We start from the raw sequence: 108,268 nt of genomic DNA, 5'->3' as shown, positions 1-108,268 counted from the left end.
GTAAAGAAAACAAGCCAGCGTTATTGTACTTTCAGTTTAGTTTATATTTACAGTGTCTCTATTTTCGTGTGATTTAAAAGAAACATGCATAAACTAATTATAAATACATGATAATGGGTATATAATATATGAAGATGTAATCTGTGACAACAGCAATATAGCAACACAGAGAGGGAGAGGAGATGTACAGGAGCATAGTGTATAGTATTATAATAGAACTATTATTCAAAACATACTATAATTTCAGGTTGTTAATTGTAATCCCCATGGCAATTCCTAAGAAAATAACTTTAACAATATGCAGAAAAAGAAAGAAGGGAATCAAAATGGTACACTGAAAAAAATTAACTTACTACAAAAAAGGCAGTAATGGAGGGAATGAGGAACAAAAAACATAGAAGAAACACAGAAAACAGTAAACCCTTTATATCAGTGATCATATTAAATGTAAGAGCTTTTGACTGAATGTTTGTGTCCTCCCCAAAATTGTATGTTGAAACTCTACCTCCTAATGTGATGGTATCAGGAGGTAGAGCCTTTCAGAGGCAATCATAAAGTGGAGTCCTCATGAATGGGATTAGTGTCCTTATCTCGATGAGAGGGCTTGCTTCCTCTCTCTCTGCTTTCCCCCATGTGAGGATAGAACAGGAAGTCATCGGCAAGCCAGGAAGAGTGGTCTTACCAAGACATTAGGCATGCTGGCACCCTGATCTTGCACTCAGCCTTCAGAACTATGAGAAATAAAAGTTTGTTGTTTAGGCCATCCAGTTTATGGTATGTGTTATAGCAACCCAAATTAAGATAGCATGTACGTGGTGAGGAGTTTGAATTAGTAATGAAAAATCTCACAACAAAGAAAATCCCAGAAACAGATGACTGGTGAATTATACCAAATATTTAAAGAAGACTCAATATCGATTATTTACAAATTCTTCAAACAAATTGAAGAAGAGGAAACATTTCTGAAACTCACTCTATGAGGCCAGCATTACTTTGATAACTAAAACTATACAGCGGCACTACAGGAAAGAAACAACAGATGAAAATCTTTATGAATACAGATGCAAATATCCAACAAAATACTAGCAAGCCAAATCCAGCGGCATTTGAGAAGGATCATCCCATGATTAAGTGGAATTTATTTCTAAAATGAAAGTATGGTTTGATATATTAAAACTAAACAATACAGTAAATCACATTATTAGAAAGAAGGAACAAACCCACATGATCATCCTGGTTGTTGAAGAAATAGCATTTAACAAAGCTTGGCTAAAGCTGAAGCTCCAGTACTCTGGCCGCCTCATGCGAAGAGTTGACTCATTGGAAAAGACTCTGATGCTGGGAGGGATTGGGGGCAGGAGGAGAAGGGGACAACAGAGGATGAGGTGGCTGGATGGCATCACCGACTCGATGGACGTGAGTCTGAGTGAACTCCGGGAGTTGGTGATGGACAGGGAGGCCTGGCGTGCTGCGATTCATGGGGTCGTAAAGAGTCGGACACAACTGAGCGACTGAACTGAACTGAACTGAATGTAAAAACAATAAATGAGGAATAGTAGGGAAATTCCTCAACATGAAAAAAGCCATATGTGGAAAACTCACAGATAACATCATACTCAACTGTGAAAGACTGAGAGCTTTCCCTCCAAGATCAGGAACAAAGCAACAGTGCCAAGTTTCACTACTTTGATTCAACATAGTTCTGGAAGTTCAAACCAGAACAATTAGTCAAGAAAAACAAATAAAAGGTATGGAAAGGATGAAGTAAACTTCTCTCTGTATGCAAATGACATGATCTGACATACGGAAAAACCTAACGATTTCACAAAAAACTGTTATAGCTAATATTAATAAATTAAGCAAATCTGCAGATATAAAACCAACACACAAAAATCAGTTTTATTTCTATATACTTGCAATGAACAAGTCAAAAGTAAATTGTAAAAGCAATTCAATTTACAATAGCTTCAAAGAGAATAAAATATTAGTTAATAATGTAAAATAATACAGTCACTATGGAAACTAGTTTAGTGGTTCCTCAGAAAGCTAATGACAGAATCATCATACAATTCATAAATTCCTCTCCTAAATAAATATCGAGGAACTGCAACCAGGCATTGAACAGAGACTTATACATCAATTTTCATTACAGCATTATTTATAATAGGCAAAATTTGTAAATGATTCAAGTGTTCACCAATAGACAAGTGGACAGAATAAAATGTGTTATGTATATTTAACAGAATATTATTCAGACATTAAAAGGAATGAACTTCTGATGCCTGCTACAACCTTGATGACCTTTGAAAAACTCATGTTAAATAAAATAATGCAGACACAAAAAGACAAATATTTTACAATTCCATTTATATGATGGCTTCCCCAGTGGCTTAGGGATAAAGACTCTGCCTGCCAATACAGGAGACACAGGAGATGTGGGTTCAATCCGTGGGTCAGGGAGATCATGTGGGGGAGGAAATGGCAACCCCCTCCAGTATTCTTGTCTGGAAAATCTCAAGGACAGACGAGCCTGGAGGACGCTATGGGGTCACAAAGAGTCAGATACGACTGAGCATACAAGCACACACTTAAAACAGGCAAAACCATAAAGACAGAAAATACTTTAGGGATTACCAGGGGCTGGGGAAAGGGGACTGAAGAGTTATCACTTAATGCTGACAAAAGGGTAGAGAAAATATTTTGGAAATAGGGGTGAAGTTTGCATAACACTGTGAATGTAATTAATGCCACTGAACTGTATCTTAAAATGGCAAATTTTATGCTATGTATTTCTTACAATTTAAAAATTAATAATTTAAGATATAAACAATGAATTATACACTGAGTGAATTGTATGGTATGTGAATTATATTTGTCAGGCTGTTCCAAACTAAATAAATAATATGTACACTATCTAAAAATCAATTGTATCTGTATAGCAGCAATGAGCAATCAAAAAATGAAATTAAGAAAGCGGTTCTAACTATTCCCATTTACAACAACATGGATGGACTTGGAGGGTATCATGTGTCGTGAAATATGCCAGACAGAGAAAGATAAAAACTGTATGATACAACTTATATGTGGAACCTAAAAATTAAAACTAGTAAATATGACAACAAAAAAGACACACTCACAGATATAGAGAACAAGCTAGTGGTTACCACTGGGGAGAGCGAAGAAGAGGCAAGATAGAAGTAGGGGGTTAGGAAACAGAAACTATTATTTATAAAATAAGTAAGTTACCAGGATATATTGTACAACACAGGGAATACAGCAAATTAAGAATAACCTCTAAAACTGTGAATCAAAATACAGTATACCTAAAACATATAATATTGTAAATCAACTATCAGTTCAGTTCAGTTCAGTCGCTCAGTCGTGTCCGACTCTTTACCTAAATAAAAATGATAAAATAAAAAAATGTTGTTGTTCAGTCACTCAGTTGTGTCCAACTTTTTGTGACCCAATGGACTGTAACAAGCCAGGCTTCCCTATCCTTCACCATCTCTGGGACCTTGCTCAAACTCATGTTGACTGAGTCGGTGATGCCATCCAACCATCTCATCCTCTGTAATCCCCTTCATCTCCTGCCTTCAATCTTTCCCAGCATCAGGGTCTTTTCAAATGAGTCAGTTCTTTGCATCAGGTGGCCAAAGTACTGGAGCTTCAGCTTCAGCATCAGTCCTTCCGATAAATATTCAGGACTGATCTCCTTTAGGATTGACTGGTTTGATCTCCTTGCAGTCCAAGGGACTCTCAAGTGTTTTCTCCCACAACACGGTTCAAAAACATCAATTCTTCAGTACTCAGCTTTCTTTATAGTCCAACTCTCACATCCATAACATGACCACTGGAAAAACCATAGCTTTGACTAGTTGGACATTTGTTGGCAAAGTAATGTCTCTGCTTTTTAATATGCTGTCTAGGTTTGTCACAGCTTTCTTTCTAAAGAACGAGTCTTTTAATTTCACGGCTCCAGTCATCATCTGCAGTGATTTTGGAGCCCAAGAAAATAGTCTGTCACTGTTTTTATTGTTTCCCCATCTATTTGCCATGAAGTGATGGCACTGGATGCCATGATCTTCCTCTTTAACGTTGAGTTTTAAACCAGCTTTTTCACTCTCCTCTTTCACCTTCATCAAGAGGCTCTTCAGTTCCTCTTCAGTTTCTGCCATAAGGGTGGTGTCATCTGCATATCTGAGGTTGTTGATATTACTCACAGCAATCTTGACTCCAGCTCTGTTTCATCCAGCTGGTGTTTCTCATGATGGACTCTGCACGCAAGTTAAACGAGCAGGGTGACATTATACAGTCTTGACATACTCCTTTCCCATTTTGGAACCAGTCCTTTTTTCCATGTCTGTTACTTCTTGACCTGCACAGATTTCTCAGGAGGCAAGTAAGGTGATCTGGTATTCTCATCTCTTTAAGAATTTTCCAGTTTGTTGTGATCCACACAGTCAAAGGCTTTAGCATAGTCAATGAGGCAGAAGTAGAGGTTTTACTGGAATTCTCTTGCTTTTTCTATGATCCAACGGATGCTGGCAATTTGATCTCTGGTTCCTCTGCCTTTTCTATTCCACCATCTTTAAGTCATAAAATAAAAAAATAAAACTAATTAAAGGGGCCTGCCACAAATATTTTTTCTATATGGAACAGATCACATTTTCCCTATATTTACTGATGTCAGCAATTATACGTCAATGGCAGGAAGCTGCAATGACATGAAAAGGATTGTATCTTAGACTATAATTCCATCTGAATGTGTTAAATGAGTTGTGTAATAAATAGCTAACATAAAAAAAAGCTATTCCATTTATAGTAGCATGAAAATAATGTTAGGAGTGAGTTTGACAACTGAAAAACTTTTACTCTGAATGTTATAGAACTGAAATTAAATTAGAACTAAATAAATGGAAAAACAGTCCATGTTCACAGATTGAAAGGCTTAATATGAAGGGGGAAATTTTTCCAAATTTATCTATAGATTCAACACAACACCTATCAAAATCCTAGATGATTTCCTTGTAGAAACTGACAGTCTGTTTCTAAACTCACCTGGAAATTCAAGGGACTCAGGACAGCCAGGACAATCTTTAAAAAGAATTACAAAATATAGAACTCACACTTTCCAATTTCAAAACTTATTGTAAAAGTTTTAGTAAATAAGACACATGTGGTAGTGGCCTAAGGCTAGATCAATGGAATAGACTCAAGTATCAAGAAATAAGCCTTTACAAATACAACTCACTTACCTTTGACATATTTCCAGGACAATTCAAAGATGTTCAGTTCAGTTCAGCCACTCGATTGTGTCCATCTCTTTGTGACCCCATGGACTACAACATGCAAAGCTTCCCAGTCCGTCACCAATTTTCAGAGCTCGCTCTAACTCCTGTCCATCGAGACGGTGATGCCATCCAACCATCTCATCCTATCTCATCCCCTTTTCCTCCTGCCTTCAGTCTATCCCAGCATCAGGGTCGTTTTCAATGAGTCAGTTATTCTCATCAGGTGACCAAAATATTAGAGCTTCAGCTTCAGCGTCTGTCCTTCCAATGAATATTCAGGACTGATTTCCTTTAGGATAGACTGGTTTGATCTTGTAGTCCAAGGGACTCTCAAGAGTCTTCTCCAACATCACAGTTCAAAAGCATCAATTCTTCAGAACTCAGCTTTCTTTATGGTCCAACTCTCACATCCATACATGACCACTGGAAAAACCATAGCTTTAACTAGATGGACCTTTGTCAGCAAAGTAATGTCTGTTTTTTGTCATGCTATCTAGGTTTGTCATAGATTTTCTTCCAAGGAGCAAGTGTCTTTTAATTTCATGGCTGCAGTCACCATCTGCAGTGATTTTGCCCAAGAAAATAAAGTCTGTCACTTTTTCCTTTGTTTCCCATCTATTTGCCGTGAAATGATGGGACCAGATGCCATCATCTTATTTATTTCTAAAATAATAAATGCTGCATGATTTCTTTATTAGAGGAGCCACATAAATGTGGCAGCTTCAACTTAAAAAAAATTTAATTGGAGGCTAATTACTTTACAATATTGTATTGGTTTTGCCATACATCAACATGAATCTGCCATGGGTGTACACATGTTCCCCATCCTGAACCCCCCTCCCACTTCCCTCCCCATACCATCCCTCTGGGTCATCCCAGTGCACAAGCCCCAAGCATCTTGTATCCTGCATCAAACCTGGACTGGCAATTCGTTTCATATATGATACTATACATGTTTCAATGCCATTCTCCCAAATCATCCCACCCTCTCCCTCCCCCATGGAATCCAAAAGACTGTTCTATACATCTGTGTCTCTTTTGCTGTCCATTACCATCTTTCTAAATTCCATATATATGTGTTAGCATACTGTATTGGTGTTTTTCTTTCTGGCTTACTTCACTCTGTATAATAGGCTCCAGTTTCATCCACCTCATTAGAACGGATTCAAATATATTCTTTTTAATGGCTGAGTAATACTCTATTGTGTATATGTACCACAGCTTTATTTATTTTAATGGTGAGTTTTAAACCAGCTTTTTCACTCTCCTCTTTCACTTTCATCAAGAGGCTTTTCAGTTTTTCTTCACTTTCTTCCATAAGGGTGGTGTCATCTGCATATCTGAGGTTATTGATATTTCTCCCAGCAATCTGGATTGCAGCTTGTGCTCATCCAGCCCAGTATTTCTCATGATGTACTCTGTATATAAGCTAAATAAGCAGGGTGACAATATATGTCCTTGATGCATTCCTTTCCCAATTATGAACCAGTCTGTCGTTCCATATCCAGTTCTAACTGTTGCTTCCTGACCTGCATACAGACTTCTCAGGAGGCAAGTAAGGTGCTCTGGTATTCTCACCTCTAAGAATTTTCCACAGTGTGATCACAGTCAAAGGCTTTGGCATAGTCAATAAAGCAGAAGTAGATGTTTTTCTGGAACTCTCTTGCTTTTTCGATGATCCAACAGATGTTGGCAATTTGATTTCTGGTTCCTCTGTCTGTTTAAAATCCAGCTTGAACATCTGGAAGTTCTCAGTTCATGTACTGTTGAAGCCTAGCTTGGAGAATTTTGAGCATTACTTTGCTAGCATGTGAGATGAGTGCAATTGTGCAGTAATTTGAACATTCTTTGGCATTGCCTTTCTTTGGGATTGGAATGAAAACTGAACTGTTCCAGTCCTGTGGCCACTGCTGAGTTTTCCAAATTTGCTGGCATACTGAGTGCAGCACTTTCACAGCATCATCTTTTAGAATTTGAAAGAGCTCAACTGGAGTTCCATCACCTCTACTAGCTTTGTTCATAGTGATGCTTCCTAAGGACCACTTGACTTTGCATTCCAGGATGTCTGGCTCTAGGTGAGTGATCACAGCCTCATGGTTATCTGAGTCATGAAGATCTTTTTTGTCTAGTCCTTCTGTGTATTCTTGCCACCTCTTCTTAATATCTTCTGCTTCTGTTAAATCCATACCATCTCTGTCCTTTATGAGCCCATCTTTGCATGAAACGTTCCCTTGGTATCTCTAATTTTCTTGAAGAGATCTTTAGTGTTTCCCATTCTATTGTTTTCCTCTATTTCTCTGCATTGATCACCGAGGAAGGCTTTCTTGTCTCTTTTTGTTCTTTGGAACTGCATTTAAATGGGTATTCCTTTCCTTTTCTCCTTTGCCTTTCATTTCTCTTCTTTTCTCAGCTATTTGTAAGCCCTCCTCAGAGATCCATTTTGCCTTCTTGCATTTCTTTTTCTTGGGGATGGTTTTGATTATCATCTCCTGTACAATGTCACAAACCTCTGTCCATAGTTCTTTAGGCACTCTATCAGATCTAATCCCTTGAATCTATGTGTCACTTCCACTGTATAATCATAAGGGATTTGATTTAGGTCATACCTGAATGGTCTAGTGGTTTTCCCTACTTTCTTCAATTTCAGTCTGAATTTGGCAATGAGTCCATGATCTGAGCCACAGCCAGCTTCTGGTCTTGTTTTTGCTGATTGTACAGAGCTTCTCCATCTTCAGCTACAAAGAATATAATCAATCTCAGGATTGACCATCTGGTAATGTCCACGTGTAGTCTTCTCTTGTGTTGTTGGAAGAGGGTGTTTGCTATGACCAGTGTCCAAACTCTTGTTAGCCTTTGTCCTGCTTCATTTTGTACTCCAAGGAAAACTTGCCTGTTACTCCAGGTGTTTCTTGACTTCCTACTTTTGCATTCCAGTCCCCTATAATGAAAAGGACATCTTTCTTTGGTGTTAGTTCTAGAAGGTCTTGTAGGTTTTCATAGAACCATTCAACTTCAGCTTCTTCCACATTATTAGTTGGGGCATAGACTTGGATTACTGTGATATTGAATGGTTTGCCTTGGAAACGAATAGAGGTCATTCTGCTGTTTTGGAGATTGCACTCAAGCACTGCATTTTGGACTCAAAAACTGTGAGGGCTAATCCATTTCTTCTAAGGGATTCTTGCCTGCAGTAGTAGATATAATGGTCATCTGAATTAAAATTCTCCCATTCCAGTCCATTTTAGTTTGCGGATTCCTAAAATGTTGATGTTCACTCTTGACATCTGTTTGACCACTTCCAATTTACCTTGATTCATGGATGTTGCATTCCAGGTTCCTATGCAAGATTGTTCTTTACAGCATCTGACTTTACTTCCATCACCAGTCACATCCACAACTGGGTGTTGTTTTCACTTTGGCTCTGTCTCTTCATTCTTTCTGGAGTTATTTCTCCACTCCAGTAGCATATTGGGCACCTACCGACCTGTGGAGTTCATCTTTCAGTGTCATATCTTTTGCCTTTTCATACTGTTCATGGGGTTCTCAAGGCAAGAATACTGAAGTGGTCTGTCATTGCCTTCTCCAGTGGACCATGTTTTGTCAGAACTCTCTAATGGTGAGTGAATAGTCTTTTTGGAGGGTGGGGGAGGGATAAATAGGGAGACTGCGATTGACATATGCACACTAATATATAAAATAGATAACTAATTAGAACCTATGGTATAGCATAGGGAATTCTTCTCAATTCTCTGTAATGACCTATATGGACAGGGAAATAAGGAAAGGAATCTAAGACAGAGTGAAAGGATTTTCCTGATGGTTCAGTAAAGATTCTGCACTTCCACGGCTGGGGGCACAAGTTCGAACCCTGGTTGGAGAACTAAGTTCCCACATGCCACGTGGCGTGACCAAAACAAGCAAACAAACAAGAAAGAGTGGATATATAGAGAACTGATTCACTTTAGTGTATAGCAGAAAGTAACACAACATTACAAATCAATTATACTCCAATAAAAAGTTAAAATATGACAAATAAATCCTCCATAAATTAACCTAAAAAAAAAAAAAAGAATAGTCTTTTCAACAAATGGTAGTGGGACAACTGGCTGGGTATGTGCAAAAGAATAAAGTTCGATAAAATCCCTAGAAGAGAACACATGTAAAACATTCTTAGGTCAGTCTTCGAAGGCAACAGATATAAAAGCAAAAATAAACCACTAAGATCTAATCAAACTTATAAGCTTTTGCATAGCAAAAGAAACCATAAACAAAACAAAAAGACAACCTATGGACTAGGAGAAAATATTTGTGAATGAAGCCACTGACAAGGACTTCATTTCGAAAATATACAAACAGCTCATACAACTGAATAAAAAACAAAACAAAACTCCATCAGAAAATGGGCAAAAGACCTAAATAGGCATTTCTCCAAAGCAGACATACAGATGGCCATTAGGCACATAAAAAGATGCTCAACATTGCTAATTATTGTGTGCGTGCCAAGTCACTTCAGTAGTGTCTGACTCTTGGCAACCTTTATAGACTGTTGGTGTGATTCTCCAGGCAAGAATAGTGGAGTGGGCTGCCGTGCCCTCCTCCAGGGGATCCGCCTGACCTGGAGATCAAACCAGTGTCTCTTATGTGTTCTGTATTGGCAAGTGAGTTCTTTACCACTAGCACCACCTGGGAAGCCCCACTAATTATTAAAGAAATTAAAATCGAAACTATTATGAGGTACCACCTCACACTGCTCAGAATGGCCGTCATTAAAAAATCTACAAATAACAAATACTGGAAAGGATGTGGAGGGTGTAGGTGGGTACACTGTTGGGAGAGAATGTAAATTGGTATAGCCACTATGGAAAATAATGTGGAGGTCCTCATAAAAGTAGTCACCATATGATCCTGAAATCCCATGCCTGGGCATACATCTGGAGGAAACTATAATTCAAAAAGATATATACACTACAGTGTTCACAGCAGCACTGTTTACAAAATCTGAGACATGGCAATGACCTAAATGTCTACTGAGAGATGAATGGATCAAAATAATTTGGTATACATATACAATGGAACGGACTTCTCTGGTGGCTCAGATGGTAGAGTCTGCCTGCAGTACAGGAGACCTGGATTCAATACTTGGGTCAGGAAGATCCCCTGCAGAAGGGAATGGCAATGCACTCCAGTATTCTTGCCAGGAGAATTCCATGGAAAAACGGGCCTGGTGGGTTATAGTCCATGGAGTTGCAAAGGATTGATCACATCCGAGCAATTGTCACTCATACAGTGGAATATTCCTCAGCCCTCAAAAAGAATGAAATAATGTCATTTGCAGCCACATGGATAGACATAGACATTATCATACTAAGTCAGAACGAGAAAGCCAAATACCATATGACATCACTTATATGTGGAATCTAAAATGTGACACAAATGAACTTATCTATGAAACAGAAGCAGATTCACAGCCATAGAGAACAGAGCTGTGGCTGCCAAGGGGGAGGGTGTTGGAGACAAATTAATTGGCAGTTTGGGGATTAGCAGATGCAAATTATTATATACAGTATAATATACAGTATACTTGGATAAACAAGTCCTACAGTAAAACACAGGGAACTGTATTCAGTATTCTGTGACAGGAATATGAAAAAGAGTATGTATAATTGAATCACTTTCCTCTACAGAAGAAATTAACATATCATTGTAACATTAACATAACACTGTAAATCAACTATACTTCCATTAAAAAAAAAAGAATGAAGTTGGACCCTCTACATCATATCATACATAAAAATTAACTCCAAACAGATTAAACACCTCAGTAGGAGTAATGGTTACAGGCTTCAGGGCTTGTTTGGGGGGCAATGAAAATATTCTAAAACTGATTATGGTGATGCTTGCACAACTCTGTGAATATAGTAAAAGCCACTGAATTTCACACTTCAAGTAGGTGAATTGTATGTTATGTGAGTTTTATCTTAATACACATTTTAAAAAATGAAACAAAAGATTATCACCACTGTTCCCACAGACAAGGAAAGAATAATTAAGGAATACCAGGAACACCTTTATGCCCACAAATTTAATAACTTAGATGCAATGCTCCAACTCCTGGAAAGATAGATAGGAACTACCAAAGCTCACACAAGGAGAGACGATATGAATAGGCCTATGTCTATTTTAAAAACTGGATCAATAATTAACAAATTCCCCCGAAAGAGAGTATACCAGGGCCAGATGCTTTCACTGCTGAGTTAGACCAAACATTTGAGGAAGAAATTGTATCAATTCTTTGCAATCCTCTCCTGAAAACAGGAGAACATTCCAGAACTCATTCTATTACCAAGACATTGATATAAGACTAAGACATGTACAAAAAAGCAGCACAAACCAGTCCTTCTCATGAACACAGATGCAATGATGTGTAAAAAGAATTATACACCATAACCAAGTGGGATTTATTTCAAGTATGCCAGTGTGGCTGGTTCAATAGTAAAAAATTAATTAATGTAATCGAAGATACCAACATGATAAAGAAGATAAGTCATGCGATCATATTAGTGATGCAGGAAAGAATGACAAAATCCATAATTGAAAACTTTCAGCAAACTGGGAACAGGGAGTGACTTCAACTTGATAAAGAACATGTACTAAAAAACCCTACAGCCAATCTTACACTTAGTGGTGAGAAACTGGACCTTTACCCTATGCCTGAGAACAAGGCAAGCATATCCCCTTTTACCACTCCTACTCAAGACCTTACTGGAAGACCTCCGGGAAGGAGGGCATGGCAACCCACCCAGTATTCTTGTCTAGAGAATCCCCATGAACAGAGGAGCCTGGCAGGTTCATAGGGTCACAAGGAGTCAGACATGACTGAAGTGAACTAGCACAGCACAGCACAAAGAAATAAAAACTATACAGAGAAAGAAGAAATAAAACTGTATTTGTTCAGAGATGGAATCACTGTTTACGTAGAAAGTTCTGAAGAACCAACAAAAAAACTTTGAATGTAGCAATTATCACAGCACACAAGGTTAACAGTAGATAAATGGGGACCGCTCTCACATACACCACAAAAGAACGATTAGAATTTGAAATAGAGAATTCCCTGGAGGCCAAGTGTCTAGGACTCTGTGCTTTTACTGCCGAGGGCCTGGGTTCAATTCCAAGCCGGGGAACTAACATCCTACAAGCCATCCCACTGACATCCCACAAGTGTGGCATAGCGCCCTCCCACCAAAAAAAAAAAAAAGAAAAGAAAAGTGAAATAAAAAATACAGCACCATTTACAAAAGCACACACACAAATGAAATACTTAGGTATAAATCTAATGAAATATGTACAGGCTGTACATGAGGAAAACTACAAAACTGATCAAAGAAATCAAAGATCTAAATAAATGAGGAGATAGTCCAGGTTCACGGACTACAACACTCAACATTAATTATTAAGATGGCAATTCCTTCCCAACTTGATCTATAGAGTCATGTAATACTAGTCACAATTTCAGCAAGCTTTTTGTAGGTATTAACAGAGTCTAAGCTTTACATGAAAAAACAAAAGACCTAGAATAGCCAACGTAATACTGAAGAACAGAGTGGGAGAACTGACATTTCCAACTTTAAAATCGTAAAGCTACAGTAATCAAGACAAAGTGGTACTGGCAAAGGAGCAGACAAGTAGGTCAATGGGGCGGAATACAGAACCCAGGAAAAACCCTCCACAATTACAGTCAACTGACCTCTGGCAAAGGAGCAGACAAGTAGGTCAATGGGACAGAATACAGAACCCAGGGAAACCTCCACAATTACAGTCAACTGACCTCTGGCAAAGGAACAAAGGCAATTTAATTAAGAATAGTCTTTTCAAGAAATGGTTATGGAACAATTGGTCATCCATGTGCACCCTCCCATACCCAAACCAAAAAACTCCACACAGATGTTACAAATTTCACAACAATTATCTCAAAGTGGATCATGACAGCGTAAAGGTAGAACACAAAACTATTAAACTACTATATCAAAACACAGGAGAAGATCTAGGTGACCGTGGGTTTGGCAGAGTCTAGATATAACCCCAAAACACAATTCGTAAAAGAAAAAACTGACGCTGTATGCATTAAAATTTAAAACTGCTCTTCAAAAGGTACTATTAAGCAAATGGCAACCTAAGCCACAGACAGGGAGAAACACTTGCAAAACACTTACCTGAAAGAGGACTGGTATCCAAAATACACAAAAAAACCCTTAAAACTCCATCCGAAAACAGAGAAGCTAATTAAAATACAGGCAAAGATGTGAACAAACACTTCATCAAAAATGATATAAAGGTGGAAAATGAGCATTTGAAAAAAATGCTCAACTTCATGTCACGAGAAATCACTACACACCTGTTCGAATGGCTAAAATCCAAACCCTGGTGAGGATGTGAAACAGCAGCAACTCTTACTCTGCTGGTGGGAATGTGAAGTGGCACAGCTGCTTTGGAAGACAGGTTGGCAGTTTCTTATAAAACTAAACCTAGGTTTACTTTATGACCCAGCAATCACATTTCTAGGTTTTTACCCAACTGATTTGAACACTTATTTCCACATGAGAACCTGAATTTGAATGCTCACAGCAGCTTTACTCATGATAGTCAACAGCTCGAAGCAGCAAGACGTCCTTCAGTGGGATAACAGGTAAACAGACTGCGGCATAGTCACACAGCAAAACAACTCAGGATACACTTAGCAGATGGAAGAATCTCAAATTATGTGGATCAAAATAGCCAGATACAAACAAGTACATGCTCTATGATTCTATTTACATGAAGTTCCAGAACAGACAGAAGCAATCTATGATAAGGGGGAGCAGATCAGTGTTTACCTTAGGGGTCGAGGGTGGGTGCAAAAGTGTATAGACTATAAAGGAGCACTCTTTCTAGGGTTATACAGTAATGCCATGGCTCTTTATTTGGACCTTAGCCATGGTTGTATGTATGTGTCAAAATACACGAAACTAAATGTAAGATGTGGGTATTTAACTCTGTAATTGTATCACAATAAAATTGATTATTTTGGAGTAAAAGTTAAGATGGTTATTTTAGAGGGAAGAAGAGGGCTGGGATTGGGATACAGCAGTCTGTGACTAGCAAAGTTATATTTCTTACCCTGGGGGATCATTTCAAAGTTGTTCTTTTAAGAACTTACAAGGCTATATATTTGTTTCCTGTACTTTTATCTGTGCTGTGAAAGTGAAAGTGAAGTCTCTCAGTCGTGTCTGAATCTTTGCGACCCCATGGACTGCAGCCAACCAGGCTCCTCTGTCCATAGGATTTTCCATGCAAGAATACTGGAGTGGATTGCCATTTCCTTCTCCAGGGGATCTTCCTGACCCAGGGATCGAACCCGGCTCTCCTGCCTTGTAGGCAGATGCTTTAATGTCAGCCACCAGGGCGAATTTTATAATAAAAAAGTACATCCTTTCAAAGGTGTCCCTTTCATCAGAGGTTAGGTTGGACTATGTAACCTCTAAAATAACTTTAAACTCTCAAACTGTGACTTTTAATTACTATGATAAAGAAAAAAAGGTATTTTCTAGTTAATGATCTTTTGTAATATCCAGGTTTTAAAAAATAATATGATAAACTTGTGAGTAATAGTTTTCTGGACCAGGAGCCACTGGGTGTCTGGACTTCTCAGCACCATCTCCTGCTCATAAATCCCTAAAAAATACAACTAAGATAAAATCACCAGTTAAGTTGTATACCAACATTTGTTCATACATCTGTAATAATGAAAATCTAACAACCTGAATGTCTGCGGACAGAGAAGCAACTTGTGGAAGGATACACATATTCAGATGACAAAATGCTTGCCCTTTAGCAATAAAAAGCAATGAACCATTAAAATAAGCCATAGGAATAAATTTCAGCATAAATTTCCACCATACTGAGTAAAAGAAGCCAGACTCCCTCCCTCAAAAATAATATAATGTATGATTTCATTCATATGAAATCACAGAAAATGGAAACTAGAGTGGCAGAAAGCAGATTAATGTTTGCCTGGAGATGGGTGGAGGGCAGGTAGGGGTGAGAGGCAAGATGTCACAGAGGCAACAAGGAAACGTTTGGGTCTGATTTCTTCCCTCTCTGGATTGTGGTGAATGTTTCACAGGTATTTACATAGGTTAAATCTTATCAAATTGTATACTTTAAGGTGCTCCATAAAGCTGTTTTAAAATAAGTGTATACACAGATGATTCACTCCCTCCTCCATCCCCTCCCACCTTCTGATCACATTGTTCTCATAAGGTGAGGGAAGACAGAAAACACCACTGTTCTCACCTGCCCTGACATCAAAGCTTGCACTGACAAGCTTCTTTTGACCAGGGTTATCGAAGTGCCGAAGTTTTGTTTAAACAGAGGTAACACTGCAGCCATGAAATTAAAAGACACTCCTTGGAAGGAAAGTTATGACCAACCTAGATAGCATATTCAAAAGCAGAGACATTACTTTGCCAACAAAGGTCCGTCTAGTCAAGACTATGGTTTTTCCAGTAGTCATGTATGGATGTGAGAGTTGGACTGTGAAGAAAGCTGAGCACAGAAGAATTGATGCTTTTGAACTGTGGTGTTGGAGAAGACTCTTGAGAGTCCCTTGGACTGCAAGGAGATCCAACCAGTCCATCCTAAAGGAGATCAGTCCTGGGTGTTAAGGACTGATGCTGAGGCTGAAACTCCAATACTTTGGCCACCTCATGCGAAGAGTCGACTCATTGGAAAAGACCCTTATGCTGGGAGGGATTGGGGGCAGGAGGAGAAGGGGACGACAGAGGATGAGATGGCTGGATGGCATCACGGACTCAATGCACATGAGTTTGGGTGAACTTTGGGAGTTGGTGATGGACAGGGAGGCCTGGCGTGCTGCGATTCATGGGGTTGCAAAGAGTCGGATACGACTGAGCGACTGAACTGAACTCAACAAGTCCTTGGGGTGGCAAGGAGTCACACACAACTGAGTGATTGAGCACACACACAATACTTGTAGGGAGACCAGGTCTCTGAAGTAGGATCCCAAATACCCGGGTCCTGTCCTTCACAAGCCAGCGCACCATGCATCGCTAGGCAACATGTACCATGAGAAACAGAGGCAAAGGAGCTCGGTTCTAACATCATTACTGGATTGCACAGAACACTATACTGGAGTCTAGCGCACAGTCAGCAATGGCTTCGGGTCAGAACACTCTAGTGAAGCAGCCTTAACTGTTCTGAGGACCTCATTAGCCTAGACTATGCGGGCCATGCGGCCACACTGGAAGAAGGCAGAAAGCCTGCTTCGTTTCTCTTCCCCGGTCCCATATGAGATGAGAGTTTACCACTCCAGTTCAAGGAAGGCTGTCTCAGGAGAGCTAGACTCTAGTTGTGGTGCACAGGCTTAGTTGCCCTGTGACAGGTGGGATCCTAGTTCCCCTGCCAGGGTTCTAGAGATCCGGCATCTCAATGAAGATCCCCCATGCTACAACTAAGACCCGACTCAGCCAAAAAAGGAAGCAAGCAAGCCTAGGCTAACCTTCCCACTCCAGCGAGGTCACAGAAGGTAACCTCGGAAAGAAAATCCACTCTCCTGGAAGTCCTTCCCCCATTACTGCAGCCTTAACTCCTATAATATGACCAATTTATAACAGTGGTTCCAAAGACTGGATCAAATTTGGCATTGACTCTCAGATTTGTTTAGGACAAGGCAAAAAGCCAGCCTGGGGACTTTACTGGTGGTCTAGTGATTAGGAGTCCACCTTCCCCTGCAGGGGATGCAGGTCAGGTCCCTGGCTGGGGAACTAAGATCCCACATGCCACAGGGCAACTAAGCCTGTGCACCACAACTAGAGATCCCACATAACTCAACAGAGATCCCCTGTGCTACAACCAAGACCCGACGCGCAGCCAAAAAAAGAGAAAGCAAGCCTAGGATACCTTCCCACGCCAGCGAGGTCACAGAAGGTAACCTCACAAAGAAAATCCACTCTCCTGGAAGTCCTTCCCCGATTACCACAGCCTTATTTTTTGTACTATAAAATGACCAATTTATATTTACAATGAGGTACAATGTAGTCTCATATTTAAGATAATCAAAAGCCCACAGGCTTCACCATCTGCGACATCTTCAAGATACCAAGGTAAGTGGAACTCTGTGTGGAGCAAGCAAACTTTGTCAGGGTAGACTCAACCACGTGAGAGAAACACCAGAAGGGTACACACTCCAGTGACGTGCAGTACAGCACTGATGAGCTTCATAAAAAGATGCAAACTGCTTATGTACAAAACCTCTTTGAGTCCTTTATTAACATTTGGAGATGTGCCATACGTATAATTAACAGCATCACACCAGCCACAGAAGTACAGATAACCAAGAATGTACTTCGGAACAAGGATCTCAGAGCAACTTATGGTGTTGCCTGCTCTGCACCTCCACAAAAACCCAACTCTGACACACGCAGGACAGACAGTGTAACAATTTCACTTTGAAATGGTTCTTTAGAAAATGACAAGAATTGGCAGTTCAAACCCTTTAGAGTGAGACGTGGCAGTCTCTCAAGTGCCATGGCACTGCTTTAGAAGGCCAGCGTGGGCATCTGAAGGTCAGACAGAGTAAGAACCGACTAGGGCGAGGGCAAGAGGTTTGATTTTCAGTGTAGAGAGAGAACAGATGGTCCAAGTGGATACTTTCCGTTCAGGCTCAGTAAGGGTCCTGCAGGAATCCATCAGATAAATAGTTTATCAACTGGAAGGCTGAAAAACGCCAGCCTGTCACTTGTGTCACTGACTCCAACCGGGAGACCCTGTGGCAACGGGAGTCGGGCACAACACGGTCAGCACAGGAGGGAGACGCCTGAAAGAAAGACTGGAGTCCCCCGTCAGGTCAGTTCTGACCCTTCCATATCACTGGGTGTTCCGGGTCCCTCTGCTTTCACGCGTGAACTAAGGAACGCTTTCCTTTATCTCAATGTTCCACTTTGAAAATAACCAATCCCTTCCCCCACCCCCAGCATCATTCTCCATAAATTCTTTTTCCAAAGTCCTGATTCGGGGTCTAGACTTTTTCCTTTCGCTTCAATTTTGACACCTTCTTGACAGTCCCATTCTTGTTTAGAAGCTTCAGGACACGATCTTTATGATCTAAAACTTTAAGCATGGAGTCTCTGGCCTCACTGATTTGATCCATCACAAGTTTACACCTCTGCATATTTCCCTGAAACAAAAGACATGACATCATCCATCAGCAATCTTCAAGACAGTGTGGCTTTTAAAGAGCTTCTCACCTTTCAACTGAGCCCTTTCGAGGCTTTCACATAGGAAAAAAAACACTTTACTGTTTCTGGATAATGCAGGCTGAAGAAAATAATTGTTTTTTACCAAAGATATTAATGGAGAGAGAGGAAGGGAGAAATAAGGGGAGGGAAAGGGCTCCTTCAAACCTGTATTAGTTCATTTATTCGGTGTAAATCATCATCAGTTGCTGCTTTTTTCTTTGGGATAATCCCTTCCTGCAGGTTGGTGAGTCTTTCGTAAACATCATGTTCTAGATTCGTCTGCAACAAACAAGGAGGGAATCATGACCTCAGAAATACTTTTCTTCATCAAACTCAGGCAAAATACCCACCTTGAATCACCTGTATAAACTGGTATCAGGTCTGTTCGGGTGATAAACTAATTTCTCCCAAGGACTAAGATACAGTACAGTAAGGAAAGTTAATCAATCTTCTAGGATAACTTTTTTTTTGGTTGCACCACGCAGCATGTGGGATCTTAGTTCCCTAAGATATCCAACCTGATCTCCTTGCAGTGGAAGCTCAGAGTCTTAACCACTGCGCCACCATGGAAGTCCAAGGATAGCTTTTAAATTCTCCTCTAAATTCCCAATTTCTCTGAAAAGCAAGTCTATAAGTTCCATAAAAATATACTTTTATGCCAAATTTAAACCTAGCCATGGCACTACTTAAAAAAAAAAAAAAAAACACTCATAAAAAGACAATGTTCTTCAGATCATGACTACTCCAAAGATAGACTTTGTGAGATTATTTTGATCGGCTCCTCTTTATCTTGCTGAAGGTAGAAGTCTTGCCCAGGGGTTATGGAAAGGGCTGAACACAGAATGCACTGGACAGATGAGATCAACAGCAGTTTACTAGTCAGTATACTTGCGGCCCAGGGGAGGAGGGCACTGCACGTGGCGACGAACCACAGAGTGGGTGCCCTCCATGACAGAGAGAGCAAAGAGGGAACCGGTAGGGGCTGAAGGAGGCAGGCTCTGTAGTGTAAGAGGGCGTGGCACCCCCTGGTGCCCCCAGGAGGACATCACTGGCTTATCTGAGTATCTCAAGCTGGAGAACTGAAGCCCACTACTTAGGGAGAAGTGCGAACTAGGCCTTACCCACAGTGAGGAGCAGTGAGAATGTGTTGACAGGCCCTCTGAGGCCCCCTCTGTTTCAGATGTCACAGCAACACATAATATGAACCTTAACTGTAGGTCTTGACACATTAAAAACTCCACCATGACCCATGTTAACTGGGAGCGCTTCAGAAAGAAAATGCTCTATGAACTCAGGTGTCCTCAGCAGGACATCACAACTGCTAGAGCGCCACCTACCAGCTGCAGCAACTGGGCTGCACAGAGGTGAACCTTCCAGCCTTGGGCTCGGCACGAGACTCCTTTCTGATTAGCTATTTCCTGCAGCATAGCTTTCTTCTCCTCTGAAACCAGAAAAAAAAAAAAAATAAAAGTCACTGAGAATGTAAGTCACAATATGAATAAAAGCTCTTTTGGTTCACTCCAGCAAAATAAGACTTACTTTGCTAATCTAATGAGTTCAAAAGAGAGTAAGCTAATACTCTAAAGTTTTAAGTGAGGTAAACAGTCTTTAGTGGGTTGGAGCCTTGCTCATGTGTGATGTCTGCAAGCTTGTGGAGAGTTTGGGCACGAAGCTTAGAAGCTCTGTGGTGTTATCTAGATCTTGGAAGAAATCTTAGGGCTCCAACTTGAGTAACATTTAAATTCAGGTGGAAAAGTCCATGAATCAGCACTGTAGTAAAATAAATACGAACTTTATCATTTGGACTGGGGAAAGACAAACTAGGATTGAGGAGTACCTGTCAGAGGTGAGTTTAGATATATCTGTGAAGTTTTAATATTACTGCTCACCAGGACTTACAATGGATTTAAACATTACATGGATAATAAAAAACTATTAAAAAAAATCTTCTTATTGAAACAATTAATATTTTTTCTGTTTAGAACTTTGGCTGCACTGGACCTTTGCTGCGGCACTCAGACTTTCTCTAGTTGCAGAGCATGGGCTCTAGAATGTGTGGGCTCAGTTGCTGTGCTATGTGGGATCTCAGTCCCCCACTAGGGACTGCACCCTCATCCCCTGCACTGGAAAGTAGATTCTTGACCGCTGGTCCACCAGGGAAGTCGCTAAAAAATTAACCTTGAAAAAAATTATATCTATATATTTGTCAAAACTGATAGAAAGCATAAGACCAAGACTGAATCTTAATGTAAATGATAAACTCTGGGTGATGATTATTTCAGTGTAGGCTCACCAAATGTGCCACTGTGGTGGGGAAGCTGAGAGTGAGGGAGGCTGTGCATGTGTGGGGACAGGGGATGGGGGGCAGACACGGGAAATCTCTTTACCTCCTGTTCAATTCTGTTGTGAACCTAAAACTCATCAACTTTACTTCCTAGAACAATTAACACCACAAAACCCCCAAACTTATCTGGTAGGCAAATATTGGCAAGAAAGTAATTTAAAAATCTTAAACTTTTTGAGATAATTACTGATTCATATGCAATTGTAAGAAATAATACAGAGAGGTCCCATGTATTCTTTATCCAGTTCCCCTCAGTGGTAGTATCTGGCAAAACCGCAGTGTAACATCACAACCATGCTACTGACAAAGTCCACTGACTCTCTTCAGCTTTCATCAGTTTTATATGGTCTCGTGTCTGTCGTTACGAGGATTATAAAGAAACTTTTCAGCTCAAAATAATTAAAGAGTCACAGAAGCTGCAAAGATAGTACAGAGATATATCTGGCAAGAGACCTGTCTGTAGAGTGTGGGAAGAATTCTCACCGCTCGACGATAAAGACAAACGAATTAAGAAGGGCAAAATATCTAAACACACATTTTTCCAAAAAACATATACAAATTGCCAACAAACATGAAGATGTTCAACATCATTAGGCATTGCTGCTGCTGCTGCTGAGTCGCTTCAGTCGTGTCCGACTCTGTGTGGGCCCATAGACGGCAGCCCATCAGGCTCCCCCGTCCCTGGGATTCTCCAGGCAAGAACACTGGAGTGGGTTGCCATTTCCTTCTCCAATGCATGAAAGTGAAAAGTGAAAGTGAAGTCGCTCAGTCGTGTCTGACTCTTTACGACCCCATGGACTGCAGCCTACCAGGCTCCTCCTTCCATGGGATTTTCCAGGCAAGAGTACTGGAGTGGGTTGCCATCACCTTCTCCGTCATTAGGCATTAGGGAAATGCAAATAAAAACTGCAGTAAGTACCATTTCAAACCCCTTAAGATGCCATGATAATAATAAAAACGAGTAAGTGTTGGTGAGGATGTGGAAAAATCAGAAGTTGTATGCATTCCTGGTGGGAAAGTAAAATGTATTTGGTTTGGAAAATACTCTCAGAGTTCCTAGAATGTTAAATAGTTACCAAATAACCCAGAAATTCCATTCTTAGGCGTATGTACGAGAGAAATGAAAACAAATGTTCCCACAAAAATGATGATAGGAACATTACTCATAATCCAAAAGTGGAAACAACCCAAATGCCCACTGAGTGATGAATGGATAAATAATATGTGTTATACATCCATAAAATAAGAGTATTATTTGGCAGGAAAATTGACTGAAGTCCTGATACATGCCATACAGATGACTCTTGAAAACATTAAATTAAGTGAAATAAACCTGTCACAGAAGACCGCATGGTATATGCTTCTGTTTGTAGCAAATGTCCAGCAATGGGAAATTTAAAGAGACGGCAAGTAGATAAAAGAGGCTGCCTAGGGTTGGGCGTAGGGAGGAGTGAAGACGGCAGGATTGGTGATGATAGCTAAGGGTTGTACTTGTTGGGCTAATGAAAATGTTTTAAAACTAAATGTAGAGATTAAACACGCAACTTTGTGAGTACACCAAGAATCACTGAGTTGTACATTTTAATAGGTTAATTGCATGCTGCATGAATTATAGCTCACTAAAGCTTTTGTTGGGGAAAAAATGAAAAGACAGTAACGAGAGGCCCAGTATTTCCCTTCACCCAGTTTCCCCTCACTGTTCACATCTCAGTAACTGCAGTACAGCCATCACACCCAGGAGACTGCCGCTGATGTAAAGGGAGTGCATGTCATCGCATCACATGCGAGTCTGTGTGGCCGCTGTGCCAGTCGAGGTTTAGAGGCGCTCATCCCCTGAGAGACCTCCTGCGCCACGCCTTGACGGTCACACCGCCCCTTCCGCACGACTAACCCTTCATCAGCTCATTTCTTCTCTATGTGTATAACTTTGCCACCTTGAGATTATAGAAACAGAACTGCACAGCATGTGTCTTTTTTCTGGGGAAGGGAGGGGGGTGCGTATTTTGAAAACTGATTTCCCCGTAAGCCTAAGCACAATGCCTAAGCTGCTACATAATCAATAGTTCTTTCCTGTCCATTGCTGACAGGAGTCAACGGCTCATTTGTTTAACCATTTGATGCCATCTGTGTTGCTTCCAGCTCTTGGCTATTATCAAAGACGCTGCTATGAACACTTCTATCCAGATTTCTGTGTGGACAGAGGGTTTTCATTTTTCTGGGATAAATGCCCAGGAGGGCAACTGTCGGGTCATATGGTAAGTATATGTTTAGTTTTTATGAAACTACCCAACTGTTTTCCAGAGTAGCTCAGTAATGTGTAAAAGACAGCTGAATTGTGATATGACAGTATTCTGCTAAGCAGTTTTCTCAGTGGAACTGGAGAAATTTTTTTAAAAAAACCCTTTAAACCTCTGGGAAAAGGTCCTAATGGTTAACAGCATGGCAGAAACATCTATTCAAACAAATCTACTAAAAGGTGAAAGACCAGTAAGTCTGTGGCATTTGAACCAAGACTGATCCCTTTCTGCTTCTCACTCTAGCTTGGAAGGTGGAGACTCTGTTCCAGACTGCTGTAGCCCCAAGCACAGGGTTCCCTCTCCTCCAGTTCCCAGAAGGAGCAAAGCATTTCCCATCTTGCTCCCTGTTGCTGAGGCTGTCTCAGGTCCTGAGTCTAGTCGACATGCGGGGGCTCCCTTCTTTCGCTCAATCGCCACTTGTAGAAGGGAGACTGTACCTTAGGCAAGGTGAGCTGAAAACACTGGGGCCCAGGAACCCCTCTCCTGGCTTGTGAAGTGGTGGCATCACCCTAGGAGAGGCAGGCCAAGTGGAACACAGGCTACTTACCCCACCTCCCCTCCAATGAGCACTCACCTGCTAAGTTGCCATTGGCCCACCCCCACCTCCAGAGCCCCAGGCTCAGGGATTCTGCCTGGAGAAAGAAACAGGCATAAAACAGGAAGTTTCTAATCTCTTCCCAAAGGAGCTGGCTCCAATTTCAACAGAGTGTGAAGTTCAAACCTAAAGGCGCTCCCGAGAGCAGTGGAGGGTGTAGGTGAGGAAACGTGCAGACACAGTGAAGACACAGCCTAGACTGTGCGCTGACCCATTTGCAGGAGAGAACAAGGAGTGAGAGAGCGGCAGGAGCTCTCCTTGGGGGCAGAATGATTATCAAACGCTGACCTCAGAAACCATTCTGGCAAGGAGCTACAATACAACTGCATTAGTCTGCAGAGGAATCTGTGTTTAAGGGCAATCCAGTACTGTGTTTTTAACAGATCAAACGGCAAGCAGTAAGTGGGGTTTATCAGTTGGACGTGGTCAGGGAAACAGGAGGAGAGAGGCCTGCCCATGCCACTGTCCTCCCACGGTGGCTGTGGGCACACTCTAAGCTATGTCTCCCCAAGGAGTAACATCAGAGGCTTCCCACTTGGCGGTGCTGGTGGGGTGGAGCTGATCAGACTTCACTAAAAGAATCCAGCCCGTCACTAAACAGCTAAAAATGCAAATAACTATAGCGGGTCTTTGAGGAGGCAGCGAGACCAGTGCCTGGAGTCGCTGCATTATCTGAAATGTCCAGTTTACAACAAAAATCATGAGGCATTCAAACAAACAGGGAAATATGACCCACACAAGGGGAAAAAGAAATAGGCACCAGAAAATGCTTGACAAGAGTGACCAGATGTCAGATTGAACAGAAGAAGATTTCAGAGTAGCCATTCTGAATAAATTCACAGAATGAAAAGAAAGTATGAGTGAAGAAGTAAAAGAAGGGATGATGATCATGCCACATTAAACAGTATCAACACAGAGACAGAAATTGTACACCGTTAAGAGCACCAATGCATGTATGATGGCGTACCAAAAGGAAAAGAGATGAAGCAGAAGAAATACTCACAGAAAAAATGACTTAAGATTTCTCACATTTACTGAAAAACAGTAAAGTATGTATCAGGAAGCTCAAGGCTAACTCCAAAGAAGATAAATGTATACAGACAGACGTATCATAGTAAAGATGTTGAAAGTCAAAGCTGAAAATATCTTCAAAGGAGTAAGATAAAACATGACGCATCACTGACAATATAATCCCACTAAAATCAACAGCGGACTTCTCAGGAGAATGGAGTCTAGAAGGCAGGGGGATAACAATCAAAACGCTCCAAGGAATGTACGAGAATCTGGTGTCTCTGCATCCTCAGCAGCATGTGGCATTCTGAGTGTTTCTAATACTGCATTTCCTTACTGATTTCGCCTGGATGCTCTGTCCACTGATGACGGTGGAGCGTTAAAGTCCCCCACTATTACTGTGTTACTGTCAATTCCTCCCTTTATGGCCCTTAGTATTTGCCTTGCATATTGAGGTGTTCCTATGTTGGGTGCATATATTATTTACGATTGTCACAACTTCTTGGATTGATCCTTTGATCATTACGTAGTGTTCCTTTGTGTCTGTACGTCTAATTTTGCCTGGTATGAGTACTGGTCCTCCAGCTTTCTTTTGATTTCCATCTGCACAGAATACCTTTTTCCATTCTTTCACTTTCAGTCTGTGTGTGCCCCTAGATCTGAAGTGGTTCTCTTACAGACAGCGTACTTAGGGGCCTTGTTTTTGTATCCATTCGCCAGTGTATGTCTTTTGCTTGAAGCATTTAATCCATTTACATTTAAGGTAACCACTGATATGTATGTCTTACTGCCATGTTATTGTTTTGGATTGTTTCCATCGGTCTTTTTTCTTCCCAGGTCTTCTTTTGTTCTCTTGTCATTTAATGACTAACTTTAGTGCTGTGTTTGGACCCCTCTTCTAAGTGTTTATCTGCTGTCGACTTTGCGGCTACCACGAGGTTTTGATACAGCAGTTTATACATAGACGAGATTGTTAATAAGCTACTGGTTTTTAAATTTCAAATGCATTTCCAATATCCTACATCTGTGGTCTCCTCACAACTGCTGGTTGTGATATCGCATTTGTGTGGATATGACCTCCTACCTTTACTGAACATCTGCCTTTGCCAGTGAACTTTCCCATTTGCAATTTTCTTGTTTTTAGTTGTGGTCTTTTCCACTTAGAGAAGTTCCTTTAGAATTCGTTGCAAAGCTGGTCTGGTGGTGCTGAATTTTCTCAGCTTTTACTTGTCTGTAAAGCTTTTGATTTCTCCATTGAATCTGAATGAAAGCCTTGCTGGGTAGAGTATTCTTGGTTGTAGGTTCTTTCCTTCTATCACTGTAAATATATTGCACCATTCCCTTCTGGCCTGCAAAGTTTCTGTTGAGAAATCAGCTGATAACCTTATGGGAATTCCCATATATGTTACCTGTTGTTTTCCCCTTGTTGCTTTTAATGTTTTGTCTTTTTGAAAAAAATTACTGTGTCTTGGTGTGTTCCTCCTTGGGGTTTTCCTGCCTGCCACTCTGCTTTCTGGAGTCGGGTGACTGTTTCCCTTACCACGTCAGGGCAGTTCTCAGCTATTATGTCTCTAAGTATTTTCTCAGGTCCTCTCTCTCTCTCTTCTGGGAACCCTTTAATGTGAATGCTGGTACATTTAATGTTGTCTCAGAGGTCTCAGATTGTTTTAATTTCTTCTCATTCTGTTTTCTTTATTCTGCTTCATGGCAGTGTCCCCACCGTTGTCTTCTACATCGCCCATACACTTTCCTGCTTCAGCTGTTCTGCTATTGCTTCCTTCTAGTGTAGTTTTCATTTTAATTACTGTGCTGTTCATCTCTGTTCTTTAGTTCCTCTAGGTCTTTGTGAAACATCTCTTGTATCTTCTTGATCTATGCCTCTGCATTTTTTCTGTGCTGGATCTTCTTTACTAGCATTATCTCACTCTTTTCCTGGTAGGCCGCCTGTCTCCACTTGGCTGTTGTCCTGGCGTTTGCCTTGTTCCTCCGCCTGGGACATGTTCCTCTGCTGTCTCATTTTGTCTAGCTTCCTGTGATTGTGGTTTCCATTCTGCAGGCTGCAGTACTGTAGTTGTTGCTTCTGCTCTCTGCTCTCTGGGGGATGAGGCTGTCTAAGAGGTTTGTGCAGATTTCCTAATGGGAGGGACTGGCTCCTGCCCAGGGGTGGGTGGAGCTGGGTTCTGTCTCTGGTGGTCAAGGCAGTGCTCAGGAAGACTTAAGCTGTCTGCTGGATGACACTAGTGGTAAAGAACCCGCCTGCCAATGCAGAAGATGCAAGGGAGGCAGGTTTGATTCCTGGGTCAGGAAGATCCTCTGGAGTAGGAAATGGCAACCAAATCCAGCATTCTTGCCTTGAGAATCCCATGGACAGAGGAGCTTGGAGGGCTATACTCCACCAGATCACAGAGTCAGACAGGACTGAAGTGACTTAGCACAAGCATGAGCTGGTGGGTGGGGCTGTGTTCCTGCCCTGTTGGTTATTTAGCTTGAGGCATTCCAGCACTGGAGCCTAGAGGTTGTTGAGGGGAGCTAATGGCAGCTTCTGGGAGGGCTATACCAATGAGTACTCCCCAGAACTGCTGCCGCCAGTATCTTTGTCCCTGTAGTGAACCACGGCCATCCCATGTTTAATTTCCATGGGCTGGAGGTTTTTCTGTTATGTGTCATTGGTTTCTAGTTTGAGTCTATCATGGCCAATGAAGATACTCTACATGATTTCAACTCTCCCCCAATTGTTGAGGTTTATGATCCTAAATAAGGTCTATGTGCATCTTGAGAGAATATGTATTCTGCTGCAGCTCAAGTGCCCTATAAATGTCTACTAAATGTTGGTTTGTGGTATTCACTTCTTACATATTCTTGCTGATTCTCTATCAAATGCTTCTATCAATTGCTGAGACGAGTATGTTGATGTTCTAACCAAAACTATATATTTGCCTACTATTTCTTTCAGCTGTTTTTGCTTCATATTTCTGAAGCTCTTGGTTTTTGTTGACTATTTTTTAAATCAGTATGTAATGCCTTTCTTCATTTCTAGTAATTTTCTTTCCTCTGAAGTCTATTTTATTTGATATTAATATAGCCACTCTTTTAAAATTAATTTTTGCACTGTTTGATCTTCCATCCTTTTACTGTCATTCTACTGATACACTGTATCTGAAGTTTCTTACAGACAGAATATGGCTGGATCTTTTTTTCATTCTCTCTGCCAATCTGTGTGTTAATTGATATGTTAGCTTATTAACACTTACGACAATTACTGATATGTAAGGCTAAGTCTGCCAGGTTATTATTTGTTTTCTGTGCTTCTTTGCCATTTCTTTTTTCTTTTCTTCAAGTGAATTACCTGTTTTCAGTATTCTGTCTTTACTTGTTTATATGAATATGACTTTACAGTTTAGGCAAAACAATTCAATTAAAGTTTAACAGTGAAGAGACTTGGCACAAAGTGATTAATACATACATATTTGAACAGAAGATTTAAGAAGCATCAATATTTTCAGCTGTCAAATTACCTTTCTTGAGATAGCTTACGAAGAGTGAATTCCAATAAGCAATAAGTATTTTCTTATAAGGCTTAAAATGTTACTAGGGAAACTGTAAATATTTTCCTGCTACAATATGGAATTCTGTGGTGTGAAGAAATGTTTGGTGGCTCATATCCTACTTTCAACAAAGGCCCACATCCTCTGATTTCTCTTTGGAAGTCTCACCCTCTTTTCTAAACTCAGGGTACACTCATGAGGAAGAAAAGCTGGGCAGTGCAGCCACCTCTGTGCTCCCATTCAGAGACTGAACTGTCAGGATCTTCACTCCCACTCATGGGCTTTAGTCTGCACCTTTTAACTTGGACTCATCTTGAGGCTTCAAGGGAACCCTTGGAGAAGCTTCCAAATACAATTTATTTGAAGGAATAGGAAATATGGCCAATTCTCTGAAAACTCACACTTCTCTATGCAATGATTATATTTGAGATTCAGTTCAGTTCAGTTGCTCAGTCATGTCTGACTCTTTGCGACCCCATGAATTGCAGCACGCCAGGCCTCCCTGTCCATCACCAGCTCCCGGAGTTCACTCAAACTCACAGCCATTGAGTTGGTGATGCCATCCAGCCATCTCATCCTCTGTCATCCCCTTCTCCTCCTGTCCCCAATCCCTCCCAGAGTCAGAGTCTTTTCCAAGGAGTCAACTCTTTGCATGAGGTAGCCAAAGTACTGAAGTTTCAGCTTTAGCATCATTCCTTCCAAAGAACATCCAGGACTGATCTCCTTTAGGATGGACTGGTTGGATCTCCCTGCAGCCTAAGGGACTCTCAAGAGTCTTCTCCAACACCACAGTTCAATAGCATCAATTCTTCGGTGCTCAGCTTTCTTCACAGTCCAACTCTCACATCCATACATGACCACTGGAAAACCATAGCCTTGACTAGATGGACCTTTGTTGGCAAAGTAATGTCTCTGCTTTTGAATATGCTATCTAGGTTGGTCATAACTTTATTTGAGATTAATAACACTTAAAATCTATCCACAGAAATATTTGCTGATTTAAGCAAACTGCTATCAGCCATTTTCACTATAAGTGTGTTTATTAGAATGTTATTCTCAAGTTCAACAACCACAAAAACATTTACTGTGTGCTCAAGCTAGATCATCCCACATATGTTTGAACAAATGTCGAACAAAAGATCTTTTGTTTCACATATGTGAAACAAAAGGCCTTTTGGAAAATATACTTTCTAGGGCTGCTGCTGAATGCACATCTGAGCATCCTGGGACTACTGTGGTCTATGTCGCGTAACAATCTAGTATAGCTCCTCCTCAGCTACTTTAGGGGCTAAGGAGGTCATTTGTCACTACTTGGGGAGTTGGCAACACAGGAAGTCTTATTCATTAGACTGTGTTTCCAGTAAAGTACATATAGCTTTCTAAGGCAAAGGATAATTCTCCAAATTTTATGCTCAACTGTATATTATGCTTAAGAGTAAACAATAAATTTATAACAAAACTGACAGGGTTCTTTTTGAAGCAGGAAAACTATGATTCTGTCTTTTCATTCTACGGTGACTCTAACAAGCTGAGTGAAAGACCAACTGCATGAGTTAACACTAACCATTTCTGGCAAAACTGACCTTTGACCCGGACATCACTGTACCGCTGGAAGTGGTGGTAAGCAGCTTTCCAGGGGTTCCGATAGTGACGGAGCAAAGTAATGGGAGGTCTTGGACGAACTGGGACATACCTTACACCTTCTTCATCTATTTAAACGAGAAGAAAACGAAAACATTATATAGCTTACTATATATTTGCAACAATATTTCTGGTACAATTTCTGCAGATGAGCTGTAAGTGAAATCTAGCTATTGTAAACGGCCTCAGGGATACACTCCTAGCTTAAGTGGGAAGCTTTCCATGACAAAAGTTAACTCAAGTGAGCGTTACCAATATACTCCTTGGGAGGAGACTTGCGCTTCTCTGCCTTCACCAGAAGACTCTTGGCAGTGGACTTCTCGTCATCAGTGCTGTTTGTCTCCATCATATCCCCTTCTTCCGTTGAAATCACATGCTGCTGCTTCCGAGGCTTTTTCCTTGGCGAAGCACCAGGGGGTAAGTCACTTGTAGGCATGGACAGGTTGTTAGCCAGCAATGCAAGAGACGGAGACGCGGCGTTGGCAGCCAGAGGGGGAACTGCTGTCACAGGAAACAGGGTGTACATGTATGAGAGCCCAAACACGGTGGAGTGTTCGCCGACTTCCATCAGGGAGAGTTAACAAAGACAGAAAGAGAGCCGGCATTACACTTGCCCAGGACCGTGCTAAAGCACGCTAACTGTGGCAGAGGTTGCCCACTGCTGACACCTCACACCTTCATCTCCCTTAGTCCAAGTACTCCTCACCCTGAAATGGGCACATTGCCACTCAGCTCAAAGACCGTATACTAGTTTCCCTTGTACGGTATGGCTATTTGAAATGAAAATCCTAGTGCTTTGCAGAAATTTTAAGAACTTTCTTTAAAAGAAAGGAGGCCTTACCCACTCTGTGTCTTCTTCCTGTGACCCTGGAACTCAGATGGGATAGCTGGAGTTCCAGCAGCTATCTTGAATCAAGAGCATTAGGGTCAAATGCTAGGGGTGGTAGAAGCCTGGATCCCTAAAGATTTAATGTAATCCACATACCATGCCCGGACTGTCTGCCTCAGGATTCATTTCAAGGGAAACAATAAAAACTTACATGTTCAAGCCACTATATTTTAAGTCTTTCAGCAGTGAATTCTAGGCGACAACCCATCACCTCAATAATAAACTTCAATAATAATCTGAGTAAGTAGACAGTATTGTCCCTGAACTTAACAATGGGAAAATGTGGCACACATCACACAGAGAGCAATGGAGAGCTGGGCACTGCGAAAGGCGGTCTGGCTTCAGAGCACAGCCAGTTGGTGCCTCTAGACAGAGCATGCTCAGCACAAAGGCAACAGCGTTTGCTTGGGCTTGTGTGGGCCATACACCTGGCGGCCTGCAACCCATGACGAGAACGCGCCTCAACTCTCCCACTGCCTCCTTGGTTCGTCCTTTCCTTCTACCGTTCCCCAGCCACCCATCCCAACAGTCACAGCCTCAGCTCTGCCATCTAATCTCGATTTCTGACATCTGACCTTCCGGTCAAAAGCAACTCTCTTTCCAGGTCACGTCTCTTAGCAACTCACCTCCAATTCCTGTACACCATTAACAACTATTTTCCACTAATCATAGTAGTTTTTTTGCTGCCATTCATCCCTCTAATATCTCCTCACTCCTATCACTGGGTTTTAGCTCTCCTATCAATTTTATCCACTAACTGTCCCTTCTCATGCTGTACTGCACTCACTGAACAAAAGGCACAGCAGGTTAAACCCAACTCTCCAACCAAGTCTACACCTATGCAGCTGAGGGCAGCCAGAGGAAAACACACAGCAATGAAACAGGCATCCTGATAGCATGCTTGCTAACCTCAAGCAGGCCGGCACCCTCCTGCATCTGCCAAGTCCATCTGCCCTCCACACTTCCCATACTGCCCTTTCCCTCAGCTAACGCCTATGCTTCCTATTTGACAGAAAGACACAGACACCATCAGAAGGAAACGCCCACAAATCCCCACCACATATACCCACTCACCTGCACGGTGACCCGGCACTTCCTTTCTCTCTGCGCTTTCAGGAAAGGCAGATTCCCTCACATCCAAGGTAGGGCCCACCCACTCTCACCTCCTCAGACATTGCCGCAAGAATTCACCTTTTTCCTGCATCATCAGTTGTCTCCTCTTCATTGGCTCACTCCCACTAACATACCAAACTCATCTGTCCTGTCCTAAAAATAGCTTTTGGGACTTCCCTGGTGGTCCAGTGGTTAAGAATCCACCTGCCAACGCAGGGGACATGAATTCAATCCCTGGTCGGGGAAAATCCCACCTGCCACAACTCCTGAAGCATACATGCTTAGAGCCCGTGCTCCACAAGACAAAGCACCACAGTGAGAGGCCTGTGCACCACAACGAAGAACAGCACCCAGAGAAAGCCCGTGTGCAGCAACGAAGACCCAGCGCGCCCACAAAGAACACTCTCTTGGTATCAGTTCCCTTCAGATACTGGCCCTCCTTTTTCTGGTGCTTTGCAACAAGTCCCTCCAGGGCTGTTTATACTCAGTGTCTCTCACAGTTACCTCCCAGCGTTCTCTGGAACCCACACCCACCGTGCTGTGGCCCAATATGACTACATGGCAGCTGCTCTTCTCAACATCCGCATGACCTTCACGTTGTTATACCCAACGGTCGCTGCTCAGTGCTCTCCTCACTCGATCTCTCAGCAGCTGTGACCCTTGTCCTGGCTTTCCAGGACATCACACACGCCATGTTTTATTCCTGTCACTCCAGCCTGTCCATTTAGTCTCCTTTGCTGGTTTTGGACTCTTCTCCCTTCTCAAAATGGTGCAGTGCCCCAGGGCTCGGTTTACAACTACTTCTGTTTCTTATCAGCACTCACTCCTCAGAGGATCCTATCCATTACCCAGCCAGGCTCATGGCTTTAAACATAACTCATACATACAATGGCAACTCCCCAATTTACACCAGCAACTTAATTTTCTTCCAAAAGCTAGGCTTACAGATCAGACTACTTGAAGTCCACGTGAAAGTCTAACTCAAACTCACCAGAGCAAAAGCTAACTCCTAATCTCTCCCCACACAATGGAGTCCCTCTGCTGTACTGAAGACGAGGGTTTCCAGTTTTGTGTTTGTCCTCGGTCGCTCAGTCATGTCTCACTCTTTTGAGACTCCACGGAATGTAGATTGCCAGGCTCCTTTGACCATGGAATTTTCCACACAAGAATACTGGAGTGGGGTGCCATTTCCTACTCTAGGTGATCTTCCTGACCCAGGGACCGAACCTGTGTCTCTTGCTCCTCCTGCGGTGGCACGTGGATTCTTTACCACTTTGCCACCAGGGAAGTCCTATGCTTCCAGTTACTAAGATCAAAACCTTTAGTTTCCTCTGATGCTGTTCCTCACACACAATATCCCTCTTTAAAGAAATCCTCTCAGTTCCTCAATAAAACATCTATACTCTCACCACTTCACACCACTGGTACTACTACCTTGGCTGAAGCTTTCACTGGTCCCTGCTGTTAGAGCAGTAGCCTCTAAACACATCTCCCTAATTCTAATCTTGTTCCCAGTCCTTTTTTCTACAGAATCACCAGAGTGGTCTATTAAAAACAGAAGTGGCTCAAGTTCCTCCTCTACTCAGATCCCTCTCATAGCTCCCAGCTCCCTCAGCAAAGTCAAAGTCCTTCCAGAGGCTCCTAAGCTCTCACAGTCCCGACCGTGTCTCTGGCCGTCTCGCCCGCTCCCCTCGTCTACTCAGCTCCATCTGTCAACGCCTCTGTGCTATGTGTTGAGCACAAGAAGCACGTCCCTGTCTCAGGCTTTCACATTCGCTGCTCTCTTAGTCTGAAATGCCTTTTTCTAGATACTCTCGTGGCCAGCACCTCATCTCTTTAATGTCTCTTACTCAAAGATCATTCCTTTGATACAGCTTTCCCTTTATAACTCTTACAAAAAATCACATCTCCAGCCATAACTTCCCCTTACATTTTGTCCTTTATTTTACTGTTTACCACAATAAACTGTGGAAAATTCTGAAAGAGATGTGAATACCAGACCATCTGACCTGCCTCTTGAGAAACCCGTATACAGGTCAGGAAGCAACAGTTAGAACTGGACATGGAACAACAGACTGGTTCCAAATAGGAAAAGGAGCAGGTCAAGGCTGTATATTGTCACCCTGCTTATTTAACTTCTATGCAGAGTGCTGCTGCTAAGTCGCTTCAGTTGTGTCCGACTCTGTGACCCACAGATGGTAGCCACCAGGCTCCCTTGTCCCTCGGATCCTCCAGGCAAAAACACTGGAATGGGCTGCCATTTCCTACATCATGAGAAATGCTGGGCTGGGTGAAGCACAAGCTGGAATCAAGACTGCCGGGAGAAATATCAATAACCTCAGATATGCAGATGACACCACCCTTACGGCAGAAAGTGAAGAGGAACTAAAGAGCCTCTTGATGAAAGTGAACGTGGAGAGTGAGAAAGTTGGCTTAAAGCTCAATATTCAGAAAACTAAGATCATGTCATCCAGTCCCATCACTTCCTGGCAGATAAATGGGGAAACAGTGGCTGACTATTTTCTGGGCTCCAAAATAACTGCGGATAGTGACTGCATCCATGAAATTAAAAGACGCTTACTCCTTGAAAGGAAAGTTATGACCAACCTAGACAACATATTAAAAAGCAGAGACATTACTTTGCCAACAAAGGTCCGTCTAGTCAAGGCTATGGTTTTTCCAGTAGTCATGTATCGATGTGAGAGTTGGACTATAAAGAAAGCTGAGCACCGAAGAATTGATGCTTCTGAACTGTGGTGTTGGAGAAGACTCTTGAGAGTCCCGTGGACTGCAAGGAGATCCAACCAGTCCACAATAAAGGAGATCAGTCCTGGGTGTTCACTGGAGGGACTGATGTTGAAGCTGAAACTCCAATACTTTGGCCACTTGATGTGGAGAGCTGACTCATTTGAAAAGACCCTGATGCTGGGAAAGATTTGATGCCAGGAGAAGGGGACGACAGAGGATGAGTTGCTGGATGGCATCACTGACTCGATGGACAGGAGTTTGAGTAAACTCCAGGAGTTGATGACAGACAGGGAGGCCTGGTGTGCTGCAGTCCATGGGGTCGCAAAGAGTCGGCCACGACTGAGCGACTGAACTGAACTCTTGCCAGAATGTAATCTCCAAGAAGATGGGAGATGTGCATGATCTGTACAAAGTGCTTGGTGAAGAGCCTGACAGAACCAAGGCTGGTGCTGAGCCCTGCAATTTGAGGAAGAACTAGGGTCAGGCTCCTAGTATGGAAAGGTAAGAGGAACTGTCTAGAAGGGTGGCAGAGCAGATGAACAGCATTTCATCTCCCCTCCAGGGTGACCCATAGCATCTTTCAACAGAAGTGCTGAGGTATCATAGGGTGTTACCATAGGATGTTTCATGGCATTATAAATGAAAATAAATAAGCAAATAAATGCACAGCAGATTTACAGACTGTAGGCACAGCATAACTACGCCTCTTAACTGAATGAATGTTATGGGAGGTGGGGCCTTCATGCTGAAATGGAAGAGGGTAAGACTAGGTAACTACAGCACAAAATGACTTGCTTTTCACTTTGGCTTTGTCTGTTTTATATAAATTCATACACTGAATGTTACTTTTATAGTCAGGAAAAGTAAGACTGCACAATAAATTATGAAAAACCAGAAAACAGGGACTTCCCTGGTGGTCCAGTGGTTGAGAACCTGCCTTCCAATGCAGGGGACTGGGTTTGGTTCCCTTGGCAGGGAACTAAGAGCCCACCTATCGTGGGGCACCTGGGCCATGTGCTGCAGTGAGAGATGTGGCAGGCACAGTGACGATCCTGAGTGTGTGCCACAACAAGGACCACAGCCAAAACACGCCCCAAAACAACGAAACCAACAAGCAAGCAGATGCCCAGAAAACCAAGCGGACAGAAAGAAAGCCTCTAAAGCGACCTGCTTTTTCACAAACTGGAAGTTTAAAGTTGAGAAGAAAAGAAAAAGGGACAGTGGTACTTCTGAGATTTTACTAATCATACATATGTTAATCAAGAGACTATTTTTAACAATGCAAATCTTACTTTATTGCATAAACAAGGCAAAAAATGCTGGCAGGAAATAAATCATAAATTAATCAGCACTTAGCTATAATCACATTGAGAAATGAAGTATTACCTGCCATATCAATCAACAAGGATGTCGCACGCACCTAGCTCTCCAATATAACCAGGAAGGAGAACTATATCTGTGATCCAGCAGCGGTCAGGCTGCAGCCACTACCTGTGGTGAGCACTGAGGAAAAATGAAGGATCCTGGCCACAGAGAGCTGAGATGCATATGAAAGCAACGACTTCAGTGAGCTCAGACTCTCTCATCTTCCTACATACAGAAAAGCACTGAATTCCTTAACTTGAGATATCTGGTTTTCTTCAATTCACAAAAATATCTTCACAGTTCAGACTACCTGTCCCATGTTGCAAACTTCTATATAACCCGACTCCTCCCCCTGCCTCCTCAGAGCAGTTCTTGAAGGGTCACTTGAGATGCTGTCTCCCAGGCTAAAAGTCCTAAAAATTTCCAATGAATAAAACATAACTCTCAACTTTTAGATTATGACTATTTTTTAAGTCGACAGTATTGTGATCCTCTTCATATGGTAATACTTCCTTAATGAATGTAAGAAGCTATGTTTAAAAATACTCTTGGGGAAACAATCTTTTCATTGATTTGGGTGAGAAATAAAATTAGTTACAAAAATGGCAGCAATATGGTTTTAGTTTTGAAAAGGATGCTTTCTTCTATTTATTAAAAACTAATGAAATGGAAATTTCAAATGGGCATCTAGGAGTCAGGCTTCCAGACTGAGGGTCATACAAGAGTTTGGACTCTTGAGGAGAGTAAGAAAAGGGGAAGAAGCAATTGCCAACAAAGAGTATCCTACAAATGGACTTACCAGAAACTGGCCTCATGATGTCCATTGGTTCCACTTCTTCTTTAACTTTTATCTCTGGTACAGGAGGGCCCAAAACAGAAGAGAGACTGCCACCCACGGCTGCTGACGGCGGAGGGGCAGCGGCAATGGTAGTGATGGGTGGAGTGATGGGAACTGCTCCAGGAATGGTTGGAAGGGCAACTGCTGGTTGTGACGGGGGACTAGCTGCTGCAATCATAGTTGGAATGGCTGGTGGAGGCTGCTGAGTGGTGGGTGGGACTGCAATGGTGGGCTGATCACTATTTTGACTAGACATGGTCTCCATAGACACAGTGACTGGAGTGGCCATTGATACGTGGATTTCTGACTTGGGTTTGGCACTGAAAAACAAAAGCAAAAATGACGTAGCAAACAACAGAAACTTTACTTAACTTGGATCATCTCAGACGTGAATATTTGTCCACCACACAGTACAACTAAAACTCTATTCCTTGATTTTAGAAGCTGAACTTAAAGGTAACTTTTACAGGGAATTCAAGTTTTAGAACCATTGCCATCAAGTCTTTATAGGCAGTAACAAAAATTAACTTAGAAAACAAAGGGCAGTTTAAACAAATCACTGAAAGTCACTTCACTGAAAGGCAATCAGGTTTCATCAAGCTAGTGTATGTTCCCCCCCAAGAATTTGTTACTGTGTATGTTGCCTTGGGAGCTTTAAAACCTGAGTAGATGCAAAACAACACAAACTGAGAATAACTTCCCTCCACTTTGCATACCCAGCCCTCTACCCACAGGCACCACTCTTATAACCTTCCAGTATATGTTTCATCGGAGATACTTCAGACATCTACAAATAGAGTGTTCAAAACTGTATTGATTTTTGTCAGTTTTACATGACACAATTAATGTCCTTATAAATTCTTCTCATTTTTTAAGTCAAATATTTCATTTAACAGCTGTAAAAGTTTGCCTATTTATATTACTACTACTGAAAATTCAAAAGTATCAAATGCAACACAAGATAATACCCCTCAAGCTCAAGGCCAAAAACAACTGGACTTGTATAGGCAAAAAATTCAATATTGACTGAGACCTCAAAAAATGAACTAAACAGGAATCAGAAATCTAAATGCAAAAATGTAAAACCATGAAAGTTTTATGATCAGAGTTCTTTAGACATGATACTAAAAGCATAATCCATAGAAGAAAAAAGAAGCCAGATAAATTGGGCATCATCAAAATTCAAAAATTCTGCTATGCTAAAGACCATTACAAGAGGTTGAAAAGACTAGGCATAGATTGGAAAAAATCCCCCAAAAACCATCTGAGGGGTGCATCTCAGGACAGGGTACTAAGTAAAATAAGCCAATCACAAAGACAAAGAGAGCTGGCACTCTATATACCTGGCAGGCTCCACATCTGCGGATTCAACCAGCAGGAAATGGAAAATATTCAGGGAAAAAAAAATTTCAGAAAGTTCCAAAAAGCAAAACTTGAACTTGCTGCTTACTCGCTAAGACATACACAGCAATGACACTGTACGTATTGTTAGTAATCCAGAGATACATAGGTTACATGCAAATACTGTGCCATTTTATATAAGGGGCTTGAGCTTCTACGGATTTTGGTATCTGCAGTGGTGTGGGTTATGGAAGCAATGCCCCAGGGATATCGAGGGGTGATTGTTCTGTAGGACTCCATTTATATGAGGTACCTAGAGTAGTCAAATTCATTGTAAAAGAAAGCAGAATGGTGATTTCGAAATGTGCACTCATCTCCTGTGGGAACACCAAAATCACAACTAGCTGCTGAACAACCACCGACAAGAGGATGTTTGAATCAAAAAAACGATACCCCATGTCCAAGGACAAAGGAGAAGCTGCAACGAGATGACAGGAGGGGCACAATCATGTTAAAATAAAATCCCATACCTGCTGGGTGGGGGACCCACAGACTGGAGACCCAGAACACCAAAGAAGTTCTCCCACTGCAAAGGATCTAGGCCCCACCTCAGACTTCCCAACCTGGGAATTTGGCAAAGGGATGGGAATCCCCAGGGAATCCGACTTTGAAGGACAGCGGGCTTTGATTACAGAACTTCCACAGGACTGGTGAAAACGGAGATGCCTGCAGGGCACAAACAAAGCAACGTGCACACCAGGACCCAGGGGAAAGGAGCAGTGGCCCCACAGGAGACTTGAGGCAGACCTGCCTGTGAGCATCTGAGGGTCTCCTGCAGAGGCACGCGTTGGCAGTGGCCTGCTGCAGGGACAGGGGCACTGGCGGCAGCATCCTGGGAGGTGCATGTTGGCACAGGCTGTTTTGAAGGTAGCCTTTAGCCTTACCATAGAACCTGAAGGACTCTGGGACTGGGCTGCCTCAGGCCAGGCAAATAACAGGGAGAGAGCACAACCCCACCCACTAGCAGACACTGCATTAAAGAGTTAATGAACCTTGTCTTGTTGAACATGAAGACCTATAAGACCTTTTAGAACTAACAACCAAAAAAAATGTCCTTTTCATTATAGGGGACTGGAATGCAAAAGTAGGAAGTCAAGAAACACCTGGGGTAACAGGCAAATTTGGCCTTGGAATATGGAATGAAGCAGAGCAAAGGCTAACAGTTTTGCCAAGAGAACGCACTGGTCATAGTAAACATCCTCTTCCAACAACACAAGAGAAGACTCTACACATGGACATCACCAGATGGTCAACACCAAAATCAGATTGATTATATTCTTTGCAGCCAAAGATGGAGAAGCTCTATAGTCAGCAAAAACAAGATCGGGAGCTGACTGTGGCTCAGATCATGAGCTCCTTATTGCCAAATTCAGACTTAAATAGAAGAAAGTAGGGAAAACCACTAGACCATTCAGGTATGACCTAAATCAAATCCCTTATGATTAAACAGTGGAAGTGAGAAATAGATTTAAGGGACTAGATCTGATAGACAGAATGCCTGATGAACTATGGACGGAAGTTCATGACACTGTACAGGAGACAGGGATCAAGACCATCTCCATGGAAAAGAAATGCAAAAAAGCAAAATGGCTGTCTGGGGAGGCCTTACAAATAGCTGTTAAAAGCAAAGGAGAAAAGGAAAGAAATAAGTATCTGAATGCAGAGTTCCAAAGAATAGCAAGGAGAGATAAGAAAGACTTCCTCAGCGATCAATGCAAAGAAATAGAGGAAAACAAAAGAATGGGAAAGACTAGAGATCTCTTCAAGAAAATCAGAGCTACCAAGGGAACATTTCATGCAAAGATGGGCTCGATAAAGGACAGAAATGGTATGGACCTAACAGAAGCAGAAGATATTAAGAAGAGGTGGCAAGAATACACGGAAGAACTGTACAAAAAAGATCTTCACGACCAAGATAATCACGATGGTGTGATCACTCACCTAGAGCCAGACATCCTGGAATGTGAAGTCAAGTGGGCCTTAGGAAGCATCACTACAAACAAAGCTAGTGGAGGTGATGGAATTCCAGTGGAGCTCTTTCAAATCCTGAAAGATGATGCTGTGAAAGTGCTGCACTCAATATGCCAGCAAATTTGGAAAACTCAGCAGTGGCCACAGGACTGGAAAAGGTCAGTTTTCATTCCAATCCCAAAGAAAGGCAATGCCAAAGAATGCTCAAACTACCGTACAATTGCACTCATCTCACACGCTAGTAAAGTAATGCTCAAAATTCTCCAAGCCAGGCTTTAGCAATACGTGAACCGTGAACTTCCAGATGTTCAAGCTGGTTTTAGAAAAGGCAGAGGAACATCAAATTGCCAACATCCGCTGGATCATGGAAAAACCAAGAGTTCCAGAAAAACATCTATTTCTGCTTTATTGACTATGCCAAAGCCTTTGACTGTGTGGATCACAAGAAACTGTGGAAAATTCTGAAAGAGATGGGAATACAGACCACCTGACCTGCCTCTTCAGAAATCTGTATGCAGGTCAGGAAGCAACAGTTAGAACTGGACATGGAACAACAGACTGGTTCCAAAGAGGAAAAGGAGTATGTCAAGGCTGTATATTGTCACCCTGCTTATTTAACTTATGCGCAGAGTACATCATGAGAAACGCTGGGCTGGAAGAAGCACAAGCTAGAATCAAGACTGCCGGGAGTAATATCAATAACCTCAGATATGCAGATGACACCACCCTTATGGCAGAAAGTGAAGAGGAGCTAAAAGCCTCTTGATGAAAGTGAAAGAGGACAGTGAAAAAGTTGGCTTAAAGCTCAACATTCAGAAAACGAAGATCATGGCATCTGGTCCCATCACGTCATGGGAAATAGATGGGGAAACAGCGGAAACAGTGTCAGACTTTATTTTGTGGGGGCTCAAAAATCACCGCAGATAGTGACTGCAGCCATGAAATTAAAAGACACTTATTCCTTGGAAGGAAAGTTATGACCAACCTAGATAGCATATTCAAAAGCAGAGACATTACTTTGCCAACAAAGGTCCGTCTAGCCAAGGCTATGGTTTTTCCAGTAGTCATGTATGGATGTGAGAGTTGGACTGTGAAGAAAGCTGAGCACAGAAGAATTGATGCTTTTGAACTGTGGTGTTGGAGAAGACTCTTGAGAGTCCCTTGGATTGCAAGGAGATCCAACCAGTCCATTCTAAAGGAGATCAGTCCTTGGTGTTCTTTGGAAGGAGGGATGCTAAAGCTGAAACTCCAGTACTTTGGCCACCTCATGCGGAGAGTTGACTCCTTGGAAAAGACTCTGATGCTGGGAGGGATTGGGGGCAGGAGGAGAAGGGGACGACAGAGGATGAGATGGCTGGATGGCATCACGGACTCAATGGACGTGAGTCTGAGTGAACTCCGGGAGCTGGTGATGGACAGGGAGGCCTGGCGTGCTGCAATTCATGGGGTTGCAAAGAGTCGGACACAACTGAGTGACTGAACTGAACTGATCTGTCTTGCCCATCAGGGTAAGACCTAGTTTTCAGGATGGTTGCACAAGCCTCTTATCCTTATCCATCAGAGGGCAGACAGAGGAATCAGTGCTACAATACCACACCCTCCAGAACAAAAACCACATCGCAAAAAGCTAACAAAAATGATCACAAGGGTCAGAGCCTTGTCTAACCCAACGAAGTTATGAGCCACGACATCTACGCAGGGCCGACCAAGGTGGACAGGTCATGGTGGAAAGTTCTGATAAACCCTAGTCCACTGCAGAAGGCGACAGCAAACTACTTCAGTATTCTTGTTTCGAGAACCCAGTGAAAAGTATGCAAAGGCGAAAAGATTAACACAGGAAGATGAGTGTATATACATACACACCCCAGGTTGGCAGGTGTCCAGTATGCTACTGGCGAAGAGCAGAGAAACAGCTCCAAGAAGAATGGAGAGGCTCGGCCAAAACAGAAATGCCACTCAGCTGTGGATGTGTTTGGTGGTGAAAGTAAAGTCTGATGCTGTAAAGAACAATACTGTACGGGAACCTGGAATGTCTGGGTCATAAATCAAGGTAAACTGGACATGTCAAGCAGGAGATGGACCAGAATGGGCAAATTTAATTCAGATGACCATGATATCTATTACTGTGGGCAGGAATCCCTTAGAAGAAATGGAGTAGCCCTCTTAGTCAATAAAAGAGTCTGAAATACAGTACTTGGGTGCAATCTCAAAAGCGACAGAATGATCTTTGTTCGTTACCAAGGTAAACCACCCAACATCACAGTAATCCAAGTCTATGCCCCAAATACTAACGCTGAAGAAATGAAGCTGTACAGTTCTACGAAGACCTGCAAGACCTTTTAGAACTAACACCCCTAAAAAATGTCCTTTTCATTGTAGGGGATTTGAATGTAAAAGGAGGAAGCCAAGAGATACCTGGAATAACAGGCAAGTTTGGCCCTGGAGTATAAAATGAAGCAGGGCAAAGGCTAACAGAGTTTTGCCAAGAAAAAAACACTGGTCATAACAAACACCCTCTCCCATCAACACAAGAGATGACTACACATGGACATCACCAGATGGTCAATACTGAAATTAGACTGATTATATTCTTTGCAGTCAAAGATGGAGAAACTCTATACGGTCAGCATAAACAAGACACAGAGCTGTCTGTGGTTCCAATCATGAGCTCCTTATTAAACAATTCAGGTTTAAATTGAAGAAAGTAGGCAAAAACCACTAAGCCATTCAGGTATGACCTAAATCAAATCCCTTATGATTATACAACAGAGGTGACAAAGAGATTCAAGGGATTAGACCTGCCAGACAGACTGCCTGAAGAACTATAGATGGAGGTTTGTAACAAGGTACAAGAGGTAGTGACCAAACCATCCCAAAGAAAAAGAAGTGCAAGAAGGCACACTGGTTGAGGTCCTATAAGTAGCTGAAAATAGAAGAGAAGTGGTAAAGGGGAAAGGGAAAGATATACCCATAGGCAAAGCTATGGTTTTTCCAGTAGTTATGTATGGATGCAAGAGCTGGACCATACAGAAGGCTGACACCGAAGAACCGATGCCTTCAAACTGTGGTGCTGGAGAAGATTCCTGAGAGTTCCTTGAACTGCAAGGAGATCAAACCAATGAATCCTAAAGGAAATCAACTCTGAATATTCATTGGATGGACTGGTGCTGACGCTGAAGCTCCAATGCTTTGGCCACCTGATGAGAAGAACTGACTCATTTGAAAAGACCCTGATGCTGGGAAAGATTGAAGGTGGGAGGAGAAGGGGACAATAGAGGATGAGATGGTTGGATGGCATCACAGACTCAATGGACATGAATTTGAGTAAACTCTGGGAGGTGGTGATGGACAGGGAGGCCTGGAATGTTGCATTCATGGTGTTTCAAGAAGTCAGACAAGACTTAGCTACTGAATCAACAACAGAATCATATACATTGATAATTGCCTTTGAGTAAATGGATTAAATGCACCAATCAAAAGACAAAGACTGGTTGGCCGAAAATAAAAACAAGACCCATGTGAGACCTAGGGACACTTACAGACTGAAATTAAGGAGATGGCAGAAAGTATTTCATGCAAATGGGAATCATAACAAAGGTGGAGTAATAATATCTGTATCAGACAAACTTTAAAACAAATATTGTTATAAGAGAAAAAGAAGGACACTGCATAATGCTCAAGGGTTCAGTCCAAGAAGACAATATAACAAGTATCAATATATATGAACTCAACATACGAATACCTCAGTATGCAAGGCAAATACCAACAACCATAAAGGGATAAATCGACAGGAACAATAGTGGGGTAGGTTAACACCCCACTTTCAACAACGGACAGATTATCTGGTAGAAAATTAATAAAGAAACTCAGGCTTTAAATGACACGTTAGACCAGATGGATTTAATTAATATTCATAGAGCATTCCAACCAAAAGCAGCAGACTACATATTCTTCTCAAGTGCGTGTGGAACATTCTCCAGGATTGACCACTTGTCGGATCACAAGGTGAGCCTCGGTAAATTTATGAAAACGGAAATCATATCAAACATCTTTTCTGATCACAACTGCTATGAAATCAGAAATACAGTACAAGAAAATAACTATAAAAACACAAACACATGGCAGCTAAACATTATGCTACTAAACCAGCAATCGAATCACTGAAGAAATTTAGAGAAAATAAAATAATACTTAGAGACAAATGAAACTAAAGCACAATGGTGCAGAACTTATCGGAGGCAGCAAAGGGAGCTCTAAGAGGGAAGTTTATAGCAGTACAATGCTACCTCACGAAAAAAGAATAATCTCAAATAAACTACATAACCTTACACCTAAAACCCCTAGAGAAAGAACAACAAACAAAATCTAAAGCTAGCAGAAGGAAAGAAATCACAAAGATCATAGCAGAAATAAATGAAATAGAGACAAAACAATCGCTAACATCAATGAAATTCCAAGTTGGTTCTTTGAAAAGATAAAATTGATAAACTTTTAGTTGGACTCATGAAGAAAAAAAGGGAGAGGACTTACACCAATAAAATTAGAAATGAAAAAGGAGACAGTACGACTGACTCCACAGAAATACCAAGAATCATGAGACTACTATGAGCAACAATATGCCAACAAAATGGGCAACCTAGAAGAAAAGGACAAACCAACCAAAAGCAGCGAAATTGAAACTGTGATTAAAAACCCCCCAATAAACGAAAGTTCAGGACCTGACTGCTTCACAGGCAAATTTAATCAAACATTTAGAGAAAAGTTAGCATCTATTCTTCTGAAATTGTTTCAAAAAACTGCAGAGGAAGGAACACTTTCAAACTCTTTTTTGAGGTCACCATCACCCTGATACCAAAACCAAAAAGTGGGCAAAAAGGGTACATATCTTGACATAGTAAAAGCCACGCATGACAAACCTACAGCTAGCACCATATTCAATGGCGAAGACCTGAAAGCATTCCCTCTAAAACCAGGAATAAGACAAGGATTCCACTCTCACCTCTTTTATTCAACATAATTTTGGGAGTCTTAGCTACAAATCAGGAAAGAAAACGAAGTAAAGGGAATCTAAATTGGAAAAGAAGTTCTTAAACTGTCACTGTTGACAAAATGACATGATACTACACACAGAAGATCCTAAAGATGCTACCAGAAAACTCCAAGAACTCATCAATGAATCTGGTAAAGTTGCAGGTTACAAAATTAACATGTAGCAAGCTGTTGCATTTCTATATATTAACAACAAAAGATCAGAAAGAGAAAATTCAGGAAACAATTCCATTTACCACCACCTCATAGAGAATGAAATACCTATGAATAAACCTACCTAAGGAAACAAAAGTATAAGTACTCGGAAAAGTATAAGATGTTGATGAACTACTCTAGGCAATTTACAGATTATCAGTGCAATCCCTATCAAATTACCAATGGCATTTTTCACAGAACTAGAACAAAAATCTCAAAATTTGTTTGGAGACACAAAAGACCCCGAATAGCCAAAGCAATCTTGAGAAAGAAAATAGAGCCAGAGTAATCAAACTCCCTGACTTCAGATTACACTACAAAACTACAGTCATCCAAACAGGAAGGTCCTGGCACAAAAAAAGAATTACAGATCAATGGATTAGGACAGAAACCCAAAAATAAGATCACACACCTGTGGTCAATTAACCTATGACAAAGGAGGCAAGACCGCACAACGTTGGAAAGACAGTCTCTTCAACAAATGGTGCTGGGAAAACTGGAGAGCTACATACAAGTTTAAAAAAATGAAATTAGATCATTCCTTAACTTCATACACAAAAATAAGCTCAAAATAGATTAAAGACCTAAATGTGAAACTGGACACTATGTAACTCCTAGAGGAAAACATAGGCAGAACACTCTCTGACATAAATCACAGCATTATCTTATTTGATCTGTCTCCCACAGTAATGGAAATAAAAACAAAAATTAAAAAAAAAACAAATGGGACCTACTTAAACCCAAAAGTTTCTGCACAGCAAGGGAGACAACAAACAAAATGAAAAGACAACCCTCAGATGGGGAGAAAATATTTGCAAATGACACGACTGATAAATTGCAAAATTTACTAACAGCTCACAACACCTAACAGTCTAAATACACATTTCTCCAAAGAGAAATCTTTATCTGCACGAGCAAGGCTAAAGACGCTGCTATGAAATGTGCACACTGACTCCAAGGATTAGTTAAGGTAGATAAGCTGTCCCTGTAAGTGATACTGGCAGAAACCTCACATTAAAGGAACTCTTGGAGAAAATTTACAATATTGAAAATACAAAAGATAGAATGTCAGGGCAGATCCAAATTTAGAAAGCAATATGACAATTCACTAAAGCATAGAAGGACTCTTGCACAAATTATATAATATGAATAAGGCAAGCACGGTTCCAACTACCACTGTCCCTTGGTACTCATCCCCTAGGGGATACGAAAATACAGATTCCAAAACCTGTGGATGCTCACCATGTGTTTACACACTTGGATAGAGAGGGTGAACTCTTGACGAGTTTTTAGAAAGAAAAAACATTTTAATGTCTTAATGTCTCAGTGCGTCTGATGTTCAAATTACAGTGTACAAAGTAAATTTTAGTTTTTTTTTTTTTTTCCCCACTTCCCCATATATTATGGGCTTCTCTGGTGGCTCGGATGGTAAAGAAGCTGCCTGCAGTGCAAGAGACCCAGGTTTGATCCCTAAGGCAGAGAGATTCCCTAGAGAAACAGGAAGAGCATTTTTAATATTTTCACAAATGTTTTTAAGGTCACAAAAAAATTATAAGTAACCACGTACAGTTTCTGATTACATGGTTATTTGTACATTTTTGCACTAATGTACAAAGTGGTGACCGCAAGTACTCCTACATCAAAGTCCAGGTCCCTGCTCTTTCCTCTGCCCAACACAGTCTTACATCAGGGAACACGTGGCTCTTAAAACCGCTGCTCAGAGAAGCCTTCCTGTAAGTCATCACCTCTTCTCCCATCACTTATATTCCTTTCACACTGGTTTCTTTTTCTTCACATATTTATTATTTCTCTACATTCACTAGACAGTACGCTTAAGGAATGGACCCTTTGTTTCAGTCACTTTTATTTCCCTGGATTCTGAAATGATACTTAGTACACATATGGCATTCATAATTTTTTGAATGAAGTTCTATGAAGTTCAGTTCTATTCAGTCACTCAGTCGTGTCTGACTCTTTGCAACCCCATGAATTGCAGCACGCCAGGCCTCCCTGTCCATCACCAACTCCTGGAGTTCACTCAGACTTACGTCCATCAAGTCAGTGATGCCATCCAGCCATCTCATCCTCTGTTGTCCCCTTCTCCTCCTGCCCCCAATCCCTCCCAGCATCGGGGTCTTTTCCAATGAGTCAACTCTTCACATGAGGTGGCCAAAGTATTGGAGTTTCAGCTTCAGTATCATTCCTTCCAAAGAACATCCAGGACTGATCTCCTTTAGAATGGACTGGTTGGATCTCCTTGCAGTCCAGGGGACTCTCAAGAGTCTTCTCCAACACCATAGTTCAAAAGCATCAATTCTTCTTCGGCACTCAGCCTTCTTCACAGTCCAACTCTCATGTCCATACATGACTACTGGAAAAACCATAGCCTTGACTAGATGGACCTTTGTTGGCAAAGTAATGTCTCTGCTTTTGAATATGCTATCTAGGTTGGTCATAACTTCCCTTTCAAGGAGTAAGCATCTTTTAATTTCATGGCTGCAATCACCATCTGCAGTGATTTGGGAGCCCCAAAAATCAAATCTGACACTGTTTCCGCTGTTTCCCCATCTATTTCCCATGAAGTGAAGGGACCAGATGCCATGATCTTCGTTTTCTGAATGTTGAGCTTTAAGCCAGCTTTTTCACTCTCCTCTTTCACTTTCATCAAGAGGCTCTTTAGTTCTTCTTCACTTTCTGCCATAAGGGTGGTGTCATCTGCATATCTGAGGTTATTGATATTACTCCTGGCAATTTTGATTCCAGCTTGTGCTTCTTCCAGTCCAGCATTTCTCATGATGTGGTCTGCATATAAGTTAAATAAGCAGGGTGACAATATACAGCCTTGACGTACTCCTTTTCCTGTTTGGAACCAGTCTGTTGTTCCATGTCCAGTTCTAACTGTGGCTTCCTGACCTGCATACAGATTTCTCAAGAGGTAGGTCAGGTGGTCTGGTATTTCCATCTCTTTCAGAATTTTCCAGTTTATTGTGACCCATACAGTCAAAGGCTTTGGCATAGTCAATAAAGCAGAAATTTATGAATAATAGATCTAAATATGTTAACACAGTAAGCTATTACTGATATAAGGAAAAAATGCCATATAATAAACAATCAATAAAGTCTTATTTTTAAGAACTTATCAGCCTATCTACACATGTATATGGAAAAAGATGTGGGAAGATACTTAACAAAACTTTAACCAATTAATATTACTCTGGGGGTGCTTTCCAAGTGGCTCAGTGTTAAAGAATCTGCCTGCCAATGCAGGAGATGCAGGTTCAATCCCTGGGATGGGAAGATCCCCTGGAGAAGGCAATGGCAACCTACTCCACTATTCCTGCCTGGAAAATCCCATGGACAGAGGAGCCTGGCAAGATGAATAGTCCATGGGGTTACAAAGACTCAGAGGCTAAAACAGAAACAAATTACTCTGGGGAGAGGGACTAGAGAGGTGAGTGGAGAACGGGACAAAGATTTTTACATTATACTTTTTATATTGTCTCATTTTCTTTTCCAAAATACTATTTTTAGAATTAAGAAGATAAATAAAATAGCATGTATTAACTGTCATCATGCCATTTTTGACAGCAACAGGAACTGGGTGTTCACTATGAGGCAGCCTCTATTCTAAGTGCTATGAATACACAGGAATCCTATGAGGAAGATGTTATAAGTATGCCCATCTCAAAAATAAGGAAGTTAAGAACCAGAGAGGTCGAGAGATGTGTCCAGATCACACAGCTTAGAAATGGGTTTTTCAGATGCACACAAACAAATTACGTGAAGTTTGTCGCATGTCACTAGACTTTCCTGTCCTCAATTATGTGCTCACCCTGCAGGCCTGGGCGACCCAGACGTACTCCGCATAGAGCTCTCCACGCGAGGGCTGGCCACGTCAGGAGGCTGAGGGGGAATGAGGGTTTTCCGCACTGCCATTCTAGAAGAGACAAGAGACAAACCCGGAATACAAGAGTCTGTGGGCATTCCAAGGGTAAGAACAACACATCTGCTACGTGGATCTAGGGTGAAATTAAAGCACCATGTTGCCAGGTGCTTTTTAATGCATTGAAAAGTTTTGTCAACGTAATAAAGGCACATTATTTAAAAAGTCAAACAGTACTAAAGAGCTTTTAACAAAACACAGTCGATCTCTTTCCCATCCTTCATCACGTCCTGCCTGTCTCTCATCAGGAAGCAACTATTTTGACTCTTATCTGCTTCTTCTACTTTCTACCTACACATTTCCTTTGTACTTAAAATTTAAATTCGTTTAGTATTCACAGTTATTATTACACCTATGTATTCATATTGACCTAAGCAAGTTAATGGAAGCTGAGTGAAAAAAGTCGATTAAGACAGCTAGCTAGTGATCAAATGTGTCATGTAGTAGAGGCCACATGCGGCTCAGACCAGAGCTTAGTGATGTGGAAATCATAAATGATCCCGATGTGTAATTTTGGCAGAGTGGCAGAAGCAAATACTAGAAGAGAACTGGTTTGAGAGGAAATGTCTAGAATGAGAACACACCATTCTGCAATGCAGTGAATTTAGATACTGATCATCAAGCCTGTTAATATCTCAAAAAAGGGTGACCAGCAGACAGCATATTTCTCCTAGTATAATACTAAAATCAGGCTTCCCAGGCGGCCCGCGATGAAGATCCACCTGCCAGTGCAGAATATGTGGGTTTGATTCCTGGGTAGGGAAGCTCCTCTGCAGAAGGAAACGGCAACCTATTCCAGTATTTTTGCCTAGGAAAATCCATGGACAGAGGAGCCTGGTGGGCAACAGTCCATTGGGTCACAAAAATAGTTGGATGTGACTTAGCAACTAAACAACAAAACACTAAACTGCCAACTTATGAAGGGATTTTGCTAAAAGGGGAAAAGAATCAAGCCTTTAGATTAAAGTAACAACTTGGAAAATGTGGAGGAGAGAATAAGTGAAACTAGGTGATGGGAGACAGGGGCATGGATTGTGTTCCCTAAAATGAGCCACTGGGGTCCTAATTCCTGGTGCTTGTGAATGTCAAAACATAGGGTCTTTGCAAATGTAACCAAGTTAAGGATCTTGACATGAGATCACTCTAGATTTAGAGTCTTTTAGAAAAGACCCTGATGCTGGGGTAAGACTGCAGGTAAAAGGAGAAGGGGGAACAGAGGATGAGACGGTTAGATGGCATCACCTACTCAACGGATATGAATTTGAGCAAACTCCGGGAGACAGCGGACGTCAGAGGAGTCTTGCGTGCTTCAGTCCACAGGGTCACAAAGAGTAGGATACAACTTGGTGTCTGAACAACAACATAAAAGTTATAGGGCAGGTCCTAAATCCAATGGATGATGCAACAGAAAGGAGATGGCGATCTGAGACAGACAGAGGCAAGGGCATGTGAATACAGAAACAGAGTGGAGCGGTGCATCCACAGGCAAAGCAGCTCCGAGGCCTGCCAACTGCCACCAGGTACCGGGAGAGAGGCACAGAGCGGATCTCCCCGAGGAGGGACGCCCAGTCATCGTACTGTGAGAACAAACTCGTGCTGCTTTAGACCACCAAACTCGTGATAATTTATTATAGCAGCCCTAAGGAAACTAATACAATGGGACTACAACTAAATTCAGGGAAAGAGATGGCGGGGGAAGGGAAAACTCCGAGGGACAAAAGAGCCGGTAAAAAAAGGGAGTGGATAGGCATACAGATAAAACATGAACTAAGTTAACAACTGAAGTTGGATTATGGGAATAAATTCTTATGTTCAAATTTGTATTATGTTTAAACTTTCCACATTAAAAATGAAAAAGCAAGACCAACTCCACTCACCCCAGAAAACAAACCACCCCCCCAAACCCATAAAGAGATATACTATAAACGTACAGAATGACCAAACTTACAAAGAGTGCCAAATAACAAGTGTTGGTGATGGCAGAGGCAATGATTCCACCGCCAGCGAGAGTGCAAATGGGTGTAACACCTGAACAAACTGCTGGCGTTACCTGTTAGATCTGAACATGAGCACAGACCACATCCCAGCAAATCCCTTCTGGGGCACTACACTATGGACACATCAAAGGTGATGTACAAAGATGTTGGGATAACATTTCAGCCCCAAACTGGAAAAAACCCATAGATCCATGGATAAATGATGCTATTCTTTTATAAGGGTATTTTAAACAACAACTGAAAAGTTACAATCACATGTAGTAACATGGATGAACTGTCCAAAACCAAGTGAAAGATGACAGAGTCACAAAAATATATATATGATTCTATCAGAAAGAGGCAAAAGAGGGTAAGAAGAGAAACTGGTCAGTAACCTTTGGGAGAAAGTACTGGTAATCACACAGATGTACACTGGGTTTCCTTTGTGCTAACTCATTATACTGTACATACATTATCTGCACAGGCAAAGAGATAACTCCTTTATTTTCACTGCAAACAGGAGAAATAAAATGGGGTAGAGAATGGACGAAAGTGGCTTAATAGAAGAATTTTTTTTTAAGATGGAAGAACTGACAGCAAGATTATACTTTTTATGTGAATAACCCACTTATAAGAAAAAACTGATGGAGGAGGAGAGAGAGAGAAGAGCTGGAGCTGGAGTAGGTGAGAAAGGTTGTGATGGGAGCTCTGAAGAGGCTCCCCTGGAGCCCACCTGTACTGGGAAATGGAGGTGGAGTGGGGAAAAGAGGCTGGCAGGTAGGATGTGACAGCTAGTTTGTGAAGTTCTCTTGTGCTTGTTGCCATTTTCTCAAAAAAGTAGGTGGCCCTTTTGTTAGCTACTAGTGAATGTGGAGAGAAGCTGTGGAAGCCTGGAAAAGAACAGAGGCACCTGGTTGTCTGGACGGGTGGTGGAAGCAAGCAGACAGTGCTGGTCCACCATGATACCCCAGTGGAGGTGCGTGAGGTTAAGCAGGACCAGGCAGTGTGGTGCTCCCTAGCACTGCTGCACATATGCAGGCAGCGTAAACACAAATTAGGATCTACCTCTGGTTTTGACAAAGTGAAGAGGAGGGTAAGGAACCTGAGGATGGAGGCAAGGAAATGATCACAAAGGACCACAGACTCTGAACCAGGGAGAGCAGACAAAGATGTCAGGAAAGCAGTTAGAAGAGTGAAAAGGTGGTTAAGGACCAAGAGACTGCAGGCTTCCAGCGGGGTCTTGTTGAGTCACAGTTCTGCTGCCAGGGGCGTGGAAGGAGGCAGGCTGTGGGCCACTGGGGTACAGAAAATGCTGCTAAACTTCTGAGCTGTGGAATGCTTGTGCTCCTGGGGGTGCGCTGCTACGGGAGGGTGGATGCAAGGGACACATTCAAGCAACTGAGAGGCCACAGAGCTGGGAAATGTCAAATTTCTCTTTACATGAAAGATAGTATGACAGCCAGCCACTACGTACCTTCTGAAGTACACACACAGTCTCCAAATCAAACCTGACTCTGTCCCAACAAGGTGGCTGCCAGTCACATGGGGCCACTAAACAGTCGAAAGGCAGTAAATCCAAGTGACCAGCAGGACTTTTAAGAAAGTTTCATTAGGGGCTCCCCTGGTGGCTCAGACAGTAAAGAATGTTTCGCTGAAGTTAATTTGAATTTAAAAGCTGGTATTTGACTAGAACAGTCAAATTCACAGAGTTAGAAAGTACACTGGTAATGCCAGGGGCCAGGAGGTGAAGGCACTGTAAGGTGAAGGGACAGGGGGAATGGGGAGTTAGTATTTAATGGAGACAGAGCTTCAGTTTAAGAAGGTGAAAAACCTGGGAGGTGATGATGGTGAGAGCTGCACAACAATGTGAATGTATTTAATGTCACTGAAATGTACGTTAAATATGGTTAAAATAGTATGTTTTATATTATGTGACTTTTACCACAATAAAAAAAAACATTTAAAAAAACATAAAAAATAAAAACTGATATTTGATTCAGTTATTGGAAAACTTTTCAGTGTGTCTGGATGAACCTGGTTATGTGAAACTACTTTTTCAATAGCAAATTTTATGAAATTTGAATACAGACCAGGAAGCATATCTGCTGTTGAGGAGGAGTGGATGAAAGTGGCGATGAGGCACCAAGAGGACCGTCAGCCCATCTCTGGGCACAGCGACAGGGAGGGATGGGGAAGAGACAGCCACCACTCTGGGGAGAGTCGAGGAAAAGGCCACTGAGACCCTAAGAAGAGCCAGGACCCAATTAGAGCAAAAAGCCACACTGAGAGAAGTCAGGCCCCAGAGGGCTTGGATGGTAACAGGTCATCACGGAAGGTGAGCTGAAGGGCCTTTGTACACGACAAAGCACGGGAAAAAGGCAGGTTTTGCTGCGTCCTGTGTTGTGAAGTTTCAAAATATTTTATTCTGGTGCCAGTGTGTGTCCACTGCACCTACTGTGCCAAGCATTTTGTGGTTTGTTAAATCAGGGAACTCTTACTCTTCACTTTTGGTAATTTACTATGATCCCTCCTCTTCCAAGGCAGGACTCTCCTGAACTGGTACTTTAATTTTTTGGTATTTTCTCCCCTTTTGCTTTTGCTCTACTGAGAGATTTCCTGTTTTACCTTTCCACTCCTCTATTGAGTTTTCAGTTTCTGCTCCCACACTTTTAACTTCAGGACAGACTCTTGTTCTCTGACTGTTCCCTTTGAGAATCATGGCCTTCCCGTCTGATAGATGCAGATTTCTTTGGTCCTTTGAACATGGCACTGACGGTGTCTGTCTCTGTTCACGCTTTCTTAGGCTTTGTTTTTAGTTTTATTCTCTTTGCCTAGCCTTTGCATCTTCCAAACTGCCTTTTGCAGTGGTTCCTGTCTTGTATTGTTAGAATCCCCAGCAGGCACCTGATATGCTGGGCTGCATGCTCCTGATGAAGGAGGACTAAAAAGCTGATGGGATGCTCTGAGCGTGTGGCAGGATTTGTCTACCTTAAAGGTGATGTGATCCCTGTCTGAAGGGTCCTTCAACGCCCAGTGTAGGTATTTTTAGATCTTTCCCATTGGGCTGATGGGCCCTAGGAGATCAGAGTCCTCTTCTCGATTTCTCTTCTCAAATGGGAGAAGTGGACAGGCAGTCTCAACACGCCATGCTGGCCAGGCCACCTAGTCTGCTTTTGGTACAGTGCCCTGTCCTCTGCAGCGCTGGCTGCTCCCAGTGGGCCACCTGCAGAGTGCCCCGGGGCTGGGAGGCGCAGCACAGATCCACCGTGTGGGCAGACAAGGCAGGGCCCTAATCACTTTTCAGACAGATTTCAGCCAAGCTTCCTTTCACCCTCAGTTCTTCCTGTTTCCGGTTCTTCTGAAGATTTACAATTTAAATGAGGATGGTTCTCAATTGTTCTCTGCAGACTTAACATCCACCATTCTCACTGCTAAGGGAGTGAGTGCTTGCCTATCTGCTTTCTGGCCTCCAAGTCTTGTTGCTTTTGAGTCCTCTCTTATTCTCCCCATCCTTGCACATTTATGATCTTTTAAAAAAGCCTCTTTACTAAAAGTTCAGTAAGGTTTTGACAGGAGGAGAAATTAAGAAGAACATGTTCAATCTGCCATCTTCATTACAAGCTCTGTCTTGCGTTTTCCTTGACAAGGTTACTTTGTCATGAACCAACTTAGTGTTAAAAGACAGAGACTTGGATCTCTGTGTCACAGCAGAGCACCTATCTTCTCGCCGATGACCCACCAACTCAGAAGCTTCTATGACAACACGGAACATCATCCGCTACTAAATGTGACCCTTAATACACCTGGAGCGCTGCTTGCCTGAAGCAACAGTTCATTTAGGATAGCGAGGAAAAAACAGACAGCACACATTACTGTGCCTAACTATCTAGTTAAGCCTGAAAAACTTAGTACAAGCTAGGGGTTCCAGCATTAAACTCTCAGAACCACAGAGAACTCTCCAAGTAATTAATATGCAACAGATGTTTACAAACTGACACCCAATTGAATCCTGGATTCTTACTGTCTTACAGTCTGAACTCAGCAAGGTTCTCCTGAACAACCTGTTCGGCAAGTTATTTTGGCAGAAATTGAGTTTGCTACAGCACTGGATTAGTGCCTACTGTTTATACCAATGATATCCAGAACTAGAAGCGTCATTTGACACTTCTGGGTCTACTCACCCGTCTGTGGCAGGTTTCTTTCGGAGTATACTTGGCCGTGGGGATGAGCCCTGGGCTGGAGCATTGGTGCTCACACTCTGGCTGTGAGTCTGCACCACAGTTGTTGCTGCTGGAGCAGCACTGAATGGGTTGTTGATAGGGTTGGCTACAATTGTGGCTCCATCCGCCAATACCACTGCTAGAGGACACGGAGGGGGCAGGAGAGAACAACGAGAAGAAGGAAACAGAAGCAACGTTACTACAATGTCACACGAGACAAAGAACAATGATTAGGCTACCACACTGAAGAGTACCCACGTTAGGACTTTCCAACTTCACGCACAGGGATAAGAGCAAAAGCAGATGGCAAAACGGGAGCAGTTATAGAGCCACTGATCAAAAACCACTTTTCTTTGCTCTACAATCATAGTTACTAATAAATAAGATACATAAAGTACATACCACACTTCAAGAAATGCCCTCCTACAGACTTTTTGTAAAATATCACCGCTTCTCAATTCCTAATAATGGTACTAACATTACAGTCTATCTTAATTTTATGTTCTACAAACAACTCCAAAAACAATCTTAGGAAATTCCTTGGCTGTCTAGTGGTTAGGACTCTGCGCTTCTAATGCTAGGGCCTGAATTCAATCCCTGGTTGGAGAATTAGATCCCACAAGCTACACAGTGAGCCAAAAAAATTAAAATGAAAAAGAAAATCCTAAAACGGAATGTATATACTACCTTTATAAGGGTGAATCTACCCTCTCAACTAAGAGTGCTTCTCCCCCTATGCAAATGCCTATTAAGCTATTTACATATGCAGTTTCTAATGCTTACAACGGTCCTGACAGGTAAGTTCTAAGCAACTCATGTTCCAAAGAGGAAACTACGGTTTAATGAGGTTACTTGAGACCACAAAGCCAGCAAGTGGCAGAACCATTATTTAAACCCTACGTATCTTTTCTCTCCATACCAAGTTCCATGTAAAAAATTAAAATTACCTGAAGTCTTTCCTTCGGGCTGAGGCTGCTGGGTCCCTATTGGTGCAGGCTGAAGTCCTTGGGTGCTGATGGGGGTTGCTGAGTGAATTCCCTGTGTCCCGATGGGGGCTGGCTGGATCCCCGGGGTGCCAATGGGGGCTGGCTGGATCCCCTGTGTACTAATGGGGGCTGGCTGGATCCCTTGGATATGTCGAGCGTGAGATGCATCCACTGTCATCAACTGCATGGGGTTCAGGTGGACTGTGGATGCCACCCCTACTCCAGTCTGAGCTGTGATGGCAGAGTTTGGAGCCTGAGCTGAAACTACAGATGATGCAGAAAGTGACAAGAATGTTAGCTCCCTGGTGGCTTAGACGGTAAAGCGTCTGCCTACAATGTGGGAGACTTGGGTTCAATCCCTGGGTCGGGAAGATCTCCTGGAGAAGGAAATGGCAACCCACTCCAGTAGTCTTGCCGGGAAAATCCCATGGACAGAGGAATCTGGTTAGGCTACAGTCCATGGGGTTGCAGAGAGTCGGACACGACTGAGCGACTTCACTCACTCACTCACTCACTCAAGGAGAAAAACACTCAGAAATCAAAACAATTTTTCCACGTTCAAGATCTAAACTCTCAATTTAAAAAGAAAGTGCTATATAAATCTCTAAGCATTGATGTTTTCTCCACCTTACTTTCTACTAATTTGAGATGATCTTTCTGCAGAAATAGCATTAAAATGAGAAAAAGCAACCATTTATTAAAAGCCAAATGTGAGCCAGGCAACTATGAAATAATTAATACAAACTTTTGCGATCTATCCATGCCTCCAAGTCAAGAATCTTTGCTTTAATTGATAGAAGAACCACTATCAGAGGAATTTCTGAAATACAGTAGTTATTAATTTTAAATTCTAAAATATGCACTTGGGAGAGAGAACAATCAACCTGTCCTTTTTCAATCAGCTACCGTGTACATTAAAAACTGACTCAACAACAGAACTGAAAACACAAACATTCCCAGGAAGAAACAAAAAAAGAAGGGATTTCTCACTATTTGTGGAAAGAAAACAAACAAGACTTTTCTTCTCAGAAAACAAATCTGGAAAAAGATAGACGTATCTTCCATGTTCCCTGCAGTGTTACTTACAATAGCCAAGATATGGAAACAATCCATGTCCACTAGTGGACGAGTAGATCAAGAAGACATGGTATGCACACACACCATGGAATAACACTCAGCTATTAAAAAGGAAAAAAACCTGAAACACTGCCATCTGTGACAATATGAATGAATCTCAAGGGTACTGTGCTCAGTGAAGTCAGTCACACAGAGAATGACAAACATCATCTGATCTCACATACATATGGAATCTAAAATGCAGAAAATCACAAACCGAGCCCCTGGATAGGGAAAACAGACCGGTGGTGCCACAGGCAAGGGCAGAGGGCGGGTGAGACAGGCTAAGGTAGCGAGAAGGCATGAACTTCCAGTTAAAGACATTAAGTTATGCAGATATAATGCACAGCATAATGATTACAGTTAAATATACCAGTTAAATCTGGAAGTTCCTAAGAGTAGATCTTAAAAAGTCCTCATCACAAGAAAAAAACCAATCTGGAACTGTATAGTGACAGATGCCAGCCAGACCTGTGGTGATTATTCTGCAATACAGACAAATAATGAATTATTATGCTGTACATGCGAAACTAAGGTATGTCAATTATATCTCAATTTTGGAATTTTAGAATTTCTTGGCAGAAAAGCTACGACAAATCTACACAGCATATTAGAAAGCAGAGACATTACTTTGCTGACAAAGGTCCATCTAGTCAAAGCTGTGGTTTTTCCAGTAAGACATGTACAGATGTGAGAGTTGGACCATAAAGAAGGCTGAGTTCTGAAGAACTGATGCTTTGAAACTGGTGTTGGAGAAGACTCTCCAGAGTCCCTTTGACAGCAAGGAGATCAGTCCATCCTAATGGAAATCAATCCTGAATATTCACTGGAAGGACTGATGCTGAAGTTCCAATACTCTGGCCTCCTGATGTGAAGAGCTGACTCAATGGAAAAGACCCTGATATTAGGAAAGATTGAGGCAAGGCAGAGAAGGGGATGACTGAGGATGAGATGGCTGGATGGCTCAATGGACATGAGTTTGAGCAAATTCTGGGCAATAGTGAAGGACAGGGAAGCATGGCATGGCAGTCCATGCGGTGGCAAAGTGTCAGACACGATTCAGTGACTGAACAACAAATACTTCAATTTTAATAATATAATAAAAATGTTTTATAAATGACAAATAAAAAGGTAAGTTATTATGCATTAAGAATAATGAAGTGATAGAACACGTAAACTTAAAAGTCCCTGTTCTAGTACAATTCTTCCTTTGTAGAATACACACATAGACAATTTCCAGAGCATTCTAGTTTCCTCCTGAGCAGTATACCCATGGTATTTCTGTTACACAACAGTTTTTGGTCACTTGCCTGCTATAGAACCTGCAGTCTAGTTACTACTACAAGCCTTTTTAAGACCCAATCTTATTTCACACTTTATATTCTCACCCACACCGTGTGTGCGTGTGTGCTCAGTCGTGTTTGACTCTCTGTGACCCTGTGGGCTGCAGCCTGCCAGGCTCCTCTATCCATGGGTTTCTCCCATGGAATATGGGCTGCCATTTTCCCTCCTCCAGTGGATCCTCCCACCTCAGGGACTGATCCTGTGTCTCCTGCACAGGCATTGAGACTCTCTAGTACTGAGCAAGATCTAATCTTATTCCACACTTCGCATTCTTACTCACACTAGGCTTCCACCAAAACGAAGCCACTCTGTTTTTTCAAGCACATATTTTAGTTAATACTTTATTCAGAGACAGAAATGTGCTTTTCTCCAGTCCTACCATGGCTCTGCCCTATCCATTCTGAAAGATGCTTCCCAAATGTCATTTCTTTTAGGAAATCATTCCTGACCTCCAACCCGACCTTCTCAAGTAGAAATAACCTCTTAACTCAGAAACAGCATGGCTTTGCTCAAGTCTCTCTTGTGAGCTTGAGCATATTATAGTATCTTTTCACACCTCATCTCCTTACTAGACTCTCAGCTTGTTGAAAGCAACATCTGTTTATAAGTCAATTTTAAAGCAGAGCTAGCATAGGATCTTACATAGAATTTCAATAAATATTTGTGGAATTAATAAATGAATGAATAAATGAATGAATGAAACGGAAAACACCTCTGCAACAAGTGAATTTTCAGGAACAATATGAGAGGGAGCAATTCCTTGCAAAATATATAGATTATATACCTATGCTGCTGCTGCTGCTCCTAAGTCGCTTCAGTCGTGTCCGACTCTGTGCGACCCCATAAATGGCAGCCCACCAGGCCCCCCCGTCCCTGGGATTCTCCAGGCAAGAACACTGGAGTGGGTTGCCACTGCCTTCTCCAATGCATGCAAGTGAAAAGTGAAAGTGAAGTCGCTCAGTCGTGTTTGACTCTTCCCGACCCCATGGACTGCAGCCCACCAGGCTCCTTCCATGGGATTTTCCAGGCAAGAGTACTGGAGTGGGCTGCCAGTGCCTTCTCCGCTATACACCTATAGTCACACACATGTATATACAGTTACATACACGTGCCGTCACTTCAGTCATGTCCTAATCTTTGCAACCCTATGCACTGTAGCCCTCCAAGCTCCTCAATCCATGGGATTCTCCAGGTAAAAATACTGGAGTGGGTTGCCATACCCTCCTCCAGGGGATCTTCCTAGCCCAGGGATTGAACCTGAATCTCCAGCACTGGAGGCAAATTCTCTACCCCCGAGCCACTGGGGAAGCCCTATGGTTATATATAGTTATATATCTAGACTTATATATTCATCTCTGCACCTAACTTATAATAGACCAAAAAGACCTCATCTGTAAAAGCAACCAAGAACACGAACAATTGTTCTAATTACCAAAAACTATATAGTAAAGTGATCCATATTTGGCAAGATCAGAGCCTATTATATACCAATTTTCCTGTTCTGTTCTTGACTTAAAAATATCTGTTTTAAAATAAGCTAATAAATTCATGATACTTGAAAACAGGATACTGTTAGCTGGTTTCTAAATGACTTATTCATTTGTGTCCATCCATGTGCAGACTTACATGTTTGACAAATACTACACTACCTCTCATCTGCACCAACAATGATGGTTTGATATGGGAAGAAATACAGTCCTGATTGTGCTCTTTATTCTTCTGTGTTAGTGTTCATCAGGGCTGCTGCAGAGGTGAAGGAAGAATGCTGCGGACACAGATGACTGGCAGGACCCCTAGTACTTCACAGTGTTCTTATGCAGGATTTTTACAAAGTTCATACGTAAGTGATAGTATCTGCACAGTCACCTTTAGCTCAAGAGAGTCTGCATGCTCTTTTCAGTTGGTTAGCGTTCAGAGAAATACCCAGTGGCCATGAATGACTGGTGCCTTCTCCAGAAAGGCGAAACCACCGCACTGTTAGGGAAACAATGGGCTGAGCTAGTGGATGGAGGAGGGAACCTGAAGGCAAGCGCTATTACTGATGAAGAGACTCAGAGTTTTCAGCAATCAGTGTAACACATACTCACACACAGACATGCTTCTACAATACTTTCAGCATCCCACTTGTGGCGACAATCAATTAAACGAGGTTTTACTTTATAAGATTGCTAATAAAGAACAGTTATGAATTCCTTTAAAAAAGAAAGTTTTTAAAAACAAATATCTCCTCCCTCACCCTCAGGAAAAAAAAAAAAAAAATCAAAGCACACACACAAAAAATGTAGAGGTGGAGGAACCTGTTTCCAAAGCTGTTTAAACATCCCAGTGTTTGAAAGCTTTAGATTAGTGCTGTCCAACAAAAATATAATACACGCTATTTTAGATTTTCCAGTAGCCACATTAATATAAAATATAGGCCAAATTAATTTTTATGATACATCTTTTAACTCAATATACCCAAAAAATGATAATTTTAAAATAATAATCTTAATAAGAGTTATTAGTAACACGTTATAAATTCTCTTTTCCATATATGTCTTCAAAATTCAGGGTATATTTTACTCTCAAATCACATTTCAATTCAGAGACTAAATTTTTATCAGAAATACTTGATTTCTATTTTGATTCCATAAAATCAACAATTTTGCAAGAAGTAGTTTCATACTGCTAAGTTGTTCCAAACATATTTGAAATTTCTCTCATTTTAATTTAAAACAAAAAATTCAGTTCTTCATTTGTGCTAGGTCCACTTCAAATGCCCAATGGCCACAGGCGGCCCTGGCTGCAGCCCCGGAGGCACGTGAGAAGGACGACGGCTACAATCTGATAACCTGGCTTTCTCAGGCCTTCAGTGAGCTCAGGGTCTCACAGCAAAAGATTACACAAGCCTTGCAGTTTAGTATTGTTTACTTTGGACTGGCAAAAAGAACACTATTAACAAGACTGGATGGTTAATGTTGAGCATAACTGGGCTAACATTAAAAACACAACAAATAACCCATGAAATAGATACCCCATAACAGTACAGCTTTATTCATTTTTAACTGCACTACCATCTTAAGGGATAATAAAACTTCATAATTATCCTCAGGGTGGGATAAAATCATGCTAATATCACTAATAAGTAACAACCTTTTACAGTCATAGAAATGGTGATTCACAACCTTAAAGCTTTAATCTCCGCCTTATCCGACTCTGAAAATTGAAGCTAGAATCTTTAAATTCATACTAGTAATACCCACCGATCAATTTCTATCTCACTGCTTGCAAAAACTAAAATGTTAAAAGTCACCGTAACAGTGGGGTTCATACCTGGATACTGTCGGATGGTGGACACAGAGCTGGTGATTGGGGTGTAGGTGTGAGCAGCCAGTGGGTATGCAGAAGGTGGGTACGTTGGGAGAAAGTACTGGAACTGAACAGGAACAGATGGTCTACAGATGGAACACAGATAATATGAACCAAAATGGTCTATTTCCTTCTTTCCCTTCAAATGGTCCTATCACCTACAAACTCTTCATACTTTTAACTGCCTTACCAACAGTTCTCAAATTGTGTCCCAAACAATTATATCAAAGGACACAGACCTAGAGAAAGTAGTATTTTAACATTGATGGACCTAGAGATTATCAATATTAAGTGAAGCAAGTCAGAGAAGACCAATGTCATAGATCATCGATATTTGGGATCTGAAACATGACCCAGAGGAGCAAAATGGAAACAGGCTCACAGAGGCAGAAAACAAACCTGTGGTTACAACAGGGGCGAGGGGGTGAGGAGATTTAAACTGGGGGTTTGGGACTGCCAGATACCAACTACTATATACAAAATAAACAACACGGTCCTACTATGCAGTGTAGGGAAACATATCCAGTATTCTACAATAAACCATAATGGAAAATAATATGGAAAAAAATGTACACATACACATCTAACTGAATCACTTTGCTATATACCAGAAACTAACACATCACCGTGAATCAACCATACCTTGATAAAAACAAACAAAACATCCCCAAGCTGAGAAGCGTTTCTAGGGGTGGGATGGAGAGGGAGGTGGCAGGGAGGTTCAAGAGGGAGGGGACGTACGTATGCCTATGGCTGATACATGTTGATGTTTGGTAGAAACCAACACAATATTGTAAAGCAATTATCCTTTAATTAAAAATACAAAAATTTCATTATAAAAAAATAAGCATTTCTATACACCACAGTAATCAAACACGAGTATTTAAAAAGGGTCCAATCATGAAATCACTTCATATATGCTGCCGGGTTCTCATTGGGAGGCAGGAGACATGAACCACAAATACAGAACATTGGAGGCAGTGGGGTTGGACCAGAGGCACCTGGATGTATTAGTGTTAACAATGCTATCTACTTCCTACGTCTCCTGCTAAAGCACCTAGAAGAAAGGACAGTCCAGTCAAGATAAACAGATCTAATGCCTAGATCTTGGTTCTAAATGATGAGAAGGAACCAGGGCTCAGAGAGATCAAGTTCAAGAGGAGCTTCAAGTATTTTGTTGTGGTGAGAAGGAAGGAAGGGCTAGAATGACCAGGACATAGTAAAACCCACAGGAACTAGCCTGAAGGGGCTCCCACAGACCAACCTGGAGACAATTTGAGCATTAAATCAGGTGACAGTAATGGAATATAATTATGAATAAACAAAACCAAGTCCATGAGCCCATGTGGATTTTAAAAAATAAAATACACAACAAAAGACATAAATGAGCATTGATAAAATTTCTTTACATGAGGATGTCAGTCGATAAACATAAAGGAAATGATAAAATAAATCACTATCTTGCAACCATCATATTGCAAGCATCACCACATCCAGCCAATAATCAACGGAAGCAAAGACTACTGAGCAAAAGCTTACTGGGGAGTAGGATAGCTATAGTCTCAGGTATTCCCACACAAATTAGTTATTTACAAAGAAGAAAAACATAGCTTTACAGGAGAAAAATCTGACAAACATCAACTTCATGAAGCAATGCTGACACAACCAATAATGAGAGGACAGCAGAGCATGAGCCCTGTGATACATGGCCACGAGAAGAGCTTATCCCCTAACGGTGTTCAGCCCCAAAACGCACAGGCTAAGTCTAACTGTGCGGAGCAGCCCAACAAGCGCAAACTGAAGAATACTCTGCAAAAACAACTGGCCAATCCATACTCTTCTAAAATGTCAATGCTGAAAGAGAATGGAATGCTAAAGGATCATTTCAGATGCCCATACTGCGGTTAAATAAGAACAGTTTTGTTCCCTGGAGGAAAATGGGAAATTATACTTAGGTATAAAAGGGTCGTGATGCTGACACCCTTACATTCAAAATGGCCCAAAATAAATTAAACCGAGAAAAACAAAAGGCAAAAAAAGTGATACTAGAACATTCATCAAAAGGAGAATAAGTAAATACAGCACAGCTTCATTCGTAAAATTAAAGAAATTATTGGCTTTTCAGCGGTAAATTTGAAAATAAGGAAATGTACGCCATATTTGTGGGATAATTTTACTGGACAATCAAAGCAATTGGTGACATGACGGGGCACATCCCTCCTACCTATTATCATTGCGGGTTTCCATGGCCACAGGATTTGGAGAGGCTCGATGTCCTGAAATGGGAATCAGGCTACTCCTCTCTGCAGGGTAGTCAGGCTGGATCCGAGGAGACGTGTGTGTGATTTGCTGAGGCACCACCTTAGCTACAAAAAAGTATTATCCAGTTACATTACTGCTCAAATGCTTCTACTGGCATGCCAAAACATTCTCAGCCAGGAAGAATCTTAAGAATGCACATAGTAATAAGAAGCCTAGATTTTTAATCAAAATAAAAAATGAAAAGATGAGCACCTATGGGTTTAACTGAATTATTTCAACCTGATAATACACTGATACATTCACAACTGTTACATGTCAAAGCAGGATTCAATACTAATACTTTATCAAAAACATCAGCGAGCAGGCCCTTTCCCCCTGACCTGGCTTCCTGGAGACTTTTTTTTTTTTTAAAAGGAGAAGACTTTAAAAAAAGTGAATACAGAAATGGCAAATACTTTTGATTCTTCTCCAGGGCCCATAACTAATTAGTAATAATGTAGCTAATTAGTAATAATGTAGCTAATTAGTAATGAGATCATTTCAAGCTCAGTTTTCTCATCTATGAGGACGTCTTCTTTGGATGACCACTTTAAGTCTCTTGAGTGTCCTGTGATTTTGCATATTTTATGGCAAAAATAAAAATAGTTTTCAAATGTAATTCCACCTGTATAAAGACCCAACCCACAGCAACGACAGGCACACAAACACCTGCGTGCCTGGGAGATGGGATGGTGTCAGCACATCACCCAAAGAACAGCACACTGAACACCAGCACCCTGCCACCCATGCCCAGCTATCTTCCGAGGAAGGCAGCGGGGGACGTCTCTGCCGGAAGATGGGTGGGATGCCAAGTTCACCACTGAGGATGGCCCCTGATGTCTAATGCAGACAGAAGTTGGCATGGTGTACTTTTCATCAGTAGTAAGTAGAGTCTGTGCTGAGTAAAAAGCAACTAAGCCTTGTTTTGTCAGTATGCTCATAAAAGGGAGGAGACAAAATAATGCTTCCAATAGGGAAGTAGTTGTCATTTGGCAGAGTAGCTAAGCAGAGGTTGGTTACTACAAACACATACATGAATAATATTTTTACTTTTTCCTAATTAAAGATCATGTCTTCAATTATTAAAAAAAAAAAAAAAGAAAGAAAGAAAAACCCTTCAGGAAAATCACAAAGCAGAAATCATAAATTGGGGCTATTTTCAAAGATAATTCCTGTTTTCTGAACACCATGATCACCTAATTCTGAGACCACTGTCACGTGTAGAGAAAGATAAGGATGTCATTCTAGTGGAAACAGGCGTTTATGGCAGGAAGGAACCCTATGCTTACGGTTAATCAGACTTTTTTCCCCTGACCCAATACCTTCCTATTAATAACAATGGCTGAATACAATACTTAATCTCACCTGGAGAAAGCAAGTGACACAAAAAGCCACTAGGTGGCTTTAATACACCTCTTATGCCCCTAACTTGAAAATCAATACTCCGAGGGTTCTGATCAGGTATCCCTTCTCAATCGAGGCACTTCTATACAGGAATCCTATTATGATGTAATAAATATTTGGATTATCACACAAGAGGAAAACAAAACTAGAGCAAAAATCCTGATGGAACTTAGACAGAATCACGGTAAGTGGCAGATGTTTAAATCTGTTTGGACACGTCTGTCGAATGATTTTCATATCTAGAATTTGGTAAATGGTAAAACGTCGAAGACAAATGAGCTAGAGAATATAACCACAGACTAGAGTTAGAAATATAACCACAAATACTCAGGAGAGGCAGGAAATTGGTAGGTTCAGCCAAATGAATGAACATTATTTGTCTCCTAGTATTTCTGGTGAGTTTAGTTCCACAGTATTACTCTTAGGAAGATACAGTGATATTAATAAAAACTGATCTCCAAATAATTCTTCAGAGAGAGGGTTCAAGACACAACCAGAGAGCCCCTCTAGGGTACACAGCTCCTCTTTACTGGTCTGATTTTCTTCATAGCTACAGATTCCCTAGTGAGACTCTCGACTATAAAAATGAAAAGAATGGGCTTGGCTCTGACTTTATACAGTGCTGAGGATGACTGATGACACTGTTAGGTATAGCCAGAAAACAATCTGAAATGACAACATGGAGCAGTCAGCGATCTTCTTCAACATAAGCGCTTTAATGCTAGACGCACCACCCTCAAACTTCACAGAAGTGATGTTAAATTCAGAGGGGTGGGAAAGAAGTTTGGGCTCTCTAATGCCAAGCCACAGTGAGCAGGAGCGCAAGAAAGACCACAGTAATCTTTCACTAAGAGCGTTCTGTGGGGCTGGGCACCAGTTTAGGGGCTGGCAGCAAGTTTCCTGGGTCCTACTGATATTCTGGAAATGTGCCCTCAAAGCTTGCTAAGAGGGCTGTGGAAGCTCTAGCCTGTCACATGCACAAAGGAAGGACGTGGGGAGGGAGGGCCCACCTCAGAGCTGGGACACAGCAGGCAAGGGAGTCCCACTTGTGTGTCTGGTCACCAGGTCTCTACTTTGAAAAGTACAGCATGTTATAAATCCAGCAGCTGTCTCGTATCTTTAGGAGTGAAGGAAAATAAGACGGCACACTCACTGTTACAGAACCAGGGCACAGTCAACACTACCAACCTGAAACCTGTGACTTGCAGGTTAAAGAAGGGTGTGTTCTGCCTCGCACACCACAGTTTCTGCTTTGGAAGCTCTGAAGTGAGCTATCAGCTCTGAGGATGAGTGTTGGCAACTCGCAGGCCAAACCTTGCTGATGCCTGTTTTGGCCCATGAGCAAACAATGGGTCTACATTTTTAAATGGTTGGGGGAAATGAAACAGAAGAATATTTTGTGACATGTGAAAGTGATATGATATTCAAATTTCCATGCCCAATAAAAGTCTTACTGAAACACAGCCACACTCATTTGTTTATATATTGTCCATAGCTAGGTGGCTGCACATACCCATGAGGCCTGCAGAACCTGAAACATTTATGATCCAGCCCTATGGAAAAAGCTTGCCAATCTCTTCTCTCCATCACTCAAGTCTGGCTGCCAAAACCTTCACAGATGTTTTTCCTGGCTACACTGAATGGCTTACAGGATCTTAATTTCCTGACCAGGGATCCAACCCAAGCCCTGACAGTGAAAGCACTGAGTCCTAACCATGAGACCACCAGGAAATCCCTCAAAGATTTTTTAATAATGAAAACATACACATATGTAAAGGGGGAATAAACGAAGCCTGGAAGGAATTTTAGGATGGTCATGAAGTTCTCTGGGTGTCACTCAAGACAAGAACCTCAGGGAAGTGACTTGAGGTTTAGGATTCTTCCCACTGCTGCATCACCCAGAGATTTTTCCCGAACAACCTACCAGTGTACAGGTTCTTTCCATTCCTGATTTTTGCTTCTCTCTCGCTTTTCCTGTTGTTCCTCTCAAACTTTCATCAGTGAAGTTTATTTTAAAAGGTACACACAGAAGAGGCAAAGTTTGATAAGTAAGTCCAAAGTGGAGCTAAAATAGTTTATTTTGAGCTCTCAAAGACTGTTACCTTTTCTTGCTCTACCATCAAAATGCCAAATCTGTATGTCAAATAATATTCAAAGTTTAAAGTCAGTGTTGCTTTGAAAATTAACAATTAAAAAAAAAAAGTCAACACTAGCCATCTATATGAAGACCTGGTCAGATGGGCTGAAAAATTCCTTGTAAGCTTCTGTCTGCAAGTTGCATGACACTTACCAACTGGTATGTTTGAGGTGGTCACGGCAGTAGCATGGGACGAATGTGAGGGCATTGTCATGGTAACAATTGTACTTGTGGGAGCTTGTGTGTGCGACACTGATCCTGGAACAAGGGAGAAAGGGACATTCTTCAACAATGGCCTCTCTGCATATATTACACACTCTCAAAATCCCAAGACTTTGGGAAAAGTTAAGAGGATTTTTCTAGCCTAATTCTCATTCTCTGCCTGAAACTGAGAAGTAAAAATGGAACCCTCCTCCTTACCTGGCAGGAAGGGCAGGGCTGCTGACTTACCGGCCGTGGTTGCAGAAGGAATGGTGTTGGTTGCCAAAATAGGAGCTACTGTGGCTGCAGCCACTGGGGTGCCAGTGCTGAAGATCGTTTTCTGTGTGCGGAACAGCCCACGACACAATTACAAGCAAGAACTCCTCCCACTCATGGCCTTTACAAGCAGCCATTGCCCGCAATGCGCCAGCCTTTGCGCCAGCCTTGCACAGCTCTGGCCTGGCCCATGGAGCACGCAGGCGGCTCCTCCCCTCTGGCTTTACCTGCGCCATGGTATGCAGCTGCTGCTTCGGTGTCCCCAGCGCAGGGTGAGATGGCAGCGTGATCCTAGTTGTCACATCCCGTGACTGGGCGGGGCGCTGAATACTGATGGCTGCAGACGGCGGATGCTGGAGAGACAGAGTTGGCCGACTGGGGAGACAGAAAAGACATGCCCATCTATGACTTTTCTCCAGACATGGAGCAGGCAGTCTCGTGCAAGATCCTAGTCAGAATGTTACTTTTTCACATGTCTATGAAGTCCACAGGTGAACCAACAAGCCTAGCTGCCCATCGATTTTCTCTCTTTAAACTGCCATAACCTTTCATCTGGAAAGCTATCAAGATGTGTGCGATCTAAGTCGCTTCAGTCGTGTCTGACTTTTTGCAACGCTATAAACTGTAGCCCACCAGGCTCCTCCGTCCATGGGATTCTCCAGGCTAGAATACTGCAGTCAGTTGCCATGCCCTCCCTCCGAGGGATCTTCCCCACCCAGGGACCAAACGCATGTCTTTTATGTCTCCTGCACTGGCAGGTGGGTTCTTTACCACTACTGCCACCTGGGAAGCCCATGAACCAAATAAATTAATCCTTAATCATCTGAGTATCTTCAACATTAATAATCAACACTCTCTGACAATCTTGAGCAAGTATTATTATAATAAACACACTTCACTCTGTGAACAAAGTGAAGATAAGGTTCTAACTGTTATGAGGAAGATTACAGAAAACCCTGATTAACAGAGGTTTAACCTTGTTCCCTGAAGCACTTCTTTCTTCCTCCAGTTTTATATCACCCCTTACCACATGATAAAGTTACAGTTATGAAAGGCTGATAATTGAAAAGGATATCAACACAGACAGCATGTCAAATTAACTGGCAGCAAGCTACTGAAATTGCAAAAATGGTAAGATAATTGAAGCTGAATTCCAATCAGAGAGAGGGAGAATGGGCTATTTAATAAATGATGCTGGGAAGACTATGTAGTCATTTGAAAAAAATAAGACTGAATCCCTACCTTCACACAGTACACCAGGATAAATACGAAAATAATGAAAGGTTTAATGGGAAAAAAAAAAAAAAAAAAAAAAAAACACATGAAAAAAAGATAGAATTTTTTTTTATAGCCTTGGAGCTGGGGAGAGCTTTCTAACAATCTAACAAAAATTTGAGATTTTTGGTCTCAAAATCCAAAAGCTATAAAAGATCAATAAACTTAACTCCAAACAAATAAGCAAACTTCCTAAAACAACTACAAGCAAAGCATCATAAAGACTCATAGATGAAAGCGTAGTCTTATATACTAACAGCTCCTAGAAATCCATGAGAAAAATAACAGTCCAATAAAAAAAGAGGCCAAGGATATGAATACGCAGTTTGCTAAAAAGAAAACAAAAATGGCCCCTTAACAAAGCGCAAAGACTCTAAGTCTTAATCAGAGGAAGAGAAATGTAATTTAAAAGACACTGAAATAGCATCATTCACCTATCACACTGGCAAAAATCCCCAAAACTGACAGTGTACTCTTACATTGTTTAAGCTGTAAGGGAACAGGAAATTTTAAATATTCTGGAGGCAGTGTAAATTGGTACAAACCCTAAGGAAGGCAATTAAGACACAGGTATCAAAATTACAATCACACTCACCTTGTGATCACTTTTGGGAATTTATCCTACAGATTTCTTGCACACATGCATAATGACCTAAGTATAAAGTTATTCATTGTAATATTATTTATGATAGTACAGGACAGGAAACAAACCTCAAATTCTTTTATACAATTAATCATCATATTGCTCCTAAAAGAACAATGAAATTCCACATACTGAAATGGAAAACTTTCAATATATGTTGCCATATATATATATATAAACCAACCCAAAGAGGAATATATGAATTATGAGACTCACACGCAGCCAGCTGCAGTAAGAGAGCAGCTTAGGAATCCACGAATTATACAATTTTGGGGGTAAAAGGATAAAAGTTAAGAACTGCATTTGAGTTCGACTGCAGTTATGAAACACTAGAAGGATACCCCAAAAGCTATTAACATGTTACTTTTCAAAGGCAAAGGGAAAGGATCACAGGAACTTAGCAGATGGGGGAGAGAGGAGTGACACTCCTTACTGCACACCCTTTTATGCTTTTGGAACCATGTGAATATAAATTAGCAGGAAGACGACACGAAAATTTGCTGTAAAGGTGATGTGACTGGGATCTCATGTATCCAAACTAAGCAATGGTTTCACCATAGGGATCCTCTCTCAAAATGCTTTAAAATCAGACCTGGTGGGATATTAGTGAATAGATTTACAAACTGAATTTAAGAGAGAAGATCCAGTATCGTTCTTTAAAGTGAGGAGCATACTCTGACTCAGTAAACCAAAATGGTCTGTAACAGTGGGAGATGACATTAAAGTAGAACCTGGACCCTGCCCAGTTTCAAGATCCAAGAGGCAAGGCATGAACTAGGACTTACACAGATACAGATAAGCTCCACAGGGAAACTGTGTTGTGAGACTCAGGAAGAGAGAAACTGCCATCTTCAGCGGTGCATTTTCATTGGCAAGAGAGAAGTAATGGCCAAAACCCCTCAAAACAGCATCCTGAGTCTTCAGGAAAACTTCTAACCCAGTAGAGCTCAGCCTGTAAGAACCAACTACAGACAGCTCGCTGGTCCAGAGTAAGGTCATCCAAAGATTAGGATTCAGAAAAGAACCAGCACAGTATCTACCTAAAGACGGTGCAAGAAAAAAGGTGGACAGAAGTGAGGGTGTCCACTGTAAACGTTCTCACCAGGCGGATGGAAACTGTGCCATGAATTAAGAAACTGAGTGACATGCCTGCTTCTATGGAACGAAAACGCAAAGACAAGACCTAGGAGCTCACTGGAAGCGACAATGAGACAACAAAAGCAGACAAAAGGGCAGCACTCGAGAGAGAACCAGGAAAAAAAACATTCAGCTGCGTCAAGAATGAAGGCAGAATTCGCAGCAGAGCTTGAGACACAGTGCTGAGGGTTTGGTAAGGGGCAGAAAAACCATGAGAAAAGTAAGCAGAGTCAAGAGAGAAAAAAAATAGTTTAAAAGGGTTAGACAAGGAAGTCATGCAAAAAGATCCAACAAGCACAACATCGGATGTTCCTCTTCACCCCAAAAAAATAGACCAAAATCAAATAAATATAAAAAGATACAATTCATGAAAACTTTCATATAGTGTTATCGTGTAGATTAAAAAGGCACATCATGTTCCAGAACAAACCGATACATAATGGTAATGGTGAAACATGTCCTACTAAAGTTTTTGAAATTCAAAGACAAACAAGGTGGAAAAAAAAAAACAAAACAACAACAGGCTATAGACTACTCAGCTCTAGAAAGCAGAGGGAAAATATCTCATGAAAATACTCATGGGAAAAAATACGGAAACCAGGACTTCCCTGGTGGTCCAGTGGCTAATCACCTGTCTGCCACTGCAGGAGAAACAGGCTCGATCTCCGGTTTGGGAAGACAGCACATGCTGCAGGGCACCCAAGCGCCTCTGCCACAACTACTGAGCGCACACTCTAGAGCCCACGAGCGGTAACTACTGCAGCCTGCACTCTCCAAAGCCTGTGCTCTGCAACAAGAAAACCCACAGCAACGGGAAGCCTGTGCATCCCAACTAGCGAGTAGCCCCTGTTCACCCCAACTAGAGAAAGTCCATGTGTAGCAATGAAGACCCAGTACAGCCAAAATGAATAGACAAATAAATAAAATTTAAAAGAAAAAACAACACAGGAACCAAAAAAGTTCTTTACCAGCCAAACTATTTTTTAAGTATAAGGATATCTGGGAAACAATTTAAAGCATGTGAAAATTCAAAATATTGGATCTGCAGATCCAATATTTTTTCAGCCCTTGCCAAAAGAGAATACATTTTATTCAAGTAAGTGATGAAGAACAACAAAAAATGATCAAAGAACTGGCAGACAGGACTGAATTTATTTAACAGATGAAGACATACCACCTAAATTTCTTTGGAAACCTCCTTTCTTTTTCCAGTTCTTGAACTAATTTAATTATCTTCAGTTTACTGGATCTTTTAGAGTGTGGTAGAATTCAATGAAATCATCTGGGCCAGGTGATTTTCTGGGAGATAGTGCTTTGACATTTTCTATTTTTTTCTATGGAAATCGGTCTGTTTAAAATTTGTCTCTAGAATTTAAGTATTTACTTGGCTGCATCGGGTCTTAGCTGTGGCATGTGGGACCTTCACTGCGGCATGTGGGTCTCATTGCCTAGTTATGGCACACAGGCTCAACAGTTGCTGCTCTGAGGCATGTAGGATCCTAGTTCCATGACCAGGGCTCAAACGTGCATCCCCTGCATGGCAAGATGAGTTTTTAACATTAGACCACCAGGGAAGTCCACCATCTATCTCTAACATTTAAAGGGAATTAGACATTAGAATTGGTTTCACAAAAGGCAGAGAAACCAGAGATCAAATTGCCAACATCCGCTGGATCATGGAAAAAGCAAGAGAGTTCCAGAAAAACATCTATTTCTGCTTTATTGACTATGCCAAAGCCTCTGACTGTGTGGATCACAATAAACAGTGGAAAATTCTGAAAAAGATGGGAATACCAGACAACCTGACCTGCCTCTTGAGAAACCTGTATGCAGGTCAGGAAGCAACAGTTAGAACTGGACATGAAACAACAGACTGGTTCCAAATAGGAAAAGGAGTATGTCAAGGCTGTATAGCCATCCTGCTTATTTAACTTATATGCAGAGTACATCATGAGAAACACTGGGCTGGAAGAAGCACAAGTTGCTGGGAGAAATATCAATAACTTCAGATATGCAGATGACACCACTCTTATGGCAGAAAGTAAAGAGGAACTAAAGGGCCTCTTGATGAAAGTGAAAGAGGAGAGTGAAAAAGTTGGCTTAAAGCTCAACATTCAGAAAACTAAGATCATGGAATCCAGGCCTATCACTTCATGGTAAATAGATGGGGAAACAGTGGAAACAGTGGCTGACTTTATTTTGGGGGGCTCCAAAATCACTGCAGATGGTGATTGCAGCCATGAAATTAAAAGACGCTTACTCCTTGGAAGGAAAGTTATGACCAACCTAGATACCATATTCAAAAGCAGAGACATTACTTTGCCAACAAAGGTCCATTGAGTCAAGGCTATGGTTTTTCCAGTAGTCATGTATGGATGTGAGAGTTGGACTATAAAGAAAGCTGAGTGTCGAAGAACTGATGCTTTTGAACTGTGGTGTTGGAGAAGACTCTTGAGAGTCCCTTGGACTGCAAGGAGATCCAACCAGTCCCTCCTAAAGGAGATTAGTCCTGGGTGTTCATTGGAGGGACTGATGTTGAAGCTGAAACTCCAACACCTTGGCCACCTCATGCGAAGAGTTGACTCATTGGAAAAGACCCTGATGCTGGGAAAGATCGAGGGCAGGAGGAGAAGGGGATGACAGAGGATGAGATGGTTGGATGGCATCACTGACTCAATGGACATGGGTTTGGGTGGACTCTGGGAGTTGGTAATGGACAGGGAGGCCTGGTATGCTGCAGTTCATGGGGACACAAAGAGTCGGATACAACTGAGTGACTGAACTAAACTGAGACATTAGAAATTTATCATAGTTATGGATCATTTAAACAGAAAAAAATCATTACAGTTTATGTCTGTTCAACTCCCTAGTGCACTTCTAACGCCTAGAGTAGTGACTGGCACAGAGGGGGTACACAGTACATACTTGTTTTAAGAGTGAAGAGATAGTGTTATATGCTGAAAATATATCTGACAAAGTTCAACATCCATTGTTTTAGTAAAAACACAATACACTGAATAAGACAGATAATTCAACATAAAGAAAAAATCTAACTCTAGTTTTTATTGTATACACATTTATACCCTGTGAATTTCATCACACCATCTGAATGTATTAACTTTTTAAAGGTACTATAAATTTAACATGAATAACACATAGTCTATTTTATGGTGGGTAATTGTATCTCTTTGTACCTCAGACAATATAGTCTATTACCAAAAAGCAAAGTGTCTTCATTTTATTGAAGAGGGGACTAAGGATTAGATTAATTTTAAAACTTGCCGAAGTCTACACACGGAGAAGGAAACCCACTCCAGTGTTCTTGCCTGGAGAATCCCATGGACAGAGGAGCCTGGGGGGCTACGGTCCATGGGGTCACAGAGAGTCAGACACGACACATGACTAAGTGACTAACACACAAGTCACTAGTAAATGACACAGCTAGTAGATGGCAGAGCTAGTGGGTACAGTTAAGTCCCAGGCACTTTTTTGCATTTAAGTGTTACTTTCTTCAGAGTTTTGTTCCAGGCCCTCTTCTCATTGTATTTATTCCCCCTGGATAGACTCAGTTACCCAAAGCTTCAACTACAGCCTGTGTTAATGACATCAAAATCCTGTATCTCAGGCAAAGACATCTTTTCAATAATCTGTTGCTACAGCCACTTGATTATTTCACAGATAAACTCAGTATCCCAAAACTCAACCTTCTCTCTAAAGTCTGCTTTCTTTCCCTTGCCTCCTTTTCATTTACTTGGTCAAACAAGGAAGAAACCAAGGCGGCTTCTCAGACTGTTTCCAACCGATAGACAAGTCTTACAGATGGTCTCTGGTTCTTGACAGCTCTGCCCTACACGTCCACTGTCTCTTCTTTTGTTCAGTGAATCACTTCTTGTTTACACTGCCAAAAGCCCCTTCCCTGGCACCCACATAAGCAATGCCAAGAATCAAGGAAGACCACTAGAATTCTGCACACTCCCAGGAAGACTCACCCCATTGCCTTCCCCCATGGCCCTTCAAGCATATTAATGGTGAAGGCTGTGAGGACAAATAACATCGTGTCTTATCTCTACTGAGTCATTCACAAAAAGCACTGGTGACCATCCCTCACTGACCAGACTCTTTCCCTGTATGGCTTGTAAATCAACTGTACTATCTTCATTTTTCAAACGTTGAATCTTTCCGCTATACCCTCTGGACTCACAATCGGTCTTTAGCTAAATCCCCTATACCCTCAACCTCTTCTGTGAATATATCCATTATCTTCCTGCCCTAATGAATCTTGGTTTTCCCTCGAGAACACTGCCTCCCTCAACAGACCTCTCAACTGGGAGCCATTTCTCTCTCAAAAACTTATTCCTCATCCATGCTTTCTTCCTGAATTATATCGTCCAGAACATTAACTCCAGATTCATATATTAACTTTTCTTAACATCTCCACCTGGGGGGCTCAGAAGTCAGCACAACCTTAAAATGCTCCAAATCAAAGTCTAGAATTCCTGCCCCAAACCTGCTCCTCACATTGCTCCTCATCTCAAGTTAAGGCAACTCCACTCTCCGAGCTGCAGAGCCAACCAGTGCTGGCATAATCCTGACTGTTCTCATTCTCCCATAACCCCACACGTAATTCCTCAGAAACCCTCCTGACTACCTGCAAAATTCTACTCAGAATCTAACTATGTCTTCTTACCTCCAACTATCATCTCTCTGGATTCTTGCCATCCCCTTCTAAACAATGTTTCTAACTTGGCCTCCTCGCAGCTATACTCTCTCCAGCAACCAGGCTGATCCAACTAATTTAGATTGTGGTGATGCTTTGCTTCAAACTCTGCTAAGGCTTCCCTTTAAATATACTCCTGTCTCAGGCCCTTTGCTTTTACTGTTCCCACTGCTTAGAACACTCTTATCCCAGACATCCAGAGGGCTCATTTACCGTATCTTTCCATTTTCTGTTCAAATGTATCCTTATCAACAATGCCCTCCCTGATCACCATATATGGAATAGTTAAGCCCCTTGCACTGCCTACCTGTCACTCCAAATCCCATTTGCCTTACCAAATTTTTCCCCAAAGCACTCTCTGCCACTTAAAAAAACATGTATTTTTCAACTGCATGTCTCCAGTCATAGTTTCAAAAAGAGAAACTCTATGAGGGCAGGAATTTCTTTTTATTTGTTCATGGCTTTAACCTCAGGATGCAGAACACTACCATGGCTCATTAAAAAAAAAAAGCACTCAAGAAATATTGAGTAGCCTGAAGGAATGAAAGAAGGAATAAAGAAGAGATAAGAAGGGAAGATGACAAGACGGCTGATCTTCAGATCCCCAAATATACCTAAGTGTGGAATCAGTGGCATGGGCTGCTGTCGTAGTAATGACTGGAGACTGAGCTCTCGTGGCTGACACGGTTGCTACCACAGCAGGAGGGATGGTGTTAGAGGTGGTCACAGGTGGACGAGACTAACAAGAGAAGAGAAAAAAAAGGACTTCACTTAAAAAGCGAAATAAAGTATGCCAAACACCTCAAGTACAATGTGAAACCCGGGCCTCTAAGTATGTTTACATCCAAATGAAAGTAAACGCTAACCATTCTCATTAAGGAACTCTTTTCAGATAGGTTGTTAGAAGGCAGAGTCAGAATTGTCCCAAAAAACCCAATTCTGACTGGACAGTACACAAGTCCCTCCTCTTCCAATATGACCAGACTCAAAATTCTGTCTTACAATTAGTACAAACTGGAAGCTAACCCTTCAGCTCTAGCTACCACAGATCTGGTGCTGGTCCGAGTAGACACTTTTCATGACTATAGAATCTTTCACAGAACTAGATGGAACTGCTGGCTCGCACGCTAGAAAAGTGAATACCTGGAAACAGCATTCTTTACCCGCGGAAAATGCAGGTCCCAGGCGCTCTCATGTGGATACACTTCCCTCACTCCTACGTCGGAGAGTCAAATCCTCACCTGCAAACTAACTCCACACCGGACTGCCCCTGTCTGCTGCCAGTTCCCTCCATCAGCTGAGCTCTAGGGTAGTCCCTCTGTCCCGATCCTGACGCGTGCAGGTAACCCGGCCAGCTCTGCCCACTCCTGCTCTGCTTCTCACCGCAGACCTCGGCCCACCGCACTGCTCTGACGGTCTGTCGTCTCACACCAGGTCTGCTGAGCTGTCCTCCTCACTAGCGAGCTCCTTACCGCGGTCCTCTTCTTTTTCCAATCCTTCCTAACATACACTTCTGGGGCCCTAGTCTAGTCTCCAAATGTTTTTTATTAGCCAGCAAGATCTTTTAATGTGAAAGCTCTAGGCTAGATATAGCTTACCCCGCCTTCTAATCAGCATTTTCTCATACTATCTTAAAGCTGTTTCACACATGCTGCCAGCCTTCCCCTAGAGGCACTGAACTTCCATGTTCTGTATACAGCTCAGCCAAATTAAACTTTCAGAGATATTCATGTATTGCTATACTTAAAAAATGAAGTAGCTCTCTACCGTGTAAAAAACCAAGTTTATACTCTTAGAGTCTCAAATTTAGAGACATGGTACCACACAGTAATATGTTATACTGAGGCCACAGATTTCCTTGAAAAACGTATCTTCTTCAAAATAGATATGTATGTGCATAAAAATGTGCTTAAAATGTTTACAGGTTCACGTATCCCTATCCAAATCAGAATTACTTAGTTCTAACTAGTGTTTACTCCACACTGTGTACAACCAACCGCCAGCTCTCTTGCCTTGTTCAGAACACTGCTCCCTTTACTCCTCTTCACTTCTCTGAATCCCCACTGCCACACCCATCCCAACAGAAAGCCTGGCCTCCCTACCTCTCTCCTAAATTCTCACAGCAGACCACATGACACTGTATATAATTCAGCCTGCTCTACATCCTGGCAACTAGATCGAAAGTCACTTAAAGTTTAAGGACTCATGCAGTGCCCAGCAGAGCGAGCAGCTTAGAGCGGCCCTAACACTTGCTGGCCGGCTCCCCGCAGCCCCGCGTGCCTGGATGGGCTGGTGGATGATGTGCTGCACTGCCGGCTGAGCTGCAGCAGCGTTTGGCAGCTGCGAAGTGGGTCTCAGGACCGTGGTCACTTTAGAACTGGACATCACTGCAGCAGCAGCTGCTCCTGGAAAAAGAGCATTTTTTCATTAGTATGGCTTCTGGGCTCACAGTTTAAACAGCTGCAATTATATTCCCCAGAAGCTCAGTATGTCAGTATTTAGCTTGGGTGCTTTATGTGTATTTCCCATTTCATCACATAGGAAATTAAGAAATTAAGAAAACGTGCACTCAAGGGCTGAAGTTGAGGTTAACAACCTGTATTGCTTCTTCAAGGATGTTCTTTAATGAAACTGGCTTCTTGGTTTGACTACAGGTGCACAGCAGTGAGGCACAGCACAGCGCTGCTGCCCTGGTTCAGGCCGAGGCTCTGGCAGGTAAGCCACCAGACAGCTGCATTCACGCGAGCCACCACAGTCTTTGAACCATCAGTGCCCATGTCAGCACTGAGAAAAGGGCACATGTATTAGTTTCGACCTCACCAGACTCCCCTGCAGTATCTGAACCTCATTCTGAGAACCACTAAGGTATGTTAAGAGACAGCATCCACTAGCATGCTTTTGCCAAAATAATTTTATCCTTTCTCATGGGAGATGACAATTTCTGACCAAGTAGTTGAAACTCTCACTAAACTTAACACTGTACAAACTACTAGAATGTAATTGTAAGAACAAATTCAGCTTATTGCCAGATGAACAGAGATTTGAGTAACCATTTCCATTAAACTTCAAAAATGCTCAGTATTAACATTTGTGAGTTATTTATTAAAAATGGAGACCATATTTAGATTACCATAGCTTTTAGGAGCTCCTCATTACTAAAGGACAATTTTTAGACCATACTAAAAATCTGAATTGCTTTAAGTTTACACCAGACACATACTTGTTATTAAAACTATAATAAGCAACTGTTAGGTCATGCTAAAAATGTGCATTTATCTAAGTTTATTTTTCTTGTCCTGCAGCTTCAAAAAGCTCATTCTGGATATGCTTTGTGTTACTGTATCTTTTACCAAATGTATACCTGTCATTGCATTTCAAGAGTCTGAACAAAACATGCAGCCTTACCTCGAGGTAAATGAGACGCTCCAATGTGAAGAGGGGGCCCAGGAGCATTGCTGCGGATGATAGACATCTGTACGTTTGTGGTCATGATGTGATGCAGGTTACTGGGATGTCCCTTCAAAAAATAGGATGGGATGTCATTTCCAAGTGTCTGATCTTAGCCATGAGTGCTTAGACATTGCTTCTAGGAAGCCAGCTGCCTCTAAATGTGGGCTGGGTTGCTCCTTATAGACAGTGAGCACCCAAGAGACAGGACATTACCTTTCTTTACACAGCACACTGCACGATGACCTGGGCCAGCAGACATGTGGTGACAGGGGGACCCGTCGGCTGCCTCGGGCCTAGCTACTGCTACATCTCTGTCACTGATGACACATTTGACCGAATCCCTACAGACACCCGCATTTCCAGCAGTGGTCTTTCACCCTTGTTTTCTCTACCTTGGCCAATAGCTTACTTTTTCTTACTCTCACTATTTCCTTTGCATGCCACTACATTCACGGATTCTTTATGCCAGTCAGGATTTCTAAGTAAATTTCGTCAACATCCAATGGGCATTCCCCTGCGAGTTCTTCAGCTTACCCATCAGTGTCCCTTCCTCACACTCGCCCAACCCTGATGCCAGCGCTTCTCAGGGGGGCGTTTCGGCACCTCTGGGAGTATTCAGCGGTATGACAAAATGAGAAAACCACAGTGCATCTTTTTGGAACACCAATTTTTTTCTTGTAAACTTTAAGGAGAAGTTCTGAGATTCAGTTTTCATTGGTAAGTAATTTAAAATATTTAAAGAAATAAAATGCATATAATGGAGGAGGATTATAATTAACAAAATGAAGCTAAATGTGAGACTTTAAAATAAATGTTCACGACTGGTAGGATGCTGAGGGAACCTGTCGCTGCCCAAAAGATACACATTACTCTCCCCAGAGAATAACTTGAAGAGGCACTGCTACTGTGAGGCTGCTCTTAGCCCACTGGAGTTCAGTACCGATAAACCAAGCACAACTGGACTCTGAGCTCGAAGTCACGGGCTGTCTTATCTAGGTTTGTTTCTCACAGTGCGGATGGAACCTCGCACACAGCAGATACTCAATACATATGGGCTCAATGACAAGACCACTGTGCGTGTTGGTCTCACTCCCTGTGCCATCCCTCTCTGTCAACTCTTCTCTCGTCCCCTTGCAGATACTGTGACTAGTTTAATTTTTTAACTTAGTCCAGTGCCTAATGTACTGCTGGCATTTGATAAATAATGCTGAACACTCTGGCATCTCAGTTTGAAAATCAGCAAATTAAGAGGAAAAAGACCTGTTGTCCACTGATTGTTGCCACAGGAATGGCTGAAGCTTGAGGGATGCTACTCTCCATGGTAACGGTAACCTGCCCTGGAACCTTGGGGGGAAGTGACAAGGCAGAAGGTGGAGCAGGAGCAATGGGACGGCTAGGCATGGTGGGCTTCGGGGGTGGCTGCGAACAGAAAACCACACGAAACATATCAATAGCTTTTTACTAGTGATGCGTTTCATTCTACATACACACACAAACGAAACCTGGAGAATGCCAGGAGAGATGCTAGAAGCCTTGTGTGTTTTATCTCTTAGCATCACAGCCTCTCCACTGAAGTACTACCATTTCCATTTTACAGACGAGCAAACATACACAGCAAGGCTAAGTTTCTTGCTCAAAGCCACACAGACAATAAAAACGAGAAATGGGAAGAAAGCCCAGATCCGTATGGCTCACCCCACATTCTTTCTCCTATACTGTGCTGCTTCCCCAAGTCTGGGAGGAAGTAAACAAAACTCCCAGTAACTAAAACGCATCCACAAGGTAACACACACAAGGCGATGTTCTCAGATGTCCCCAACTCAGCAAATAAAACCTTGGAAAAGAATGCCACTCCAAGATAAAAGCTACACTAGCATGCCCGTAACTTCTGAATAAAATCTATGTCAATATGGATACTAGACAAGATCCTGTGATGCCAACTGCCCCGTGGCACTGGACTAGGCACTGCAGAACAGCGGAACTCTGAGTTACAGGCAGGAGCTGGACTGACGGGTCAACAAGAAAAAGCTACAATCCTAGGATCTAGCCTACGACTTTGTGAGCACTGTCAGAAACACTAGCCAGTCCAGCTGCGGTTTAATGTGAAATTTTAAGCCTCTCCATTACCTTCATAAGTCCCTCCGAGAACGAGAGTGGCACTGCTGGCGTCAGGTGTGCTGGTGGGGCTGCCACTGTGACCGGCGTGCCCGAGGCGACAGCATGGTGTGTGGACAACATCTGCACCTGCGGGTAGGGCCTTACCACAACAGGTTCCTGCTTCTCTTCACGGGACTGTAAGGAGCTGCTGGAACCCAAGTGCTCCCTGGCAGCAACTTCAGCATCTCGACTAGATTCATCGTTGACTAGTGAAGACATGAAGGAGAGAGAATGAGCTCAAGTAGCTGAAATTCTAATAGGACATGTAAGACAATTTCATTTAAAATATTTATTTAAAAAGTTATAAAAACTTAATATTAAAAAGATTACTTTAGTTCTTAAGTCTAGGAACATACAATATTTAAAAACACATTTTTCAGTCCATATCCCTACGGAGTGAACAAGTAAAGCTCTACTGTTACTATAATGTATGCACTCTCTGAGTTTCAACAATCCCACTTGTAGGGATGTATCTTATAGAGCCTATGTATAAAATGAGTTACTGATGCTGCTAAGTCGCTTCAGTCATGTCCAACTCTGTGCGACCCCATAGACGGCAGCCCACCAGGCTCCCCCGTCCCTGGGACTCTCCAGGCAAGAACACTGGAGTGGGTTGCCATTTCCTTCTCCAATGCATGAAAGTGAAAGGTGAAAGTGAAGTCGCTCAGTCATGTCTGACTCTTAGCGACCCCATGGACCGCAGCCTACCAGGCTCCTCCGCCCATGGGATTTTCCAGGCAAGTGTACTGGAGTGGGTTGCCGGGTACAAGTTATTTGTTTCAACATTTTTATACCAGGGAAGGAACTGAAAAAACCTACATGTCCGTCAACAGAGATCTGGTTATATAAATTATGGCATACTCACACACTACACCAGCACGCAAATATAAACAAAGCAGGAAAATTTTTTAGGTACTCTTATGGAAAAAATGGATAATATCTATTATGAAAAGGATGTATGAAAATAGCCAGGTATAGCACAGAGAAAAAATAAAATGCACACAAACATAAACACATTAATATTTGAATAGTGATAACGTATCTCCAAATCACCTTGGTTGCCTGAAGGGAAAGAAAGCGGTGAGTAGGGGACAGGGAGAAGAGACACTCTTTAGTGTATACTCTTTTTCTTCCGGAATTTTGGACCATGAGCACTTGCAACATATTTAAAAGTTAAAAAAAAAAATCAAGGAACTAATGTAAATGAATGAGGAGAGACTGTGAAAATATTAATTTGCACTATCATTTTCCTAAAACAATGCTATTTTTCTGAATATAAAGATTACACTTAAAAATTTTTTTAAAATTATTTGGAAAACTATACAGAAGGTAAAACTGCTCCTAAAGTCTATCCCCTAAAAGCTCCAAGTTACTATTTTGGTAAAACCTCAGACACTTCTCGGCTCTTTGATTTTAGGTGGGTTTTTATTTATTTTTGGTGTGCCGCATTGCATGTGGGATATTAGTTCCCTAAGCAGTGACTGAACCCATGAACCCTGTAGTAGAAAACAGATCTTAGGCACTGGGCTGCCAAGAAGTCCTTATTTAACTATAACCTTCATAAAACAAGAGCACAAATATTAATTTTATAGCTTAGTGAACTTTCACAAACGGAATACACTTGAGTTACCAGCACCTGGATCAACCAGCAGAACACTACTGGTTCCCCAGAAACCCTCTGTCAGCCTGATTCCAGTCACTGCTCCTCCCAGTGACACTTACCATGCTAACTCCTAACACTACAGGTTACTGCTATCTTATTTCTGAGCTCTATATAAATACACTTATACCAAATGGTTGTGTCCTGCCTCTTTCACTTACAGGTATGAGACTTCATCCATGTCACTCCATGTAGCTGTAGATCTTTCATTCTCAGTACAGTATGCCAACTCTTGAATAAATCACAAATTATCCATTTTACTGCCAGCAGGCAGTTAGTTTTCAGTTCTTTCACTATTTATGAATAGGAATGCTAGGAATATTCATGTACATCTTTTGGTGGACATTCATATCATTTCTGTTAAATACATATATATACCTAAGAGAGAAATCACTAAGTAATAGATGTATACTGTATCATTTTAAAAGGGCTAAATGGAATTTCACTGCATAGCTGTACTACAGTTTTTTAAACCATTATATCACGGATGAGCTTTTAGGTAATTTCCAAATTTCTGCTATTATCAACGACTATGGAATAAATAACCACATGCACTCTGAGTCCTTATTCAATGACCTGCTCAGGAAAAAATCAGAATTTTTTTTCTTGTAGGAAAAATGTGCTGGGGGGAAAGATTAAAGTATATTTTATATTGTTACATATTGATTTTTCTCCTAGATTTTAAAAAAATTTAATTTTGATTTTTAAAAATTTTGATTTTTAAAAGCATTTTATTGAGGTATAATTTGCATACAATAAAACAGCTATTCTAAGAGAGTTCAGTGTTTTTTTTAACATTCCCAGCAACATCTGGTGGCACTAGTGGTAGAGAACCCACCTGCCAAAGCAGGAGATGTAAGAGAAACGGGTTTGATCCCTGGGTCGGGAAGATCCCCTGGAGAAAGGCATGGCAACCCACTCCAGTATTCATGCCTGGGGAATCCTATGGGCAGAGGAGCCTGGCAGGATACAGTCCATAGGGTCGCAAGGAGTCAAACACAACTGAAGCGATTTAGCACGCGTTCACCAACAAATTAGCAGATTGGTTAGGTCAAACAATAAACTTTATATGAAACTGTCAAATTACTTCCCAAAGTGGCTGACTCATCTGAAGTTTCCACCAGCAGTGTATTAGTGGTCCAGTTGCTCCTCATCCTCACCAATTCCTGATATGCAGACATTTTAGTGGGTGTGTACTGGGTATCTTATTGTGGTTTTAATTAACATTTCCATGGTGACTAGTAATGTTAAAGTTCTTTTTATATGATCACAGGTCATATTTCACAAAAGGAAATATATGTTCATATCTCTCGATCTTTTTTAATCAATAGGCCTTACTGAAGTATAATTTACATATAAAATCTACTAATTTGTTCTATAAAAGTAAACGCACATAAACGTATTCAGTATTGTAATCACAACACAATCACGACACAGAACCCTGCCTATTCCTCTAACAAGTTCATTCATGCCCCTCTGCACTCAATTCCCTCCCCTCCCATCCCTACTCCTTAGAAACCACTGATCTTCATTCTATCACTATTGTTTGGTCTTTTCTGGAATTTCACAGAAATAGAGCCACACAACAAGTGGTCCTTTGGGTCTGGCTTCTTTCTCTCAATAAAATGCTTCTGACGCTCCTCCATTTTATTACATGCAATGCTAGTTTGCTTCTTTTTATTACTGAGAATTCTACTGTATGGATTAAACCAAACTTTGCTCATCCAGTCACCAGTTGATAAAATCTGGGTTCTTTCCAGTGTTTGGCTATCATGAATAAGGCTTCTATGAACCACTGAGAAAGTCACTGTATGTGTGACACACATTTTCATTTATCTTGGGTAAATACCTAGGAATGAGATTGCTGGGCTGTATGGGAAGCTCGTTTAATTTTTTAAGACACTGTATCAAACTGTTTTCCAAAGTGGCTACAGTATTTTGCATTCCCACCAATACATGGTTTCTACCTGCTCCCCAAACATGTCAAAACTTGGTGCTGCCAGTCTTTTTTAGCCATTCTGGTAGGTGTACAGTGGTTTCTATTGTTTGTAGTTTACATTGCCCTGGGAGTAATACAGCTTAATTTTTTAATGTGTTTATCTTGCTTTTACATAGCATCTTTGATGAAGTATCTATTCAAATATTTTGCCCATTAAAAAAAACCAAGCCAGCTGTTTGTCTTTTTGCTTTTGCGTTACAAGAGTTTTTTAGCATATTTGGGATGTAAGTTCTTTGTTGACACATTTATCACAAATGTCCTCTCTCACTTGGTGGCTTGCCCTTTTATTTTACTTACTGATATCCTTTGCAGAGCAGTCATTTCAGTACAACATATTAGCTGTCTCCTTTATAATCAGCATTTTTTGTGCCCTAAGCAATTTTTACTTACTCCAAAGTAACAAGTAGTTTCTTCTATGTTTTCTTTTGTAAATTTTAAATTTTATATTTAGGTTCACAATTACACATTGAGTTAATTTATATGTATGGTGGACATAGAGGTCAAGGTTCATTTTCTTTTCATATGAATATTCTAGTGTTCTAATACTATTTTGTCAATACCCTATTGAATTCTCTATGTACTTTTATCAAAAATCAATTAACCATCATGTGGTTAATATATCACTGCAGTTTGTTTCTGGATCCTCTAGTTAGTTCCAATGACCCAGCGATTTATGCCAATTTAACAATGTCTTCATTAGTGCAGCTTTATACCAAGTCTTGAAGTAAGGCAGCAGAGAAAAGGCAACTTTCTTCTTTTTTGTCCAAATTGCTTTGGCTATTCTAGGTCCTTTGGTTTCTACATGAATTTTAGATTCAGCTGTCAGTTTTTAGAAAAGTACCTGATGTGAATTTGATTAGGATTTATATGAATCTACAGGTCCCTCTGGGTAAAAGAAAATACTGAGTTTTCCGATCTATAAACGTGACAGATCTTTTCATTTACCTAGATCTTTAATTTCTCTCAGCAATGTTTTACATAGTTTTCTAACCCCAGGTCATACACATATTTTGTTAATTTATTCCTTAGTATTTTTTAGTTTTTTTTAATGCCACCATAAATGACATTTTTAAAATGTCACTGTTCACTGCTGCTGCTGCTGCTGCCTCGCTTCAGTCGTGTCCGACTCTGTGCGACCCCATAGACGGCAGCCCACCAGGCTCCCCTGTCCCTGGGATTCTCCAGGCAAGAACACTGGAGTGGGTTGCCATTTCCTTCTCCATCACTGTTCATTACTAGTATTTAAAAATATAACCGATTTCTATACACTAAACTTTTATCTTGCAACTTTACTAATTTCACTTATTAGTTCTGACAGCTTTCTAAAACATTCTTTAGTATTTTCTGTATATACAATGACCGTGAATAAAGACCACTTTACTTCTGTCTTTCCATTTTCAATTGATTTTTAACCCTCCTGACTACCCAGATTTTCCTCTAAGTAAAATTTTAAAGAAAATGTACAATTTCATAACTTTCTTCCAAACCTATTTGTCCAGGAAGACTTTGATTTTTAACACTTTCATTAAGTTACAATGCACTGATCATTTTCCATTAAGCTCTTTTTGAAATCATTTATTGTTTCCTTCTAGGCATGTGGAGTTATTTTTATCAGAAAGAAAAAAAAAATCTTCAAGCAGTAGTTAAGACAATTGGTTGTAATCTATACTTTTGAACTGTGAACATGTACTTAAAATCCTGACATGCTTAGGATCCCAAGTTACTTCTTTCAATAAATGCAACAGGAACTACAGAAAGACATCTAACCTCGTAAGGAAAACTTTTGTTTTCTTTCTTAGACCAATTGAAGGAAAAAAGATGCACATTTCAGAAGTAAAATTACAGACAATTTTGGCCTAAGTCAATGATTTCCTTCTCAACAAAATCTGAGGGCAATTATTGCTAACTGATATCCTTCTTAATGAGCAGTAGTATAATTCTTACAAATTGATGCTCAAAAATATTCTCTTCACTATGCTCCTTTAAATTATTCTGCTGTGTGAATTCCCTGGCAGTCCAGTGATTAGGACTTAGCGTATTCACTGCCATGACCCAGGTTAAATTGCTGGTTAAGGAACTAAGGTCACGCAAGCCACACAGCTCAGCAAAAAAAAAAAAAAATTCCACTGTGAATTTATACGAGAGAAAACACTGTCAAAAATATTTGTTAAAGAGTAAAGAACTTGAGGCAGTTCTATAAAAATTTGTTGATGTCTACACTGTAGCAAGAATAGCAGATGCAAAGGAATATGGCCAGATAAGGCCTGGCTTTCTTTCTAGGAGGAGGATGCTGAACTGCTGTGGATGATGGAGTCAGTAAGGACTTCCCAAAGAAAAGTGATATCTGAGATGAAACCTCAGGAAAGAACAAAGAATACCTAGATAAGTAAGTGTGGAGAGGAAGAAGTAAGACTGTAGCCAAAAAAAACCCCACAAAAAACGAAAAGCACAAAAACCAGACTATGTAAAGTCCCAAGGTCGAGAAAACTGGGAACTTATCGCTTATTCAGAAAATGTCAGCAGCTACTGTTAAGTAGGAGGAATACCATGATAAGGAGCACAGAAATCAGGCACTAAAGAAAGGAATAGGAAAAGGAGTACTTTATTTCACTTTACCAATACAGAAGTAATAATACTTTTTACTTGATATATATAATATACAGATTATTTGAAGGAGTAACTCAACTTCAGCACTGCTGATTAGACTGGAAACTTTGTTGGGGGTGGGGGAGGGCTGTTCTGCATCATGTAGGATACTCAACAGCTTCATCCAGGGCCTCTAAATAAATACCAGATGCCAGTAGCACCCCCTACCTGTGAGACCCAAAACTGTATTCAGACATTGCCAAACATTCCCTGGCCAGCCGAATCATTACCAGCTGAGGCCACTCACTGATCTACAGCCTTCAGAGCACAGTTAAAACCCAAGCTGCATATGTGTGTGCATACACATTTTAGAGAAATCTCTTTTCCTGAACAGTAAGTTACTAAAAGGCAAGTTTCTAAAAGGTAAGTTCCTGTAAGTTCCTATGCCTCTGCCCACCCTCATGGCACTGTTATTATACTTCTGGGCCTTAGTTAAATAACAACACATTAATACATTTAAAAAATGTATCTTATAAGCATGCTTTAGGTTTCACCTATACTCTGGCACATGTGAATCAAGTGAGTAAAACAGGACGGAAAAAAAGCCTTATTTACAGTAGAATTGTAATATATCCTTTCTTCAAACTCAATAACCTAGTATTTACTAAAACCCCACCAAGAATTTGCTATTTTTTAAGTTGGAAAACCTGCAATATTTTAAAAGCAGAAAGCAATGCAGAAAAATGTCACACATCTCACCTGTTGCAGCTGGGTTTATCAATCCTGCAGAACCACTGTTGGCTATCTGTGAAGGAGCCTGGCTTAGCCCGGTGGAAGGGGTTCCTAACCGAGGAAACTGTTGAGAACTCATTTCCACCTGCAGTGCATAGTCACATGGTTATTACTGGATTCTGAGATTAGAACCAATAATGAGAAATTAAAGCATTTTTAGTACCTATACCTTCTTTTAGGAAAGCAAATGCAGCATCACTGATTGAAACTAATACTTGTGTTCAACATACAGTGCAGAAGTGGTCCAAATCGTTTAAGTTTTCCGTGTACATAGGTTCAGTTAATGGTAAAATCGCTTATGTGATACTGAGGGCTATTATGACTTCCCCCCCCAAATACCTGTGAACTGCCAGACGAAAAAGTCGACACTACATCGCGTGCAACAGCCACATGACATGTATTAACACAACACATATATTTCTCTGTAAAGTTTCATGACAAATGGCTTGTGCCTTTGAAAGCCAAGCCTCCCACCAAGGTGTACAAAACTGTCATCAGTGTGTCAGGGGAGGAATCGGAGGCAGACGCCCTGTCCTAAGAAAGGATTAGAAACCTTACATCAAGACCTGATCCAAAAGGAATTCTCATGTTTTTCTGCACAGGCCTTCAGTGACGGATTTCATCCCACCCCTTTCACAGACGGCCATCGAGCCAAAGGGAACCGAGACCTTCACCACCTTCCCTGAAATCGACCCTCACTTTCCCCTCAGGAGCCAAGCTCTGCCGATATCCTCGATAGCCCGCAATCCTACCCCTACCCAGAAGCCCGAAGCCCACAGCTGAGATCGGAGAACACGGGTCTCCAGACACATGGGGTCTCTGACTTCTCCGGAGAGGGGTTAGGCATTCTGAGGAGCTCAGGACCAGTATGCCTCTTTACCTGCAGCCGCCGCCCGCCGCCCGCCGCTCCCGATTCCACCTCGCCAGGCTGAGAGGGCCGCGGAGGACCCATCTCGCTGGCAGCGCTGGGTTCCGAGGTCGCCGGGAGGGCTCGCGCCGCAGCGCGCCTCGGGCCCGCCGCTGTCCAGCTCCTCTGGCCCCGCTCACCCGGGCCACCCGGCCACCGCTCCGCTCCAGTCCTCTTCCCCCGAACCTGCCCCTACCTCCCCAGTCTGCCCATTGGCCCCACGCCGGGCGCGTCACTCCAGTGCCCGGGCCAATCCACCGCGGTCTGCCAGCTCTGATCCCGCCCCACCCTCCCGCCGACTGCCAGCCAATCAGGCGCGAGCCTCGCCGGGGCAGCCCAAGGCCCTCGAGGCTAAGCCAATAGCAGAGGAAGACAAGCGCTGCCGGCGAAAGGGGCGGGGAGCTAGGAGGCCCCGCCTCGGTCGGGGTCTGAAAGCGGCGGGCGCAGGGCCCGGATGTGGAGAGTCACTTTAAACTGCTCCAGGAGCCAAACTCCTTGGGCCGCCCGCCCGCCCGCGCTCCCCCGGCCTCTCAGCTTCCCCGCCAAGGCCCACGCCCGCCACGCCCCCACGCCCGGATCAGCCCAGCCCTCCCGACGCCTCTCCTTTCCCTGCCGCAGGACACCGGGCCTTTGCCGCCGAGCTAACTGCCATGCTCAGCTCGCGAAAGAGCCCAGATCTACGCCGCAGAAGACGAGGCACCGCTGCCCTTCCCCGGGGACGCGCAGCGGGACGGACGCTGCAGCCCGGCTCGGCCGCCCCGCCCCCTCGTCTCCTCCCCTCCCCTTCGCTCCCGGGCGCCCGTCCCGCCATTACTTGAGTGCTGCGCCAAGTGGCCGCCACGCCACTTCGAGCTTGCTTCCGTGCGCTCTCCGCCTGTGGAGCCGACGTCCTCGGGCTCCGGGACCGGCCGCCGCCGCCGAGGCGCTAGCACTCTGCCCCCCACCCCTCAACCCAGCGCCGCTGCTTCCGCCGCCGTAACGAGCCCCTCACCCATTGGCTGGATTAGGCCCCGCCCTCCTCCGAGGAAGCCAGTCGCCCCGCAGTGTGAGCGGAGAGCGGACCGGCCAGCCCCTCGCGGCCGCTGAGACCTCTGGGAAATGTAGTCCCTGATGCCTAGAAGGCGGGCCTGGGCGGGGCATCCTGGTGACCCGGCCCGGGCTGCACACCCCTTTGCTGTCTGGAGTCGATTCTGCCTTTTCCGTGTGCCTAGTAAAAACGTCCCACCCTTTTGCTTCAGCTGATGGCACCAGGTTTCATTTTCTCGAGGGAGGTGCCTCGCGGGAAAAGAGTAATGGAGGCCGACTACAGTGGGCCGAAGGAGCTGCAGGCAGGGCCGAGGGGTTTTCTAACTGTACTTGATGTTCGCACCGAGGCCATGGCCCGCGAAGCCTGAGCGTCGTGGGAGGATCAGATGCAAGAAACTGGAGCGACTCTGTGGGGTTTACGCTGGACTCCGCGTCAGCAGCTGCTCATCGGGCCGGACCCACCAGAGAGCTGAGCTGAGCACTCTCAGGTTTAAAGCCGGCTCGGAGAGGCGAAGGACTCGGACACGTTGTACCTGCTTGGTTTTTCCAAATTACGAAGAAGCGGAGGGAGTGGTGGTGGTTTGTTGTTTTGTTTAGAATGGAGGGATGGCGTTTATACGGCTGTGCAAGACTTAGTCAAAACTGCCGAAGCAAAATCTGAGCCTGATCAATAGAGATTATGTCTCCCTCCTTCCGTCCCAGATGGTAATTTAGGTCTGGAGTTTTGTGTTAAGAAATAAAAAGGGCTCACATCCTTCCTCCTTTCATGCACAGCTATGTTCTTGCTAGAAGAGCGTAGCTTGTGGCTACAGGAATGAACCTAAAATACCCCTCTTCTTCCTCAAGCCACTTTCGTTTCTCGCTCTCTTCCCTTCTCAAATTTCTTCTAAAAGTAACTGATGTGATCTACCTTAGCCTCTTCTCCTTAGGCAGTTGATTCTGCTTTTGCCACTGCTTCTCAAACTGCCCCCCCTAAGTTGCCGGTGACTCTCTCACCTCACCCAGTAGTCTTTGCTTAGTTTTCAGCTTGTCTAGTTTACCAACAGTAGTTCCTCCTTAAAATCTCCTTCGCTATGGGAAAAGAATACTGAAGAATAGATACATGTATATGTGTAATTGAATCATCTTGCTGTTCACCTGTTACATTTAGTCTTTTTCAACTATACTCCAAAAAAAAAAAAAAATCTGACACAACATTGTAAATCAACTATAAACTCCTTTGGTCTCCAGAAACACACTCTTTCCTGATGCTACTTCTGTCTCTATTAAGCTCCTTTATGCCTTGCCTTTCTCACATGTGCAGCATTCTCCAAGGCTCTAGACCTCTCTCAATGCTATGCCATCTTCCTGACTAGTTTAATGCGCCCTCAGAGTTTCAAGTATAATTTTCAAAAATGACTCAGTTTCATTGGTGTGGTGACCTCTCTCATGCTTTGTACACCTACAGTTCCACAAATATGTCTTAAAAACCCCTGAGACTTAACATATTGGACACTTTTATTGACTTGCCTCACCTCTGTACTCCTCCTCCTGATTTCTGGGTTTGGTTAATGGCAGTGGCATCACCATCCATCCTTTCTGCGTTTGGTTTTATTTTTGTTGGTTTCCACTCTTCCATCTTCCAGAGTCAGCTTATGGATTTCTGTACTTCCTTTCCTGTTGCATTCATAGACTTGGCTCAACATTTCATTAATTCCTGTCTGGACTTTACTAGCGTTGCCTCCACTTAGATCTCTTCCTACCCCCAACCTGTCCTCCATAGAGTTCTTTTTCTAAAGCATTCCTCTGACTCTGTTATTCCTATCCACGATGTTCTGGTGACTTCAGAATCTATTAATATTCCAAATCCCTAAACCCAGTTCAAAGGCTGGGGTTAGTCCCTCCTGCCTCTCACGTATGGTTGAGTACTGTCTCAATCATAATTTCCACCTGTTCTCCACACAGCTTGGCTTCCAAGCTTTTGCTTAAGCTTTGCCTTCTGTAGGCCCCACCTTTCAGCTGGCATATAGTGGAGTGCTGCCCATTTCACAGTGCCTAAGTGGAAAAAAAAAATGGTTTATCTTCTCCAAGAAACCTTCCTTGAATTCCTCTCTTTCCCATAGACTACAGGATACTTCCTTAGATATTTCTTCAGTACCTCTGTTATAGCACTAATATATCTACCCTGTCTTCTTCCTGCATTAGGCAGAGAGATAAATTATTCCTCTTTATATCTCCCATCAGCAGGAAGGAGTCGATAAATACTTGCTAAGTATAATCTCAAACATATCCATAGTACATGAATGAAATCCACATTTTCATCAGTTACTGCTTTATTTGTTTATGTCTCTAGTCCGCATAACGGATACTTGAAGGAAAATAGATGTTTCACCCCTGGTTGAGTTGCTAGGGTTTAGGATTCCCCTTCACTGAACGTGGTGTGCTGAAAACAGACTCTGTGTAGCACATCCAGGTTGAACTTTCCACACTTTGCAGGTCTTCAAGCTCCCTGTGCCAGTTGCAGGGGCTTATTAGTATCTTGGGTTCTTGAAGAAAGTAGTTTGGATGGATTGAACAGAGACACCATTAGGCACCACATCTGCTGGGTGGTTCTCTGGTAACAAAGAAAGAAGATGCTCAGTGCAAGTGTTCTGTAGTGGTCAGTCAGATATCGGTGGGTGATCTGCAGCCTCTGGTCTGCAAGTATCAGTGAAGCTCTCTGTGGCCTCTGCCACTGAACCCAGTTGGTTCTCAGTCCACCTTGTGGGGTCTGATGATATTGACTCTTTGGTTCCTGTAGGTCTAGATACTGTCTTTGGTCCAACACCCCAGCCAATAAAGTATAGTTCCTTCCAGTTAACTCATCTGAAAAATGAGAGTATCATTGTTTTTGTTTTTTGTTATTTGATCACTAAGTCGTATCCAACTCTTTACGATCCCATGGACTGTAACCCTATGAGCTTACTCACAACCATTGTTTTTATTACCTTCATCTGGTTTGTTATCCAGGCCAAACTCAGACTGTCTTCTCCAAAGTATGGTGGATAGACTCTAAAAGTGAAGTGAAAGTTGCTCAGTCACGTCCGACTCTTTGTGACCCCATGGGCTATACAGTCTATGGAATTCTCTAGGCCAGAATACTGGAGTGTAATCCAGGTCTCCTGCACTACAGGTAGATTCTTTACTAGCTGAGCCACAAGAGAAGCCCAGACAGACTCTAGGATGACCTCTAATGATCCCACTGTTAGTGTTCATGTCCTTTTGTAATCTCTTTCCATTGTATGTGACAGGACCTGTGACTCTTCTAATAAATAGAATATGGCAAAGGTCACTTCCTTGACCACGCTACATTGTAGAAAACTTTCTCTTGCTGCAAGACAGTCTCAGTTCAGTGCAGTTCAGTCACTCAGTCGTGTCCGACTCTGCGACCCCATGAATCGCAGCACACCAGGCCTCCCTGTCCATCACCATCTCCTGGAGTTCACTGAGACTCACGTCCATCGAGTCCGTGATGCCATCCAGCCATCTCATCCTCTGTCATCCCCTTTTCCTCCTGCCCTCAATCCCTCCGAGCATCAGAGTTTTTTTCCAATGAGTCAACTCTTCACGTGACGTGGCCAAAGTACTGGAGCTTCAGCTTTAGCATCATTCCTGCCAAAGAAATCCCAGGGCTGATCTCCTTCAGAATGGACTGGTTGGATCTCCTTGCAGTCCAAGGGACTCTCAAGAGTCTTCTCCAACACCACAGTTCAAAAGCATCAATTCTTTGGCGCTCAGCCTTCTTCACAGTCCAACTCTCACATCCATACATGACCACAGGAAAAACCATAGCCTTGACTAGACGGACCTTAGTTGGCAAAGTAATGTCTCTGCTTTTGAATATACTGTCTAGGTTGGTCATAACTTTTCTTCCAAGGAGTAAGTGTCTTTCAATTTCATGGCTGCAGTCACCATCTGCAGTGATTTTGGAGCCCCAAAAATAAAGTCTGACACTGTTTCCACTGTTTCCCCATCTATTTCCCATGAAGTAATGGGACCAGATGCCATGATCTTTGTTTTCCGAATGTTGAGCTTTAAGCCAACTTTTTCACTCTCCTCTTTCACTTTCTTCAAGAGGCTTTTAGTTCCTCTTCACTTTCTGCCATAAGGGTGGTGTCATCTGCATATCTGAGGTTATTGATATTTCTCCCAGCAATCTTGATTCCAGCTTGTGCTTCTTCCAGCCCAGCGTTTCTCATGATGTACTCTGCATAGAAGTTAAATAAGCAGGGTGACAATACACAGCCTTGACGTACTCCTCCTCTTTGGAACCAGTCTGTTGTTCCATGTCCAGTTCTAACTGTTGCTTCCTGACCTGCATACAGATTTCTCAAGAGGCAGGTTAGGTGGTCTGGTATTCCCATCTCTTTCAGAATTTTCTACAGTTTATTGTGATCCACACAGTCAAAGGCTTTGGCATAGTCAATAAAGCAGAAATAGATGTTTTTTCTGGCACTCTCTTGCTTTTTCCATGATCCAGCGGATGTTGGCAATTTGATCTCTGGTTCCTCTGCCTTTTCTAAAACCAGCTTGAACATCAGGAAGTTCACGGTTCCCGTATTGGTGAAGCCTGGCTTCAGAATGTGGTCCACTGGAGAGGGGAATGGCAAGCCACTTCAGTATTCTTGCCTTGAGAACCCCATGAACAGTATGAAAAGTCAAAATGATAGGATACCAAAAGAGGAACTCCCCAGGTCATTAGGTGCCCAATATGCTACTGGAGATCAGTGGAGAAATAACTCCAGAAAGAATGAAGGGATGGAGCCAAAGCAGAAACAATACCCAGCTGTGGATGTGACTGGTGATAGAAGCAAGATCTGATCCTGTAAAGAGCAATATTGCATAGGAACCTGGAATGTCAGGTCCATGAATCAAGGCAAATTGGAAGTGGTCAAACAGGAGATGGCAAGGGTGAACGTCGACATTCTAGGAATCAGCGAACTAAAATGGACTAGAATGGGTGAATTTAACTCAGATGACCATTATATCTACTACTGCGGGCAGGAATCCCTCAGAAGAAATGGAGTAGCCATCATGGTCCACAAAAGAGTCCAAAATGCAGTACTTGTATGCAATCTCAAAAACGAAAGAATGATCTCTGTTCGTCTCCAAGGCAAACCATTCAATATCACAGTTATCCAAGTCTATGCCCCAACCAGTAATGCTGAAGAAACTGAAGTTGAACGGTTTTATGAAGACCTACAAGACCTTTTAGAACTAACACCCAAAAAAGATGTCCTTTTCATTATAGGGGACTGGAATGCAAAAGTAGGAAGTCAAGAAACACCTGGAGTAACAGGCAAATTTGGCCTTGGAATGCAGAATGAAGCAGGGCAAAGACTAATAGAGTTTTGCCCAGAAAATGCACTGGTCATAGCAAACACCTTCTTCCAACAACACAAGAGAAGACTCTACACATGGACATCACCAGATGGTCAACACTGAAATCAGATTGATTATATTCTTTGCAGCCAAAGATGGAGAAGCTCTATACAGTCAACAAAATCAAGACCGGGAGCTGACTGTGGCTCAGATCGTGAACTCCTTATTACCAAATTCAGACTCAAATTGAAGAAAATAGGGAAAACCACTAGACCATTCAGATATGACCTAAATCAAATCCCTTATGATTATACAGTGGAAGTGAGAAATAGATTTAAGGGACTAGATCTGATAGATAGAGTGCCTGATGAACTATGGAATGAGATTCGTGACATTGTACAATAGACAGGGATCAAGACCATCCCCTTGGAAAAGAAATGCAAAATAGCAAAATGGCTGTCTGAGGAGGTCTTACAAATAGCTGTGAAAAGAAGAGAGGCAAAAAGCAAAGGAGAAAAGGAAAGATATAAGCATCTGAATGCAAAGTTCCAAAGAATAGCAAGAATAGATAAGAAAGTGTTCTTCAGCGATCAATGCAAAGAAATGGAGGAAAACAACAGAATGGGAAAGATTAGAGATCTCTTCAAGAAAATTAGAGCTACCAAGGGAACATTTCATGCAAAGATGGGCTCGATAAAGGACAGAAATGGTATGGACCTAACAGAAGCAGAAGATATTAAGAAGAGGTGGCAAGAATACACAGAAGAACTGTACAAAAAAGATCTTCACGACCCAGATAATTATGATGATGTGATCACTCATCCAGAGCCAGACATCTTGGAATGTGAAGTCAAGTGGGCCTTAGAAAGCATCACTATGAACAAAGCTAGTGGAGGTGATGGAATTCCAGTTGAGCTATTTCAAATCCTGAAAGATGATGCTGTGAAAGTGCTGCACTCAATATGCCAGCAAATTTGGAAAACTCAGCAGTGGCCACAGGGCTGGAAAAGGTCAGTTTTCGTTCCAATTCCAAAGAAAGGCAATGCAAAAGAATGCTCAAACTACTGAAAAATTGCATTCATCTCACAGGCTAGTAAAGTAATGCTCAAAATTCTCCAAGCCAGGCTTCAGCACACATGAACCATGAACTCCCTGATGTTCAAGCAAGACAGTCTAGAGGTTCTCATATCTGGCTTGAGGAGGCAGCTATGCAGCTCACATGGCAAGGAACTGTGGGTGGCCTGTAGGGACTGTAAGCAATCTCTAGTGGTTGAGGGTGACTTCCACCCAAACACCTGCAAGAAGCTGGACCCTCAGTCCTACATATCAAGGAAATTAGTTCTGCCAACAACCTGAGTGAACTTGGAAACTGTTTCTTCATTGAGCTTCCAGATAAGAACCTAGTCCATATGATACCTTAATTGTAGCCTGTGAGGCCTGATCAGAGGACTGACCTAAAGCATGCCTGGACTCCTGACATACAGAAACTGTGAGATAATCAGTGTGTGTTGCTCTTAGTGCTAAGTTTGTAGTGATTTGTTATGTAGCAATAGCTAACTAATACACCCAGAGTAGGATGGCATTTGATCCTAGGGCAGCTGTTCTTACTACAGGCTGTCTGGAAGGAAAGTTCTGTCCAAACTAGAAGGGATGCAATTAACCAACCTTCTCAATTCTCTCTAGAATGGGATTACTATCTTCTGCTCTGCCAAATCTCACCTACTGCCTTATCACCCACGTCGGCAGCACCAGCTCCAACCATCTAGTTTGCTTCTACTCCAAGTGGTCTAATGCTGAGTGGACTGTAGTGCAGTCCTGATTCTAACCACCCAGAGTCAGCACAGGCCCAAAGATTGAGAACAGAGTTCTCCACAGGGTTGCCTTCACTTCAGGTGTCAGCCACAAGTCTCAGGGGCTCCCCGGGCCAACTATCCTTCTGGCTCACTGGCTGCAGCCATGAATTTGTTCAGTAGTTCACTTGAATGACTCACAGAACTCACGGAAGCACTATACTTACTATTACAGTTTTATTATAAAGGATACACATAGGGTGAGGTCTGAGAGGGAGCATAGAACTTCCATGCCATCTCCTCATAGAACTGGGTGCATCATGCTCCCAGCACATCAGTGTTTTCACCATTCCAGAAATTCCTTTGAACTTACAGAGTCTCTACTGGAATTTCACTTTAGGCGTGATGAATTAAGTTATTGGCTATGTGGCTGAACTCAATCTCCAGCTGTCTTTTCTTCCTTGAAGGCTGGGCAGCTGAAAGTCCCTACCTCTCATTCTAAAGGTATCTAGGTACTATTTATAAAAGAGATAAATAATAAGGACCGATTGGGGCTTCCTGGATGGTTCCATGGTAAAAAAAAAAAAAAAAAAAAAATCCACTTGCCAGTGCAGGAGACACAGGTTTAATCCCTGGGACGGGAAGACTCCCTGGAGGAAGAAATGGCAACCCACTCCAGTATGCTTGCCTGGAAAATTCCATGGACAGAATGGCCTGGCAGGCTACAGTCCATAGGGTTGCAAAGAGTCAGATACGACTGCACAAGTGAACATGCAAGAATAGCCAATCAACAAGGTTGTGATAGGTTCAGATGCACAGCAAAGGGCCTCAGCCATATGTATACATGTATCAATTCTCCTCTAGACTCTCCTCCCATCGAGGCTGCTATATAACGTGGAACAGAGCCTCTGTGCTATGCAGTGGGTCACTGTTGGTTGTCCCTTTTAAATACAGCAGTGTGTACATGTTGATTCTAAACTCCCTAACAATCCCTTCCCCTGACCCTACCCCCAGCCCCGGGTAACCATAAATTCATACTTGAAGTCTGTGGGTCTTCTTCTGTTTTGTAAACAAGTTCATCTGTGAAGATATTATTTTTGAGAAAGGAGGAAAGATTTGCTATTGGGTAGGCAACCAGTGGTATTTGCATAGACCTTACCCAAAGTGAAAGTGAAGTTGCTCAGTCATGTCCGACTCTTTGCGACCCCATGGACTGTAGCCCACCAGGCTCCTCTGTCCATGGGATTTTCCAGTCAAGAATACTGGGGTGAGTTGCCATTTTCTTCTCCAGGAGATCTTCCCAACCCAGGGATTGAACCTGGGTCTCCTGCATTGTAGGCAGATGCTTTACTGTCTGAGCCACCAGGGAAGTCCAGACCTTACTCAAAGGATAGGATAAACACAAAAGGTAGAGAGTTCTTTGACTTTGTGGGAAGTTGAGATATCAAGGAACTGCTACATGGGAGCATCGTGTCCTGGAGCAATGGCCTGGGCCCCATTCCCAAGAATGGCTGCCACATCAGAGCCGAGTGTGCCCTCATCAGAGCCTCGGTTACTGCCTGTGGTATGACAGGGACAAGAGAGATTATCCTAGCAGCCAGAGGGGAAGATGGCACATGTCCCACGGAGCAGACAGGAAGAGTCACCCACTCTCTGTACCAGTAGACTGAGCAGCAGGGATTCCACAGAGGCTAGGTGTGCAGAGCCCAACGAAACAGGTCCATTGCCACCCGTAGGAACCATTACATATGGACAAAACCCTGCCCTACAGAGAGGTGAAGCCAGACTATAAGAACTAATAATTCACGACCATTACTATAGCAACGCTTTTACTCCCAGGCCTGTGTGGACTTGGAAATCTCAGTTAAGAACCATGATTGAATGTTGCAGTGAGCAACTGGGGTTTCAGACTGGTCCATATTCCTTCCTGTTAGAAACTACTCATCTTTGCAACCCTTGAGTGTAATTCTGACCATCATTTGGCCCTGGCCCCTGACCACAAGGAGGAGTGTGGGCCACACTGGAAGAGTGAATCCTTTCTCAAGAACTGGAGACTTGCATGGAGCCCAGTCACCCATGGAAAGCCCTCAGGGTTCTGGTACACAGAAAGCAGCGGCTGCCTGGGCTCCTGCTCCCACCCCCAGCCCCGCCCCATCCACACCTTCCGCTCTTCCTTTGGTTTGTGTGCTCTCTAGCAGGCATCTAGTTTTCTACTGCTGTTAAAACAAAACCCCACATTTACTATCTCATTGCTCTGCAGGTGATCCAGGAGGTACCAGTCAGGCTGCTTTCTCTTCTGCAGAATTTAGAGGAGTCCATGTCCTTGATCCCTAGGACATATACTACCTGATACGATGCCTTTCAAGACCTTACTACAAAGCTACCATAACCAGGCCCATGCTGCTGCTGCTGCTTAGGCGCTTCAGTTGTGCCTGACTGTGCAACCCTATGGACTGTAGCCTGCCAGACTCTCCTGTCCTTGAGATTCTCTAGGCAAGAATACTGCAATAGGTTGCCATTCCCTTCTCCAGGGGATCTTTCCGACTCAGGGATCGAAGCCTGGTTTCCTGCATTGCAGGCAGATTCTTTACCACTGAGCCACCAGGGAAGCCCAATCAGTACCATATGGTATTTTATTTCAGTAAGGATAGATGTGGGGGCTTCCCAGGTGGTGCAGTAATAAAGAATCTGCCTTGCAATGCAGGAGACGCAGGAGATGAGGGTTCAGTCCTTGGGTCAGGAAGATTCCCTGGAGTAGGAAATGGCAACTCACTCCAGAATTCTTGCCTGGAAAATTCCATGGACAGAGGAGACTGGCAGGCTACAGTCCATGGAGTCACAAAAAGTCGGACATGACTATCAATGGATCAAGTATGCAAGTTTAAATGTGCCATTTGTGGAACAGAATAGAGTCTAGAAATAACTCCCCCTAGCCTGGAGAATCCCAGGGATGGCGGAGCCTGGTAGGCTGCCGTCTATGGGGTCGCGCAGAGCCAGACACAACTGAAGTGACTTAGCAGCAGCAGTATATGATTAACTGCATTTCAGAATGGTGCAAAGATTATTCAATGGGGATGTATTTGGTTGGCCAAAAAGTTCCTTTGGTTTTTTAAGTAAAACTAAAAGACACATTTTTCATTTTCACCAACAACTTTATTAAACACCATATTTTCCATTTTGTTCCACTACCTTATGCCATTCTTCAGGCAATTTCATAATTCCCTCTTCCCCCAACTTTTTATCTCTTGAGCAAAGCATTATTCCAAGTGCCTTTTATAGTCTTCCAGGGAATTGAAATGTTTTCCATGTAGAGAATTTTGTAAAGACCAAAAATAACTGGACATCCAAAGGTGCAACGTTTGGCGAGTGTGATGAATGAATCAGATCTTCCCAGCCACACTGTAACAGCTTTTGCATGGTCATCAAAGAAACATACGATCTTGCAGGATCCTGACGGAAAATTAAGCATTTTTTGTTGACTAATTCTGGACGCTTGTAGTAGGGTGCTGCCTTCAATTGATCTAATTGGGAGTGGTGCTGGAACAAATTATTTGGTTTTTCTGGAAGAAACTCATAATAAAGGACTCTCTTCCAATCCTACCATATACATAACATCACTTTTTCTGGATAAAGACTGACCTTTGGTATGGTTGGTGGTAGTTCATTTCACAGAGAAGGCAATGGCACCCCACTCCAGTACTCTTGCCTGGAGAATCCCATGGATGGAGGAGCCTGGAAGGCTGCAGTCCATGGGGTCGCTAAGAGTTGGACACGACTGAGTGACTTCCCTTTCACTTTTCACTTTCATGCATTGGAGAAGGAAATGGCAACCCACTCCAGTGTTCTTGCCTGGAGAATCCCAGGGATAGGGGAGCCTGGTGGGCTGCCGTCAATGGGGTCGCACAGAGTTGGACACGACTGAAGTGATTTAGCAGCAGCAGCAGTTCATTTCACTGGCTGCACAATCTCTTCCATCCCACAGTATTGTGCAATATCCACTTTTAATCACCCTTCACAATTTGCTTTTAAAGTGGAATTTTTACATTTAAGTAGAGAATCACTGGAGAAGGCAATGGCAACCCACTCCAGTACTCTTGCCTGGAAAGTCCCATGGATGGAGGAGCCTGGTGGGCTGCAGTCCATGGGGTTGCTAGGAGTCAGACGCGACTGAGTGACTTCACTTTCACTTTTCACTTTCATGCATTGGAGAAGGAAATAGCAACCCACTCCAGTGTTCTTGCCTGGAGAATCCCAGGGACGGGGGAGCCTGGTGGGCTGCCATCTATGGGGTCGCACGGAGTCGGACATGACTGCAGCAACTTAGCAGCAGCAGTAGCAGCAGCAGCAGAGAATCATTGGCAGGAATACAATCAAGAAGGTTTTTTTCACTTAACTTCTGTGGAATACACACATCAAAGCAATGAACATAACCAAGCTGGCACAAATGATTTCCAATGCTTTCTGCCGATATTTTGTCTCCCTCATGGTATAACATTGACTGTTTCGATTAATGTCTCAGTTAGATCGCCATCAACTTCAACTGGCTTATCCCACCATGGAGCATTGTCCAGTGAGAAATCTACAACACAAAACTTCACAAACCACTGTTGATGTGTTTAATTATTCATAGCACCTTCTCCACACACTGCAAAACATTTTTTTTAACATTTCAGTTGTGTTTTTACTTTTCTTGAAATAATAAAGCATAGTGTGCTGCAAATGTTGCTTATTTCTTCCATTTTCAATGTTAAAATGGCGACGCAAAAGTTCACCAATTTTGATAACTTTAAAAAAATTGCATGCTGATATGACAGCTGTCACAATAGTTTCAAATGAAGTCAAAGACAACTAAGTGGTGCTAGAATCATCTTACAGAAAAAAGAAATGAATGAACCTTTGGCCAACCCAATAATAATCTTTTCAATAACAATTGCTGGAACAATTGAATGTGGAGGTGATGGAATTCCAGTTGAGCTATTTCAAATCCTGAAAGATGATGCTGTGAAAGTGCTGCACTCAATATGCCAGCACATTTGGAAAACTCAGCAGTGGCCACAGGACTGGAAAAGGTCAGTTTCATTCCAATCCCAAAGAAAGGCAATGCCAAAGAATGCTCAAACTAGCACTATTGCACTCATCTCACATGCTAGTAAAGTAATGCTCAACATTCTCCAAGCCAGGCTTCAGCAATACGTGAACCGTGAACTTCCTGATGTTCAAGCTGGTTTTAGAAAAGGCAGAGGAATCAGAGATCAAATTGCCAGTATCCACTGGATCATGGAAAAAGGAAGAGAATTCCAGAAAAACATCTATTTGTGCTTTATTGACTATGCCAAAGCCTTTGACTGTGTGGATCACAATAAACTGTGGAAAATTCTGAAAGAGGTGGGAATCCCAGACCACCTGACCTGCCTCTTGAAAAACCTATATGCAGGTCAGGAAAAAACAGTTAGAACTGGACATGGGACAACAGACTGGTTCCAAATAGGAAAAGGAGTACGTCAAAGCTGTATATTGTCACCCTGCTCTCATTCTATGCAGAGTACATCATGAGAAACGCTGGGCTGGAAGAAGCAGAAGCTAGAAGCAAGATTGCCAGGAGAAATATCAATAACCTCAGATATGCAGATGACACCACCCTTATGGCAGAAAGTGAAGAGGAACTAAAAAGCCTCTTGATGAAAGAGAAAGAGGAGAGTGAAAAAGTTGGCTTAAAGCTCAACATTCAGAAAACGAAGATCATGGCATCTGGTCCCATTACTTCATGGGAAATAGATGGGGAAACAGTGGAAACAGTGTCAGACTTTATTTTTCTGGGCTTCAAAATCACTGCAGATGCTGACTGCAGCCACAAAATTGCTCCTTGGAAGGAAAGTTATGACCAACCTAGATAGCATATTCAAAAGCTGAGACATTACTTTGCCAACAAAGATCTGTCTAGTCAAGGCTATGGTTTTTCCAGTAGTCATGTATGGATGTGAGAGTTGGTCTGTGAAGAAAGCTGAGCACCAAAGAATTGATGCTTTTGAACTGTGGTGTTGGAGGAGACTCTTGAGAGTCCCTTGAACTGCAAGGAGATCCAACCAGTCCATCTAAAGGAAATCAGTCCTGGGTGTTCTTTGGAAGGAGTGATGAAACTGAAGCTGAAACTGCAGTACTTTGGCCACCTCATGTGAAGAGTTGACTTATTGGAAAAGACTAATTCTGGGAGGGATTGGGGGCAGGAGGAGAAGGGGACGACAGAGGATGAGATGGCTGGATGGCATCACCGACTCGATGGACATGAGTTTGGGTGAACTCCGGGAGTTGGTGATGGACAGGGAAGCCTGTTGCTGCTGCTAAGTTGCTGCAGTCGTGTCCGACTCTGTGCGACCCCATAGACGGCAGCCCACCAGACTCCCCCGTCCCTGGGATTCTCCAGGCAAGAACACTAGAGTAGGTTGCCGTTTCCTTCTCCAATGCATGAAAGTGAAAATGAAAGTGAAGTCTCTCAGTCGTGTCCGACTCTTAGAGACCCCATGGACTGGGGCCCACCAGCCTCCTCCATCCATGGGATTTTCCAGGCTAGAGTACTGGAGTGGGGTGCCATTGCCTTCTCCACAGGGAGGCCTGGCGTGCTGCAATTCATGGGGTCGCAAAGAGTCGGACGTGACTGAGCAACTGAACTGAACTGAAACAAAGTAATAAATTTAAAGATATCTTCAAGTGACAGTGAACTGTTTTATCTCATCCGTGCCACTGATAAACATTTAAAAGAATACATATAGAATTTTCTGTCCAACTCGATGAGAACAATGAGGGTGTAATTTGTACAACTCTTTCAAGTTAGTATCTGATATGTGTGGCAAAGCTGTTGTATGGAGTATTTATTTGTATATTTATCACATATTGAGTACCTAGTGTGAGCCAGGCCTTACTGCAAGTGCTGGGGATATAGCAGTGAACAAAACAGACCTCTTCTTATGGTGCTTGTTAGTTAGTACTATCTACAGTTAACCTCACAACATTGTAAATCAGCTATTGGTTCAGTTCAGTTCAGTCGCTCAGTCATGTCCAACTGTTTGCGACCCCATGAATCGCAGCACGCCAGGCCTCCCTGTCCATCATCAACTCCCAGAGTCCACCCAAACACATGTCCACTGAGTCGTTGATGCCATCCAGCCATCTCATCCTCTGTCGTCCCCTTCTCCTCCTGCCCCTAATCCCTCCCAGCATCAGAGTCTTTTCTGATGAGTCAACACTTGGCATCAGGTGGCCAAAGTATTGGAGTTTCAGCTTTAGCATCAGTCCTTCCAATGAACACCCAGGACTGATCTCCTTTAGAATGGACTGATTGGAATCAATTATACTCCAAGACAAAATAAAAATTTAAGAATAAAAAAATACTAGATGCTTATGATAGGGAGTATATTAGAAACCACCCTATGGGCCGCCTAATCCTTTCTTCAAAGCCAACTCAAACATTCTCCTTTATGATTTTATCTTTATTGTTGCTCTAACCACAGCATCTTGCACTTTATCTCTTATATTTGCCCTAAGATAAAATCAATAAACACAGTAAAAAGGTAGAAAGTTAATCTTAAGTACAAATGGAAATTTATAGAATTAGAAAAGTACAATGTTGAATAATACACATTAAATTTAAAATGTAATAAAAGAATGAGAAGTTAGGTAAACTTGGAACTAATACAATCTTGTTAATCAACTATACTCCAATATAACATAAAGATTTAAGAAAAGAATGAGAAGCTATGGCGTGGCAAATATCATCAAAGAACAAAGCGTAGATAACTAATATCTATCGCTAAGAGTCGGACAGGACTGAGCGATGTCACTTTCACTTTTCACTTTCATGCATTGGAGAAGGAAATGGCAACCCACTCCAGTGTCCTTGTCTGGAGAATCCCAGGGATGGGGGAGCCTGGTGGGCTGCTGTCTATGGGGTTGCACAGAATCGGACACGACTGAAGCGACTTAGCAGCAGCAGCATGCTGCTAATACCAATGCTGATCAGAATCACTATTTTATGCATCATAAAATTCTGGTATCCAATGGGATTTTGCCAAATCCCTAGATGTACTGACTAATGATGTGGCATTGTTAATTTTATTAAAGTAAGGTTGCTGAGTAGCCAAATTTAAGACACATTCTCATAAGAAGCTGGGGCAAATCAGACCCACTCATTATATCTCAGTCAAGTCATTGTTAGAAACAGTTCTAAGCATTGGCTATGAGTGCTGGAGAGCAAAGCACATTGTCTAGTTGAAAATCAGTCTGTTTAGACAAATACTATAAAGATGACAGTTGGGGACTTCCTGCTTGTACAGTGGGTGGAAATCCACCCGCTGATGGCAGGGGACATTGGCTCGCTCCCTGGCCTGGGAATGTTCCACACGACACAGAGCGATGAACCCATGTGCCACAACCACTGCGTCCAGGCTCTGAAGCCTGTGAGCTGAAACTGAAGAGCCGGTGTGCCCAGAGGCTGTTCTCTGAAACAAAAGGAGCCACTGAAATGAGAACCCTGTGCATGGCGACTAAAGAAAGCCCTTGCACAGCAACAAACACCCAGCACAACCAAAAATAAATAAATAAAACTTAAAAACGAAGCCAATTTTTTTCAAAAGATGATATTTGGGCAACAAAATTGGAATATTTAATTTTTCCATTCTTTTAAACTAAATTTGAAACCACAGAGAAACATGATTTCAACAAATTCAGGATTTGTTTAAAGTGCCAAGTTTTTAAAACTTGTTACAAGTTAAAAAAAAAAAAAAAAAAGGATTGCCCTGGCTACAATAGTAAGAAAATGTTACAAAGAAGACAGTGTGAACAAACAGTTAGAGAAATTGTGACATCTCACAATATACGTCTCGAACTTCTGTTCATTACTTTCCAAAAGAAAAATCTGAAATGTTAATGTCAACTATTTAGATAAACTATCCATTTGCTGATAATTGAATTAGTTTACACCGAAGGATGCTAAGACATTAAAATGAAAAAAATTCAATTTTCCAGTGCAAAAGAACAGATTATTATCATAATCACTGTTCTTGGGGACCTATTAGCATGAATGATGACTTTCAACCCTGACCTGATAAAAATCAGAAGATAGACCTTGACAGCGCATGAGCTGTGCGTGTCAGATTGTCCGAAGCGTTTCAGGCTGTACTGAACTTATCAACAAGCACATCCACCGTGATATACATAACATCTTTCTTAATTTGTTTTTAGGGGGAGAATTTACTTATTATATTTAATTATTAGTAAATAACATTTTATATAAATATAGGTATGTTTTTACTATATGTCATGAGCTGAATTGTGTCTTCCAAATTCATACCCTGAAATCCTAAAACTCTCAGTACCTTAGAATGTGACTATATTTGGAAGTAGGGCCTTTAAAGAAGAGATTAAGTTAAAATGAGGCCATTAGGATAGCTCCCCATTCAAACTGATTGGTGTTTTTATAATAAAGGGGTTAGGACAGAGGCACCAAGGATATGCTCGCACAGTGAGATGGTACCCATCTGTAAGCCAAGCAGGAACCCTCAGGAGAGACCTGCTGACACTTTGGCCTTGGACTTGCAGCCTTCAGAATGGAAAGGAAAGAAATCCCTGCCGTTTAAACTCTGCGGTCTGTCATATTTTGCTATGGCAACCTTAGCCAACTAAGTACACATATACTGCGCCTAGTCAGGTATTGTTTTGTGAAATTTTAGTTGCAGTTGTGTGTATGCGCGTTGGGTCTCATTGCAAAATGCATTTCTTATTATGGGCTGTAGGCCAAAATGTTTGAAAAACACTGAGGTGAAGGAAATGAAGGATTTTGCATCCCCGTTCTGAAATAAGTCAACTGAACTAAAACTTTCTACTAGGCAAATCTAGAGAAATCCTAGCTCCACTCTTCCCAGAAAGGCTCTAAGGAAAAGAAATGGCCTCTAGGACT

The 108,268-nt window shown here is 42.2% G+C and overlaps 1 protein-coding gene across 11 annotated transcripts; it reads right to left on the bottom strand.

Moving 5' to 3' along the window:
- Window positions 1-17,587: 17,587 nt before the first annotated feature.
- Window positions 17,588-91,137, bottom strand: SAP130 (Sin3A associated protein 130). Of its 11 annotated transcripts, none has more exons than XM_042243591.2 (21): window positions 90,137-91,137; window positions 89,224-89,341; window positions 82,190-82,425; window positions 81,323-81,481; window positions 80,018-80,129; window positions 78,893-79,017; window positions 77,227-77,351; window positions 69,068-69,215; window positions 68,814-68,904; window positions 68,517-68,621; window positions 64,746-64,887; window positions 62,486-62,607; window positions 56,675-56,977; window positions 55,689-55,866; window positions 49,421-49,525; window positions 36,934-37,292; window positions 30,272-30,520; window positions 29,962-30,087; window positions 19,924-20,027; window positions 18,752-18,865; window positions 17,588-18,525 (listed from the first exon to the last, which is right to left on the bottom strand). In XM_042243591.2, the coding sequence occupies exons 1-21, from the start codon at window positions 90,206-90,208 to the stop codon at window positions 18,367-18,369; spliced, it is 3,252 nt and encodes a 1,083-aa protein (XP_042099525.1). In that variant the 5' UTR covers window positions 90,209-91,137; the 3' UTR covers window positions 17,588-18,366. The 11 variants fall into 11 exon arrangements, with proteins under 11 accessions (XP_042099525.1, XP_014948787.2, XP_014948788.2 ...); XM_015093301.4 differs by having other exon boundaries at window positions 90,978-91,137; XM_015093302.4 differs by having other exon boundaries at window positions 30,272-30,517; window positions 90,978-91,137.
- Between the last annotated feature and the right edge of the window lie 17,131 nt (window positions 91,138-108,268).

The sequence above is a fragment of the Ovis aries genome, chromosome 2 (genome assembly GCF_016772045.2).
Source record: "Ovis aries strain OAR_USU_Benz2616 breed Rambouillet chromosome 2, ARS-UI_Ramb_v3.0, whole genome shotgun sequence".
NCBI classification, from domain to species: domain Eukaryota; kingdom Metazoa; phylum Chordata; class Mammalia; order Artiodactyla; family Bovidae; genus Ovis; species Ovis aries.
Note: the sequence above shows the minus strand (reverse complement) of the source record. Positions and strands in the feature narration are given on the sequence as shown.

Coding starts and splice junctions, on each gene's coding strand:
- SAP130 (XM_042243591.2), bottom strand. CDS start 90,208: ATGGGTCCTCCGCGGCCCTCTCAGCCTGGCGAGGTGGAATCGGGAGCG. Junction 80,130..81,322: donor CAACAATCAGTGGACAACAG/GTCTTTTTCCTC, acceptor TATTTTTTGAAG/GGACATCCCAGTAACCTGCA. Junction 79,018..80,017: donor AGCGTCTCATTTACCTCGAG/GTAAGGCTGCAT, acceptor CTCTTTTTCCAG/GAGCAGCTGCTGCTGCAGTG.